The 117,283-nt window shown below is 42.2% G+C and overlaps 1 protein-coding gene across 1 annotated transcript; it reads left to right on the top strand.

Moving 5' to 3' along the window:
* The first annotated feature begins 2,098 nt into the window (after window positions 1-2,098).
* Window positions 2,099-98,733, top strand: LOC120026739 (zinc finger protein ZFPM2-like). The gene is made up of 7 exons (XM_038971461.1): window positions 2,099-2,222; window positions 47,404-47,528; window positions 58,616-58,715; window positions 71,458-71,668; window positions 77,870-77,882; window positions 95,178-95,187; window positions 96,551-98,733. The coding sequence occupies exons 1-7, from the start codon at window positions 2,099-2,101 to the stop codon at window positions 98,731-98,733; spliced, it is 2,766 nt and encodes a 921-aa protein (XP_038827389.1).
* The last annotated feature ends 18,550 nt before the right edge of the window (window positions 98,734-117,283 follow it).

Below are 117,283 nucleotides of genomic sequence, written 5' to 3'. Positions count from 1 at the left end.
CTAACTCAAATGGGCTGCTAAAGTCATGTTCGCTAGTTAGCTAACTTTACATACAGTGCATTCAGAAAGTATTCAGACCCCTTGACTTTTTCCACATTTTGTTACGTTACAGCCTTATTCTAAAATGTATTAAATAGTTTTTTTCCCTCATCAATCTACACACAGTACCCCATAATGACAAAGCAAAAACCGGTTTATCAATGTGGACTGTTTTGTGTATGTCCATTACATGAAATCGAAATAAAAATCTGTTTAAATTACAGGTTGTAATGCAACAAAATAGGAAAAAGGGGATAAATATTTTTGCAAGGCACTGTATATCAGGCGGTGTTAGAGGAACGCACTAAAAGACTCCAGCCACCCTAGTCATAGACTGTATTCTCTGCTACCGCACGGCAAGCGGTACCGGAGCACCAAGTGAGGTCCAAAAGGCTTCTTAACAGCTTCTACCCCCAAGCCATAAGACTCCTGAACAGATAATCAAAGGCCCACCCAGACCCTTCTTTTACGCTACTGCGACTCTCTGTTTATAATCTATGCAATGTCACTTTAACTCTAGCTACATGTACACTACCAGTCAAAAGTTTTTAAAGACCTACTGCGTTTTTTCTTTATTTTCACTATTTTCTACATTGTACAATAATAGTGAAGACATCAAAACTATGAAATAACACATATGGAATCATATTTCATAGTTTGATGTCTTCACTTTATTCTACAGTTTAGAAAATAGTTTAAATAAAGAAAAACCCTTGAATGAGTTCTAAAACTTTTAACCGGTAGTGTACATATTACCTCAATAACCTCAACTAACAGGTGCCCCCACACATTGACTCTGTACTGGTACCCCCTGTATATAGCCTCACTTCCTATTTTACTGCAGCTGTTTAATTATTTGTTACTTTTATTTTCTATTTTTACTTAACACTTATTTTATTTGTTTCTTATCTTCTTAAAGCATTGTTGGTTAAGGGCTTGTAAGTAAGCATTTCACTGTAAGGTCTACACCTGTCGTATTCGGCGCATGTGACAAACACAATTTGATTTGATTTAGAACAATGTAATTGTTTTGGTAGTCTTAGGCAAACCATCTTCCTTATCACAGTGTCACCTACAAGTGCCACTCAGACCTTGGAGAAAAGTATCTTGAATTGAAATTGGTGGTAGTAGTTGTGTGCATGTTTTAACTAGCTACCTACCTAGCTACAAATGCATTTGGAGTTACAATGATAAATACATCAAGATAGCTAACCAGCTAATATGAAGTTAGCAAGCTGGTGATATTTAATTCATGTAGCTAGCTAGCTACAGGGCATTCAGAAAGTATTCCAACCCCTTGACTTTTCCACATTTTGTTACGTTACAGCCTTATTCTAAAATTGATTACATGAGTTTTTTTCTCATCAATCTACACAAAATACCCCATAACTGTCACACCCTGACCTTAGAGAGCCTTTTTATTTCTCTATTTGGTTAGGTCAGGGTGTGATTTGGGTGGGCATTCTATTTTTTCTGTTTCTTTGTTTTTGGCCGAGTGTGGTTCCCAATCAGAGGCAGCTGTCTATCATTGTCTCTGATTGGGGATCGTTACTTAGGCAGCTCTTTTTCCCACCATTAGGTTGTGGGATCTTGTTTTCTGTTTAGTGTTTCTGCCTGACAGAACTGTGCTCTTTTGTTTTTACGTGTGTTTTTTAAATAAAAGAATCAAGAACACTTACCACGCTGCGCCTTGGTCCACTCTTCATACCACCAACGAGAGCCGTTACAGAAGATCCCACCAAAAACGGACCAAGCAGCGTGGCCAGGAGGACTGGACATGGGAGGACATCCTGGACGGCAAAAGATCCTGGACGTGGGAGGCGATCCTGGCCGGAAGGGAACGCCTCCCATGGGAACAGGTGGAAGCAGCGAGGGAGGAACGGCGATGAGACCAGGAGTCACGGCAATGACGGAAGCCCGAGAGGCAACTCCCCAATTTTTTTTTGTGATTTTTTTTTTGGGGGGGAACACGGGGAGATTGGCGGACTCAGGACCTGAGCAAACTCCCCGTGCTTACCGTGGGGAGCGAGTGACCGGTCAGGCACCGTGTTATGCGGTGATGCGCACTGTGTCTCCAGTGCGCACTTACAGCCTGGTGCGCTCTGTGCTAGCTCCCCGCATCAGAAAGTCTGTGCTAGAGTGGGCATTCAGCCAGGACGAAGTGTGTCGGCTCAGCGCTCCTGGTCTCCTGTGCGTCTCTTCGGCCCAGGATATCCTGCGCCGGCTCTGCGCACTGTGTCTCCGGTGCGCCTTCACAGCCCAGTGCGTCCTGTGCCAGCACTCCGCATTTGCCGGGCGAAAGTAAGCATCCAGCTAGGACAGCTTGTGCCAGCTCTACGCTCGAGACCTCCAGTGCGCCTCCACGGCCCAGTGTATCCGGTGCCTGCTCCACACATCAGGCTTCCAGTGCATCTCCCCAGTCCAGTGTTCCGGCTCCACGAACGAAGCCTCCAGTGATGATCCATGGTCCGAAGTCTCCAGTGATGATCCATGGCACGAAGCCTCCAGTGATGACCCATGGTCCGGAGCCTGCAGTGATGATCCATGGCACGAAGCCTCCAGTGATGATCCTTGGCCCGAAGACTCCAGTGATGATCCTTGGCCCGAAGCCTCCAGTGATGATCCATGGCATGGAGCCTGCAGTGATGATCCATGGCCCGAAGCCTGCAGTGATGATCCATGGCCCGAAGCCTGCGGTGATGATCCATGGCCCGAAGCTTCCAGTGATGATCCATGGTCCGGAGCCTGCAGTGATGATCCATGGCACGAAGCCTCCAGTGAGGATCCATGGCCCGAAGCCTCTAGTGATGATCCAAGGCCCGGAGCCTGCAGTGATGATCCATGGCCCGAAGCATCCAGTGACGATCCATGCCCCGGAGCCTCCAGCGACGGTCCCCAGTCCGGAGCCTCCAGGGACGTTCCCCAGTCCGGAGCCTCCAGCGGGGGTTCCCAGTCCGGAGTCCCCGGCGACGATCTACTTTCCGGAGTCCCCGGCGACGATCTACGGTCCGGAGTCCCCGGCGACAATCCATGGTTCGATTCCTCCGGCGATGATTTGCGGTCCGGAGCTTCCGGCGACGATCTCGGCACCAGAGGCGCCACCGAAGTTGGCGGAGCCACGAGCGGAGCGGGGTCTGCGTCCCGCACCAGAGCCGCCACTGAGGGTAGATGCCCACGCGGACCCTCCCCTATAGGTTCAGGTTTGCGGCCGGAGTCCGCACCTTTGGGGGGGTACTGTCACGCCCTGACCTTAGATATCCTTTTATTCTCTATTTTGGTTAGGTCAGGGTGTGACTAGGGTGGGCAATCTAGTTTTCCTATTTCTTTGTTTGGCCTGGCATGGTTCCCAATCAGAGGCAGCTGTCTATTGTTGTCTCTGATTGGGGATCATACTTAGGCAGCCTTTTCCCACCTTAGTTTGTGGGATCTTGATTTTGTATAGTTGCTGTGTAGCCTGCAGAACTTAACGTTCGTTTTGTATTTTGTTGTTTTTCGGTGTTCATTTTAATATAAGTAAGATGTTCGCCTACAAAATACCCTTTTCAAACATCTTTCCCATAAATACATGTCACGGTTTTCTAAAGTAGAACCCAGAAGCAGACCAGGACAAGGAGAGTAGGACGAAGGTGAGTATTTATTTACAAGTTTAAACGTAGAGGTAGAAAGATCCAGGTGGCGGAGCGGGCAGCGGAGGTGAGTTGATGGGAGTGAATAGGCAGATCCAAGGGAGTAACAGAAGCCACTGACGACCAGGCAGGAATGGGGTGAGTGTTCCGGGTGAATGACTGTAGACAGAACAAACGGAGGTAAGTTCAAGGCAAGCAAGACGTACAAAACAACAAAACAAACTCTATCAAACTGGAGGCTGATACGCTGGCACAACATACTGTTCATGGCTAATGATCCGGCAGGGAATGGATGTCAGGTCAGAGCTTATGAAGTGGAGGGGTGATGATCAGGACCAGGTGTGCAGATAGCTGATGGGATACAGGTGCGGGTAATCAGAGATCTCCCAACTAGCTACGTCGCCCGGCAACCAGACAGGGTGCGTTCCAGGACACCGGAAAAACACTCCAGGACAGAACACAGGCAAAAACAGACTCAGGAAGCGGGATTCGTGACAATACAGGTATTTTATCAACTAGCACATATGAGTTCAGCCATAATATTTGTTGTAATATTTGTTCTATCTTTTCAGGGGGATGAAATTGAAATTGTAGCCAGCTCTGCAATGCTTGTTTGAAAAAGACAGATACTTTGAAAAAAGTATAATTTTCAATTCATTGAAAATGAGACATGGCAATCTGCACAAAGGCAAAAAGGCCACTTTTAAACAATGATTTTCTTATTAATCTACTTGAGAACCATGTAGGGTTCAAATAAAACTTTTGAATGGCTTTCTTCTTCCTCCTCTGATGAGGAGTAGTAGGAAGGATCGGAAGACCAATGCGCAGCGTGGTACGTATCCATAATGACTTTTAATGAGAATGAACACGACAAAATACAAACTAACAAAGTGAAACAAAATGAAAACCGAAAACAGTTCTGTCTGGTGCAGACACACAAAGACTGAAAACAACCACCCACAAAACCCAACACAAAACAGGCTACCTAAATATGGTTCCCAATCAGGGACAACGATTGACAGCTGCCTCTGATTGAGAACCATATCAGGCCAAACACAGAAATAGAAAATCGTAGAAAAACTAACATAGACAACCCACCCAACTCACGCCCTGACCATACTAAAACAAAAGACAAAACAAAGGAACTAAGGTCAGAACGTGACAATATTCATTATATAGATAGGCTTGTTTTATTTTGTCTGGTAAAGCGTCCCAGATAAAGCGAAATATTTTTTGCTCATATGATTTGAAAAACGAATCATCAGGAGTAGGCAGTGCCATAAGTAAGTGAGTAAACTGCGATATGACTAAGGACTTAATCAGTTAAATTTTTCCATAAATAGACAGGTATTTACCTCTCCATGGTTGCAGGATCTTGTCTATTTTTACAAGTTTTCTATTGAAGTTCATTGTGGAGAGCTTATTTATATATTTTGTGATATGAATACCGAGTATGTCTACTTCACCATCAGCCCATTTCATAGGTAAGCTGCAGGGTAATGTAAAAGTTGTATTTTTTAAGGATCCAATACGTAATATTGTACACTTATCATAATTAGGTTTTAGTCCAGAGAGTACAGAAAAGTTATCTAGATCTTTAATGAGACATTGCAGGGATCTAGCTTGCGGACTTAACATAAAGTTAAGTCATCGGCATACATGGACACCTTTGTTTTTAAGCCTTGGATTTATAATCCTCTAATGCTGTTATTGGATCTGATTTTAATAGCTAGCATTTCGATGGCCATAACGAATAGATATGGTGACAGCGGATACCCTTGTTTAACTCCTCTTGACAATTCAAAACTCTCTGAAAAGTAGCCGTTATTTATTATTTTACACCTGGGGTTGCTATACAGTATTTTTAGCCATTTTATAAGAGAATTACCGAAATTGAAAAATCCAGGCATTTATAAATAATATCCAGTCTTACTTTATCAAATGCCTTTTCAAAATCCGCTATAAATACCATTCCTGGCTTCTTATATGTTTCATCATGTTCTATTATTTCTAGTATTTGTCGTATATTATCTCCAATGTATCGTCCATGTATAAAACCTGTCTGATCAGGATGAACAATACCTCTTAAAACCTTTTAATTCTGAGTGCTATGCATTTTGCTAGTTTTTTTGCATCACAACATTGAAGTGTAAGGGGCCTCCAGTTTTTTAGATAGACCGGGTCTTTATATTTGCCATCTGGGTCTTGTTTTAATAATAGAGAAATCAGACCTTCCTGCTGAGTACCTGACAGACTACCATTTCTATAGGAGTAGTTAAAACAATCAAACAATGGAGCTTTTATATATCAAAAAATACTTGATATACCTCTATCGTTTTTTTCAGACTGAAAGGATTTAATAGCCTCAAGAAGTTATTCCTCTGTAATTTGGCCTTTGCACTGATCTTTCTGTAAATTTGTTAATTTTCCATTTTTTATATTATTTGGAAAGAATTCCTTACCTTAATCTTCATTCAGTGGGAGAGGATGAGACGGAAAAGAGAACATCTGCCTAAAATGATTAGCTTCCTCTTTTAAAATATCATTCGGTGAATCAAAAGTTTCTGCAAATTCTTTTCGTTAGCGTACCTGTATTGGAGATTCAGGAAGAATTTTGTGCATTTTTCTCCATATTCCATCCAGTTTGCTTTATTTTTGTAATAGGTTACATTAGATCGCTCTTGAATAAGTTCCTGATGTTTTTTTTGTTTTTCCTCTAACTTATTTTGTATCTCTGTAGTATTGTTTTTTTTGCTATCTACCTGTGCTATCAGTTCATTCATTTCTTGTTAGTCTTGTTTCTTTAGCCAGAAACTGCTTTTTTATTATTGATGAATATTGAATTAAATGACCCCTGAAGGTACATTTAAAGGTATCCAAAACAATAAGGGGATTTGCTGAACCTATATTATACTGGAAAAATTCTGTTATAAATTATTTTGTCTTAGTTAAAAATAAGTTGTCCTCCAGTAAATTCTGATTAAATTTCTAATATCCGCGTCCACGTGGAAAATCTATAAGAGTTATGTGAATGCCAATTAGATGATTACCCGATCGCATTCTGTCTCCTATTAAAACTTTTTTAACCTTTGAAAGAGACAAGAAAGTAGTCAAGACGACTAACTTGATTAAGTCTCCATGTATATGTCACTCGGTCTGGGTTTTTTAGTCTCCAAATATCCACTATTTCTAATGTGTCCATAAAATTTGTGATTTCCTTAAGGGCACGGGGATGATAGTTTGTAGAGTGATTACCTTTACGGTCCATTGAGGTACTTAACGCTGTGTTATAGTCTCCTACCATAATTATTAGATCATTTGTTGCCTGTAAGTTCAATAAATTGGTATAAATGTTTTCGAAAAAGTGTGGATCATCCTGATTTGGACCATATAGATTTATGAGCCAAATCTCTTTTTCGTCCACTTTCATATTCAAAAGGATCCACCTTCCTTGCAAATCATTCCTGATTATTTGCACATTCAGTTCAAAATGTTTGTTAATTAATATCATCACACCCTTTGAGTTACTTTGTCCATGACAGAAAATTATTTCACCACCCCATTCCTTTTTCCACGCAACCATCTAAGGATGTAGAGTGAGTTTCCTGTAAACAGTATTGTTATATTCCTTTTCTTTTAGCCATGTAAAGACTGATCTTCTGTTTTTATAATCTGCCAAACCGTCACAATTATAACTAGCTATACTTATTTCACCCCTTACCATAACTACTATTCCCAGGCTAAATTGACCATAATTAGTGCTTGTAAAGTTACTGCCATCAGAGGTATTATGAAGGTCAAAACTAGAGCTTTCAAATGTCTGAAATTTACAATTCAAGAAATAGGTTCTAGCAAAAAAAATTGTTCCCTTGCCTGTTTTTCTGTGAGCCAATGCCACGGATGTTAGAAAATTGAGAAAAATTATGTGTGTAACAAATCTGAGTAGGTTGATGTGTATGATATTGGATATGATATATATATATTTTTACCTTTATTTAACTAGGCAGGTCAGTTAAGACGAAATTCTTATTTCAATGACAGCCTAGGAACAGTGCCTTGTTCAGGGGATGAACGACAGATTTTTACCTTGTCAGCTCGGGGATTCGATCTTGCAACCTTGCGGTTACAAGTCCAATACTCTAACCACTAGGCTCCCTGTCTCCCATTTAATGAGAGTGTGTATGATGTCTGTATAAGAGTAAGACTATAATATGTGATGTCCAAATAAGTAATAACTTTGCCAATTTGCATGTTTGAGTGTCTATGTGTGTAACATGTAGTGCGTATAGCCTTAATATTCATAATTGTAATCCACATCGTATCACCATCATAGTTGCATCATAATTACCTTTAACATAATTGAAAAACACATCCCAGCATTTCCATAGCAATTGACGTTTCGCATGATCATGAAAGAGACGTTGCATTACTCTAGAGAAGTCTTCACTACAGTACAAATGTATTCCGTACAATATGTCATTATTCCCCAATGCCCCATCCTGATATATTCCCCTTGCTTGTTGTAAACATATATAAACTTGTAGACAAATAGATAAAAAGATAGACAAACAATAAACACATTAATTTATAAAACAGTCCTCGACAATAGAGAGATGGAGAGAAGAGAAGAGAATAGAGAGTGAGAGAAGAGAGCAAGATCAGGCGTGTGTGTGTGTATGTATACATCCGTATGTGTAAGCAAGCATGTAGTTGAGTACGTGTGTGTTCATATCCACTTCATAATGTTCAGATATTTTAAACAGTTCCCATACCTTCTTTTTTTCCGTAACCTGAAGTCCCTGTAGAGTTTAATACAGCCACGGTGTTATGGAGCTGTCTCGGAATAGCTGTCCATCTATAAAAAGTTTGTCCACAATGATAAAGGCATGCCTACCATCCTTCCTTTGTTGTCTTTGTACCGGATACAGTCTCTTATGACGTTCATTTATCTCCTTTGGAAATTGATAATTGAGACCGAATATTGGTCCCTTTAAGCTCCTTTCCTTTGTTTTTGATCAGCTCCTTTTGTTGGTAGTGTTCAAATTCTGCGATGATCAGTCAGGGACCCTTAGTCTTGTCACTCTGAGCTCCAAGTCTGTGTACTCGTTGGAAAGCCACCTTGTTTACAGTCTCCATAGGAAGTTTCAAGGCGGATTGCATGAATTCTCTGATCGCGCCCTCTGGATTATTGGATGCGTCCTCAGGAATACAAGAAAAAAATAGATTTTCACGCATGCTACGACTTTGTATGTCTAGTAGCATCTCCTTCATCACCCTGTTTTCCCTGAGTAGACAATCCATGTTGGAATCGTGTATTTTTACCTTGGCTGTGTGTGTCTTGTTTTCTCTTTGGAGCTTGAGAATTTCACTCTGGCTGAACTCCAAACGCCCCGTCAGCCCTGCTACCTCCTCACACAACTTTTCCATTGTTGCATGGATTCCAGCCAGAGCACTAGTGTCACGCCCTGGTCATAGAGAGGCTTTTATTCTCTATTTTGGTTAGGCCAGGGTGTGACTACGGTGGGCATTCTAGTTTCTTTATTTCTATGTTTTCTATTTCTTTGTGTTTGGCCAGGTGTGGTTCTCAATCAGAGGCAGCTGTCTATCGTTGTCTCTGATTGAGAACCATACTTAGGTATCCCTTTTTTCCACCTGTCTTTGTGGGAAGTTGACTTTGTTTAGGGCACATAGCCTTTAGCTTCACGGTTTGTTTTTGTAGTGTTTATTGTTTTGTTCGGTGTCCTTTTTATTAAAATAAAGAAAATGTACGCTCACCACGCTACACCTTGGTCCTCTTCTTTTAACGGCCGTGACAACTAGCCTCTACCTCAATGATAAGTAAATCGTCCGTGTCTGTAGATTAATCTTTTTTTTTTTTTTTTGTCGGGTCAAAGTTATTTTGTGAGGTGGTCGGATCTTTCCATGAAGGAGTATGTTGTTCCTCCATAGCGTAAAGCTGTTGGTACTTGTCGATTTCCCTCAGGATCTCCTTGGTATCCAGATTGGCTCTATACTGCAACCAGTTGTTTTGCGAAAAGATAACAATGAGTCTTTCTCACGAAGGTGACTGGTGTCTGTAGTACAGCTAGCACTCGCGGAATCGACGCAAAAAAAATGAACACAAACTTGCAGTCCCAGCTGTAAAGGCTAACCGCATTGTGGAATCCTTAGTAACAAAACTTTAGTTCGGATTAAAATCGATTTAATGAAAATGTTTTAATGTAAACAACAAACCGAGTGTAGACAGTACAGTGTCCTGTTGCACGCTCTGATGACGTGCACGCTCTAGCCACGCTCTAGCCACAATAATTAAAAATTGGATGTAATAAATGATTCACTAGTCACTTTAAACAATGCCATTTTATATAATGTTTACATATCCTACATTACTCATCTCATATGTATATACTGTACTCTATATCATCTACTGCATCTAGCATATGCCGTTCGGCCATCACTCATCCATATATTTATATATACATATTCTTATTCATTCAGTAGTTGTTGTGAAATTGTTAGATTACTTGTTAAATATTACTGCATGGTTAGAACTAGAAGCACAAGCATTTCGCTACACTCACATTAACATCTGCTAACCATGTGTATGTGACCAATAAAATTTGATTTGATTTGGAAAGACATTTTCAATGCATTCAGATGTCGTTTGCCATTGCTGAAGCAACTGCAGGAAGGAAGGCTGTCTGTGACTCTTCGGTTTTTGGCGAGCGGCAGCACACAGTAAAGCATAGTTGTGAGTTATAAACTATGAATCTCTATGAATCAGCCTAATTTGGTATTAATTGTAGCCGGAAGTTAATACAATCAAACCATCTGACGAGCCACCCGTCTACGGCACAATTTGCTGCACAATCAGCGGTTTTCAGTTGCGGCTGAACAGTTTGTTTGTGTGTTTAACTCTGCCTGTAAACACGCTGGATGATTCAGAATCCATTGAAGAGCTTGAACGATTAATTGACCAGAGATACTTACGAACTCAAAGAAACATGTCGCTGGTTTCGGAGGATTCAAGCATTGTTATGGACAACCAACCAAATCAACAAAACAAACCAAAACCAGGTTGGCCAATAGGTATCAACGATGGAACCAAACCATCCCCTAGTAAGGGGGCGCGTGTGGCGAGTGGGGAGAGGTTTACTGATATGGATGTTGACTTGTTCAAATCCATCAATGAAAGGCTTGCCAAACTTGATATCTTGGATATATTATGAGAGGACATCAATGCATTATGTGCTAGTCTAGAATTCAGCCAACGTCAGATTGATGATCTAAGGAAATAGAACACGGCGCTGAAAGGTACTGTAGACTCTATTCATAGCAAGGTGGAGGTGGTGCAAAGGGAGAACAAACAACTTAAAGAAACCTTGCTTCATGTACAGTGTCGATCAATGCGAAACAATCTAATATTCTCAGGGATACCGGAGAATGACAACAGCAGAGGCTGTGAGGACAAGGTACGAGACTTTATGTCAACTCAACTAAAACTGCCCACTGATGTTGTGCGTAATGCCACTTTCTCCAGAGTCCATAGAATAGGTAAGGCCTCTGGAAATAGGCCACGGGCTATTATTGCATGTTTTGATAAATTTAAGCAAAAGGAAATGACGAAGAACATGGGGAGAGAACTCAAACACGGATTTTGGAATGAATGATCACTTCCCCACCGAGATCAATGAAAGGAGAAAAAAACTATATTCAATCATGAAGGAAAAACGTTGCCTGAATCAACGAGTGTCCATGGTGATGGATAAACTTTATATCAACAGGCAATTGTATCAGGACTCTAGAGTAACTCCCTGGCTATTTTAATGTAATGTTCAAATCTGAGTTTGTGTGTTGTGGTGTGTCATGACAACTTCAACTATCACGAATACATGCTCTATTGATCTCCACTTGATAAGGAAAGGGCTGCATATAGCTCATGTTAATGTATGTAGCCTTCCTAACAAAATACATGAGGTTTTTAACTTGGTCAACATAAATAATATTCATATCTTGTCCTTGACCGAAACGCATTTAGATGCATCTGTAAATGATGGGCAAATTAACATTCAAGGATATAGTCTACTGAGAAGGGACAGGAATAGGACTGGTGGGGGTGTAGCACTGTATATGCAGAATCATATACCATTTAAGAGGAGGGATGACCTTAACGTATGTCAAATAGAGGCACTATGGGCTCAAGTACATCTGCCTCACCAGGCACCCATATTGGTAGGATGTGTATATAGACCTCCTAGCTCTAAGGTGTCCTATCTGGATGACTTATGTACTGGGTTTGACCAGGCCACAGATAGCAACAGAGATGTATTTATCTTGGGTGATTTTAATATACATTGGAAGGATCACAATAATTCGAATAGAACAAAATTTATGAGATAAGCCAAGAACTGTGGTTTGAAACCAATGGTTAATGATACTACTAGATCTTCAATTAAGTTGGGTCATCGTTCAGACACATGCATTGATCAGATTTTCTGTAATATACCATTGCAATGCTTAAAAGCCAGATCAATGCCAGTGGGCTGGACAGACCATAATATTGTGACCATAACCATGAACACCAAGGTTCCAAAGAAACCCCCTAGGATTGTGGTCAAAAGAAATGTTAAAACATTTAATCATGAGCTATTTCTAAATGATTTGGCTGCTGTACCCTGGGAGCTGATTTATCTAGATGATGATTTAAATCACGCTACAGAATGTTTTATTGATTTGCTCACTGAGGTAATGGACCATCATGCCCCTATAAAAAAGAGTACATTTGGTGCCCGTCCATCTCCATGGATTGATGATGAACTGGGTGAGGCTTTTTCTCAAAGAAATATGGCAAAAGTCTTAGCAGTCAAAATTAGAAATTGATGAACAGAATTATAGAAAGTTACGTAATTATGCAGTTAAATTGAATCGAAGGGAAAAAAATATATTTTACAACAATGCTTTTATTGATTGTAAAAATTATTCTAAAAAGGTATGGAACACAGTTAAGGGCTTACTTGGTACATCTATCTCATCATGCCCATTTAGTGTGGAGGTTGATGGGAGAATAATAACAAAACCAGTTGATATTGCCAATCATTTTGCCGATTTTTTTTATTTATTTATTTATTATTTTTATTTTTTTTATTTTTTACACAGACAATTAAATTACTGAGCAACAATGTAGACATACATTCTTCCAAACAAGCTATTGTCCAATGGATTGATGATCATATTATGAGCAACAAGATCTGCTCTTTTAGTCTGCAAACGGTGTCAGTGGAGGAGGTGTTAAACCTATTGAAGTCATTACCTGATGGTAAATCTACAGGTTATGGTCTTATGGACAATTTTTTGCTTTGCTGTGCTGCTCCCCAGATTGCAGTTCCACTAAGATACATATTTAATTGGTCACTAGAAAAGGGGATGTTTGCAAATGTATGGAAGCATGCGAAACTGTGTCCTATTCCGAAAGACTGCAAAGAACCCATTACTCCTGCCAATAGTCGACCAATTAGTCTACTCCCTACACTCAGTAAGATATTGGAGGGTATTGTGAGTAGACAAATGTGGGAGTACATGGATAAGAATGATCAAATCAAATGTATTTATATAGCCCTTCTTACATCAGCTGATATCTCAAAGTGCTGTATAGAAACCCAGCCTAAAACCCCAAACAGCAAGCAATGCAGGTGTAGAAGCACGGTGGTTAGGAAAAACTCTCTAGAAAGGCCAAAACCTAGGAAGAAACCTAGAGAGGAACCAGGCTATGAGGGGTGGCCAGTCCTCTTCTGGCTGTGCCGGGTGGAGATTATAACAGAACATGGCCAAGATATTCAAATGTTCATAAATGACCAGCATGGTCAAATAATAATAATCACAGTAGTTGTCGAGGGTGCAGCAAGTCAGCACCTCAGGAGTAAATGTCAGTTGGCTTTTCATAGCTGATCATTAAGAGTATCTCTACCGCTCCTGCTGTCTCTAGAGAGTTGAAAACAGCAGGTCTGGGACAGGTAGCATGTCCGGTGAACAGGTCAGGGTTCCATAGCCGCAGGCAGAACAGTTGAAACGGGAGCAGCAGCACGGCCAGGTGGACTGGGGACAGCAATGAGTCATTATGCCAGGTAGTCCTGAGGCATGGTCCTAGGGCTCAGGTCCTCCGAGAGAGAGAAAGAAAGAGAGAAAGAAAGAATTAGAGAGAGCATACTTAAATTCACACAGGATACCGGATAAGACAGGAGAAGTACTCCAGATATAACAAACTGACCCTAGCCCCCCGACACAAACTACTGCAGCATAAATACTGGAGGCTGAGACGGGAGGGGTCAGGAGACACTGTGGCACCATCCGCTGATACCCCCGGACAGGGCCAAACAGGAAGGATATAACCCCACCCACTTTGCCAAAGCACAGCCCCCACACCACTAGAGGGATATCTTCAGCCACCAACTTACCATCCTGAGACAAGGCCGAGTAATGCCCGCAAAGATCTCCGCCACGGCACAACCCAAGGGGGGGCGCCAACCCAGACAGGAAGATCACGTCAGTGACTCAACCCCCTCCTAGGGACGGCATGAAAGAGCGCCAGTAAGCCAGTGACTCAGCCCCTGTAATAGGGTTAGAGGCAGAGAATCCCAGTGGAGAGAGGGGAACCGGCCAGGCAGAGACAGCAAGGGCGGTTCGTTGCTCCAGAGCCTTTCCGTTCACCTTCACACTCCTGGCCAGACTACACTCAATCATATGACCCACTGAAGAGATGAGTCTTCAGTAAAGACTTAAAGGTTGAGACCGAGTCTGCGTCTCTCACATGGGTAGGCAGACCATTCCAAAAAAATGGAGCTCTATAGGAGAAAGCCCTGCCTCCAGCTGTTTGCTTAGAATGATTAGAATTATCTGATTACAGCCAATCAGCATGCTTATCGCAAAAACCATTCCACTACCACTGCATTGGTTGACATGACTGACCAGTGGCTCAATGCTATGGATAATGGCAAGTTTGTGGGTGTACTATTTTTAGATTTCAGTGCAGCATTTGATTTAGTGGATCATGAAATAATTTTGACAAAATTAATGCATTATGGTTTTAAGGAGGTAGCATTGAATTGGGTACAGTCATATCTAACTGACAGGAAACAGTCCACCTATATCAATGGTTAATTTTCTTCCCCTCATATGTTAAACTGTGGAATACCGCAGGGCAGCTGCCTTGGGCCACTTCTTTATTTAATATATACCAACGACCTTCCCTATGCCTTAGTTGAAACTCAAGCTACTATATTTGCAGATGATACTACAATGTATGCAGCAAGACAATCGGTTCAACAGGTACAGCAGGCTTTACAAGGAGATTTGGAGAATATCAGGCAGTGGGTTTGCCAAAACAAACTTGTTTTAAACACCAAGAAAACCAAAGTTATGTTGGTCTGTTCAACTAGGAAAAGGCCAAAACAGCATGGGATACAATTAAGTATGGGAGGAGTACAAATTGAAGAAGTGGCAGAAACCAAACTATTGGAAGTGCAGCTGTAGACAACTGCTTATCATGGTCGTCTCAAATAACTAATCTATGCAACAAAAAATATTAAAACAGCATGCATATTTAGAAGGATAGCTAAATATTAACAGAAATTCTTCAGCAAATAACACAAGCATTAATTGAGAGTCAGGTGAACTAATGTTCTCTGGTCTGGGGAAATGCATCAAGTGAAGTTAGGAGGCTGCAGAATGCACAAAATAAAGCAGCAAGGATTGTTTTAAGGTGGAGATATGGTTCTTCTGTTGCAGTCATGCGCAGTGTTCTTGGTTGGTCATCAATCGACAAGATAATTGAAAAAAACATTCAGTTGGTAAGAGACAGACATTCTGTAAATACTAGGAATAGATAGCCGACCATCTATGCGTTATCCAGACAGAAAAGAGAAATAGGCAAAAGAACATTTCGATTTAGAGCAATAAAGAAATTGAATAAATTAACTGAGCAAACTAGAAACCTTTCAATATATATATTTAAACATTATTTAAATATAATACATAGAAATGTTGTGGGACTATAGTATAGAATATAGATGAAGAATCAACATTTTTTAGATTGAGTATTTATTGGGTGATTATGTTAGTATATTATGTATGTTTGTAATAGTGTGTTATATGTGAAAATGTGTTTGTATTTTAATGTTTAAGGACTCTTGGAAGATTAGTCCAAATGGGGACTAAAAGAGATCGAAATCAAATCAAATCAATCTTGATTTGCAAGATAGTGAGCAACACTATCTGGCATGACCTAAAGAAGGATTTGGTTGTTTATCCCCATAGGTGGGACCAATTTACTATTATTCAAGTCACAAACAAGTATCAAGTCACAAGGTCCGGGTCTCAAGTCGAGTCCCAGGTAGAACGGATCAAGACTCGAGTCACATCTAACATGCTGACCACACCACCCACGTCGCGTGCCCGAGCTTTGCAAAATCAATTTACACATCCATTGTAATACCCTTGTTAAAACCAAGTATAGAGTTTATTTGTTATAATTAATTGGTATTAGATTTAAAAGGTGATCGAATTGCTCCTGATTTGTAATGTCGTTAATGCATTTATTTTGAAGCAACGTTTCTTTAATGTACAAGTGAATAGGTTGGTTTACTGTTAAGTCTAAGTTTCCCATGTATCTTGTTAAGTTTTGACCAATGAGGTAGCTTGTTAAACTGTGGCCAATGGGAGAGGTGACCTGTTTAACAGGAGGACTAAGAAAAAAGGTACAGTGCCTTCTGAAAGTATTCACCCCCCTTGGCATTTTTATTATTTAGTTTTCTGCCAATCTGTAATAAAAATAGATTTTTGGGGGTTTGTATCATTTGATTTACACAACATGCCTACCACTTTGAAGATGCAACATATCTTTACTTGTGAAACAAACAAGAAATATGACAAAAAAACAGAACTTGAGTGTGCATAACTATTCACCCCCCAAAGTCAATACTTTGTAGAGCCACCTTTTGCAACAATTACAGCTGCAAGCCAATAGGGATATGTCTCTATAAGCTTGGCACATCTAGCCACTGGGATTTTTGCAAAACTGTCCCTGCTGGTGTATAGCAATCTTTAAGTCATACCACAGATTCTCATTTGGATTGAGGTCTGGGCTTTGACTAGGCCATTCCAAGACATTTAAATGTTTCCCCTTAAACCACTTAAGTGTTGCTTTAGCAGTATGCTTAGGGTCATTGTCCTGCTGGAAGGTGAACCTCCGTCCCATTCTCAAATCTCTGGAAGACTGAAACTGGTTTCCCTCAAGAATTTCCCTGTATTTAGCCCCATCCATGATTCCTTCAATTCTGACCAGTTTCTCAGTCCCTGCCGATGAAAAACATCCCCACAGCATGATGCTGCCACCACCATGCTTCACTGTGGGGATGGTGTTCTCGGGGTGATGAGAGGTGTTGGGTTTGCGCCAGACATATTGTTTTCCTTGATGGCCAGAAAGCAAAATTTTAGTCTCATCTGACAAGAGTACCTCCTTCCATATGTTTGGGGAGTCTCCCACATGCCTTTAGGCAAACACCAAACGCGTTTGCAATTTTTTTTCTTTAAGCAATGGCTTTTTTCTGTTCATTCTCCGTAAAGCCCAGCTCTGTGGAGTGTATGGCTTAAAGTGGTCCTATGGACAGATACTCCAATCTCCGCTGTGGAGCTTTGCAGCTCCTTCAGGGTTATCTTTGGTCTCTCTGATTAATGCCCTCCTTGCCTGACATGTGAGTTTTGGTGGACGGCACTCTCTTGGCAGGTTTGTTGTGGTGCCATATTCTTTCCATTTTTTAATAATGGATTTAATGGTGCTCCGTGGGATGTTCATTTTTATAAACTTACCCTGATCTTTACTTCTCCACAACTTTGTCCCTGACCTGTATGGAGAGCTCCTTGGTCTTCATGGTGCTGCTTGCTTGGTGGTGGCCCTTGTTTAGTGGTGTTACAGACTCTGGGGCCTTTCAGAACAGGTGTGTATATATACTGAGATCATGTGACACTTAGATTATACACAGGTGGTCTATATTAAAACAATTATGTGACTTCTGAAGGTAATTGGTTGCACCAGATCTTATTTAGTAAATCAAGTGCATTGTTGGGTTTCTCCGTCTCTTCATACAATGAAGCCAAGCTATCAGTGTTCCATTGGACACACCTTTATCTGACATTACTCAATGAAATCTGACATTTAAATGTTATACATTCTACACCTGTGCTTCTACACCTGCATTGCTTGCTGTTTGGGGTTTTAGGCTGGGTTTCTGTACAGCACTTTGAGATATCAGCTGATGTACGAAGGGCTATATAAAATAAATTTGATTTAATTTAGGAGCTTCATAGCAAAGGGGGTGAATGCATATGCATGCACAACTTATCCGTTTTTAATCTTTTTAATTTTTTAAACAAGTATATTTTTTCATTTCACTTCACCAATTTGGACTATTTTATGTATGTCCATTACATGAAATCCAAATAAAAATCTATTTAATTTACAGGTTGTAATGCAACAAAACAGGAAAAACGCCAAGGGGGATGAATACTTTTGCAAGGCACTGTAGGGGGGAGATGTTGAAAAAAGAGCGAGGAGAGATGTTATCGATGTGGTGAAGAAAAACGACTAAAGGAGACGATAAGGAGAGAACAAAGACATGCCTACAGAGTTTGAAGGGAAATCCTGATTTTATTTTTTACAAGAGAGTATTATTATTTTGTTAAGACCTTTTGGAGACTGAAGCTGCCTTAGCATTGTGGATACATTCAACATCCTCGAGGTTAGCCTAGCATCGTGCGAGGTCTGGAGAGAATTGCTTGTGGACGATCGACAAGTTCAGGTTTCCACGGGATGTCTGTTGCTGCTACGGAGTACTGGCTGCATTGATAGCTGTGTTTGCTGTGGATCTTGTGAGGACAGCTGCACAGAGCTGCTATACGTTGGCATGGGAAATATCTACGAGAAGTGAGTAACCACAAATGTGGTGTACTTTGAGACTTTATGTATGTCATAAAACATTTTTTTAAGAGTTACTTGTCTAACAGAACACAGAGGGTGATCATTAATGGAAGTCTCTCAAACATAATCCAGGTAGAATAAGGAATTCCCCAGGGTAGCTGTTTAGGCCCCTTGCTTTTTCCATTTTTACTAACATGCCACTGACTTTGAGTAAAGCCAGAGTGTCTAAGTATGCGGATGACTCAACACTATACACATCAGCTACTACTGTGACTGAAATGACTGCAACACTTAACAAAGAGTTGCAGTTAGTTTCAGAGTGGGTGGCAAGGAATAAGTTAGCCCTAAATATTTCTAAAACTAAAAGCATTGTATTTGAGATAAAACATTCACTAAACCCTAAACCTCAACTAAATCTTTAAATAAATAATGTGGAAATTGAGCCATTTCAGATGACTAAACTGCTTGGAGTTACACTAGATTGTAACCTGTCATGGTCAAAACATATTGACACAATAGAAGCTAAGATTGGGAGAAGTCTGTCCGTTAAAGTGCTGCTCTGCCTTCTTAACCTCTCAACACTATCAACAAGGCAGGTCCTACAGGCCCTGTTTTTGTTACACCTTGGCTACTGTTCAGTCATGTGGTCCGGTGCCACAAAAAAATACAATTTCAATTGGCTCAGAACAGGGCAGCACGGCTGGCCCTTGGATGTACACAGAGAGCTAATATTAGTAATATACTTGTCAGTCTCTCCTGGCTTAAAGTGGAGGAGAGATTGACTTCATCACTACTTGTATTTATGAGAGGTATTGACATGTTGAATGCACTCAGACATCCATGCATACCCCACAAGACATGCCACAAGAGGTCTCTTCAAAGTCCCCAAGTCCAGAACAGACTATGGGAGGCACACAGTGCAAGTAACTGATGCAAGCAGTAAAATTTGATTTAAAAAAAACACCTTATGGAACAGCGGGGACTGTGAAGCAACACAAACATAGGCACAGACACATGCATACACACACATACATGATAACATATGCACTATACAGACACATAGACATGGATTTAGTACTAGATATGTGGTAGTGGTGGAGTATGGGCCTGAGGGCACACATTGTGTTGTGAAATCTGTGAATGTATTGTAATGTTTTATAATCGTATAAACTGCCTTCATTTTGCTGGACCCCAGGAATAGTAGATGCTGCCTTGGCTTCAGCAAATGGGTATCCATAATAAATACAAATAAATACAAATCTACATAGCTTATGTACAAAGCAGTACTGATTCAGAATATTTTATTTCAAATAACCAGACAAATACATTTGCAGACCTTTCAGATATTTATTTAGGAAAATAGTACAATGTAATACACAGGTGAAAGTGTGATGAAAGGGGAAATAAGAGAAAAAACACAAAATAAACATTTGAATGAGGATATAACCTTAGTAAAATACCCACCACCCTTACGTGTGTATAAGAAAAGCACACAACATCAGTTTTTGGGAGACATTGATCATCAAGAATAGACACCATACGTGGTACCATGATGTCGTAGACGGCTTCTGCTAGACACTGCTTCTGTTTCTGTAACTCTTGCTGCCGTTTCTTTAAGTCATCCAAGCGCTGCATTATGTCAGTGTCCAAAGGATCCAAAGCAGTCTTCCTCTACCGGCCATAGGAGCTGGTTTGTAGAGATGTGGTGGAGGTTGATGGAGTTGCAGGGCAGAGAGCAAAGGTGTGCCTGGACGGTGCGTTGGGTGTTGGTGAGAAAGGCCTGGGGTTTGGGGAGAGGGGTCGTGAAGGTGATGAATTCACTTGCTTTGGCAATGTTAACTTATCTGACCCGATTCAGGAAACTAAGCATATGTCGCAAGTCACAACTTCACAAGAGAGCTGTTTGAACTTAAAAAACATGTTTTTATCAAACTGCATTCTTTGGCAGAAATGCCTTCTCGTATGTGTGAACTTTCATGTGCCTTAATATCAAACGTGTATGCCATCTGTAAATACGAACCAAATTGTTCAATTCCGAGCCTAGTTGGTTTAGCCACAGAAAAAGCGAGCAACCTTCCCGCTAGCCATGATTGGCTGAGATAATGAGTGGACTGGACATGCCGAGAGATGAGTTTGGATTGGTCTGCCATATACCACGTGTCTGTCTATTGGAGTTGGTCAGTATTTCTAGGTAATCGTGTCAAACGCAGCTTTTAAAAAATGTATTGTGGAGTAAAACTACATAAACCTAATGTCAAGTTAGCTAGCTAGCGTTAGCTGGCTGGCTCGCTAGCTAACGTTATGTATATGCTCTCCACTTTCTGGAGGACCGAGTTTTGAAATCAGTGGAATTCGAGTATGATAGCTAATGTGATGGAGAAAACACCAGTCTGGATTACATCTTGCATGGCATCTGACAGGAGACCCGTCCAACCATGATGTAAGGGTAAGATAGTCTAGCTAGCTAGATTTTCAGATATTACACATTTGTAATTTTGATAGAAAGTGGTTTCATTTGAAGTGCAGTGTTAGCTAGCTAACGTTAGCTGGCTGAGTCGCAAGCTAACGTTATGTGTATGATCTTATGCTTTGTATACCAGACACATTTGCTTGACTAGTTATAGCCATAGAACGTGGTTGGTTAGCTACCTGCAGATTCATGAAGGGTAGTAACGTCATGAGTTGTGATTATGGTCCATTGTTTAGCTAGCTAGGTACATGTCTTAACAATAGACTCCACTCTAATATTCAAGTTAGTGTACTGTTAGCTAGCTAACGTTAGCTGGCTGACTTGCTAACTAACGTTACGTCATGCATTAGGATTCATTGTTTACCTAGCTAGCTATCTAGATACATTTCTTAACAAAAGACTCGTCTTAGTGTGCCAGAGTGCAGAATAACTGATTAATTTTTGAACGCTCAACACCCGTTGAATTTGTCCGGTGTCAGTAAACGTCGGCAACAAAGCGTAATTCAATTGTTGCCAGAAGCACACGCTCTGGATTACATGAAAACAGCCTAACCAGCTCTGCTAGGGAAGTAAAATGGTCAGAGTGGGGTGTTCTCTCATTATGTGTCTGGAAGTAGCTCTACTTCATCACCCTCCCGGATCCGGGATCCTCCTCATCAAAAAAGCTGACTAGCATAGCCTAGCCTAACGGGACAGGGATATCATATAATATAATATAATTTTCATGAAATCACAAGTCCAATACAGCAAATGAAAGATAAACATCTTGTGAATCCAGCCATCATTTCCGATTTTTAAAATGTTTTACAGCGAAAACACAATATGTATTTCTATTAGCTAACCACAATAGCCAAACACACAACCGCATATTTTCACCATGTTTCCACCGCATAGGTAGCTTTCACAAAACCGACAAAATAGAGATAAAATTAATCACTAACCTTGAACAACTTCATCAGATGACAGTCTTATAACATGTTATACAATACATTTATGTTTTGTTCGAAAATGTGCATATTTGAGGTATAAATCATAGTTTTACATTGCAGCCACCATCAAAAATAGCACCAAAGCAGCCAGAAGAATTAGAGAGCAACGTGAAATACATAAATACTCATCATAAAACATTTATGAAAAATACATGGTGTACAGCAAATGAAAGATAAACATCTTGTGAATCCAGCCAATATTTCAAAATGTTTAAGTGTTTTACAGCGAAAACACAATATATATTTCCATTAGCTCACTACAGTAGCCAAACACACAACGCAATTTACTCCCCGCCAAAATAGCTTGCACAAAACCGACAAAATAGAGATAAAATTAATCACTAACATTGAACAACTTCCTCAGATGACATTCTTATAACATCATGTTATACAATACATTTATGTTTTGTTCGAAAATGTGCATATTTATAGCTACAAATCCTGGTTATACATTGTGAATACGTAGCAACGATTCACCAGAATCTCCGGAGATATTTTGGACACTCACCTAATCTGACCAAAGAACTCATCATAAACTTTACATAAAAATACTTGTTGTATGGCAAATGAAAGATACACTGGTTCTTAATGCAACCGCTGTGTTAGATTTTTTAAAATAACTTTACCATAACATACAGCTTGCGTTATTGTGAGACAGCGCTCACCAACACGGCGGAGAATAGGCATCAACATATTACACAGAAATACAAAATAACATCATAAATGTTTTCTTACTATTGCTGAGCTTCCGTCAGAATGTTGTACAAGGAGTCCTATTTCCAGAATAAATCGTTGTTTGGTTTTAGAATGTCCATTTCTTCTGTCGAATTCGCGCCACAATGCTAGCCAAGGTTGCTAACATTCCCATCCTCTCTTGGCGCAAAGAACGGAAAACTCCAAAAGTCCCAATAAACATTGAATAAACTGATAAAACTCGGTTGAAAAAACCTACTTTATGATGTTATTATCATATGTATCAAATAAAATCAGAGCCGGAGATATTCGCCATGTATACCGAACGCTTTTCAGAAGACAATGTCGAGGTCCCTCGCGCGCCGTCGAAGACAAAGAAAATACCGGACCTGTCACTCCAAAAGCTCTTGTTCGGCCTCAGATCAAGCTAGACACCCCATTCCACCTTCCACTGCCTGTTGACATCTAGTGGAAGGCGTATGAAGTGCATACATATCGATAAATACAAGCCAGTTGAATAGGCAGGCCCTGAAACAGAGCCTCGTTTTCAGATTTTTCACTTCCTGTATGGAAGTTTGCTGCCAAATGAGTTCTGTTTTACTCACAGATATAATTCAAACAGTTTTAGAAACTTGAGTGTTTTCTATCCAATAGTAATAATAATATGCATATTGTATGATCTAGAACAGAGTACGAGGCCGTTTCATTTGGGCACAATTTTTTCCAAAGTGAAAACAGCGCCCCCGTATTGACAAGAAGTTAACCACTTCGCTTGGGTGCTTGACTGTCGTTGTGAGGTTAGAGCTTTCGGAACAACCCTACTTATTGGCCAGAGCATCCAGTATGCATTCTGAACGCGAAACGCTCTGAATTTATGAACGGACAATCTGACAGCACAGTTGCAGTCACCAACGCTCTGGATAACATACTGTAACAGCCTAACCAGCTCTGCTATGGCGAGTAATGTTCAGTGAGCTGTTCTCTCTCTCTCTCGTCTGGAAGTAGCTGGCAAGTTAGTACAGAACGCACAGATCAACCCTTAAAGAGATTTTTGAGGCTAAGGCTTAAGAGGGTGTGATCAATGTTGAATGGGTGTAGACAAAGAAGGGCTCGCCAATAGTACCAAAACATTGATAGACGGTTTTCTCAAAAGTGAGTTTACCAGTTGATCAACTTTCAAAGCAGAATTACTTCCCCATTGTTTCCTCAAATGCAGTGTATGATATACCATCTTGAAGCTCTGAGTCTCTACTTTTATCCAATGTAAAAAACAGAAATTCAAATGTTGCTAAATAAGACCGAATCCAGGTGGTGTGTCACATATATTTCCCATGCCAATAAAGCCCTTTAATTGAATTGAATCAGGCCGGGAAGAGAGAGAGATGATGAACCAAGGGGAGATTAAACACCTGTAGATGGGCCCTCAGGGCTGAGCTCTGTCTCAGGACTGTTCAAAACACCAACGCCCTCCAACACCTACAAGCAGATGGCAAAAACATTAGAATAAATTGCAAAAGAACTGATTTAAACCTCTCAATCTAAATAGCACACACACAACACATTGTCTGTTTTCAGATGTATGAACTAACCCTTCTAATCATTATGATAACACAGGCAATGTACATTTCCCAAACACAATTTCTGATTTCACATGTTCTACCTGGCATATTGGTGTCTGTCTAACGATGTTTCACTTGAACACGAAGCAAATCCAATTGTCAGACAGTTGGTAGGTCACACACACCAGCAGCAGCACACACATACACTCATCTCCTTCACCCTTTTCAGATTGTTTCTTTGATATCAGTACAACCGTCCCTCCAGCTTCTGTCTTTTGCGTGCTTGCCGAATATAACCACATCGAAGGGTTGTAAAGATTCTCGTATTGTCTAACCAGCTTGCAAAGACATTGTGCATAGCAAATCTCGAAATTAAAGCACAAAAATGGTAGCTTGCAAGTAGTAGAAGCGACGTAAGAGAACGTCCAGCTCTCCCATGTTTATACCACAAGGGATATTGGAAAAGATGTGATGTAGACAGGGGCAGGACTTCCATTGAAAAACTCACTCAATACTGCCCCTCAGTCTTCACAAGGAATGATACGTTGGATTCAATTTCGAGGTAGAAAAAAACTGCCTCGAATGACGGAGCGTATTTGTAACAAAAACAACATTTCAACACTGCGCTACGCTCCGTTGGCCCTGTTTGCGTATTCTGTGTAAACCCACTTAGCTAGCAGAGCACTGAGTGGTCAGACAAGTCATCCCATGTGGGAGGATATGAAAAGTGTTGATGACTGTTTCCTTTGTTAAATGAGAGGTGTTGATAACTACTTCTTCGGATTAATGAAAGTTGCTGATTTGTTACATTGTTTCGGTTTGGTGTAGATTTATTGTGGTGTACAGTTTGGGGCTATTGTGTTGAGGGGCTGGTGAATGAATGACTAGTATGGACTGTTTGGGAAACTTTCTGTTGTGCCTCAATATGTAGAGAAAATTAGCATTATTAAGGAATATAAACTGTCTTCAATTAACCACACGGGAACAACTTTTAAAGTTTGTGTTGTGATGGAAGAACGAGGTACACACGGGTGTGAACTGCTTATTCCAGAATTGACATAATCACCACAATCAATTGAAATTGGCATTGTTATTAGAATCAATGTAAAAAAGCAAGACAAGCAAGATGTTTATTTGACCAACCTTTGTCATTTACCGTACGTTCCAGTGTTTGTAGATTTGCTATCAGTGATGTCCAGCAAGCCTGGGGCAACAAAATCAGTTTTATTTTCAGCTTAACCTTCAGTTAGCTTGTAGGCATCAATGCTTGTGATAGTCAATCGCCATTATCAGTTACAAGAACTCACTTCTGTTTGTTGCTGTTGAATAACGCAGATGTCAATATGGTTTATCTCACTAGTCTACTCATGGTAGAACATGGAATGTGAGTAAAAAAACAAACATAGCAGGATTGAATTATTTGATATTGATATCTTAAAATACTTTGACTGTCAATGGTAAGTCTTTTCAACTTCTTTAAAAACACTCTTAGTATCATTGTCAGTCCAACACTGGGAACAGTACAATATCAGGGATATAGATTAGTCTTTCATTGATTCATTTTTCTGACAGAAAAGTGAGATGGATTTTACTCAAAGGGCAGGAAATGAACATAATTACAGTGTGTTCTAATGTATTGTAAATGATTTGATTCAGAGAAGTATGAAGTTTATTTTGTACTGTAATTCTCTTCATTTAATTCCTGGTTGTAATTTAAAAATCAGTGAAGGATTAGACTCTGTGGAGGCGAGAGAGAGAGAGAGCGATAGACAGAGACAGAACTTTAGAATTAACTAATCCGTAGAAGACTCCATGGATGGTGATTTCATTTGGGTCTCTACCTAAACAGATTATGTATCTTAAATGCTCTTTCACTTTTGGCGGATTATGGAATTTGCTTTCTTGTAGACGGATAAAGGCTCTCAAAGCCTCGGGCACAAGTTGATCAAATTCTCTTCCCATCTGAGCCCCTCGAACTTGAGAAAATACACATTATGGTCTTATGCCATGACTTTGAAATATTTCATCAGGTATTTGATTGCACTGAATGAACCACCACGACAGCATTCCGAAGCATGCTCACACACTACATGTTTCAACCACTGTGACAGTGGTTTGCTTTAGATTCAGTTCAAATGTTGTTCAAATCTTTGCCCTCAGAAAAGGTTGAAATTACATCTCAATCATTGTCTGATGCAAGTCAAAAACTGCAAGTGTCATAAGAGCTAAGCAAAGCAAGGAATAACAATCATAATTTATATTTAAATTATTGACACTAGAATGACCAGTGAGAAGTGATGGAGGGCAATATTTATTAGTATTAGACAAGCTTTTCTGTTTAATTAAAACATAACGTATTTCCATGGCTGGTACAACAGAGATACACTCAGAAGTTTAAAGTGGAGAATCGCTAATGGCAGAAGAAATCTGTAGAGAAAACAAGTGATAACAAGTTTCCTGCAAACATGAGACAACAACTTCATACTTGAGAAATGGTTTAATAAGAGCAGCTTTTGGGATCAAAGCTGGGAAGCAGATGACACACAACCAGTGACTGCAGTAAGGCTTAACTACATATTACTATATGGCTGTCCTGTGTACCCAGACAACACTGTGTTGTCTGTGTATCCCCCCAGATACCAGCTGTTTTGAGTTAATTTACCTAAACTTGATTTCATTATATATATATATATATATATATATATATATTTAAATAATTTAGACTGGAAGTGAAATACTGAAATTTAAATATATGGGATGTATTTGAACTCATTGGTTACAACGATTTTTTCCATTGTTTTACTGTAAACACTTGAATATTTTTGCATAGTGCTTCACTAAAGATCATCCATTTTTTGTGATGTAGGTTTGTATAATTCACATTATTCAGCATTATTCCTCACCCACTGGGTGCCTATTTTCAAACTCACCTACATATACTGTAGACACCAATAATTATATAAAGAAACAGTATAAATCAACATTTTGAAAAGTAGATCATTAGAATGTTATTTAACTGCTGTCATCATGTCCCCTGCTATCCCTGTGTGAGAGTGAGACATATATTTTGACTGGGGCTGAAGAAGAGAGTGAAGATGAAAAGTGAAGGAAAGACAGACATCTCCGATAAACACAGATTGATTGATGTGAGGCAGCCAGGCCAGCCACCAAGGAATCAACAGATTGACTGTTGGGAATAGATCAAAATCTTCAGATCTCTTCAAACAGATGAACAGAAGGCAAAGTCAAGGACAAGCCCAGGTCAACGGCTCTCCCCTCTCCTTACCTCTCTGAGTGTTAACACTACCAGTGTCCCTCTAGCGCGGGGTTTAGGCTTTATTTTGTTGTCTCACTAAGACACTAAGGCATTAAATACAAGAGGCAACAGCAGCACTAAAGGAGGTACTGTTATGATGCTCCTCTCTCCCAGTTAAAAAGGGGGGAGATTAGTGAAAAGACATTCATTATTCTGCGGGATTTGAACCCTATTCATGGCTCAGTGCTGTGCAATCAGTTCTCCTAATCTCATTTAAAGACAGGAATAAACATGGTCTTCATGGTGAGGAAGAAAGCCCAGAGATGCACATGGGTGGAATTATGGTAATTTGGGAACAGAACAAGAATATTTAATACACTGCACTAGTAACTCTTTTTGCATGCGAGAAGAAGATGGTTCCAACAAAAATGGGGGAAGATGAATCTCAATTACACAAGTGTTTCTTTGCAGACAGTGAAACGAGAACCTAAATTCACATTCAGATTTTTCAACATCAATCTGGGACTATTTGTTACAGACGGAAAATGTCAGAAAAAAGCCACAAAGCATCTCTTGGTACGATTGGTGAACTAAGATCTGATCTTCCCTGTCCATATGACCTTATTCATTATAAGTCTAAACTGATCTAAGATCAGCACCCCTACTCTTAGACGCATTATGATTACAGGCCCTGACCTCTTATTCAGATATTACATTTGATGCAATGGTGAGTGAGACACTTATCTTTCCTCAATAAGGCCTGGAGGTAAACAACAGTCAATTTAGTTCTCTCTCTGTCACTGTACTCCTTGGTCAGGAGTGAAACACTTGTTTTTAACAGACACCAGACCAGAGTCGATTGGAAGAAGAAAGCACTGCTGTGGGGTTAGCAGATGTGTGTGCATGGGGGTTTCGGCACCTTGGAGTCATTTTAACAAAGCGATCTGCTGACGATCCATTTCACAGCCGTCAAGCTAGGAAATGTATTTGCGTGTTAGTGTTAATCTCCTTCAACAGAAAATAGAGGGTGACTTACCTAATGTACTGTATAGGTCACTGTAAATATTAACAGTATTATGAACAGTACTGTCCTCTCCAGGTGACATGTCAATACTCTATTCTCCGAGTCGTTATTCACGATTTCCCCACTGGGGAAGCCTACATTTCCATGTTGCTTAAGACTATTGTTGGATTATATTGGTGTCTAAGGCTAGTATGAATGTCTTGCTTGTTTGTGTCATTGTCACCAATCAACTGCATTGTTCTTAAAAATCACTTCAACCAGGTAAATGCTCTTTGGCTAGCTATGCTACCAATCTATGTGAATTGGAGTTAGCATTCTAGCTAATTACTTCTGCATCCAAAATAAGTATTTTGCAATGAACACAACCAAATATGGTCATAGCAACTGCTTAAGCAATAATCAAAACAACATAGGGCTAATTATAACCAATATTCCCTCTCACCTCTGACTGCAGCACAGAAGAAATGAGCTACAATTTTCCCCTTTAGTTAGTTTAGTTGCTCTACTTTGGCAATTGTTATCGAATCAATGCAATATTAGCCACTTTCAATGTAATATACCGAAACAAAACAAACTATGCAAGATTTAGTATGCAAAACTAACTGTGCAAGAGATTTTCTTGTAAGCAGAGTGCATTGGAATAGGATTCTATTGCATTGACAGGCATGACTCAGGCCTGCATTCCACACAGACCGGTGAGCCATGTGTTGCAGCTGGCGCACAATTGGCCCAGCGTCGTCCGGGTTATGGGAGGGTTTGGCCGGCCGGGATGTCCTTGTCCCATTGTGCTCTAGCAACTACTGTGGAGGCCCGGGCGCATGCACGCTGACATGGTCGCCAGTTGTACGGTGTTTCCTCTGACACATTGGTGTGGCTGGTTTCCGAGTTAAGCGAGCAGTATGTCAAGAAGAAGTGCGGCTTGGCACTTAATGTGTTGTGAAATCTGTTGTGAAATGTATTGTAATGTTTTTTTTATTGAATATAACTGCCTTAATTTTACTCGACCCCAGGAAGAGTAGCTGCTCCCTTTTTTATTTATCCATAATAAATACAGTTATAGCTGACAGGCATCTTTTTGCTAATGAAGTCTAATTGAACTAAAGTTCAGTGATCAACATTCATAGTACCTCTTGGTAATTGACTTGTTTTATCTTCCTAATGAAGTCGCAGTTGGCTGAATGATTTGAAAATTCTTATCAGGATTCATGCCTTACTGCTATTTAGAACAATGTTAAGATGCATGTCTATCGCGATGCTAACCTTTCCATTATGAATATCCAACCATGAACACAACAGTATCATTGACTTGAATTTGAAGTGTAATCCAGCATCCACCAATGCTAGAATAGCTAATATATATGTTTTAATTACTGTGTTGTATAGACTCATGCATATACAGTTGAAGTCGGAAGTTTACATACACCTTAGCCAAATACATTTAAACTCTGTTTTTTTACAATTCCTGACATTTAATCCAAGTAAAAATTCCCTGTTTTACCTTCTCCCAAAAAATGGGAGAAGACTAGTATTTTGTAGTTGAGTTCCTCATTGTACAGTATTCCTCATTGTTCCTCATTGTACAGCCAGAAAAGTTCAAGACTGTTATTGTTTCCCTTCAATAAAATGCATTCAAAACTACTTTCTGCACATTTCTGCTACTTTCTTAGGCTATACAAGTGCTATCTCTTGCTTAAAAAAATTCATGTTTACAACTATGAAGTACCTTTGGTAATAATAATAATAATCTTCTACTTTAGTAAAGAAAACAATTACGACAGGTGTGTTGTAATAAACAGGAGTGGTGTCCACTGATTAAATGCATTCTTTCTGCATTGTGAAGAGCGAAAACCCAGATATTCACAAAGTTTGTGATGAATGACAGGTTGTTTCTTCATGCAAAATAGATTTTGGGTTTAAAATTCAATTAAGCTTTTAGGGGTTTAGTGAAGGGGGTTCATTTAGGACAAGGGGAGTATACAGAATGTTAATAACTTCTTTGGCATACTGGTTTTTGGTCAGAATTTCGGATGACTGATGTGCCCAAAGTAAACTGCCTGTTACTCAGGCCCGGAAGCTAGGATATGCATATACTTGGTAGCATTGGATAGAAAACACTCTGAAGTTTCTAAAACTATTAAAATAATGTATGTGAGTAACCAGAACTAATATGGCAGGTGAAAGCCCGAGGAAAATCCAACTTCAAAACTTAAAATGTGAAGTTATTGGAAACTATGACTTCCGCCCCCCAGATTGCAGTTCCTATGGCTTCCACTAGATGTCAACAGTCTTTATACATGGTTTCAGTCTTGTTTCTTGAAAAACCAACGAGTAATAGTTGTTTATCCAAGAGGAGCAGTTCAGCAAAAGTAGTCTCTTTGCTTGCGTGAGAATGAGAGTGCGCTCTTCGTTCTTTTCCTTTGTTATTGAACATCGTAATCTCCGTCTGAAATATTATCGTTTATTTAGATATTAGACATCCTGAGGATCAATAAAAAACATTGTTTGACTCGTTTAGACGAACTTTGCTGGTACATTTTTGGATTCGTTTGTATGTATCTTGAAGGACTGGCGCCAAATAAACGGACATTGTTTGGATATGAAGAAAGACTTTATCGAACAAAACGATCGTTCATTGTGTGGCTGGGACCCTTGTGATTGCAACCAGAGGAAGATCTTCAAAGGTTGGTGATTTATTTCTATTTGTGATTTTGTAACACCTGTTCTGGTTGAAATAGTATTTTGGGCTGGGGCGCTGTCCTCAGATAATCACATGGTATGCTTTCGCCTTAAAGCCTTTTTTGAAATCTGACAAAGCGGCTGGATTAACAAGAAGTTAATATTTTAACCGATGTATAACACTTATATTTTCATGATTGTTTCTGTTTCTGTTTCTATTTCTGTAATTTGGCGCTCTGCAATTTCACCAGATGTTCTCGACTGGCCTAAGAGGTTTTAAGACCATTTTTTTTAATTTACCCGTTATTTTACCAGGTAAATTGACTGAGAACACGTTCTCATTTACAGCATCGACCTGGGGAATAGTTAGAGGGGAGAGGAGGGGGATGAATGAGCCAATAGTAAACTGGGGATTCTTAGGTGACCGTGATGGTTTGAGGGCCAGATTGGGAATTTAGCCAGGACACCGGGGTTAACACCCCTATTTTTACAGTAAGTACCATGGGATCTTTAAAAGTGTTTTTACACTATGATTTTGAACATTCAAGCAACTGGGAAACACCCATGGCAGTCATTGTTGTCACCTTAGCTTGCTACATAACTTCTGAGTGAAGCACAAGCACCACCACCAATCAGCCTTCACCACTGCGCATACACCTGTTATTGCAATGACAACTTGCGAAACCATGTCAACAAATGACTACTGTTTGAACACACACATCTGATTTTGTCACTTGTAACTTACTTGCTGTTTGTACAGTCAATATTACAAACGAATTTGAAAAACAAAATTGTTTTGAGCATTAACCTGTCTGGCCCAGGCGTTCCGCTAGCGGAACTCCTCCCACATTCCACTGAAAAGGCAGAGCGCGAAATTCAAAGAATATTTTTTTGAAATATTTAACTTTCACACATTAACAAGTCCAATACAGCAAATGAAAGATACACATCTTGTGAATCCAGTCAACATGTCCGATTTTTTAAAATGTTTTACAGCGAAAACAGCACGTATATTTATGTTAGCTCACCACCAAATACAAAGAAGGACAGACATTTTTCACAGCACAGGTAGCATGCACAAAGCCAACCTAACTAACCAAGAACCAACCAAACTAACCAAGAAACAACTTCATCAGATGACAGTCTTATAACATGTTACACAATAAATCTATGTTTTGTTCGAAAAATGTGCATATTTGAGGTATAAATCAGTTTTACATTGCAGCTACCATCACAGCTACCGTCAGAAATAGCACCGAAGCAGCCAGAGTAATTATAGAGACCAACGTGGAATACCTAAATACTCATCATAAAACATTTCTGAAAAATGCATCGTGTACAGCAAATGAAAGACAAGCATCTTGTGAATCCAGCCAATATTTCCGATTTTTGAAGTGTTTTACAGCGAAAACACAATATACCATTATATTAGCTTACTACAATAGCCTACCACACTTCCGCATTCATTCATCAAGGCACGTTAGCGATAGCAATAGGCACGTTAGCGTTAGCGAATAAACCAGCAAAAGATATTAATTTTCACTAACCTTCATAAACCTTCCTCAGATGACAGTCCTATAACATTAGGTTATACATACACTTATGTTTTGTTCGAAAATGTGCATATTTAGAGCTGAAATCAGTGGTTATCCATTATGCTAACGTAGCTTCTTTTTCCCAGAATGTGCGGATATTTCTATTAGACTCTCACCTATTCTGACCAAATAGCTATTCATAAACATTACAAAAAAATACATGTTGTATAGGAAATGATAGATACACTAGTTCTTAATGCAATCGCAGTGTTAGAATTCTAAAAATATCTTCATTACGACATAAGGCTTATGTTATAGCGAGAGAGTGGCCAAAACCTGGGCGCAAAACTACTAGTACACAGTTCGACAGATATATGAAATAACATCATAAATGGATCCTACTTTTGGTGATCTTCCATCAGAATGTTGGACAAGGGGTCCTTTGTCCAGAACACTCGTTGTTTGGATTTAGAACATCGTTTTTCCCTCTTGAATTAGCAAGCACACTGGCCAAGTGGCGCGAAGCTCTCCTTTCTGAACAAAGGCACACAACGCAACACGCCTAACGTCCCGAATAAATTTAAAAAATCTAATAAAACTATATTGAAAAAACATACTTTACGATGATATGGTCACATGTATCAAATAAAATCAAAGCCGGAGATAGTAGTCGCCTATAACGACAGCTTTTCAAAAGGCAAATCCAGGTCCCTCCTCGCGCCTTCCTGAAAACAGGAAATGGGTGACACGTCATTCCAAGAGCTGTTATTCCACTTCAGACCAAGATAAACACCCCATTTCTTCTCTCACCGCCTCTTGACATCCAGGGGAAGGTGTATGACGTGCATGTATACTAATACGTATCATGCCCATTTATAGGCAGGACCTAGAAGAGAGCATAGTTTTCAGACTTTCCACTTCCTGGTCAGGAAGTTTGTGCCAAATGAGTTCTGTTTGACTCACAGATATAATTCAAACGGTTTTAGAAACTAGAGAGTGTTTTCTATCCAATAGTAATAATAATATGCATATTGTACGAGCAAGAATTGAGTACGAGGCCGTTTGAAATGGGCACCTTTTATCTGGCTACTCAATACTGCCCCTGCAGCCAAAACAGGTTAAACAAATGCAAATTAAGGTACTTTGCTGTTATTCTGGCTGCACTGTTTGACATGACTGTTCGTCAAAGTTGGAGTAAATGGAGTCAGATGGAGTAAATAGGCATTTCAACCTCATAGATTTAGCCGGTGGTGACATGCGAAATAGACACGGCTAGAATGCGGTTTTAACAAATCAGCATCCAGGATTAGATCCACCCGTTGTATAAACTCTGCTAATGCCTTAGTTTGCAGTCCTATTTCAATTGGTTTTTAATATATATATGTAATAATCATTTCATCACTAAATTAATAGCAGGTAGACTGTAAAATAACCAAGTGGATATTACCATTAGATTACTGGCCCCTTTGCTGCTGAGTGAGGCTGACCTCGGAACTCTGAACTCTCCTTCCTCAGGTGAAGAAGATGGTGGTCAATCAAAATCACAGGATGATGATGGACACAGTTGGAAGTCAGAAGTCAGGCTACAGAAAGATGAAGAGTGGGACGGCCCAAGTAATACAACACACACTCACACACGCACACATGCATGCAGATGCACACACATAAACTAACCAATTCTGATTAATTAACCAACTCATAAGTCCACCACACCTTCATCAAATGAACAAACACAAACCATAAACCATAAATAAAGGATCTGGCATATCTGGTCCATATCTCATGGTCTCATGGTTAATTTTGTTGCTTCCAGCCTACAGACAGAAAATAAAACAAGAAGGTCCCGCGCTCAGGTCTGTTCAAAGCTGGTCCGACCAATCTGATTCCACGCTTCAAGACTGCTTCGATCACGTGGATTGGGATATGTTCCGCATTGCGTCCAACAACAACATTGACGAATACGCTGATTCGGTGAGCGAGTTCATTAGAAAGTGCATTGGCGATGTCGTACCCACAACAACTATTAAAACATTCCCAAACCAGAAACCGTGGATTGATGGCAGCATTCGCGCGAAACTGAAAGCGCGACCCACTGCTTTTAACCAGGGCAAGGTGACCGGAAGCATGACCGAATACAAACAGTGTAGCTATTCCCTCCGCAAGGCAATCAAACAAGCTAAGCTTCAGTATAGAGACAAAGTAGAGTTGCAATTCAAAGGCTCAGACACAAGAGGTATGTGGCAGGGTCTACAGTCAATCACGGATTACAAAAAGAAAACCAGCCCCGTTGCGGACCAGGATGTCTTGCTCCCAGACAGAGTAAATAACTTCTTTGCTCGCTTTGAGGACAATACAGTGCCACTGACACGGCCCGCTACCAAAACCTGCGGACTCTCCTTCACTGCAGCCGAGGTGAGTAAAACATTTAAACGTGTTAACCCTCGCAAGGCTGCAGGCCCAGACGGCATCCCCAGCCACGTCCTCAGAGCATGCGCAGACCAGCTGGCTGGTATGTTTACGGACATATTCAATCAATCCTTATCCCAGTCTGCTGTTCCCACATGCTTCAAGAGGGCCACCATTGTTCCTGTTCCCGAGAAAGCTAAGGTAACTGAGCTAAACGACTACCGCCCCGTAGCACTCACTTCCGTCATCATGAAGTGCTTTGAGAGACTAGTCAAGGACCATATCATCTCCACCCTACCTGACACCCTAGACCCACTCCAATTAGCTTACCGCCCCAATAGATCCACACACGACGCAATCGCAACCACACTGCACACTGCCCTAACCCATCTGGACAAGAGGAATACCTATGTGAGAATGCTGTTCATCGACTACAGCTCAGCATTTAACACCATAGTACCCTCCAAACTCGTCATCAAGCTCGAGACCCTGGGTCTCGACCCCGCCCTGTTTAACTGGGTACTGGACTTCCTGACGGGCCGCCCACAGGTGGTGAGGGTAGGTAACAACATCTCCACCCCGCTGATCCTCAACACTGGGGCCCCACAAGGGTGCGTTCTGAGCCCTCTCCTGTACTCCCTGTTCACCCACGACTGCGTGGCCATGCACGCCTCCAACTCAATCATCAAGTTTGCGGACGACCCTACAGTGGTAGGCTTGATTACCAACAACGACGAGACAGCCTACAGGGAGGAGGTGAGGATCCTCGGAGTGTGGCGTTAGGAAAATAACCTCACACTCAACGTCAACAAAACAAAGGAGATGATTGTGGACTTCAGGAAACAGCAGAGGGAGCACCCCCTATCCACATCGACGGGACAGTAGTGGAGAGGGTAGTAAGTTTTAAGTTCCTCGGCGTACACATCACGGACAAACTGAATTGGTCCACCCACACAGACAGCGTTATGAAGAAGGCGCATCAGCGCCTCTTCAACCTCAGGAGGCTGAAGAAATGTGGCTTGTCACGAAAAGCACTCACAAACTTCTACAGATGCACAATCGAGAGCATCCTGTCGGGCTGTATCACCGCCTGGTACGGCAACTGCTCCGCCCACAACCGTAAGGCTCTCCAGAGGGTAGTGAGGTCTGCACAACGCATCACTGGGGGCAAACTACCTGCCCTCCAGGACACCTACACCACCCGATGTCACAGGAAGGCCATACAGATCATCAAGGACAACAACCACCCGAGCCACTGCCTGTTCACCCGCTATCATCCAGAAGGCGAGGTCAGTACAGGTGCATCAAAGCAGGGACCGAGAGACTGAAAAACAGCTTCTATCTCAAGGCCATCAGACTGTTAAACAGCCACCACTAACATCGAGTGGCTGCTGCCAACATACTGACTCAACTCCAGCTCACTTTAATAATGGAATTGATGGAAATTGATCAAAAATGTATCACTAGCCACTTTAAACAATGCCACTTAAAATAATGTATATGTATATACTGTACTCTATATTATCTACTGCATCTTGCCATCTTTATGTAATACATGTATCACTAGCCACTTTAAACTATGCACTTTTATGTTTACATACCCTACATTACTCATCTCATATGTATATACTGTACTCGATACCATCTACTGCATCTTGCCTATGCCGTTCTGTACCATCACTCATTCATATATCTTTATGTACATATTCTTTATCCCTTTACACTTGTGTGTATAAGGTAGTAGTTGTGGAATTGTTAGGTTAGATTACTCGTTGGTTATTACTGCATTGTCGGAACTAGAAGCACAAGAATTTCACTACACTCGCATTAACATCTGCTAACCATGTGTATGTGACAAATAAAATTTGATTTGATTTGGTTCTTTGTAGTCATTGTCATTGTGATATTAATAGTACAGACAGACGTTGTCTTTGTCCCAGATTACTACAGTCAGTGTGGTATCTACTCTCGCTCTGCTCTCCTTTAGGGCAGAACATGATTAAAAGAAGATAAAGAATCATTTCCATGTCAGTAATGAGCTACATTGGCTTTTATCTAATCGTTTAGAAATATGTATTTTTTTTAACCCACAGCCATTCCATGAGTTTGAACTATTCCACAGCTAGTACACGTGATTCAAATGGTCAACTAATCATCAGGCCCTTGACTAGGTAAATCAGGGGAGTTAGTGCAGTGCTACAACAAAATTGTTAAATGTCCTCTCCCAGAGGAAAGGTTCGAGAACCACTGGTTTAGGGAATATTTACAGTATACGGAAGGGTTGATATACACACTTTCCTCTGATGGGATATAACATATTTTACATATGAATGTTGAAATGTACACAAATAATACATATTTGATCTGTGATCAATGAGATTTTTTTTTAAACTTATATGTCACATCAATTGTGGTGTCCTATCAACGTTACATATTCCTAACAGTGAAATAGAAATGTGTTATATAATCACAAACCTATTCTATAATCAATTTATAATTATAAGTCTGTAGGCCTACAGTTTCAATTCACTTCCAAGTTCTAACCTCCATTATCACCACCAACCACTCTGATTTGTATATAACTTTTTCCAACTGGCAAGAAATGTAAGTTCATCCTGTCCCATAATAAGCCCAATAGTAAGTTACGGGGGAGAGAGGGAAATAAAGTGAGACGGAGGAGAGACACGGATGCGGCAGCATGTAACAAAGGCCTGGGAGGATCGGAGGAAGAATGGGGATGGGAAAAGGGAAAAGAGATTTTAATGGCAGCGTTGGATTAAAGAAATCCCCTGAACAATGTTAAATCATTACAGCTCCAGACGACATCAAAGTCCCCATGATTGAGCCCCTAAAGCCTTCTCACAGGGGGACTGGCGGACAGCAAAGCGGGTGTAAGTAAACCAGTGGCGAGACCGACCCTGCCACACTGGGCTAGAGCAGATTGGAAATGTAAGAGCTGGGAGATACAATGGGAATCAGAGTCTCTTGGCTTTTGACATATTGCAATATGTGATGTGGTGAAGCCAGGATGTTTGTAAATATATACATATATATATGTGTATATAGGCCTACATCTGAAAGGTATTATTGAAAGGAGATAGAGCGGGAGGAGTCTCCTGGCTTTTGCAATACAGTTATGTGAAGTGATGAAGTCAGGGATATAGGGTACATCTACTGTATACGTATACATCTGAAAGGTATTTTTTAAAGTGCCGTATTGGAAATGTAAGAGCAGGAAGATTGCTTTTAACAATCAGAATTGTATGTGATGAAGTCAAGGACATAAGATAAATCGACTGTATGGTATACGTATACATCTGAAAGGTAATTTTGAAAGTGACATATTGGAAATGTACACATTAAAATCACAAAAGTTAATTCAACTCCTAAGGAGTCAAATTTAACACGATTTTGGGGTTTATATCGTCCCACGCCCATTTTGTGTTAAAATTACACATAATGATGTTGATTTGGGAGTTAAAGCGACACTAAATGGAGTAAATGTCCAACCCTCGGAGAGTTTCTTAAATTTAACTCCAATTTCCATTTTTCTATTTTCAGTGCTATTTTTAATCAACACCCTGGCCATTTTATACTTTTCTGTTTTGTTTTGAATTACCTTTCAACTTCCTTTGAGTTATAAGGGTGTAAAGCTTTATTTTAACATTTCTTAATGTGTCACATTATGTTGGTTTGCAATGTGATATCCAATCTCTGTTGGAAGCCAACTTGTAGGAACATATCCAGCACTTTTACATCACTCACAACTAGGGCTGTGGCGGTCATGAAATTTCATCAGCCGATGATTGTCAAGCAAATAACTGTCGGTCTCACAGTAATTGACCGTTAATTAACATAAACACATTTAGCATCTCCTGGCTTCCACACATAGCCTACAAGCCATTTTAAAAAGTCTAATAAATCCATGTAATATAGCCTACACCCACACCATTATTTATTTTAGACAGGTCTAAAGAAGAATGATATGAAGAAAATGTAGTCAATTTCAGAAGAAAAGAATAGCATACTCTGAGTTGTCCTTACTTTATGTCCTCATGTGGCTATGCCAAATGGCCGAGGGCTACACTAGTTAATTTTGCAGACGAGATTTGTTTGTAATTCCGTGGCATTATTTATATTATTTTACAGTATGAAGAATACAATTGAACAAAGCTGAATAAAATATAAATATTTTCTCCAAACGATTTGAGGGAGTGTGCACATGCGGCTATTCTGTGTTGAAGCGGTTAACAAAGAATGAGGTACTCCTATATGCTTAATTTAGAGCTATTAATGTAACTTTAGTTGTTCTACAAATGTTGGGCTATATGTTTTGATTTTTAAAACATTGTAAGGCTGCATGATGAGACTCTAATGATGATTTGAAGTTGCTTGAAAGGCATGGCCTCTGCTTAGTTTTTTGCGCAGGCTGTACACACTCCAATAGTCTCTCATTTACAATTTGAGAAGCACTTGATAATGCCTCGAATTTCATTGCGGCATCCCCTTTGTGGCCATAATTCACCCTAAAAAAATCCATGCCTTTTGAGACCCTGAGTGTGCTGAGCAATCCGAAGCATCTCTCACACAGCTCACACAGCTCTCCCTCACATGATCGGGTCTTTCTCACAGGCTACAAGTTAAGACAGACACATCGGGAATGCAACTGCGTGTCTTTATACAATTCCGAGGTGCATATTGAAGATATTGGAAGAACTGTCCCCATTTACTTTTCGTCAACCAACAAGATGAGTAGGCCTAACGAACAGCAAAAGCACTAGTATTTGTCAATCTACTATCCCCCATAGTACAAAAGTTGACCTATTCTGTGTGAGAAATAAATATTCCAAATGTAGTCTGGGACAGTTGTGGGATGCGATACATGCCAAATTAATACAACCACTAGCTTAAAAAAACTTTTTTTTTGCTATGTGGCTGACGCAACAGATCAGAACGTTTAGCTAAAAATATTGATACATTATTTGTCTATTTCTTCACATTATAAGCGCAGCAATGCGCACATTGTAGTAGGCTATAAGCACAAATGTTCCATTAGCGGAAAACACCTGTCACGTTCCTGACCTGTTTTCCTTTTTTCTTGTATTTATTTAGTTGGTGGGTTGGTCTATGTGTGTTTTTCTATGTTGGGGTTTTTGTGTTCGGCCTGGTATGATTCTCAATCAGACGCAGCTGTAGATCGTTTGTCCTGATTGAGAATCATACTAAGGCAGCCGGGGTTTCACGTGTGTTTTGTGGGTGGTTGTATCGCGTGTCTGCATTCGTGCCACACGGGACTGTTTGGCGGTTGTTTTATGTTAGTTTTGTTTCGTGTTCAGTTTCGAGTCATTAAAATATCATGGACACAAATCACTCCGCGTATTGGTCTGATCCTTCTCGCCTCTCCTCCTCGTCCGAGGAGGAGGATTACGACGACCGTTACAGAACCACCCACCAATCTAGGATCAAGCGGAGTGCAAACGGGCAGCGACAGCAGTGGGAAAAAACCCAGGACTCCTGGACTTGGGAGGAGATCCTGGACGGCAAAGGACCCTGGGCTCAGCCAGGGGAATATCGCCGTCCCAAGGCGGAGCTGGAGGCAGCGAAGGCAGAGAGGCGCAGGTATGAGGAGGCAGCGCGGCGACGCGGTTGGGAGCCCGAGAGTCAGACCCAAAAATGTCTTGGGGGAGGGCACACGAGGAGTGTGGCAAAGCCGGGTAGGATACCTGAGCCAACTCCCCGTGCTTACCGTGGAGTGAGAGGGCTTCGTACTGGTCAGACACCGTGTTATGCGGTAAAGCGCACGGTGTCCCCAGTACGCGTGCTTAGCCCAGTGCGGGCTATTCCACCTCGCCGCACTGGTAGGGCTAAGTTGGGCATCGAGCCGGATGTCATGAAGCCGGCCCAACGCATCTGGCCTCCAGTGCGTCTTCTCGGGCCGGCATACATGGCACCAGCCTTACGAATGGTGTCCCCGGTTCGCCAGCATAGCCCAGTGCGGGCTATTCCACCTCGCCGCACTGGCAGGGCTACGGGCACCATTCAACCTGGTAAGGTTGGGCAGGCTCGGTGCTCAAGAGCACGTGTCCTCCTTCACGGTCCGGTATACCCGGTGCCACCTCCAAGTACCAGTCCACCGGTGGCAGCCCCCCGCACCAGGCTGTCTCTCCGGGTTCTCTCTCCAGCTGCTCCCACCTGTCCAGCGCTGTCAGAGCCTTCCTCCTCTCCAGCGCAGCCAGTGCCTATACCACGCACCAGGTCTACAGTGCGTCTCAGCCGGCCAGAGTCTGCCGTCTGCCCAGCGGCGCCTGAACTGTCTGCCTGCCCAGCGCTGTCCGTCGGTACTGAGCTTTCAGAGCCGTCCAGCCAGGACCTGCCAGAGCCATCCAGCCAGGACCTGCCAGAGCCGTCCAGCCAGGACCTGCCAGAGCCGTCCAGCCAGGACCTGCCAGAGCCGTCCAGCCAGGACCTGCCAGAGCCAGTCAGCCAGGACCTGCCAGAGCCGTCCAGCCAGGACCTGTCAGAGCCGTCCAGCCAGGACCTGCCAGAGCCAGTCAGCCAGGACCTGCCAGAGCCAGCCAGCCAGGATCCGCCAGAGCCAGCCAGCCAGGATCCGCCAGAGCCAGCCAGCCAGGATCCGCCAGAGCCAGCCAGCCAGGATCCGCCAGAGCCAGCCAGCCAGGATCCGCCAGAGCCAGCCAGCCAGGATCCGCCAGAGCCAGCCAGCCAGGATCCGCCCCTCAGTCCGGTGCTGTCCCTCAGTCCGGTGCTGTCCCTCAGTCCGGTGCTGTCCCTCAGTCCGGTGCTGTCCCTCAGTCCGGTGCTGCCCCTCAGTCCGGTGCTGCCTTTTGGTAGAGTGGGTTTGACATGGAGGGTGGCCATTGGGAGGAGACCACGGAAGCGGGGTTTGACTATGGTGGGTTGGGGACCACGACCAGCGCCAGAGCCGCCACCGTGGACAGACGCCCACCCAGACCCTCCCCTAGAGTTTATGCGGGTGCGCCCGGAGTTCGCACCTTAAGGGGGGGGTTATGTCACGTTCCTGACCTGTTTTCCTTTTTTCTTGTATTTATTTAGTTGGTCAGGGCGTGAGTTGGGTGGGTTGGTCTATGTGTGTTTTTCTATGTTGGGGTTTTTGTGTTCGGCCTGGTATGATTCTCAATCAGACGCAGCTGTAGATCGTTTGTCCTGATTGAGAATCATACTAAGGCAGCCGGGGTTTCACGTGTGTTTTGTGGGTGGTTGTATCGCGTGTCTGCATTCGTGCCACACGGGACTGTTTGGCGGTTGTTTTATGTTAGTTTTGTTTCGTGTTCAGTTTCGAGTCATTAAAATATCATGGACACAAATCACTCCGCGTATTGGTCTGATCCTTCTCGCCTCTCCTCCTCGTCCGAGGAGGAGGATTACGACGACCGTTACAGAACCACCCACCAATCTAGGATCAAGCGGAGTGCAAACGGGCAGCGACAGCAGTGGGAAAAAACCCAGGACTCCTGGACTTGGGAGGAGATCCTGGACGGCAAAGGACCCTGGGCTCAGCCAGGGGAATATCGCCGTCCCAAGGCGGAGCTGGAGGCAGCGAAGGCAGAGAGGCGCAGGTATGAGGAGGCAGCGCGGCGACGCGGTTGGGAGCCCGAGAGTCAGACCCAAAAATGTCTTGGGGGAGGGCACACGAGGAGTGTGGCAAAGCCGGGTAGGATACCTGAGCCAACTCCCCGTGCTTACCGTGGAGTGAGAGGGCTTCGTACTGGTCAGACACCGTGTTATGCGGTAAAGCGCACGGTGTCCCCAGTACGCGTGCTTAGCCCAGTGCGGGCTATTCCACCTCGCCGCACTGGTAGGGCTAAGTTGGGCATCGAGCCGGATGTCATGAAGCCGGCCCAACGCATCTGGCCTCCAGTGCGTCTTCTCGGGCCGGCATACATGGCACCAGCCTTACGAATGGTGTCCCCGGTTCGCCAGCATAGCCCAGTGCGGGCTATTCCACCTCGCCGCACTGGCAGGGCTACGGGCACCATTCAACCTGGTAAGGTTGGGCAGGCTCGGTGGAGGAGGATTACGACGACCGTTACAACACCATTATCAAAAGTTACCGCAAATGCAATTATGCATGTAATGCTTTTATTATAAGGTGCATTTTTATGGTGAAAAGTATCTTCCCCAAACGTGAAACTCAGGCACTGCTTATATATGCCAGTTAGACACTACACCACTTGTAAAGCGGATTAATGTGCTTAATTTTAAGAGGTTATTTGGCCACTTTAGTTGTGATACTAACATCATTAGAACCGATAGGCCTATGGGCTAGGCTACATGACTATGATTCGAACAAGTCGCAAAAAAAAGACTGGGCATCTTATGCTGGGCATCATTCACAAGTGATAATATATCATTCACAAGTGATAGGCTAATAACGTCACCCATCAGACTATTCTTGATTTAATCATGTCTTTATATCTACTAAAGAAAATATATGTGACATTTGTTTTGATTTAGAATGGACCATTTTCATGCACCTGTCTTGAAAACAGGGGCAGCGGGAAAAGAAATACATGTCGTCTATGCACTTAAATAGCAAATGGTGGATGCTTTTCTCTGTGCTTTATTTTCATGCCAGCCAGGTAGGCTATACTCCTGTTGTAAAGATAAGCAATGTGCTTAATATTAGGAAAGTTGATAAATAAATGTAGTAGCCCTAGAAAGCAGATGGGATCCTCTTTTTAATGGAGGCCATCACTCTGTGTTCTCCCGCAATTGCATAGCCTATAGAACTGTTGACCAACATGAGCACAATAGAGTGCTGAGTACCAGGCAGTTAGCAAGTTTGGTAGGCTACTAATGACCAACACCATCAGATCTTGGAGAAGCCTAATTACCGTGACTAAATGGTAATGTAGAATTTGACTGCCTTCATGACTCGTGACCGCCGGTGTGGCGGTAATACAGTTACCACAGCAGCCCTACTCACAACTTGTATTTAGAATGCCTGTCAGGGTAAGGAAGAAAATCCTGTACATGAAGACTAACTACACCATGTGAACTGGAACAACTATCTCACTAACGGTTGATATAAATTCAACCACTTACAGATTGGATTAGTTTAGAAAAACGTGTTACTTATCTTTGTGTAGCATAATATAAAAAATAATCAATGTACATGCAAAAACACAAATATTGAAACAAACACGTTTTTTGAATCAACCTGCAACATAACATGTTAGGAAATAGGCCATTCCCACATCTGTGGATAACTCCATAGATTTTGCTCCATGTCTCTCTGGTTACTCTTAATGGAGTTAAAAGTACTCCGTCCCAATGTCCCATTTATCAACAATAACTCCAGGCAGTGTATCACTCTCTTGAGGGTTAAGATAATCCCAGTAGAGTCAATTTAACCCAACATTTTTAACACAGTGATTTTAACTATTCTTGATTTTACTGTGTAGGAGCTAGAATATTGGCTTTTGACAGTCAGAATGTGAATAGGCTTCTGTATACATCTGAAAGGTGTTGAGAGTACCATTCCTAACATCAGCCACTCTAGTATTATAGATCTCTCTATACTTCCAATTCCTTCTTTAAGAATATTATCAACACACTTGTCCACCTGACCCTCACTTTGTCTTGTTTTTAAAAGCAGTGTCTAAATGATGGATCTCTCACTTCCTTTTCTTAGTATGTGGATGAACGATGGAGGGAGGAGGAGGGACCAGTGGCCTGGTTGTCAGATGAATTAACTAAGACACCAAATAATGCTGTTAATAATAATATTATTATTGATAATGATAAAAGGCCTCTAATCTTCAAAAAACAAAACACCATGTTCCTCCCTGATTATGAGAGTGTTGCGGTATTCAATTAGGAGGTTTTCTGCGGCATATTAATCATGTCCTCAACAAACAACTCGGCAGTAATTAAAGCCTCAGCCTGGAGAAAGACGTGTTGCTGGATCGTCAGTCTGTTTATCAGTGCTCACACACCCGCTGTTAAGTAAATTTCGCGTTGTGAGGGGAATTCCAATGATCGCAGTCAGGTCCAGCTATTTTTTTAGTGAGTGAGGGGGAAGAGGAGTTTGGATGTTTGAATTCAAGTCTGTCAATGGAATGGAAAGCAAAGCTGCCTTCTGTGCTGCCCTTCACGGCTAGAGAGATTCATTTATTAGTGTTTGTAAATGGGGGAAGAGTGGCAGATCTAAAGGGAGAATAGAACTAGAAAGCCTTGGCCTGTGTAGCAGTGCTGTCTACCCCACAGGGGTTTGACAGGAAGGTCAAGGGAGTGAAATGTAGCCTTTTTGATTATGGTAAAATAGAATGGAATATGTGTGGGAGGAAAGGAAAGCCTGTTGGACCAGAGGAAACATACATAGGAAGTAAGGAAGTCAATCAAGGAATAATTGTCTCATTAATAGTGACAACTGTTATTCCATTTATTTTTGTTCAATTATAGGCCTGTTTTTTATTTATTTTTATTCGCTTTATATCACACTCTCCCAATTGAATACATAGTGATTTAATATGAAGATGCATATTTAAATTATTGCGTTTTGTGGTTTAGAATTGGCTAGTTAGAGGATTCAAGTTGAGTCCACAGAACACAACCTTGTCTTTAATGTTGGGGTGATATATTGGTATATTGGTATACTGTATATCTGAGTCTTGAACTTGTGGTCGATCAACCCTGAACCATCAGCAAGGGCTGTACATGGTCTCACGGTATTACTGTGAGAGGACTTGACATGACCATCATTGTGCTGCAGCACATCATGAAATCACTTCACACCCTACAACCTCTTTATTATCTAACAGTTTGAAACCTCCAACGCACCACAACAACAAGATCATTCCCCTCTCTAGGAAATCTAGACAGAGAGAGCGAGAGAAGTCAAAACCCCGCGACAATGTGCCTGAGAAATAGTTTTTTCCCTCTCTCTTCATCTCCCAAACCAAAGATGGGCTGTCTCCAAATCCTTGTGCCCCATCAGACAAATTAAAGTAAATCAAGCATGAAATGAAGCAGGAGAGCCAGGAGATAAGGTCCCTTTAAGTCCCTCACAGATTAGTCTGTAGAGAGAGCAAGAGAGGGAGTGAGGGGAATGAGAGGGAGCTAGGGAGTGGAGGTGCATTAGGTCCTCAGCAGTGGAGGAGACCAGCCTCTCATCTCAGCACAATAGAGTCCTGTGTATTGGATTACTTCTCCGTGTCACTAATGTGGGGGAGTGGTGCAGGACAACGAGAGGGAGACAGAAAAATTAAAGCAGAGCTTAAAATAGTCCTCAAGTGTCCCTACTCCCCAACATTCCCCCCGAAACCAAACTTCAATTATAATTTTTTTCAGAACAGAGATATTCATCAGAGAGCAAGAGAGAGAGATAGAGGAGGGAGGGAGTGAAGGAGAGATAGAAAGAGAGAGAGATGTGCCTCGTGTGACAGCCTTGAATATATTTTTGGGTATTGGAGTATTGGATGTATGTATTCCGTTTTACTAGTATGCTCAGTGCTCATTGCATTTAACAAGACCAGTGGGCCGCTCAATCAGGAACCCCCTGCCGCTGTGATCTGAGTTCTTAGACACAGAGAAATAACGACTCCTGATCTTGCCGAGCCAGAGACTTAGGTTCCTCAGCCTTTCTATCTGGTCAATCTCCTGTGCTTTTTAAAAAAAATACTCCTGAAACTGGATGATTTAACCCACTCCTCCACTGTTCATATCAAAACTGGATGGACAAAGGGGCTTAATCCACTTTATCTGTTGGCTGTCAAACTGCTGGGGCTAAAACCTAATCAAAGAGACAGCTAGGTCATCCAGGATCGAGGCTAGGGAGAGGTGCTTTAATGAAGTTTATGATCTGGTAATTGACTGCAGAGGGAGGAGATGCTCAGTGAGGATGGTGATGGTGGTGGTGGTGTTCAATGTATGATGAGGAAGAAAGTAATCCTGAAATTCACTCAAGGGAGCTTGTGAAAAATGTTCTCTATCAAAATGTTCTCTGACAAAAAAACAAGGGTTCCAAAAGGGTTCTTCGGCTGTCCCCATAGGACAACCCTTTTTGGTTCCAGGTAGAACCCCTTTTGGTTCCAGGTAGAACCCTTGTTATGAACTCAAGCTGAGCTATGATTGAATGTTAATAAATTATCTAAATACTGATTGTGTTGTGTTTTATAGGAGAGCTGGAGATTCTCTATGACGGTACAGAGCGGCGGACACGTTTTCGCCAGGCACTCCCTGTGGGCACCACATGGGGTCCTTTCGAGGGGAAGATCGAAATGACCACAGCAGGAAGTGACATGGTAGGTAACAAAATAATGAACTGTTTATGTTCTGGAGATGTGATATGAACAATTTGATAACTACATTTGGATGGGTCCAAATACAGTGCCGTTGGAATGTATTGCGTTGCTGCACAACTATTTTCAGGTCTCTCCAGAGATGTTAGATCAGGTTCAAGTCCTGTCTCTGACTGGGCCAATCAAGGACATTCAGAGACTTGTCCCAAAGCCACTCCTGCTTTGTCTTGGCTGTGTGCTTAGGGTCGTTGTCCTGTTGGATGGTGAACCTTCGCCCAAGTCTGAGGTCCTGAGCGCTCTGGAGCAGGTGTTCATCAAGGATCTCTCTGTACTTTGCTCTGTTCATATTTCCCTCGATCCTGTCTAGTCTCCCAGTCCCTGCCGCTGAAAAACATCTCCACAGCACGATGCTGCCACCACTATGCTTCACCATAGGGATGGTGCCAGGATTCTTCCAGACGTGACGCTTGTCATTCAGGCCAAAGAGTTCAATCTTGGTTTCATCATACCAGAGAATCTTGTTTCGCACGGTCTGAGAGTCTTTAGGTGCCTTTTGGCCAACTCCAAGAGGGCTGTCATGTGGAGTGGCTTCTGTCTGGCCACTTTACCATAAAGGCCTGATTGTTGGAGCGCTGCAGATATGGTTGTCCTTCTCCACAGAGGAACTCTAGAGTTCTGTCAGAGTGACCATCAGGTTCTTGGTCAGCTCCCTGACCAAGGCCGTTCTCCCCCGATTGCTCAGTTTGACCTGGCGGCCAGCTCTAGCAAGAATCTTTGTGGTTCCAAACTTTTTCTCTGACATGCACTGTCAACTGTGGGACCTTATATAGACAGGTGTGTGTCTTTACAAATCATGTCCAATCAAATCAATTTACCATAGGTGGACTCCAAGTTGTAGAAACATCGCAAGGATGATCAATGGAAACATGATGCACCTGAGCTCTATTTCAAGTCTCATAGCAAATGGGACTGAATACTTATTTACATAAGGTATTTATGGTTTTTACTTTTTAATACATTTGCAAACATTTCTAAAAACCTGTTTTTGCTTTGTCATTCAGGGGATTGTGTGTAGATTGCTGAGAAAAAAATTGATTTAATCCATTTAGAATAAGGCTGTAACATAACAAAATGTGAAAAATTCAAAGGGTCTGAATACTTTAAGAAGGCACTGCATGTTGCAAAGAACTTCCCAATGACATCAGATATTTCAATATTTTCAGGAACTAGGAGACAATCGTTGTGGCCTCTATCATTCCACCAACTTACTTACGTTTTTTTGATTCCTGTGAAGTTAGAGAATGTTTGCTTGTGTTTGTTTCTGAGAGAGACACAATTGGCAAGCAAGGAATGTGTGTGTGTGTCTTTTTGTGTCTTTTTGTGTGTGCACGCATGTGTACCCACGTGTGCATGTGTGTGTAATCTGCGCCTGTGGCAGGTTCCCCTCTCTGAAGCGCGGTGGTATCGCTAGCCCATTGTTGTCTCTGCTGTCAGAGCAGGGAGAGGCCGATGCAGCCTGTGCTGGCCTGATAAGGAAAAGAGGATTCAGCCTGGCTGGGAAGAGCAGAATCAGTGGGACTTGAGAGGAGAGTGGACTACAGTGGAGCTCTCCGTCTTGCTCTCTCTCTCATATCCCCACTCAGTCACAGTCACGTGGACACATATCTGGAATGTTGGGCTTACATGTCCTGTCCAAGATGTCTTTGAAAGATTCCTTTGATGAAGACATTGGGATGTGCCCCCTGTTTTAAAGTCCAACTAATTCTTTGAAATTCATTGAAATTGTTGGATTTTGAATACACATAGTATAACTCTCAAGTTTATACTATTCTAATTCAACATTATCTGACCAGTGAAAATGTGCAATACTGCGTTAGCCATCAAGTTCCAGAGATAGTCAGGGATACTCAATACAAATGTGAACAGCAACAGTCCATCAGCTTTGGAGGTCTATCCTGTGAGGATGATGCTGCAGTATCCCAAGCTCTTTAGACTCCTCTGTGATAAAGAGATCATGAACGCCTGAACAGTCTCCAATGATCATAGATGCTTTTCTTCTACACTCTCGCCTCCCTTGCTTATCTTACCAGCCACTAGACAGGCTGACTTTTCTCCAGGTGAAGTATTTGGTATTTTATTTATTAGGATCCCCATGAGCAGCAGCTACTCTTCCTGGGGTCCACACAAAACATGAAACATTACATAATACAGAACATGAATAGACAAGAACAGAACTACATTAATGGAAAACGTCACACATAGCCTACATATCAATACATACACACAAAATATCTAGGTCAAATAGGGGATAGGCGTTGTGCTGTGAGGTGTTGCTTTATCTGTTTTTTGAAACCAGGTTAGCTGTTCACTTGAGCAATCTGAGATGGGAGTTCCGTGCAATCATTGCACTATATAATACTGTACATTTCCTTGAATTTTTTCTGGATTTGGGGACTGTGAAAAGACCCCTGGTGGCATGTCATGTGGGCAAAGTGTGTGTGTCAGAGCTGTGTGTATGTTGACTATGCAAACAAGTTGACATTTTCAGCACATTAATCTTTTGTATAAAAAGAAGAAGTAATGCAGTCAGTCTCTCCTCTGCTTTTGGCCAAGAGAGCTTGGCATGCATATTATTAGCCCTCTGATTAGAGTGAAGATGTCACGTTCCTGACCTGTTTTCCATTGTTTTTGTATGTGTTTAGTTGGTCAGGGCGTGAGTTGGGGTGGGCATTCTATGTTATGTGTTTCTATGTTGGGTTAAATGTGTTGCCTGATATGGTTCTCAATTAGAGGCAGGTGTTTGACGTTTCCTCTGATTGAGAACCATATTAAGGTAGGCTGTTCTCACTGTTTGTTTGTGGGTGATTGTCTTCCGTGTTTGTGTTCGTCACCACACGGGACTGTTTCGTTTGTTTAGTCTGTTCCTGTTCGTGTGTTCTTCGTGTTATGTAAGTTCTCATGTTCAGGTCTGTTTAATGTCGTTTGTTGTTTTATAGTTTATTCAAGTGTATTTCGTGTCAGTGTTCGTCTTGCCAATTAAATTCATTATGTATTCATCACCCGCTGCGCCTTGGTCCACTCATTGTCCTCAAGACGATCGTTACAGAAGAGCAAGATGTGCCGCTCGGTTCTGGGCCAGCTGCAGTTTTTCTAGGTCCTTTTTTGCAGAACCTGACCATATGACAGGGCAATAATCAAGATAAGATAAAACTAGTGTCATGATGTTCGTAATAATGGTCGGACCAAGACACAGCGCGATATGAGTTCCACATACTTATTTAAAAAGTGAAACTTAGAAAACCAAAAAACAATAAAGAATGAACGAACCGTGACGACAATGCAGTGCTAACAGGCAACTAAACATAAACAATATCCCATAACCCACAGGTGGAGAAAATGCTACTTAAGTATGATCCCCAATTAGAGACAACGATAACCAGCTGCCTCTAATTGGGAATCATACAAATCACCAACATAGAAAATAAACCTAGAACCCCACATAGAAAATATAAACTAGAACAACCCCCCAGTCACGCCCTGACCTACTCTACCATAGAAAATAAAAGCTTTCTATGGTCAGGACGTAACAGCTAGAGCCTGCAGGACTTACTTCGTGGAGTGTGATATCAAAAAAGCAGAGCATCTCTTTATCACGGTGTCACGCCCTGACCTTAGAGATCCTTTAAATTCTCTATTTGGTTAGGTCAGGGTGTGACTAGGGTGGGTAATCTATGTTTTCAATTTCTTTGTTGGCCAGGTATGGTTCCCAATCAGAGGCAACTGTCTATTGCTGTCTCTGATTGGGGATCATACTTAGGCAGCTTCTTTCCACCTGTAGTTTGTGGGATCTTGTTATTGGTACTGCGCTGTTTATCCCTACTAGACGTTACGTTTTTTTATATATTTTTTTTTTCCAGTGTTCATTTAATAAATTATAATGTACGCCTACCACGCTGCACCTTGGTCCGATCCTTCCATCGACGAACGTAACACACGGTCAGACTTCTACCCATCTTTACCACAATTTAATAAATACTGTATGTTTTGACAATGACAGTTTTACAATCCAAGGTAACACCAAGTAATTCAGTCTCCTCAACTTGCTCAAAAGCCACATGATTTATTATAAGATTCAGCTGAGGTCTAGATCTTAGGGAATTATTTACCAAATGTACCAAATAAAATGCTCTTAGTTTTATAGATATTCAGGACTTGTTTTTTACCGCCACCCATTCTAAAACAGACTTCAACTCTTTGTTTTGGGTTGCAGTGATTTCATTAGCTGTGGTTGCTGACGCGTATAGGGTTGAACCATCAGCATACATAGATACACAGGCTTTGTTTAATGCCAGTGGCAGGCCATTAGTAAAAATAGAAAAGAGTAGAGGGACAAGAGAACTGCCCCGTGGTAACCCACACTTTACATGTTTAACATTAGAGAAGCTTCCATTAAAGAAAACCCTCTATGTTCTATTAGATAGAAAGCTTATCATAAATGTATTTTCATCATCAGTCATTTGTCAGTGCAGTACATGTTGAGTGCTCTTCTCTATAAGCATGCTGAAAGTATGTTGTTAATTTGTTTGAGCAGATACAATGCTCTTTTTCTGCAAACATATTTTTTGGGGCAGCAAGCTGATTGGTCGGCTGTTAGAACCAGTAAAGGGTGCTTTACCATTCTTGGGTAGTGGAATGACTGACCTCTCTCCAGGTTTGAGAAGCAACATTTTTCTACACTCAAATACAAAATACGACAAATAGGAGTGGAAATATTGTTCGCTACAATCCTCAGTAGCTTTCATCTAAGTTGACAATACCAGGTGGTTTCTCATTATTGATGGTCAACAAAACTTTTTCCACCTCACCCAGACTTACTTTACATAATTTAAATTTAGAATGCTTTTCTTCCATTAGTAGGTTTTTTATGCATGAATATGATGGCTCACAGCTTGTTGTTGGCATTTCCTTCTTTGCCAATGAAATAGCCATTAAAGTAAATGGCAACATCAAAAGGTTTTGTGATAAATGCGCCATCTGATTCAATGAAAAATGGAGTTGAATTGGTCTTTCTGCCAATCATTTCATTCTTCTTATTATTTTTGTTCAGTTTAGTCACATGATTTACAGTAAGTTTGCCAATCAGAAGTGCAGCCAGACTTATTCACCACTCCTTTTACAGTTTCTGAAATAGGTACATGCTTATCAATAACTGGAAGAAACAATTTCATAAACACATCAAGTACAGCGTCTGGATGCTCATAATTACACACATCAGACCAACAAATATTTTTTGTATCTTCAACATAAGGAATCAGTACAAAACGTTGTGTATCATCTCTTATATACTATTTTAGGCCCAGCCTTTGGAACTTTGGCTTTTCCAGATATGGCCACTATATTATGATCAGTACATCCAGTGGGTATGGATACAGCTTTAGAGCAGAGTTCTGCAGCATTGATTCAAATCTGATCAATGTGCCTCCCAAGTGGAGCGTGTGTGTGTGTGTGTGTGGGGGGGGGGGGGGGGGGGGGGTTGTCATCATAATGGGTCCCATGTCGTCCAAAAAGTTAAACTTTTGACTCATCTCTCCATCGAACATTCTTCCAAGAGTCTTGATAAAACATCCAGGTGCTTCCAGGCGGTTTTTCGCAAACTTCAGTCAATGAGAACGAGATGGGTTCCATTAAATCTGGCGAAAACCAAACACTGAATTTCACAGTGAGAACCTCATGCCAACGATGCATTGCTACCTAAGGACCTGGATAACTTTCCTCAATAGAAGGAACAATGAATTCTGCTCTGTATCAGAGAATTCTACAAGAGAATGTCAGGCCATGTGTCTGTCAGCTGAAGTGCAGCTGGGTCATGAAGCAAGACAGTGATCCAAAACACAATCAACTCTACATCATCTCTTATATACTATTTTAGGCCCAGCCTTTGGAACTTTGGCTTTTCCAGATATGGCCACTATTTCAATAGAACAGCTTTTCAGAGAATTTCAAAACAACAAACCGAGTTCTCCCTCATTACGCGTTCAGCACGCTTCACCTCTCATAAAATAGAAAGAGAAACATGGAAGACCTGTGCCCTGGGAGGAACATGGAAGACCTGTGCCCTGTTGTCGTGAAGAAAATGGAACCGTGATGCTGTTTCTCTGGATATGTGGTGAGAAGCTAAAACGACGTGAAGTCAGCACAACCTCATTCCAAAAAAACAGCCCGGTCTGACCATGAGGTGGCAAGCCCCTGCTGATGCTGAGGCCTGATAATTATCCCACACCCCACTCACCTGCCTCACCCCTGCCTCTCATCTCCCCACCCGGTGCTGTGTCAGGGCCCTAAAACAAAGCCCTGTCAAATTAGAAAAAACAAGTGACTTAGGAGATAAGGAGAAGAAAGTGGCAGCATTCCGCAGAAATGCAGATATCAAGACATCGTCCGCTGGGCTATTTCAGGCTTTTATTTTTTTATTTTTTTATTTCATCTTTATTTAATCATGTAGGCCAGTTGAGAACAAGTTCTCGTTTACAACTGCGACCTGGCCAAGATAAAGCAAAGCAGTGCGACAAAAACAACAACACAGAGTTACACATGGGATAAACAAACATACAGTCAATAACACAATAGAACATCTGTATACAGTGTGTGCAAATGAAGTAAGGAGGTAAGGCAATAAATAGGCCATAGTGGCGAAGTAATTACAATTTAGTAATTAACACGAGTGAGTGATAGATGTGCAGATGAGGATGTGCAAGTAGAAATACTGGTGTGCAAAAGAGCAGAAAAACAAAAACAAATACGGGGATGAGGTAGGTAGTTTGATGGGCTATTTACAGATGGGCTGTGTACTGTACAGCTGCAGCGATCGGTAAGCTGCTCTGACAGCTGATGCTTAAAGTTAGCGAGGGAGATATAAGTCTCCAGCTTCAGTGATTTTTGCAATTCGTTCCAGTCATTTGCAGCAGAGAACTGGAAGGAAAGGCGTCCATAGGTGTTGGCTTTGGGGATGACCATTGAAATATACCTGCTGGAGCGTGTGCTACGGGTGGGTGTTGCTATGGTGACCAGTGAGCTGAGATAAGGCGGAGCTTTACCTAGCAAAGACTTATAGATGACCTGGAGCCAATGGGTGTGGCGACGAATATGTAGCGATGACCAGCCAACGAGAGCATACAGGTCGCAGTGGTGGGTAGTATATGGGGCTTTGGTGACAAAACGGATGGCACTGTGATAGACTGCATCCAATTTGCTGAGTAGAGTGTTGGAAGATATTTTGTAAATGACATTGCCAAAGTCAAGAATTGGTAGGATGGTCAGTTTTACGAGGGTATGTTTGGCAACATGAGTGAAGGATGCTTTGTTGCGAAATAGGAAGCCAATTCTAGCTTTAATTTCGGATTGGAGATGCTTAATATGAGTTTGGAAGGAGATTTTACAGTCTAGCCAGACACCTAGGTATTTATAGTTGTCCACATATTCTAAGTCAGATCTGTCCAGAGTAGTGATGCTAGTCGGGCGGGCAGGTGCGGGCAGCGATCGGTTGAAGAGCATGCATTTAGTTTTACTAGCATTTAAGAGCAGTTGGAGGCCATGGAAGGAGTGTTGTATGGCATTGAAGCTCGTTTGGAGGTTTGTTAACACAGTGTCCAAAGAAGGACCAGATGTGTACAGAATGGTGTCGTCTGCGTAAAGGTGGATCAAATAATCACCCGCAGCGAGAGCGACATCATTGATATATACAGAGAAAAGAGTCAGCCTGAGAATTGAACCCTGTGGCACCCCCCTAGAGAATGCTAGAGGTCCGGACAACAGGCCCTCCGATTTGACACACTGAACTCTATCTGAGAAGTAGTTAGTGAACCAGGCGAGGCAGTCATTAGAGAAACCAAGGCTGATAAGATTGTGGTGACTGACAGAGTCGAAAGCCTTGGCCAGGTCGATGAAGACGGCTGCACAGTACTGTCTTTTATCGATGGCGGTTATGTTATCATTTAGGACCTTGAGCGTGGCTGAGGTGCACCCGTGACCAGGCTAATTAAAGACTAACTGCTATGATGAAAAAAAAAACTTTTGAGAATAAATGTAGAGAGCTCTTTCATTCATGGTTGAATATAGCCAAATCTTATATAATCCTTATATAATCCTAAAAATAATCCTTTTGGGACACTATAATTCATAGGATTTTGTGTATGGCTATTATCGATATGATAGATCTTGCTCATCTTATTGTCTAAAGTGGACGGCTATCTGCAGATTCATGTCATCAACTAATGACATGCAAATGTATGCATACATACAGCACAATTAGACACTTAAACCTACAGTCTGGGTTCTGGGAATGTGTTTAATGATCATTTAAATTCTTGATATATACAGTTTTGTTATTTTTCGAATCCCAGCTTTAAAATCGGTTGGATCTGGGCTTTATGGGAACAGACCCCTTCTTCCTTCTTCTTGAAGCAGTAATTGATGGTGTACCAGCCTATTGTTGAACATGAGGTAGAGAGAGAGCAGCTCACAGAGATACATTGGAACTGATATCCTGACCTGACCCAATCACTGTGATCCTAATTTAGTGGTTGAAAGTTCACATTAGTTTGAACAACAGTCAGCCAAAGTCTAGAAAAACAAAAAATCTATGAGGTGTATATTATAATGTGAGTCGACTGGTTATATAGATTTTCATTTAACGATGAGGTTCCTAAAACCATGGCAAAGGCTGCATCTGAAATTGCACCCTCTTCCATAGAGATACATTAAAATGTTGTTGATTTTTAATTGCATACATTATTACATATACACATTCACCATTCCCTTATCAAAAGATGTGTACTATTGTAATGGGTGCGTGCTGGTGGCAGGGAAGTCAGGCTCAGGAGAGTGAACTTGGTATAAACGGAGCAGTTTAATAAATGCTGAAAAAAACTCAGAACCAAATATATACAAATAATAAATAAATGTACAAAACCCGTATCACACCAAACACATGACTTGCACTAACATACAACAAACAATCACAGACAAAGACATGAGGGGAAACAGAGGGTTAAATACACAACATGTAATGATGGGATTGAAACCAGGTGTGATGTAAGACAAGACAAAATCATTGGAAAATATAAAATGGATCAGTGATGGCTAGAAGGACGGTGACGTCGACTGCCGAACACCGCCAGAACAAGGAGAGGGACCAACTTCGGCGGAAGTCGTGACAACTATATAGGAAATAGACCATTTCGGATACACTCAGTCTCTACGGTAAGTAAGATTGGATATACAGTAGATCAAATCAAATCCAACTTTATTTGTCACATGCGCCGAATACAACAAGTGTAGACCTTACCGTAAAGTGCTTACTTACAAGCCCTTATCCAACAGTGCAGTTCAAGAAGAGTTAAGAAAATATTTACCAACTAAACTAAAGTAAAAAATTATAAAAAGTAACACAATAACATAACAATAACAAGGCTATATACAGGGGGCACCTGTTCTGTTGGTGCATTGAAAACCGCAACAGCTCTATATTATCCGTGTCGTCATTCAGCCACGACTCGGTGAAACATAAGATATTACAGTTCTTAATGTCCCGTTGGTAATTGTAGGTCATGAATTGTATTTTCCAATGATTGCATGTTAGCAAGTAGAATTGATGGCAGTGGTAGTTTACTCGCTCGCCTACGGATTCTCAAAAGGCAGCCCAATCTACGTCTTCTTTTCCTCCGTCTTTTCTTCACGCAAATTACGGGGATCTGGGCCTATTCCCGGGAGAGCAATATATCTTTCTCGTCAGACTCGTTAAAGGAAAAAGCTTCTTCCAGTTTGTGGTGAGTGATCCCAGTTCTGATGTCCAAAAGTTATTTTCGATCATAAGAGACGGTGGCAGCAACATTATGTACAAAATAAGTAAAAAAATCTGTTACAAACAATGCAAAGAAATTAACAAATAGCACAATCGGTTACGGGCATGTAAAACGTCAGCCATCCTCAGCCTAGTATTGCTTTGCGTTGGACTTGTAACCGAAAGGTTGCAAGATCGAATCCCTGAGATGACAAGGTAAAAATCTGTCGTTCTGCCCCTGAACAAGGCTGGTAACCCACTGTCCTAGGCGGTCATTGAAAATAAGAATTTGTTCTTAACTGACTTGCCTAGTTAAGTAAAGGTAAAATACAATTTTAAAATTGCTGTTGAGCTCAGTGGAGAGGGTCAACTTGTTTCAGATTAGGAACACTTATATTTAGTCAGAGAATAATGTGTCAAGCAGTGGTATTCTGTCTCTCTGTCTCTCAGAAAGCATATTAAACCACTTTTTATGAGAAATTACATATCATACCTGAACTAGGCAGGAAGTGAAATATAGTCCAAGATCATCATTTACCCCTGCATTGTGATGTGTAGCCCTTGGTCATTCTTTTGAAATGCACAACAATTCTTTAGATTCTTTCCCATCCACGCCAGTCTTTCAGGAAGCTGCGGTGATCGCAACGATAGTACAATGTGTCTAAAGATCATGTCTAAAGCAGCACACACACGATAACGTACGTATTATACACACACATAGACATGGATTTAGTACTGTAGATATGTGGAAGTGGTGGAGTAGGGGCCTGAGGGCACACAGTGTGTTGTGAAATCTGTGAATGTATTGTAATGTTTTGAAAACTGTATTAACTGCCTTAATTTTGCTGGACCTCAGGAAGAGTAGCTGCTGCCTTGGCAGCAGAAAATGGGGATCCATAATAAATACAAATACAAATTCTCCTCAGGACTCCAAAGCCCCCTGAAGTGCAAGATCAGAAGAGCCCGTAACAATTATCACTTTGTTTATAGAGATGGATGGATGGATGGAGGATCGATTTGAGTGGCGGCCTCGGCCTGGCCTGTGCCCCATAACACACTCCCCATCACACACACTCTCCTTCAATCTCACTCTCAGGTCAACTGTGAAAAAGGCTATGAAAACTCACTTTACATAAGAGTGACAGGCCTGATTGATGAATGAGTGTGAGTGATCACAGACTGTTAGACAGCAAAATACTAATGTACCACCACCGTCTTTCCTGTCCTACAGAGCGCTCTGTCTCCAAAGCAGCCTGTCCCCGTGGTTCTGACTGGCGGTCCCAGGTGGCTTCAGGATGTGACCTGGCTGGCAGCAGAAGATGGCAAGAGCAATTGTGTTGTGTACAGCATAGGTACGTACCCTATTTGTCCTTTCACTAACACTGTATTATTGGGAACAAGTCCCCCTCGTAAAGGTGTCTATTGACCTGAAGGGAACTTACTGCTTTAGTATATGCTAGAATGGAAAATCTTGTCTTTAAAACCAACTGTAGCAATCAAATCCCCTGGAGACTGAGGGAGCAGGGATGTGTCTTTGTAGTTTTTTTAGAGCGATTTCTCTATAGGCTAGTACCTGAGAGCTATTATCCCTCCCTTGGTTGGGGTTTGTTTGTTAGTGTTGAGCCACTTTGAGTTGTTTTATTCAGCTGTACAATTTGTCACGAGATTGTCAATCCCAATGATGATAACAATCACTATAGCTTTGACCAATTCCCCCTAGGTTGTAAAACTAGGGTTAATAAGAATTAGGCAAAGTCCCAGATTTCTGCAAAAAGTTGTTTCTTTATTCACGAGAACGTTCTAAAGTCAACCGAAATGTGAACAGTCTTTATAACCCCCTCTACGCGCACACACACACGCACGCACGCACGCACGCACGCACGCACGCACGCACGCACGCACACACATACAGTTTTATCACTTTTCTAACGGCAGATTCTCGCCGTTCTCTCCTTTCCTCCCTAGGACAGAGAGGCCTTGGAAGGACCCTCCTGTTGTCAGCTTTTTCAGAGTTATCATGTGTAGTCTTCCAGCCTCTGTTTTCTCAACCATACATTTCTCCCTCTTAAACCTCTCTGCGATATGTGGGACGCAAATTCAAACAACAGAAATCTCATAATTAAAATTCCTCAAACATACAAGTATTATACACTATTTTAAAGATAAACTTCTTGTTAATCCAGCCACAGTTTCAGATTTCAAAAAAGTTTTAAGTTGAAAGCACACCATGCAGTATGTTAGTTCAGCACCTAGCCACAGAAAACCATACAGCCATTTTCCAACCAAGGAGAGTTGTCACAAAAAGCAGAAATTAAGTTAAAATGAATCACTAACCTTTGATGATCTTCATCTGATGGCACTCCCAGGTCTCCATGTTAGACAATAAATGTTTGTTTTGTTCGGTAAAGTTCATATTTATATCCAAAAATCTGAGTTTAGGCGGGACGCTACTGTCTCACTTGGCCAAAAGCCAGAGAAAATGCAGCGCGCCAAATTCTAATTAATTACTATAAAAATCAAACTTTCATTAAATCATAACATGAAAGATACCGAATTAAAGCTACACGTGTTGTGAATCCAGCCAACATGTCAGAATTCAAATAGGCTTTTCGGCGAAAGCATACGGCACTATTATCTGAGCATAGCACCATAGTAAACAAAAGAGAGAAAACATTTCAACCCTGCAGGCGCGACACAAAATGCAGAAATAAAAATATAATTCATGCCTTACCTTTGACGAGCTTCTGTTGTTGGCACTCAAATATGTCCCATAAACATCACAAATGGTCCTTTTGTTTGATTAATTCCGTCAATATATATCCAAAATGTCCATTTATTTGGCGCGTTTGATCCAGAAAAACACCGGTTCCAACTTGCGCAACGTGACGGCAAAATATCTCAAAAGTTACCTGTAAACTTTGCCAAAACATTTCAAACTACTTTTGTAATACAACTTTAGGTATTTTTTTAAGTAAATAATCGATAAAATTGAAGACGGGATGATGTGTTCAATACAGGAAGAAAACAAACTCAAGCATGCTTTCTGGTCTTGCGCCTCTATCAAACAGTACACATGAAGTGACACTTTTTCAAGTAATTCGTACCTTTATGCAATACTTCCCTCGCTCCGGATTGCAGTCAAAAACCCTCACCTTTACTATACTCCATCTGTTTTTATATTGGGAGTGTGGATTTACATAGTCTTCCCTCTCTGTGTGAGCTATGACCTGATTCCATGAGTTACACGGGGATCTACACAGATATCTTCTCCATGAAGTCAGAGTCCTCGACTGCCAGGAGGTTAGGGACCCTATTTGGTCTACATAGAACTCAATTGAGACATCCTTCCCCAACTCTACTCTCACTTCCTTTTTATCCAGATTAAGTGACCTCTGGTATCTTGGTAATGCTAAATCCTCTTCTTCCACATTATGGGTCAAGTTACCACCTTCTGCCTTCTCGAGTGGTTCATTATGTATTAGGAATATGGTTCCCACAATTAGACAGCTCAGACCGATCAGTACTCCTGTAAAGCCTCGACTAGAATACAGTATATACATGGGTAAAACAGTATGCAAACATTAAAGTGAGACCAGTTTACAGGGTTGAGTATCGAGTGGTAGGCAGCTAGTAACAGTGTCTAAAGTTCAGGGCAGGGTTCCGGCTGGAGGCCAGCGAGTGGTGACTATTTAACAGTCTGATGGCCTGCAGATAGAAGCTGTTTTTCCAGCTTTGATGCACCTGTACTGTCTTCGCCTTCTAGATGGTAGCGGGATGAACAGGCCGTGGCTCGAGTGGCTGAGGTCCTTGATGATCTTCTTGGCCGTCCTGTGACACCAGGTGCTGTAGAGGGCAGGCAGTATGGTGATACATTGGGCTGACCGCACCACCATCTAACAGTCACCTCAGGGTGCCGCAGGGTGCCTCACATAATTGAATGCATGGTATGGTATGTCAGAGGAAAATAACGAAATGGATGAGATTATTCAACTCTGCTGGATGTTTTCGGGAGGTCAAGTCAAATCAAATCAAATCAAATCACATTTTATTTGTCACATACACATGTCGGAACTAGAAGCACAAGCATTTCGCTACACTTTTCGGGAGGACTGATGACGCAAAGCATGGTCTGATAAACGCTGGACGAGACAACAAAACTTAAGTCCCTATCGTACCCTAGTCCCTGATGCTCATAGACGGTTGTTAGGACTAGTTTAGATTGTTCATTAGATTGTAGCTAGGCCCCAGTTGTTGCACTTAGATGTATCATCTCTCTCTCCCATCTCCCCCCTCATTCCCCTTCTCTCTGACGGATATGTAACAGCCTTATGGAAGTTGGTTGCTCTGAGGGAACGTAATGGAAATATGCAGTCGGGACGCAGCAGGGTTACACTGGGGCCAATGGCAGAAAAATGTCTGCTGTTACAATGGAAAGAAAGAAATTGGTAATGGCTTATCAGTACAGTTCCTGTACAGTTCCAGCACGCCCAAATCAAAATACAAAATCGGGAATATTAAACATTCATGAAAATACAAGTGTCATACATGATTCTTTAGCTTAGAATCTTGGTAATCGAACTGCGTTGTCAGATTTCAAAAAGGCTTTATGGCAAAAGCATAGCATTTGATTGTCTGAGGACAGCGCCTAACATTAGCATATTTTCCAAACCAGGACAGGCGTCACAGAATAACAAATAGCGATAAAATAAATCACCCACTTTTGAAGATCTTTCTCTATTTGCAATCCCAAGGGTCCCAGCTACACAATGAATTGTCGTTTTGTTCGATAAAGACCTTCTTTATATCCCAAAAATGCTGTTTAGTTGAATTCAATAATCAAGTTCTTCAACATGCACACAAAGGATTCCAAAAAGTGACCAGCAAAGTTCGTCCAAACGAGTCAAACAGTGTGTTACCATGGATCATTTAGCTATTTGATTTGAAATTGTAGGTCCACTTGGTCCAAAAAATATATACATTACCAATCAAAAGTTTGGACACACCTCCTCATTCAAGAGTTTTTCTTAATTTTTTACTATTTTCTACATTGTAGAATAATAGTGAAGACATTAAAACTATGAAATAACACAAATGGAGTCATGTAGTAACCAAAAAAGTGTTAACCTTTCTAGGACACAAGTTCTGCTAGCGGAACCCCACCACAACATTCCGCTGAAAAGGCAGCGCGGGAAATTAAAAAATATATTTTTTAAATATGTAACTTTCACACATTACCAAGTCCAATACAGCAAATGAAAGATACACATCTTGTTAACCTCTCTTGGGCACGTGAGACGGTAGCGTCCCACCTCTTCAACAGCCAGTGAAACTGCTGGGCGCCAAATTCAAATACAGAAATACTCATTATAAAAATTCAGAAAAAAAAACATATTTTACATAGGTTTAAAGATTAACTTTTTGTGAATCCAACCACAGTGTCAGATTTAAAAAATGCTTTACGGCGAAAGCATACATTACGATTATGAGAACATAGCCCACAAGACAAATCATTACAAACAGTAGCCAGCCAGATAGAACCGTTACACAATTTAGAAATAGAGATAAAATGAATCCCTTACCTTTGATGATATTCATATGGTTGCACTCAGCAGACATTCATTTACTGAATAATTGTTCATCTTGTTCGATAAAGTCTCTTTATACCCAAAAACCTCAGTTTTGTTTGTGCTTTTTCTTCAGTAATCCACAGGCTCAAACGCAGTCAAAACAGGAAGACAAAAAAATCCAAATTGTATCCATAAAGTTAATAGAAACATGTCAAACGATGTTTATATTCAAACCTCAGGTTGTTTTTAGTCTAAATAATCGATACTATTTCAACAGGACAATAACGTTGTCAATATAAAATGTAAACAAGAAACGCACTCTCTCGGTTGTGCGCAAGAAAAAGCTCTGTGAAACTTTAGGGTCCACTCATTCAGACTGCTCTTACTTCCTCATTTTTCAGAATACAAGACTGAAACACTTTCTAAAGACTGTTGACATCTAGTGGAAGGCATAGAAACTGCAAGTTGAGTCCTAAGTCAAGGGATACGGGATACTGTAATGGCATTGAATAGAAAACTACAAACCCCCCAAAAAACTACTTCCTGAATTTATTTTTCTCAGGTTTTCGCCTGCCAAATCAGTTCTGTTAAACTCACAGACACTATTTTAACAGTTTTGGAAACTTTAGAGTGTTGTCTATCCAAATCTACCAGTTATATGCATATCATATCTTCTGGGCCTGAGAAACAGGTTGTTTAATTTGGGCATGCATTTCATCCAAAATTCCGAATGCTGCCCCCTACCCTAGAGAAGTTAATCTACCCATCGTGTCCGATTTAAAAAATGCTTTACAGCGAAAACACAACATATGATTATGTTAGATCACCACCAACTCCAAAAAACACACAGCCATTTTCCCAGCCAAAGATAGGAGTCACAAAAAGCAGAAATAGAGATAAAATGAATCACTAACCTTTGATGATCTTCATCAGATGACACTCATAGGACATCATGTTACACAATACATGTATGTTTTGTTCGATAATGTGCATATTTATATCCAGAAATCTCAGTTTATATTGGCGCCATGTTCAGAAATGCCTCCAAAATATCCGGAGAAATTGCAGAGAGCCACATCAAATAACAGAAATACTCATCATAAACTTTGATGAAAGATACATGTTTTACATATAATTAAATATACACTTGTTCTTAATGCAACCGCTGTGTCAGATTTAAAAAAATCTTTACGGAAAAAGCACACCATGCAATAATCTGAGACGGCGCTCAGATATAAACAACATTTCTCTGCCATGTTGGAGTCAACAGAAATACGAAATTACATGATAAATATTCCCTTACCTTTGATGATCTTCATCAGAATGCACTCCCAGGAATCCTAGTTCCACAATAAATTGTTGTTTTGTTCGATACTGTCCATTATTCATGTCCATGTAGCTACTTTTGTTAGCGTGTTTAGTATACACATCCAAACGCTCGTGCAGGTCCAGGTGAATGTCGGACGAAAACTTCAAGAAGTTATATTACAGGTCGAATAAACTTGACAAACTAACTATAGAATCAATCTTTCGGATGTTCTTATCCTTAATATTCAATAACGTTCCAACCGGAGAATTCCTTTGTGTCTGTGGAAATAATGGAACGCAAGTTGATATCATTTGGAATGCGCGTGACCAGGACCTGGCTCTCTGCCAGACCAATGACTTAAACAGCCCCCATTTGGATCAACATCACAGTAGAAGCTTCATTTAACGTTCTACAGACTGTTGACATCTAGTGGAAGGCGTAGGGAGTGCAAACAGATCCATATCCCACAGGGATTTCAATAGGCGATGAGTTGAAAATCCACCAGCCTCAGAATTCTCACTTCCTGTTTGGATTTTTTCTCAGGTTTTTGCCTGCCATATGAGTTCTGTTATACTCACAGACATCATTCAAACAGTTTTAGAAACCTCAGAGTGTTTTCTATCCAATAGTAATAATAATATGCATATATTAGCATCTGGGACAGAGTAGGAGGCAGTTCACTTTGGGCACGCTATTCATCCAAAGTGAAAATGCTGCCCCCTGTCCCTAAAAAGTTAAACAAATCAAAATATATTTTTGCTTTGATGAGAGCTTTGCTTACCTTCAGACGAGTCCCGGACCACTTGATATCGCTATCTTAAAACTGACGGATTTTGATGGGGATTTATTTATTATGTTACTTAGATTGATGCATGGGTGTGTCAATAGAATCTTAAGGATGCTGTGCTTTGTCTTTTATTATAGAACATGCATATCCCTCTTTTTAGTGTTCCAGATCATTGCTCCTTACCTCAAAATAGCAATTTTTTTTACGCCATAAAATATTTATGCATGCATGAATATGCTACAGTACCACCATGTCACGTTCCTGACCTTATTTCCTTTGTTTCGTCTTTGTTTAGTTGGTCAGGACGTGAGCTGGGTGGGCATTCTATGTTTTGTGTTTCTATGTTGGGTTTGTTGTTTGGCCTAATATGGTTCTCAATCAGAGGCAGGTGTTTGTCATTGTCTCTGATTGGGAACCATATTAAGGTTGCCTGTTTTCACTGTTTGTTTGTGGGTGATTGTTTCCTGTCTTTGTGTTCTGCACCAGATAGGACTGTCTCGGTTTTCACGTTTGTTATTTTGTATTTTGTATAGTGTTCACGTTATCGTCTTTTTGTTATTAAACATGTTGAACACTAGCCGCGCTGCAGTTTGGTCCTCCTCTCCTTCATCCCAGGAAGAAAGCCGTTACACACCTCTTCTGTTTAAAATATGAAAAACAAAAACATAAGGGTTATTTTTACACAAACATCATGATTTACATGTGCCACATGTACCTTAATTTGATCATAGTGTTACTGGTTACACTAACCAAAGACTTAGAGCCAGGGCTACGTTCTTGCTGTAATCAAGCAGGAGCCAGGGCTTATACAGTAACTAGATGCAATAGATCAAATCATGTATCCTCTACCAACAGCCAACTGTACAACCTTCTGCACTAACCGTGGCCCCAGAGAAGTATAGTACAGTATACCGACACCCCTGAGAGTAAACCTGGCCAGTCTCTGATTGACTGTAAATGATCAGAACAGAGATCATCCTGCCTGTCTGCCTAATAATAACAACATTTGCATGAAATATCTATCTTGTGACATCATCATCCCTGCAGTCTGCTCTGCATCTCCTTGTTATGTATGAGTTTTGGTTGGCAGGGGGATGAGCCAGGAAAAGCCCGTCTCTGATTAGCACCACTGAATATGTGAGCTGTGGTAGTACCTATCAGCAGCCTGCTTTTAAGAATTTCCCTTACATCCGCAGTACATTTTTTATACCAGCTTTTAAGTGACAAGCAATCATGTCTGTTAGGACTCAATTTACAAAGTCGACGCTAGCATCATACACCTGTGAGGCACCATGCGGAGTGCTGGTTGAGTATCATGTCATGTGACTTAATTAATTGCACACTCTTCCATGGAAATTAGGTGGATACCTGTCAGAAATTTCCCAGCATGAATGCCTCACACATGATACTCATTCAAACAGTAGCTCAGAATAACTTCAATCAAGTCTTGAATTTTTCCTAAGGAAAATGTTTGCCTTCAAGTTTTTCTCCCTTCCATGAAAAAGCCTCTGTTGTTGGAAAAAATGTGATTCCGCCAAAAATGGAGTGAGAGGGAAGTGAGGTTGGAAGGGTTCATGCAGCTCAGCCGCACTCTCTACATATTCATATTCCTCAGCAGCTGTGTTATCACTTTAAAGCCTTTCTAATTACAACAACAAGACAAAAACTCCTTTGGATTCAGTCCAGACTTGCTAAATAATAAAATAAGCGTTGATTCTCTCGCTCCCTGTCTTTCTCCCTCTTAATCTCCACAAAGCACCTTGGAGCCCACTCACCCAAATACATGCCAATGAATGCGGAAGTGCCATTTGGAGATGCAGGTGTCACATTTGATAAGAAACTTCTGTATTAAATATGCCTGGGCTAATGAGGCATGGGGCTAGCCTGTAAGGGTTGGAACCATTGGAACCAATGGCAGCGGGGATTGTTTGCGGATAACATCCTGCGCTGCGCCAACATTACAAATTCTATCATTAAAAAAACAGAACAGCCCGAGTCTTGATCATAGGGAGGGTCTGGATTTTTGTGTTAAGTGAGAGACATTGCTTTCCACTACGGAACACTTGGGGGGTTCAGGGTGGGAAGACTGGAGGATGATAATAGGGTGGATAATCTGCTCATATTTATATTGCTCTTTGTGAGGGTTTTATACTGATTCCATATGTTAGTTGTAATTTAAGCAGAAAAACTGAGGAAAGCTTTGTATTGTTATTTATTTACCATTGTTTTGAAAAATAAAAGCAGGAATGAAGAACTTTTCAGTGGAGTGTTCTGACCAACTTTTTAAAGAACATCCAAAGGTAAAAAAAAAACAGGTAATTGTTCTCTCATTATTTGTTACTCTACCAATATACCATTTCATATGTGTATATAATGTATTCTAATCAAGGTCATCCTATTCAACTATTGCTGTACATATACACTTCTATCCTACTGCTGTACATATATTCTTCTGTCCTAAGTATTCTTCAGATGTACTACATATTCTATCCACATACTGTCCATAATGTGTATACATCCCAGCACACATATACACTACCGTTCAAAAGTTTGGGGTCACTTAGAAATGTCCTTGTTTTTGAAAGAGAAGCACATTTTTTGTTCATTAAAATAACATCAAATTGATCAGATATACAGTGTAGACATTGCTAATGTTGTGAATGACTATTGTAGCTGGAAACGGCAGATTTTTCATGGAATATCTACATAGGCGTACAGAGGCCCATTATCAGCAACCATCACTCCTGTGTTCCAATGGCACTTTGTGTTAGCTAATCCAAGTTTATCATTTTAAAAGGCTAATTGATCATTAGAAAACCCTTTTACAATTATGTTAGCACAGCTGAAAACTGTAGTGCTGATTTAAGAAGCAATAAAACTGGCCTTCTTTAGACTAGTTGAGTATCTGGAGTATCAGCATTTGTGGGTTTGATTACAGGCTCAAAATGACCAGAAACAAAGACCTGAAGATCTGGTACAACGCTGTGTACTACTCCCTTCACAGAACAGCGCAAATTCTCTCTAACCAGAATTGAAAGAGGAGTGGCAGGCCCCAGTGCACAACTGAGCAAGAGGACAAGTACATTAGAGTGTCTAGTTTGAGAAACAGACGCCTCACAAGTTCTCAACTGGCAGCTTCATTAAATAGTACCCGCAAAACATCAGTCTCAACGTCATCAGTGAAGGGGCAACTCTGGGATGCTGGCGTTCTAGGAAGAGTTCCTCTGTCCAGTGTCTGTGTTCTTTTGCCCATCTTAATCTTTTATTTTTATTGGCAAGTCTGAGATATGGCTTTTTCTTTGCAACTCTGCCTACAAGGCCAGCATGCCGGAGTCGCCTCTTCACTGTTGACATTGAGAAAAACAAGGACATTTCTAAGTGACCCCACACTTTTGAAAGGTAGTGTTAATACAGTACCAGTCAAAAGTTTGGACACACCTACTCATTCAAGGGTTTTTCTTTATTTTTTACTATTTTCTACACTGTAGAATAATAGTGAAGACATCAAAACTATGAAATAACACAAACGGAATCCTGTAGTAACCAAAAAAGTGTTAAACAAATCATAATATATATTATATTTTAAATTCTTCAAAGTAGTCACCCTTTGCCTTGATGACAGCTTTGCACACTCTTTGTATTCTCTTCGATTCCGTTTTTCGGCACAATTTGGTGAAAGCGCCCAAACTTTCAGAAAGCCTGGGAGTCCCATCACTGCTGAATTACACCAGTGATTCAGGGTGCTATTCCAATAAAATGTATTGTGAACTTTTAATAGCCTTTCTGCTGTGTGTGTGTGTGTCTGTCTGTGTGGACAGATGGCATAGTTCAACTGACACACTTGACTGCATATTTTGTAGCAGACAATTAAAAACTTCTGCTGTTTACACAAAAACAACATTATGATTCTCTCCTCCTCAGGACAATTTTATCCTTTACAAACCTTTGCTGGTACTTGGCTTTGAGAAGAGATTGGCATAATTTTCTTTTAATTCTTACTTATTACTATAAACAGTATATTTTAAAATGCACTACCTTGCTATGAAATCACCTGCAACTAAAGTATAATTTGAAAGTTATGTGAATTCATCACTTTACATGTAATTGGTTAACGTGTACACAGATGGACACATCACTAAACTCTATACTCTTCTGAAAACTGGTCATCTCTGTATACCCGTCGCAAGACCCACTGGTTGATGCTTATTTATAAAACCCTCTTAGGCCTCACACCCCCCTATCTGAGATACCTACTGCAGCCCTCATCATGTTCTGCCAGTCACATTCTGTTAAAGGTCCCCAAAGCACACACATCCCTGGGTCGCTCCTCTTTTCAGTTCGCTGCAGCTGGCGACTTGAACAAGCTGCGCAAAAAACAGTACCTGTCAGTACTCTGTCATTTCCTCTAGTGTTAAGCTGCAGCGTATCATGGTTAGCTCGTTATCTCGGCAGCCAGACTTTTGTAAATAGTCATATTAAAAACTTGAATCCCTTCAATGGTGAAGATGGATAGTCTGTCATTGGGAGAGAGATACATGTTACCACGGCTCCAAAGCCCTCCTTTCTTGTTCTCCTGCCTAATTAGTTTGTTCTCTGGACTCCTGTAGAATGTTCCATAATGAGGCTTGTCGAATTATATTATCCAGGACTTTCATATGAAAAGTGTTAGTTCTAGGATGTATAGTGCATTTGGAAAGTATTCAGACCCCTTGACTTTTTCCACACTTTGTTACGTTACAGCCTTATTCTAAAATGTATTAAATTGTTTATTTCCCTCATCAATCTACACACAATACCCCATAATGACAAATCCAAAACAGGTTTTTAGGCAGCGATTACAGCCTAAAGTCTTTTTGGGTATGACGCTACAAGCTTGGCACACCTGTATGTGTAGAGTTTCTCCCATTCTTCTCTGAAGATCCTCTCAAGCTCTGTCAGGTTGGATGGGGAGCGTCGCTGCACAGCTATTTTCAGGTCTCTCCAGAGATGTTCGATTGGGTTCATGTCCGGGCTCTGGCTGGGCTATTCAAGGCCAATGTGTGCTTAGGGTCGTTGTCCTGTTGGAAGGTAAGCCTTCAGGTTCTCTCTGTACTCGCGCCGTTCCTCTTTCCTCAATCCTGACTAGTCTCCCAGTCCCTGCCACTGAAAATCCTTCCCACAGCATGATGATGCCACCACCATGCTTCACCGTAGGGATGGTACCAGGTTCCCTCCAGATGTGATGCTTGGCATTCAGGCAAAATAGTTCAATCTTGGTTTCATCAGACCAGAGAATCTTGTTTCTTATGGTCAGTGTTTTTTTGGTGCATGTTGGCAAACTCCAAGCGGGCTGTCATGTGCCTGGGGAGGAGTGGCTTCCATCTGGCCACTCTACCATAAAGGCCTGATTGGTGGAGTGCTGCAGAGATGGTTGTCCTTTTGGAAGGTTCTCCCATCTCCACAGAGGAACTCTGGAGCTCTGTCAGATGGAGCTCTGTCAGAGTGACCATTGGGTTCTTGGTCACCTCCCTGACCAAGGCCCTTCTCCTCCGATTGCTCAGTTTGGCCGGGCGGCCAGCTCTAGGAAGAGTCTTGGTGGTTCCAAACTTCTTCCAATTAAGAATTATGGAGGCCACAGGGGACCTTCAATGCAGCAGAAAGGTTTTGTTACCCTTCCTCAGTTCTGTGCCTCGACACAATCCTGTCTGGGATCTCTACAGACAATTCCTTCAACCTCAAGGCTTGGTTTTTGCTCTGACAGGTGTGTCCAATCAATTGAATTTACCACAGGTGGACTCCAATCAAGTTGTAGAAACATCTCAAGGATGATCAATGGAAACATGATGCACCTGAGCTCAATTTCGAGTCTCATAGCAAATGGGTCCGAATGCTTGTAAATAAGGTTATGCGAATGCTTGTAAATCTTTTTTTGAAATGTGTAAAATTTCTAAAAACCTGTTTTCACAATGTCATTGTGGGTTTTTGTGTGTAGACTGATGAGGGAAACAATGTATTTATACATTTTAGAATAAGGCTGTAACATAACAAAATGTGGATAAATGGTATGGGTCTGAGATACTTTCCTGAATGAGGTTGAAGTGGATTACATCGGTTTAACTCATGTTTGACTTGCATAGAGATAATTAATTTAGTGCATTTTCAAGCTGAAAATGTGTATCTGAAAGTGTATCTGAAAATTACTTATTTATCATGTAGCCTAAGCCCTAAACGTTTGATCAGTGTGCGAAGTAAAGCAGAGAGCATATACTATATTACTATAAACTATACAATACTTCATATACAACATCAGTGTATTATTGCAGCCATAGTTAGATTTTTCTACAATATATATTTGAACTGATATTCAAGCAGACAGTATCTGTCTGAATACTACAAAGAAGAACACATATTTAGAATTGAAGTGCTGAATTGCTCAATGTTTTTTTTCTCAGGTGGACAACTTTGGTGCACTACAACCAAACCCATCATGGAAGGAGAGGAGTTAGCTGTGTTTGCTGTGGACTTCTACTCCCGTCTCCAGGCAGTCAACCAGGCAGCTCTCTCTGAGAGGATAAACCCAGCCAGATTACTGGACTCCATCCGACTATTGCCCCAACAGGCCTACATGGCCTCCATACTTCCCAACGCTATGGTTAACAGTAAGTCCAACGCAAAATTTAGGAGACTATGAAATCTGTTTGTGTGTTCATCCATGCATAGGTGTGTGTACAGTGATTCCTCCTTTAAAAGATGCGAGCTTGCACCGCGGGACTTAGAAGTACCCAGCATCACGGATTCATTGCTCCAGACAACCACAAAATAGTTGGCAGCCTATGGATGTGTAGCTAGCTACTGTCACGCCCTGACCATAGTAAGCTGTTTTTCTCTGTGTTGGTTGGGGCGTGAGAGTGACTAGGGTGGGTCATCTAGGTGTTTGTATGTCTATGTTGGCCTGATATGGTTCCCAATCAGAGACAGCTGTTTATCGTTGTCTCTGATTGGGGATCATATTTAGGTAGCCATTTTCCCCATTGTTAGTTGTGGGATCTTGTCTACATTAAGTTGCCTGAGTGCATACCAGTAGCTTCACGTTTCGTTTGTTCTTTATTGTTTTGTTTTGGTGAGTTTCACTTTATTAAAATATGTTGAACTCTACTCACGCTGCGCCTTGGTCTCATCCTTATAACGAACGTGACAGAAGATCCCACCAACAAAGGACCAAGCAGCGTGCCCAGGAGGAGGAAGTATCCTGGACTTGGGAAGAGATCCTGGATGGGAAGGGATCCTGGACTTGGGAGGAAATCCTGGCAGGACAGGATCGTCTTCCTTGGTGGGAGTCGCCTAGGAACATGAGAGGACAGCAACGACGTCGGGGAGGTAGGCCACAGAAACCCAAAGAATATTTTTTGGTAGGGCACATGGAGCAGTCGGCGAAGGTGAGGGGTGAGTCAGAGACTGTCGAGGAGTTATTGGACAAATTGCAGGAGAGTGAACGGAGGGGAGAGTTAGAGACCTTCGAGGAGTTGTTGATCAAATTGGAGGAGAGTGAAAAGAGAGAGCTGTTGGTTTGACGTAGTATGCACGGCATTCGCCCTGAGGAGCATGTTAGCTGTCCGATGCCACCTGTACCGGTCCCACGCATCAGGTCTCCAGTGCGCCTCCACAGTCCAGTACGTCCTGTGCCTCTTCCCCACACTCGCCCTGAGGTGCGTGTCATCAGCCCGGTGCCACCTGTACCGGTCCAACGCATCAGGTCTCCAGTGCGCTTCCACAGTCCAGTACGTCCTGTGCCTCCTCTCCGCACTCGCCTTGAGATGCGTGTCATCAGCCCGGTGCCACCTATACCGGTCCCACGCATCAGATCTCCAGTGCTCCTCCACAGTCCAGTACGTCCTGTGCCTCCTCTCCCCACTCGCCCTGAGGTGCGTGTCATTAGGCCGGTGCCACCTGTACCGGTCCCACGCATCAGGTCTCCAGTGCGCATCCACAGTCCAGTACGTCCTGTGCCTCTTCCCCGCACTCGCCCTGAAGTGCGTGTCATCAGCCCGGTGCCACCGGTACCGGTCCCACGCATCAGGCCTCCAGTGCGCCTCCACAGTCCAGAACTTCCGGCGACAGTTCCCAGTCCGGAGTTTCCGGCGACAGTTCCCAGTCCGGAGTTTCCGGCGACAGTTCCCAGTCCAGAGCTTCCGGCTACAGTTCCCAGTTCGACGTTTCACAGTCTGGAACCTCCAACAACGGGCTACGGTCCGAAACCTCCTGAGACGGTCTACGGTCCGGAACCTCCTGAGACGGTCTGCGGTCCGGAACCTTCTGAGACGGTCTGCGGTCCGGAACCTCCTGAGACGGTCTACGGTATGGAACCTCCTGAGACGGTCTGCGGTCCGGAACCTCCTGAGACGGTCGGCGGTCCGGAGCCTCCAGCGACGGTCGGCGGTCCGGAGCCTCCAGCGACGGTCGGCGGTCCGGAGCCTCCAGCGACGGTCGGCGGTCCGGAGCCTCCAGCGACGGTCGGCGGACCGGAGCATCCAGCGACGGTCGGCGGACCGGAGCCTCCAGCGACGATCCAGCCTTCAGCAGGGGTTCTCAGTCCAGAGCCTCCTGCGACGATCTACGGTCCGGTTCCTCCGGCGACGATCCACGGTCCGGTTCCTCCGTCAATGATCCACGGTCCGGAACCTCCGGCGACGATCCACGGTCCAGGGCCTCCGGCGATGACCCACGGTCTGGAGCTTCCAGCGATGCGCCCCGCACCGGAGCCGCCCCCGACGCCCTGCGTCATCCATCATAGATGCCCACCCGGACCCTCCCCTATTGTGTCAGGTTTTGCGGTCAGAGTCCGCACCTTTGGGGGGGGGGGGGGGGGGGGGGAGGTCACTCCCTGACCATAGTAAGCTGTTTTTCTCTGTGTTGGTTGGGGCGTGAGAGTGACTAGGGTGGGTCATCTAGGTGTTTGTATGTCTATGTTGGCCTGATATGGTCCCAATCAGAGACAGCTGTTTATCGTTGTCTCTGATTGGGGATCATATTTAGGGAGCCATTTCCCCATTATTAGTTGTGGGATCTTGTCTAGATTGAGTTGCCTGAGTGCATACCAGGAGCTTCACGTTTATTTTGTTCTTTTTTGTTTTGGTGAGTTTCAGTTTATTAAAATATGTGGAACTCTACTCACGCTGCGCCTTAGTCTTATCCTTATAACGAACGTGACAGCTACAGTATGTATGGACCCTAAAACGTTTGGTATGAATATTACTTCAGAACCTATCTATGAACCTCAGCTATCATAGTTGTTGTATCAATAATCCATAGGCTGTCAGCTTTTTTATCCTCCACTACACAATAAGCAAGTAAATAGATAGATAGCTATGTTACTTCAGCTGCATTGCAAGGCAAGCTTACACAATTGTATATTACATTTGCAGTAAATGCTTTAGCTAGCTAGATTCTTTACATCCACTGTTTCACAAGATGACAGCCTGGTTTGCTGGTTTTCTCAGGAGTCCCTAAAACATTAAAAAACACAAATACAAAATTAAACAGGAAGCACCAGTGACTTGGTATATAAAAAAGTGGTCAGATGAAGCAGATGCTAAACTACAGGACTGTTTTGCTATCACAGACTGGAACATGTTCCGGGATTCTTCCAATGGCATTGAGGAGTACACCACTTCAATCACTGGCTTTATCAATAAGTGCATCGAGGACATCGTCCCCACACTGACTGAACGTACATACCCCAACAAGAAGCCATGGATTACAGGCAACAATCACACTGAGCTAAAGGGTAGAGCTGCCGCTTTCAAGGTGCGGGACTCTTACCCGGAAGCTTACAAGATATCCTGCTATGACCTGCGACGAACTATCAAACAGGCAAAGCGTCAATACAGGGCTAAGATTGAATCATACTACACCGGCTCCGACGCTTGTCTTATGTGGCAGGGCTTGCAAACTATTACAGACTACAAAGGGAAGCACAGCCGCGAGCTGCCCAGTGACACGAGCCTACCAGACGAGCTAAATCACTTCTATGCTCGCTTCGAGGCAAGCAACACTGAGGAATGCATGAGAGCATCAGCTGTTCCAGAGGACTATGTGATCACGCTCTATGTACCCGACGTGAGTAAGACCTTTAAACAGGTCAACATACACAAGGCTGCGGGGCCAGACGGATTACCAGGATGTGTGCTCCGGGCATGTGCTGACCAACTGGCAGGTGTCTTCACTGACATTTTCAACATGTCCCTGATTGAGTCTGTAATACCAACATGTTTCAAGCAGACCACCATAGTCCCTGTGCCCAAGAACACAAAGGCAACCTGCCTAAATGACTACAGACCCATAGCACTCACATCCATAGCCATGAAGTGCTTTGAAAGGTTGGTAATGGCATCAACATCATTATCCCACTACAATTTGCATACCGCCCAAACAGATCCACAGATCTGTGCACTCCACACTGCCCTTTCCTACCTGGACAAAAGGAACACATATGTGAGAATGCAATTCATTGACTACAGCTCAGCGTTCAACACCATAGTACCCTCAAAGCTCATCACTAAGCTAAGGATCCTTGGACACCTCCCTCTGCAACTGGATCCTGGACTTCCTGACAGGCCGCCACCAGGCGGTGAGGGAATGTAGCAACACATCTGCCACGCTGATCCTCAATACTGGAGCTCCACAGGGGTGAGGGAATGTAGCAACACATCTGCCACGCTGATCCTCAATACTGGAGCTCCACAGGGGTGCGTGCTCAGTCCCCTCCTGTACTCCCTGTTCACCCACGACTGCATGGTCAGGCACGACTCCAACACCATCATTAAGTTTGCAGACGACACAACAGTGGTAGGCCTGTTCACCTACAACGACGAGACAGCCTACAGGGAGGAGGTCAGAGACCTGGCCGGGTGGTGCCAGAATAACGACCTATCCCTCAACGTAACCAAGACTAAGGAGATGATTGTGGACTACAGGAAAAGGAGGACAAAGCACGCCCCCATTCTCATCAACGGGGCTGTAGTGGAGCAGGTTGATAGCTTCAAGTTCCTTGGTGTCCACATCAACAACAAACTAGAATGGTCCAAACACACCAAGACAAAAGGTTCTACAGCTGCAACATCGAGAGTATCCTGACTGGTTGCATCACCTGGTACGGCAATTGTTCGGCCTCTGACCGCAAGGCACTACAGAGGATAGTGCGTACGGCCCAGTACATCACTGGGGCTAAGCTGCCTGCCATCCAGGACCTCTACACAAGGCGGTGTCAGAGGAAGGCCCTAAAAATGTTCAAAGACCCCAGCCACCCCAGTCATACACTGTTCTCTCTACTACCGCATGGCAAGCGGTACCGGAGTGCCAAGTCTAGGACAAAAAGTATTCTCAACAGTTTTTACCCCCAAGCCATAAGACTCCTGAACAGGTAATCAAATGGCTACCCGGACTATTTTCATTGTGTGCCCCCCCCTACAACCTCTCTTTTTACGCTGCTGCTACTCTCTGTTTATCATATATGCATAGTCACTTTAACCATATCTACATGTACATACTACCTCAATCAGCCTGACTAACCGGTGTCTGTATGTAGCCTCGCTACTGTATATAGCCTGTCTTTTTACTGTTGTTTTATTTCTTTACTTACCTATTGTTCACCTAACACATTTTTTGCACTTGTCAATGGTGTGCGTACTGGGAACGGTGCAGGAGAGCAGAGATTTGTGAACAGCCGCACACTTTATTTAGGCAGGAGAAACCAACAGACGGACGCCACTGCGTCGAAACCATCCAATATGCCAAAGTACAAAAACAGTCACAATAATAAAGTACAAACAAATAAACATACCTCCTGAATATAAAACACGGAAATAAACGCACACCAGAAATAGCACGTCAAAAAATGACACGTAACATGAAACAATCACACACAAAGACATGAGGGGAACAGAGGAATAAATACATGTAGTGTGATTGGGGAATGAAAACCAGGTGTGCAGGGAACAAGACAAAACGAATGGAAAAATGAAAAATGGAGTGGCGATGGCTAGAAACCCGGTGACGTCGACCGCCGAACGCCGCCTGAACAAGGAGAGGAGCCGACTTCGGCGGAAGTCGTGACAGCACTATTGGTTAGAGCCTGTAAGTAAGCATTTCACTGTAAGGTTGTATTTCACCTGTTGTATTCGGCGCACGTGACAAATAAACTTTTATTTTTTTTTACTTGAACTTCATGTCTGAATGGCATTAAGGACGCCTATGGATAGAGTAGAATATAATAACTTCATTGTTTCAAGGATGCAAGTCCTATATACACATGTACTGTAGTTATTACCACGCATGAGATTCCCACATTGTAGCCTGTACATTTAATATATTCACTGATCATGTACTCTTCCTTGGCAAATAAAGTTGCGGTTCAGGTATGAATCTCTGTGAGACATTCTTTTTCAGTCATATCAAACTCCATTATTTGAATGGTGCTATGTCTGCATGTATGTATTACAATTATACACTTCAACAGTGTTTACTACTCCTGCTCCTGGGACATCAATGATTACACATTGTAACTATGCAATAGACTAGAAACATGATTGATTTGAAATTCATATATACAGAAAACAAAACTATAAATATCTTACTCCCTTCATCTGCATTGATCTAAGGACACAGGATAGTATTTCAATGAGATACTTAATTTCAACCAGTGGAGAATTTGAAACGGTTTATTGAAAGAAGTTCATTATCCATGCGTTATAAATACATAAATGCATTATAATAATTGCAATGATAATTGATAATGATAATTGCAATATTACAAATACAAGTTCAATCTGTACTTCAATGCAGTTATGGTGTGCGTTATAAAACGAGGAAGAAAGACGAGGTGGGGAGAGAGGTGTAGAAGACAGAAAGGGAAAGAGGTAAGAACAGCGGCAGACAGCATATGATTCATTAATTACAGTGCTACCCTAATATTCTCTCAGTTCATCACAATTGCGGCGTCTCCTAACCAGCCTTGGGCCCCCAGTTGACCCAAAGATTATCTTAATTAAGAGCGGGTGAGGTGGCGATGACGGGACTGGCTTTCCTCTCTCACATCAAAACATACCTGCAGACGAGAGAGCATGATTAAGCCTTGTTTTTTTTTATTCTAACACGGTCAGTCATCTTAAATCAGGAGGTGAAATGCAAAACTGACCTTGGATTATTAACTTTGGGACTACTACATCTCTGTCTGTATTTCAATGTAAAGCATCTCTTTAATAATACTTCCTGTTGACCCGACCAAGTGACATCTCACCTACGATCATGCTGTGCCCTCTGTGTCAGCCAGTTCAGCTGCGGGAGGGGTTCACCAAAACAGCTGATATAACCTAGAGGATTTAGGGAGAAGGGGGAGAGGGATGAAGGAGAGAGACTGTTATTGTGTGTGTGTTGTCTCACCTGGTGTACACACTAAGTGGCTACAGAGTACTTGTTTATGAACATTGATAACATAATTCACGTAACACAGACATATGAGGACAAACAATAGCAGATAATGTCAATAGAAGATACTGTATGTGACGCAGACTCCTATCGGAGTGTACCTGAAACATTTAAATATAGAGGGCTATGTGTCTCACCACTTGGTTATTGCAAGGCTAACCCCCAGGGAAATCCTGACTGGACAGATAGTCCAGTGAAAATGGTTGTGTTGATGTGGTGTAAATCTGAAAATTAGCAACTGACATCTTAATTTAAAAAAAAATTAACAACAAGATAGGCAGAGATGGAGAAAAGGAACACAGAACAGTTTAATTACCTCTGGTTATGGACACTTTTGTCAGCAATAAAGCTTGAACATTTGGCAATATCTACATTTTCAACCCCTTGGTCAGCTTGCTCTCTGAAAGTAAAGAAAACAGCATATTTTTTATAGATATGAGAACAATAACTGAGATATGACCATTCAATCTAAAGCAGCAGATGTCATTTTTAGGATATGTCAATACAGCCCAGTGCTGCTTACCTGAGATGCCATCTTCTTAGGTGTCCGCTTTAACTTCCTTTGTGACGGAAAAAAGTAGCTTTCAGAACAATTATTTTGATTGAAAATAAAAAAGGTTTAGCTCTCGACAAAAAGACACAAATGTACCTCCATTGCATATAACAATTTGCCTGTGAATAACCACACCATACAAACGTGCTACTTTATGCAGAATTCTTGACGCCCAACCGAAGATTTGCAATTTGTTGCAAGTTGGGGAGGAGGGCTGATAGCGGAACAATAGACTATTCAACCTTTACTAAAGAATAGTCTAATAGCTGAGCTCGGTGTGAAAACCCCCCCTCGTATCACAGACCAGATTTGCCCTAACAACCAAGGGGTAGCTTGCTACTCAGTGTAATAAAGTAATGACCATTCAAATAACTTACCTTACAAGTTATGTTGGCTACGCTGTCCTTACGAATCACATAGCATATCATTACAGCACTATGTACCGGTATGTTAGCTAGCTACCTAACGTTAGTAGTTATACATCAAACCTGCCAGTATATTAACTATAGGCTATCTAACTACCCAATGTAAATTGACTTGATTATTCTCTGCATTCATAGCTTAGCTAAATGGTATAGTTGTGCTTTCTCAATGGATATTCGGGTGCTTTCGTAAATTCGTTCTGGCTATCTATAGGCTGGACGATAGAATGAGTCAAAATTCACCCAAGGCTGAAAAAATTCTTAAAGGATCAGGGTCCCGCTAGTGGGACAACTTCCAGTAAAACTGGAGGGTGCGCAATTCAAATAAATTCTAATATTTATATTCGTTTTTAAACATTTAGGTACATATAAGTGTCTTATATCAGCTGAAAGCTTAAATTCTTGTTAATCTAACTGCACTGTCCAATTTACAGTAGCTATTACAGTGAAAACATGCCATGCGATTGTTTGAGGATGGCGCCTCACATCAAAATATTTTTTCACCGGCACATTCACATATAAAGATTAAATATTCATTTACTTTTTGAAAATCTTCCCCTGATTTGTCATTTAAAGGGTCCCATTTATAACATGTAGTGTCGTTTTGTTAGATAAAATCCATCTTTATATCCCAAAAAGTCTGTTTAATTGGTGCCATCAATTTGAGTAATCCACTCGTTCTACTTGCAGAGAAAGGAATCCGAAAATCTACCCCTAAACTTTGTTTCAACAAGTCAAAATAAGTTTCTATTTACTTCCACAGATACCATAAAATGTAATCAAACTATAATATTTATTTTGGAAAGAAGTATGCTCAAAAGCAAACCGATATTAGCAGGTGCGTAATTTCTTCATGGCGCGCACAAACACGAATTTCCAAGAGTGTGTCCTTCTACTAAAACTGTGATTTCTTATTCGTTTATGAAGTTACAAGCCTGAATCCACTGACGCGATTTGATAAATCTCGCTCATTTTTCAGAATAAAAGCTTGAAACTATGTCTAAAGACTGTTCACACCCTGTGGAAGACATAGGAAATGAATATGGTTGATATCTCTTTAAATGGAGGAAAGGCAGGCAATGGAACAGGGATTTTTCAAAATAAGAGGCACTTCCTGGTTGGATTTCCTCAGGTTTTCGCCTGCAAAATCAGTTCTGTTATACTCACAGACAATATTTTGACAGTTTTGGAAACTTGTGTTTTCTATCCTAATCTGTCAATTATATGCATATTCTAGCATCTGGGCCTGAGAAATAGGCAGCTTACATTTGGAATGTTATTTTTCCAAACATAAAAATACTGCCCTCTAGCTTATTTTAACTATAAAACAACGTGAGCAGGTCTCATTGCCAACAATAAACTGGGAATAGAACGTTCGGAAGGCGAGTTGGTGCCACGGTGCTCAATAGAATTAATAGGAGCTGGCAGGGTGAAAAATGCACTAGAATAAGGCCAGTTGTTTTGCGATTACTTCAAAACGACGTCAAGCAGCTGGGATTGTGGTCATATTATGAAACAGGGCTCCACGGCAGATGCGATGAACTCGTTTGAATCAGAAAAGAACTTTGTTAAACATTTCATGTGTCCAGCCTACTATCAACACTGATTTCAGAGCAATTGTCTGAGTGTACCAGAGCTCGGAATAATTACTTTACGAGCACTCCACACCCATTGAATATGGCCGGTGTCAGGAAACGTCGGGAAAAAAGCGTAATTAAATTGTCACCAACGCTCTGGTTAACACGAAAACTGCCTTACCAGCTCTGCTATGACGAGTAAAATGGTCAGAGTGCTCTCATTTGTTTCTGGAAGTAGCTAGCCAACATTAGCTTGGGTGCTTGACTGCCGTTGTAAGGCCAGAATGCTCAAATCAACCCTACTCTTCGGCCCGAATGTCCAGTGTGTGCTCCGAGAGCAAAACGGTCTGAATTTACAAATTAACAATTTTTCTCTGAATGGAAACACCATAATATTAATCAACTTAACTAAGCCAAATTTCTTAAAATCAATCTCATATTATTACAAATTCAAATATATTACTATAAAAATCAATCTTTCATGAAATCACATGATTTCAAAAAGGATTTACGGGGAAAGCACACCAAACAATTATGTTAGCTCAGTACATAGCCACAGAAAAACATAGCCATTTTCCCAGCAATAGATAGTAGTAACAAAAACCAGAAAGAGATAAAATTAATCACTAACCTTTGAACATCTTCATCAGATGACACTCATATGACACCATGTTACACAATACATTTATGTTTTGTTTGATAATGTGCATATTTATATCCACAAATCTCGGTTTACATTGGCGCCATGTTCAGAAATGCCTCCAAAATATCCGGAGTAATTACAGAGAGCCACGTCAAATAACAGAAATACTCATCATAAACTTTGATGAAAGATACATGTTTTACATATAATTAAAGATACACTTGTTCCTAATGCAACCGCTGTGTCAGATTTAAAAAAAACTTTTGTAAAAAGCACACCATGCAATAATCTGAGACGGCGCTCAGATAGTAACAACATTTCTCCGCCATGTTGGAGTCAACAGAAATACGAAATTACATCATAAATATTCCCTTACCTTTGATTATCTTCATCAGAATGCAGTGCCAGGAATCCTAGTTCCTGTCACACCCTGGCCTTAGTTATCTTTGTTTTCATTATTATTTTAGTTAGGTCAGGGTGTGACATGGGGAAGTTTGTGTGTTTTTGTATTGTCTAGGGTGTTGTATGGTTTAGGGGGTTAAATAGAGTAGATGGGTTAGTGTTCAGTGTAGGTGTCTAGGAAAGTCTATGGTTGCCTGAATTGGTTCTCAATCAGACAGCTGGTTATTGTTGTCTCTGATTGGGAGCCATATTTAAGGCAGCCATAGGCTTTAGCTGTTTGTGGGTAATTGTCTATGTGTAGTGTTTGTGTCAGCACTATTTGTCTGTATAGCTTCACGGTCGTCAGTTTTGTTATTTTGTTAGTTCGTGATTAGTTGTTCGTTTCTTGTTTGTTTTTTCTCTCTTCTTAAAATAAAGAAGATGTATTTTGCACACGCTGCGCCTTGGTCCAATCTCTCACAGCAAGACGATCGTGACAGAATTACCCACCAATCTAGGACCAAGCGGCGTGTCAAGCGGCAACAGGACCCACCTACACAGGATTCATGGACATGGGAGGAGATACTGGATGGTAAGGGACCTTGGGCACAACCGGGAGAATATCGCCTCCCTCGTGAAGAGCTGGAGGCAGCTAAAGCCGAGAGGAGGTGATATGAGGAGGCAGCACGGAAGCAAGGCTGGAAGCCCGTGAGTACAACCCAAAAATTACTTGGGGGGGGCCTTAAAGGGAGTGTGGCGAAGTCAGGTAGGAGACCTGCGCCTACTCCCTGTACTTACCGTGGAGAGCGAGAGTACGGGCAGACACCGTGTTACGCAGTAGAGCGCATGGTGTCTCCTGTACGCGTGCATAGCCCGGTTCGGTACATTCCAGCTCCACGTATCGGCCGGGCTAGATTGAGCGTTGAGCCGGATGTCATGAAGCCGGCCCAACGCATCTGGCCACCAGTGCGTCTCCTCGGGCCGGCTTACATGGCACCAGCCTTACGCATGGTGTCCCCGGTTCGCCTACATAGCCCGGTGCGGGTTATTCCACCTCCCCGCACTGGTCGGGCGACGGGGAGCATACAACCAGGTAAGGTTGGACAGGCTCAGTGCTCAAGGGAGCCAGTACGCCTGCACGGTCCGGTATTTCCGGCGCCACCTCCCCGCTCCAGCCCAGTACCACCAGTGCCTACACCACGCACCAGGCTTCCTGTGCGTCTTCAGAGCCCTGTGCCTCATCCACGCACTAGCTCTATGGTGCGTGTCTCCAGCCCTTTACCACCAGTGCCTACACCACGCACCAAGCCTCCTGTGTGTCCCCAGAGTCCTGTGCGTCCTGTTGCTGCTCCCCGCACTAGCCCTGAGATGCGTGTCCTCAGCCCGGTACCACCAGTTCCGGCACCACGCACTAGGCCTAATGTGCGTCCCCAGGGTCCAGCATGCCCTGTTCCTTCTCCCCGCACTAGCCCTGAGATGCGTGTCCTCAGCCCGGTACCTCCAGTTCCGGCACCACGCACCAGGCCTACAGTGCGTCTCAGCCGGCCAGAGTCTGCCGTCTGCCCAACGGCGCCTGAACTGCCCGTCTGCCCAACGCCGTCTGAACTGTCCGTCTGCCAAGCGCCGCATGAACTGCCCGTCTGTACTGAGTATTCAAAGCCGCCCGTCTGTACTGAGCCTGCAAAGCCGCCCGTCTGCCATGAGCCTTCAGAGCCGTCCGCCAGACAGGAGCCGCCAGAGCCTTCCGCCAGACAGGAGCCGCCAGAGCCTTCCGCCAGACAGGAGCCGCCAAAGCCTTCCGCCAGACAGGAGCAGCCAGAGCCTTCCGCCAGACAGGATCAGCCAGAGCCTTCCGCCAGACAGGATCAGCCAGAGCCTTCCGCCAGACAGGATCAGCCAGAGCCTTCCGCCAGACAGGATCAGCCAGAGCCTTCCGCCAGACAGGATCAGCCAGAGCCTTCCGCCAGACAGGATCAGCCAGATCCGTCAGCCAGCCATGAGCAGCCAGATCCGTCAGCCAGCCATGAGCAGCCAGATCCGTCAGCCAGCCATGAGCAGCCAGATCCGTCAGCCAGCCATGAGCAGCCAGATCCGTCAGCCAGCCATGAGCAGCCAGATCCGTCAGCCAGCCATGAGCCGTCCAGCCAGGATCCGCCAGAGCCGTCATCCAGCCAGGATCCGCCAGAGCCGTCATCCAGCCAGGATCCGCCAGAGCCAGCCAGCCAGGATCCGCCAGCCAGCCAGGATCCGCCAGAGCCAGCCAGCCAGGATCCGCCAGCCAGCCAGGATCCGCCATCCAGCCAGGATCCGTCCCTCAGTCCGGAGCTGCCGTCCCTCAGTCCGGAGCTGCCCCTTATCCTGGTGCTGCCGCTTATCCTGGTGCTGCCCCTTATCCTGGTGCTGCCCCTTAGTCCGGTGCTGCCCCTTAGTCCGGTGCTGCCCCTTAGTCCGGTGCTGCCCCTTAGTCCGGTGCTGCCCCTTAGTCCGGTGCTGCCCCTTAATCCAGTGGGGTTAATGTGGAGGGTGGCCATTTGGAGGAAGCTACGAAAGCGGGTAGTGACTATGGTGGGGTGGGGACCACGACCAGTGCCAGAGCCGCCACCGTGGACAGACGCCCACCCAGACCCTCCCCTAGACTTTATGCTGGTGCGCCCGGAGTTCGCACCTTAAGGGGGGGTTATGTCACACCCTGGCCTTAGTTATCTTTGTTTTCATTATTATTTTAGTTAGGTCAGGGTGTGACATGGGGAAGTTTGTGTGTTTTTGTATTGTCTAGGGTGTTGTATGGTTTAGGGGGTTAAATAGAGTAGATGGGTTAGTGTTCAGTGTAGGTGTCTAGGAAAGTCTATGGTTGCCTGAATTGGTTCTCAATCAGACAGCTGGTTATTGTTGTCTCTGATTGGGAGCCATATTTAAGGCAGCCATAGGCTTTAGCTGTTTGTGGGTAATTGTCTATGTGTAGTGTTTGTGTCAGCACTATTTGTCTGTATAGCTTCACGGTCGTCAGTTTGTTATTTTGTTAGTTTGTGTATAGTTGTTAGTTTCTTGTTGTTTCTCTCTTCTGAAATAAAAGAAGATGTATTTTGCACACGCTGCGCCTTGGTCCAATCTCTCACAGGAAGACGATCGTGACAGTTCCACAATAAATCGTTGTTTTGTTCGATAATGTCCATTACTTATGTCCAATTAGCTAATTTTACTAGCATGTGTAGTGCACGTGTCCAAACGCTCGCGCAGATGCAGGCAAACGTCGGACAAAAACTTCAAAAAGTTATTTTCCAGGTCGAATAAACTGGTCAAAGTAAGTAGAGAATCAATCTTCAGGATGTTGTTATCATTTATATCAATAAGGTTCCAACCGGAGTTCCAACCTTTTCAGACTCTATAAGTAATGGAACGCAAGACGATATAATGAGGAAAGCGCGCGACCAAGAACTGGCAATCTGCCAGACCACTGACTCATTCCCCTCCCATCCGGTCCCACAACACAGCATAAGCTTCATTCCACGTTCTACTGACTGTTGACATCTAGTGGAAGGCATATGAAGTGCAAACAGATCCATATATTACAGGGAATTGAACAGGCGATGACTTTAACAATGACCACTCTCAGATTTTTCACTTCCTGTTTGGATTTTTTCTCAGGTTTTTGCCTGCCATATGAGTTCTGTTATACTCACAGACATCATTCAAACAGTTTTAGAAACTTCAGAGTGTTTTCTATCCAATAGTAATAATAATATGCATATATTAGCATGTGGGACAGAGTAGGAGGCAGTTCCCTATGGGCACGAAATTCATCCAAAAGTGAAAATGCTGCCCCCTATACCAAAGAAGTTAACATTAGAAGCCTACTCCCTAAATTTGCTTTATTCACTGCTTTAGCACATTCTGCCAACCCGGATGTCTTAGCCGTGTCTGAATCCTGGCTTAGGAAGACCACCAAAAACCACCAAACTTCCATCCCTAACTATAACATTTTCCGCCAAGATAGAACTGCCAAAGGGGGCGGTGTTGCAATCTACTGCAGAGATAGCCTGCAGAGTTCTGTCTTACTATCCAGGTCTGTACCAAAACAATTCAAGCTTCTACTTCTAAAAATTCACCTTTCCAGAAACAAGTCTCTCACCGTTGCCGCTTGCTATAGACCACCCTCTGCCCCCAGCTGTGCCCTGGACACCATATATGTGAATTGATTGTCCCCCATCTATCTTCTGAGCTCGTGCTGCTAGGTGACCTAAACTGGGACATGCTTAAATACCGTTGAAGTAGTATGGCTACAGGTTCATCTGCCTCACCTAAAGCCCATTCTTGTGGGAAGCTGCTATAGACTACCAAGTGCTTACAGTCAGTATCTGGATAATATGTGTGAAATGCTTGATACTGTATGTGATATAAACAGAGAAGTATATTTAAAATGTTAATATTGACTGGCTTTCATCAAGCTGCCCATACAAGAAAAAAACTGTAACCAGTGCCTGCAACCTGGTTCAGGTTGTCAGTCAACCTACCAGGGTAGTTACAAACAGCACAGGAATGAAATCATCAACATGTATTGATCACATCTTTACTAATGCTGCAGAAATGTGTTTTAATGCAGTATCCAAAACCATAGGATGTAGTGATCACAATGTAGTAGCAATATCTAGGAAAACCAAAGTTCCAAAGGCTGGGCCTAATATTGTGTAATGATTCATATGTTGATGATGTAAAGAACATTTTCTGGTCTGTGTTGTGTAATGAGGAGCAACCAGACGCTGCACTTGACACATTTATGAAATTTCTTATTCCAGTTACTAATAAGCATGTACCCATAAAGAAAATGGCTGTAAAAATTGTTAAATCCCCGTGTATTGATGAGGAATTGAAAAATTGTATGGTTGTTAGGGATGAGGCAAAAGGTAAGGCAAATAAGTCTGTCAGCACAACTGATTGGCAAACGTACTGGAAGTCAGAAATCATGCGACTAAATAAAAAGAACAATGAACTATACTATGTAACAAAAATAAATTATATAAAGATTGATAGTAAAAAGCTTTGGAGCACCTTAAATGAAATATTATGGGAAAAAAAGGCAAACTTGGTTCCATCATTCACTGAATCAGATGGCTCATTCATCACAAAACCCACTGATATTGCCACCTACTTAAATAATTTTTTAATTGGCAAGATTAGGAAATTTAGGCATGACATGCCAGCAACAGGTAGATCTGACCAAATTATGAAAGACAAGAATTGTACTTTTGAATTCCAAAATTATTGTTCAACAATGACAAACCACTGGGGTCTGACAACCTGGATGGAAAATTACCGAGGATAATAGTGGAAGAAATTGCCACTCCTATTTGCAATATCTTCAATTTAAGCCAACTAGAAAGTTTGTGCCCTCAGGCCTGGAGGGAAGCAAAATTTATTCTGCGACCTAAGAATAGTAAAGCCCCCTTTACTGGCTCAAATGGCAGGCCAATCAGCCTGTTACCAACCTTTAGTAAACTTCTGGAAAAAATAGTGTTTGACCAGATACAATGCTATTTTACAGTAAACAAATTTACAAGACTTTCAGCACACTAATAAGGAAGGCCATTCAACAAGCACAGCGCATACACGAATGACTGATGTCATGACGTTGGCCTGGGGGTAGGTTTATGACAGTCATAAATACCTCTCCCCCCTTTTTCCTCTCTCTACCCTACTGATGTGACATTTGAAAATCCCTTGGTTAACATAGAGATTCTGGGAACATCAGAAGGTGGGGGGAAATGAACCATATTTTGGTAATCCGACCAGTTGAACATATGGGTTGGTACTTAATGAATATGATGTCAGTTTGGTTGTCATCTGAGACATTCTAATCAATGATAAGATGACAAAATCTAGTGGAAAGTCTACACATTAGAGTTATCAGATTCACATGAATTGTTGGGCAATTTAAATGTTTGAATATTAAATTATTGGTGAAGAGATGAAATGTAGCTTCCAAATGAGAGATTTGGGTTTTCATACGGTTAGGGCTCTGCTCAATCAGTGGCCCGCCCCTGTGAAGGGACATGGGTTATAAAACTATGAAGACACACCCTTCTCCCTCCACTATATAAAGCCTTGACGAAAATGTAACCTCCTGTTCCAAGTATGCGAGGCCTGCAGCCTCTGCGTTAAAAGGGCAAATAACTTGCTGTTCCGGGTACATTAGGATGACGATTCGATGTCAGAATTGTTCAGCTAATAACTACAGAACGAAGCCAACCTCAGCGTGAGCTTTGGCTGCGAATGGTATGAACTTTGAACTCTTATTCACTAAAGAAGTGATACCTCCTAGCCGTTGACATAGCAACAGCAGCTGCAAACGTGGACTAGGAAAAAACAGACAGAGTATCCCGTCTACCACACAACAACATTACTACAACGTATCCAATTTACCAGCAGAGACATTCTTCAAAGGACAAAGGACTCTGTTGGGCAACACGGCCTTCCATCTACCACTAAACTACCGAAGCGCAGCTCAGAGTAAATATTTATTGCATTTTCCTTTTCCAAATGGGCAGGTAATTTAGAATGCACAAGATTCTGTATTTACGATAGAGTAGCTGCCTACGGCCCGATAGAGACATCGCTTCTCCCTTTGTTCTTCAGTCTTCCCGCTCTTTCAACTCAAACCCAACCCATTTTCCTTTGTGTAACCAGCTGTCATATCTGCTCTGTCCGCTAGGGACATTTTCATTTATGACATAATTTGTAATCAAGGTATGATTCATTCTGTGTATATGTAATTCTGTGTGATTAGTTAGGTATTTAGTAAATAAATAATTAAACCCAATTTTGTATTGCTGATTCAACTTGTTAGCCAGGGTTCGTGAAGATAACCAAGAATTTACAACTTTCAGATGAGACTGAAATAAGGTGACGATTAATATTGACTGCTATTGATGTAAAATATTACTAGGTCTTTATTATAGTTTATTCGGAAGATAACAGCTCTATAAATATTATTTTGTGGTGCCCCGACTTTCTAGTTAATTACATTTACATGAGTAGCTCAATCAAGTAATATTAATTACGGAGAAAGGATTTTATAAAATAGCATGTCATATCACTTAATCCGGCATAGCCAAAGACACGAGACTGATGATTGGCTGAGAGGAATTGATGATAAAAAAAATTATGGGGGATGTTTTGTTAGACTTCAGTGCAGCTTTTGACATTATCGATCATAGTCTGCTGCTGGAAAAACATAACATGTGTTATGGCTTTACACCCCCTGCTAGATTGTGGATAAAGGGTTACCTGTCTAACTAAAACACAGAGGGTGTTCTTTAATGGAATCCTCACCAACATCATCCAGGTAGAATCAGCAATTCCCCATGGCAGCTGTCTAGGCCTCTTACTTTTTTCAATCTTTACTAACGACATGTCACTGGCTTTGAGTAAAGCCAGTGTGTCTTTGTATGCGGATGACTCAACACTATACACGTCAGCTACTACAGTGAATAAAATGACTGTGACACTTAACAAAGAGCTGCAGTTAGTTTCAGAATAGGTGGAATAAGTTAGTGCTACATTTTTCCAAAACTAAAAGCATTGTATTTTGGATAAATCATTCACTTAACCTGTTAGGCGGGCTGTCCCGACATCAGTACATTTATGACAACATCCAGCTCAAGTGCAGGGCGCGAAATTCAAAATCTATTTTTTTTAAATATTTAACTTTCACACATTAACAAGTCCAATACAGCATTTGAAAGATAAACATCTTGTCAATCCAGCCAACATGTCCGATTTTTTAAATGTTTTACAGAGAAAACACCACATATATTTATGTTAGCTCACCACCAAATAAAAAAGAGGACAGACATTTTTCACAGCACAAGTAGGATGCAAGTAGCATGCACAAGCCAACCTAACTAACCTAGAACCAACCTAAATAACCTAGAAAAAACTACCTCAGATGACAGTCCTATAACATGTTACACAATAAATCTATGTTTTGTTCAAAAAATGTGCATATTTTAGCTATAAATCAGTTTTACATTACTGCTACCATCATAGCTACAGTCAGAAATCGCACGGGAGTAGCCAGAGAAAATACAGACACCAACGTCAACTACTAATTACACATCATAAAACATTTCAGAAAAATATATGGTGGATAGCTAATGAAAGACAAAGATCTTGTGAACAGAGCCAATATTTCCGATTTTTGAAGTGTTTTACAGCGAAAACACAATATATCGTTATATTAGCTTACTACATTAGCTAGCACACAGCAGCATTGATTCTAGTCGAACGGTAGCATAGCACAGTTCGACAGATATATGAAAAAGCATCCCAAATTGGGTCCTTATCTTTGTTGATCTTCCATCAGAATGTTCTCCAAGGGGTCCTTTGTTCAGAAACGTCTTTATTTCGATCCAGAACGAACGATTTCCCTCTTGAATTAGCAAGCACACTGGCAGTGCGACGCTAACCTCTCCATCTTGACAAAATTCTTGCGTCGCATCACGTCTAAAGTCCAGAATAAATTTCAATAATATAATTAAACTATATTGAAAAAACATACTTTAGGATGATATTGTGACATGTATCAAATAAAATCGAAGCCGGAGATCATATTCACCTTTAAAGAGCGTTTTCCAGGAGCCGAGTACAGGTCCTACTTCGCGCCCAGAAAAAAAAAATAAAGTGCGCAAGTCTCACTCCAAGAGGTTGTGTTCAGTCCCTGGACGAGATATTCAAGTCCTTTCTGCTCTCACTTCCGCATGACACCCAGGGGAAGGCGTATGACGTGTTTCTACAGTCCTAAGTGACATGCCCTTTTATAGACAAGGTCTTGAAGAGAGACATCGATGTTGGAAATCTCACTTCCGGATAGGAAATGGGCTGTAAAAATAGTTCTGTTCCACTTAGAGAAATAATTCAAACGTTTTTAGAAACTAGAGACTGTTTTCTATCCAATAGTAGTAATAATATGCATATTGTAAGAGCAAAAATTGATTAAGAGGCCGTTTGAAAATGGGCACATATTTTCCAGTTTTTCAATACGCCCCCTGCAGCCATAAGAAGTTTTAAACCGATCCATCAACTAAATCTTATAATGAATAATGTGGAAATTGAGCAAGTTAAGGTGACTAAACTGCTTGGAGTAACCCTGGATTGTAAACAGTCATGGTCAAAACATATTGATACAACAGTAGCAAAGAACAGTAACAGTAGCTATGTATTATTGTAAATAACAGCTGGTGCACGATATCTATGGAAGTCTCGAGCTATTGCTCACCTGAGGTAGAGTTTCTCATGATAAGCTGTTGACCACACTATCTACCAAGAGAGTTTTCATCTGTATTTTTCATAGCTCTTTACATGCTGGCACTAAGACAGCATTGAATGAGCTGTATTTCACCATAAGCAAACAAGAAAACACTCACCCAGAGGTAGCACTCCTAGTTGCCGGGAACTTTAATGCAGGGAAACGTATGGGCTATGTGCCACAAACAAAGTTAACTTCCCACACAGAAAGGAGGGAAAAGGGCTACCTAAGTATGGTTCCCAATCAGAGACAATGATAGACTGCTGTCCCTGATTGAGAACCATACCCGGCCAAAACAAAGAAATACAAAAACATAGAAAATAGAACATAGAATGCCCACCCAAATCACACCCTGACCAAACCCAAAATAGAGACATAAAAAGCTCTCTAAGGTCAGGGCGTGACCCTGGCAGTGTGGTGCCAGGAAAACAACCTCTCCCTCAGTGTGAGCAAGACAAAGGAGCTGATCGTGGACTATAGGAAAAGGAGGGCTGAAAAGGTCCCCATTTAAAATCAACGGTACTGAAGTGGAGCCGGTCAAGAGTTTCAAGTTCCTTGGTGTCCAAATCACCAAAAAACTATCATGGTCCAAACACACCAAGACAGTCACTAAGAGGGCATGACAACACCTTTTCCCCCTCAGGAGACTGAAAAGACTTGGCATGGGTCCCCAGATCCTCAAAAAGTTCAACAGCTGCATCATCGAGAGCATCCTGACCAGTTGCACCACCAACTGGTATGGCAACCGCTCGCCATCTGACCGCATAGCGCCAACAGAGGGCTGCCTCGCTTCTAGTCCTTAGGAAACTTTGCAGTATTTAGTATTTTAATGTATTATTTCTTACATTGTTAGCCCAGAAAATATAAAGTGTTATTACATACAGCCGGGAAGAACTATTGGATATCAGAGCGATGTCAACTTACCAGCACTACAACCAGGAATACAACTTTCCCGAAGCGGATCCTTTGTCCAAACCACCCAGGGCATTTGAACTGACTCCAGAAGCTGACACAAAACAATGCCACCGGAGAAGAGGCAGACGGAGCAGCCTTCTGGTCAGACTTCGATGGTGCGCGCACCACCCACCGCTTCCAAGTATATTACTCGCTAATGTCCAGTCTCTAGATAACAAGGTAGATGAAATTAGGGCAAGGGTTGCTTTCCAGAGAGACATCAGGGATTGTAACATACTCTCTTTCACGGAAACATGGCTCTCGGAGTCGATACAGCCAACATACAGGAACTCAAGTCCTTTTGATCACCTGACCTAGAATTCCTCCCAAATTTTAGAACAAGGCTACCTAAATTGTATCAGCATATTGACTGTTGCACTCGTGCTGATAAAACACTGGACCACTGCTACTCTTAACTTCCGCGATGCATACAAAGCCCTCCCCCACCCTCCTTTTGCCAAATCTGATGTTGACCCCATTTTGCTCCTCCCTTCCTATTGTCAGGAACTCAAACAGGATGTACCCGTGCTATGGACTATTCAACGCTGGTCTGACCAATCGGAACCCACTCTTCAAGATTGTTTTGATCACGCAGAATGTGACATGTTCCGGGTAGCCTCAGAAAATAATGTCGATGTATACGTTGATTCGGTGAGTGAGTTTATAAGGAAGTGCATGGAGATGTTGTACCTACTCTGACTTTTTAAACCTACCCTACCCAGAAGCCATGGATAGATGGTGACATTCGCGCAAAACTGAATGTGCGACTCACCACATTTAACCATCAAAAGGTGACTGGAAATATGGCCAATACAAACAGTGTAGTTATTCCCTATGCAACGCAATCAAACAAGTGAAATGTCAATATAGAGACAAAGTGGGGTCGCAATTCAACGACTCAGACACGAGACGCATGTGGCAGGGTCTACAGACAATCACGGACTACAAGAGGAAAACCAGCCACGTCACGGACACCGACGTCTTGCTTCCAGACAAACTAAACACCTTTTCCCGCTTTGAGGATAATACAGTGCCACCAACTGCTACCAAGGACTGTGAGCTCTCCTTATCCGTGGCCGATGTGAGTAAGACATTTAAACGCGTTAACCCTCGCAAGGCTGCCGGCCTAGACGGCATCCCTAGCCGCGTCCTCAGAGCATACGCATACCAGCTGGCTGGTGTGTTTACGGACATATTCAATCTCTCCCTATCCCAGTCTGCTGTCCCCACATGCTTCAAGATGGCCAACATTGTTCCTGTACCCAAGAAGGCAAAAGTAACTGAACTAAATGACTACCACCCCGTAGCATTCACTTCTGTCATCATGAAGTGCTTTGAGAGACTAGTCAAGGATTGTATCACCTCCACCTCACCTGTCACCCTAGACCCACTTAAATTTGCTTACCGCCCCAATAGGTCCACAGATGATGCAATCGCCATCACACTGCCCTATCCCATCTGGACAAGAGGAATACCTATGTAAGAATGCTGTTCATTGACTATAGCTAAGCATTCAACCCCATAGTACCCTCCAAGCTCATCATTAAGCTTGAGGCCCTGAGTCTCAACCCTGCCCTGTGCAATTGGGTCCTGGTCTTCCTGATGGGCCGCACACAGGTAGTGTAGGTAGGAAACAACACCTCAGGGGCCTCCCGGGTGGCGAAGTGGTCTAAGGCACTGCATCCCAGTGCTAGCTGTGCCACCAGAGATTCTGGGTTCGAGCCCAGGCTCTGTCGCAGCCGGCCGTGACCGGGAGGTGCATGGGGCGATGCACAATTGGCCCAGCGTCGTCCGGGTTAGGGAGGGTTTGGCCGGCAGGTAAATCCTTGTCTCATCGCGCACTAGCGACTCCTGTTGCGGGCCGGGCGTAGTGCACACAGACCAGGTCGCCAGGTGTACGGTGTTTCCTCCGACACATTGGTGCGGCTGGCTTCTGGGTTGGATGTGCGTTGTGTCAAGAAGCAGTGCGGCTAGGTTGGGTTGTGTATCGGAGGACACATGGCTCTCGACCTTTGCCTCTTCCGAGTACGTACGGGAGTTGCAGCGATGAGACAAGACTGTAACTACTACCAATTGGATACCATGAAATTGGGGAGAAAAAAGGGTAAAAAAAAAGGCCTCCAATTCGCTGATCCTCAACACTGGGACCCCACAAGGGTGCGTTCTCAGCCCCCTCCCTGTTCACCCATGACTGTGTGGCCATGCACACCTCTCAAGTTTGCAGATGACACAACAGTAGTGGGCTTGATTACCAACAACAACAAGACAACCTACATGAGTAGGTGAGGGCAGTTGGAGTTGGGTGTCAGGAATGTCAACACAACAAAGGAGATGATCGTGGACTTCAGGAAACAGCAGAGCACCCCCTTATCCACATCGACGGGACAGCAGTGGAGGAGGTAGAAAGTTTTAAGTTCCTCGCACTAGCGACTCCTGTGGCGGGCCGGGCGTAGTGCACGCAGACCAGGTCTGCACGCAGACCAGTGTTCCAGCAAGTTCCTCATCCTCGTCACGGACAAACTGAAATGGTCCACCCACACAGACAGTGTGGTAAAGAAGGCGCCTCTTCAACCTCCGGAGGCTGAAGAAATTTGTCTTGTCACCCGAAACCCTGACAAACCTTTACAGATGCACAATTGAGAGCATCCTGTCAGGCTGTATCACCGCCTGGTATGGCAACTGCACCGCCCACAACCGCAAGGCTCTCCAGAGGGTAGTGCGGTCTGCACACCGGGGGAAAACTACTTGCCCTCCAGGAAACCTACAGCACCCGATGTCACAGGAGGGCCAAAAAGATCATCAAGGACAACAACCACCCGAGCCACTACTTGTTCACCCCACTACCATCCAGAAGGGGAGGTCAGTACAGGTGCATCAAAGCAGGGACCGAGAGACTGAAAAACAGCTTCTATCTCAAGGCCATCCGATTGTTAAACTGCCATTGCTAACACAGAGAGGCTGCTGCCTACATACAGACTTGAAATCATTGGCCACTTTAATAAATGGATCACTAGTCACTTTAATAATGCCACTTTAATAATGTTGACATATCTTGCATCACTCATCTCATATTTATATACTGTATTTTATACCATCTATTGCATCTTTCTTATGCCATTATGTCATTGCTCATCCATATTTTTATATGTATATATTCTTATTCCATTCCTTTACTTAGATTTGTGTGTATTCGGTAGTTGTTGTGGAATTGTTACATGTTAGATATTGCTGCACTGTCAGTTTTACCCTAATACAGTAGCCTGAAACCCATGGTTTAGAGGCCACATCAGGCCTTCAAATAAGGTTGGAAAATTCCAGTAACATTCCCAGATTTCCAAGAAATCCTGGTTGAAGGATTTCCTGTTTATTTCCTCTCGTTCCAGTAATCTACCACCTGTGATTACTGGAAAACCTGGGAAAGTTACCAGAATTTCAGTAACGGGTGCTAAAAATAAATGTATCTTATTTATCTGTCACGTATACTCCCTCTCCGGCCTCTAGGTCATCAGGCTGCTGATTATCCCGCACACCTGTCACCATCATCTTGCACACCTGCAATGACACTTACTTGAACTCCTTAACCTCCTTGATTATCTTCCCTATATCTGTCACTCCCCTTGGTTCTTTCCTCAGGTGTTATTGACTCTGTTTCATGTCGGTGCGTTGTTTGTGTTTCGTGTTTATTGTTTTGTTTATTTATTAAAACACATCACTCCCTGTACTTGATTCCCAACTCTGTGTGTAGCTTAAGATTAACCAATGTACATGCAAAAACACAGATATTAAAAACAATTGTAAAAATATCTACCTGCAGTAGAGCATGATGGGAAATATGATAATGATTATGGTACAAATGTGCCTTTTTAGGGTGCCAACCAAGTGACAAAACCGTTAGTCACCTTTTAGGTGGCAGAAATGTATCATTGGACCTTATGGTGGGCACTGAGGGTACAAAGTATAGAAATATACCTTCACACTGTACCCCTTCTTGTGAGAGTGAGGTTATTGTACCTTTTATATTTCAAATATTGGGTACCGAAATGTACCCTTATACTCTTTATCCACACATGTACCCTAAAAGGTACTGAACAGTCATCTTTTTGTATCCCGGGGAACATTATTGTACCCTAACCTTACCCTTATTACTAATAGTGTGAATATATTAACAATCTAAAATGCCTTTATAATCTCATTCCTAGGTGCTAAGGTGGAGGCGGCGGTGTCCACTGGAGGCGGCACAATGAAATGCACAGAGTTTGACCACACAGCGGACTCTCTCCCCAGCCTCCAGAAGCACATTCTCTCCCACTTGTCTCAGACAGGCTACCGGTGCTCCCACTGCCACTTCAGCTTCACCTCCCCTAGGGAACTGGACAAGCACCACGAGATCCACAGACACAGTTTCTCTTACAGTGTCAAATTGGAGCCCTCTAGCCCTCGCCAGGCATCCTCGTCCATCCAGAACAACATGGTCCCCGCTGCTTTCCCCATGGGGCTGTTCTTATCCCATTTCCCCTACTCACAGGACTTACGAGCTGCCCCCCAGGCCTCGGAGATCCTGGCTAAGATGTCTGAGTTGGTCCACCATAGACTGAGGCATGTAGGTACTAACCACTACCCCGCTCATGTCATGTACAGCACCCTTGTCCCCAAAGGGGCCATGTGTTTCGAATGCAACATCACTTTCGGGAACTTGGACAACTACTTAATTCATAAAAAGCACTACTGTAATAGTGGTTGGCAACATGTGGCTAAGCCACATGATTACACCAGTGTCCTGGACAAAGTGACTGACACAGGGAGCCCTAAAAGTGGGGGATTGGGTGGGTTGGGCAGCCTGAACATGAGTCAGGGTCATCTATCTGACCCCAACAGTCATCTCACTTCCCCGTGCCTGAACCTGTCAGGACTAGACCTGTTCACCATTGGGGAGGGGAAGGCACAGGTACAGGCTGAGCTCCCAGGTACTGTGAAGAACCCTTCCATCCCCACCAGAACAGATGACAACCCCTCCATACAGGCAGACGTGACAAGTCCCAAAGCATCTCAAACGCCTAAGACAGAAATCTTAGACCCTAACAAGACAACGTGCGAGCCCTGTAAGATCACCTTCAGTCGTACAGAGACCTATATGGTTCACAAGCAGTATTACTGCGCCACGCGACATGACCCACTCATGAAACGAGCGCAAAGCAACAAACTGCCTGCCACCCAGAGAACGGTGCGTTCACGGAAACGGAAGAAGAACTTCAAAATGAACATTCCCAACCACGAACAACAGAGGTCTTCCATGAATCACCATCCACATTACTTTGGGATAGCATCCACTGGAGGACCAGGCATGTGCCAAGACCCAAGGGAGATATTCGGTAAACAGTTTCACCCCAGATACAACATGTTCCTTGGCATGGTTCCTAAGCATCCAGAGGCTAATCTCCCTTTCACTAAATCAGCTCTGATATCTAAGTGCAACGCCATAGCACAAGATGAACTGGATAACGCTATTGATCTCAGTAAAACGTGTTCATCATCAAGCCCTGGTAAATTATATACCACCCATAAAAGACTCATGGACTATCACGAGTGCACAGTGTGCAAGATCAGCTTCAACAAAGTGGAAGACTACCTTGCACACAAACGGAGCTCTTGCCCAGTCACTGCTCCAGATCGCAAAACATCTGCGGTCGTAAAAAGAGGAGGGTTTAACAACCCAGTAGATGACAATGATACAAACTTGGGTAAAAGTGTTACCAATGGAGCCAACGAGGTGTTCTTGCAAATAGGTAGCACTAACGGGGATCAGCTTGCTGTCATCAAAGAGGAAAGCACGGATGAGTTTCTGTCCCAAGAATTTAGCCCTCTTTTATTTAAAAAAATGAGACTTGACGAACATATTTCAACCTTTTATAGAATCAAGCCTGCCGACTACACCACAGGTACAGTGGTGATGCAGAGAGAGGTCAGCGAGCTGAGACAAAGCCCCAATGAAGGGAGTGAGGTGAAAAAAGATCAGCCTATGCCTGATGGCTACCAGGAAACACAAGGTGTTTTGCCTCAAAATGGCCCCCAGGAGCCTGAGGACATGGTCATAGACACAGAGAACACACTCCAAGAACACAAGCTTGTGAACTCCCATCTCCCAGACAGCCACGTATCATCCTTGTCAGATTCAGAGAGTCCTGTCAGTGTCAACTCCAAGAAGAGCACTTCCTCATCCTTATCCTCCCCAGCAAAATCTAAGACAGAGGATGTACTACCTTCCTGTGTGAAAAGAGGCCTTAACGGCTCCATCCAGGCAACAAAGTGTAGTGTCAAATACTGCCGCCCCTGCGACATCCAGTTCAACAACCTGTCCAACTTCATAACACACAAGAAGTTCTACTGCTCGTCACACACCGCCGAGCACGTCAAATGACTGTGGTTCAGTGGCCAGTCTCTCTCCTCTTAAACCTGCCACACACAGGTTAAATACAGCACTGCTGGTGAACAATCAAGAGTACCATCTCCCTTCAGTTTGATAGCAAAATGCAATGTTTGTTGGACAAAAAAGTTGTCATATTTTCTGCCATCTTTGTGATGTATTTATTGTATTAAGATTTTAATATATATTTAATTGAAAAACAATGTTAATTCTAAAACCTTGTGTCATACGCACAGAGAATTGTTGACTTTTGAATGCATTTGTATTGATTATGAAGAGATGTTCAACAAAAACTCTTTGGTTGAAAAGACTCACAAGCACTAGTCTATCCATACAGATTATTATTGAGTTTTAGGTCGTTTACCATCATGAAGTGATACAAATAATACTGTTTTTGGAATGATAGCACATGTTTGTTGATGTTAAATTTCACTGTAGAACTTTGTCATGTACTTAATGTGTAAATTGTATATTCATTTAAATGTTTGGTTTACAAAACTTTTTTTTTTAAAGTGTACCTCTGTTGATTTTTTTCTCCTTTTTTTATCTCTATTGCAGTATTATGAGAGTGAATTAATATATTTATTTTGTCTGATTTGATGAATTGTTGATAAAATGTTTGAGTGTTTTCAATGAAGGTTGTGATCATTCCAATGTAAAAAAAATACATTGTTAATGTGTTGCTATGCATGCCTGTGTTCAGAATGAAATTCCTCAAAATGTTTGATATTTTTACATTGTGTTGTGGAAATTAAAATTAAAATCTCAGGCCCAACTTTCTTTATGATGCCTATCTACAGATGTCTATCTTCGTTCACATTGAAACAAAGAAGCAACAAGAGGCAAGATATTAGAAACAAATAACTTTGCCTAGTGGAGATGGAGGAAACTGAAACTAAAACATTATGCTTAAAGAACTATGCTTCCTCTTACAAAATATTGTTTGGTGAATCATGGCTGACTCCGTCATTTGTAAAAAGTTTCAGTAAATTATTTTGGTAGCATTTCTATGATTTAAAAAAATATATATACACTACTGTTCAAAAGTTTGGGGTCACTTAGAAATTTGAAAGAAAAGCTAATATTTTGTCCATTAAAATAACATCAAATTGATCAGAAATACAGTGTAGACATTGTTGTTGTAAATGAGTTTTGTAGCTGGAAACGTCAGATTTAACATGGAATATCTACATAGGCGTACAGAGGCCCATTATCAGCAACCATCACTCCTGTGTTCCAATGACACATTGTGTTAGCTAAGTTTATCAATTTAAAAGGCTGATTGATCATTAGAAAACCCTTTTGCAATTATGTTAGCACAGCTAAAAACTGTTGTCCTGATTAAAGAAGCAATAAAACTAGCCTTCTTTAGACTAGGTGAGTGTCTGGAGCATCAGCATTTATGGGTTCGATTACAGGCTCAAAATGGCCAGAAACAAAGAACTTTCCTCTGAAACTCGTCAGTCTATTTTTGTTCTGAGAAATGAAGGCTATTCCATGCGAGAAATTGCCAAGAAACTGAAGATCTCGTACAACGCTGTGTAATACTCACTTCACAGATTAGCGCAAACTGGCCCTAACCAAAATAGAAAGAGTAGCAAGAGGACAAGTACATTAGAGTGACTAGTTTGAGAAACAGACGCCTCACAAGTCCTCAACAGACAGCTTCATTAAATAGTACTCGCAAAACACCAGTCTCAACGTCAACAGTGAAGACGCGACTCCGGGATGCTGGCCTTCTAGTCAGAGTTGCAAAGAAAATGCCATATCTCAGAATGGCCAATAAAAAGAAAAGATTAAGATGGGAAAAAGAACAGACACTGGACAGAGACACATTTAAAAGGCTCTGAAGGCTCATTGTGCAGCGATATGCCATCCCATCTGGTTTGTGCTTTGTGGGACTATTATTTGTTTTTCAACAGGACAATGACCCAATGGAGAGCTGAATTAGATGACCTGGCCTCCACAATCATCAACCCAATTGAGATGGTTTGGGATGAGTTGGACCGCAGAGTGAAGGAAAAGCAGCCAACAAGGGCTCAGCATATGTGGAAACTCCTGTTGGAAAAACTCCTGTTGGAAAAGCATTCCAGGTGTAGCTGGTTGAGAGAATGCCAAGATTGTGGAGCAGGTTGAGAGCTTCAAGATCCTTGGTGTCCACATCACCAACAAACTAGATTAGCAACTGATCGGATTACTCTACCAGTTCGTGGTGAGTAATCGCTGTTCTGATGTCCAGAAGTTATTTTCGGTCATAAGAGCTGGTAGCAGCAACATTATGTACAAAATAAGTTTCAAAGTAATTTACAAACAAAGGGAAAAAATGAACAAAATAACACAGTTGGTTAGGAGCACGTAAAACGTCAGCCATCCTCACCGGCGCCATTCAGGTGTTAAACAGTTGTTCCATCCCCAAGCCCAACTCAAGAGAAGGCTTCAAAATTGCTAAATTGAGCAAGAAAGGGGAGATTTGCTTAACCAATGTCAAGTCCTAGTTGATGGAGCTCATATACACCCCTTTCCCCTGAAACACACACAAGCTGTGACCATTTTCCCAAGGGTCTCTGAGCATTAAGACCTTTTCATTATTTTGTGCCACCAGGGGCACAATAATTTCTCTGATTCTGATTATCCGAGTGTGACCCCCTCCCCAAGAGTTCCTGCAGCTAGTGTTGCCAGCTTTACCACTACCTGGGTAGGGGTCTACACTGGGATTCCCACAGGCTAGGTACAACACTATACACGTCAGCTACTACAGCGACTGAAATAAATGCAACGCTTAACAAAGAGTTGCAGTTAGTTTCAGAGTGGGTGGCAAAGAATAAGTTAGCCCTAAATATTTCTAAGACTAAAAGCATTGTATTTTGGACAAAACATTCACTAAACCCTAAATCTCAACTAAATCTTGTAATAAATAATGTGGAAATTGAGCAAGTTGAGATGACTAAACTGCTTAGAGTAACCCTATATTGTAAATTGGAGTAACCCTAGATTGGCCTCTAGGCGTCACTGAACTGTCTCATTACACACACGTGATTACAATTCCCCTGATTAGTAATTGCATGTAGTATGTGCTCCCTGTTCACCATTGTGTTGTCAGTTATTGTTCCCATGTCCGTTGGTCTTGTGAGTACCTGTGCTTTGTTGTTTCGGCTTTCGTGTTTTGTGGTCTTGTTATTACGGGTCATGTCCCGTGTATTGTTGTGCACTTGTTATTACGGGTCTCGTCCCGTGTATTTATTAGAGGTTTAACCTCGCTCTTTTGTTTGGGTTACATCCCTCTGTTTTTGTATACGTGTTTGTTTTGGACTTTGTACCCCGTGCCTTTCATGGCATGTTGTATTTTTGGGTGGAGTATTAAAAAAAACTTACGTATTCCTGCGCCTGTCTCCAATCCTTTTATACAACGTGACAAATACAAGGTCGTCAAGGTTTTCATTAGCAGCTTTGAGAAATTCCTTGTATATTATGCTCACCCACCCGGAGGCTTTGGCTTTGCTGGACCAACCCTGCCAGGCAGGCTCAGACTCTTGAGGGGGCGTTGTTGCTTTAGTGGGTCTGACCGCGTTTATCTTTCTGTCTTGGCTGCGTATAGGCTACTTGCGGTTGGCCTATAAAACAGAATACTTTTAGGTGGGTCTCTAGGGTATAGGGTTGGGGACTGTTCCATCATGATAGGCCAATAAATAAATGGACTATATTTGTAATTATTTTAAAATGTATATCCCATAACAGCAATTTTTTTTTTAACTCTGTCACAACTCCTGCTCGCAGACACAGATGGGCTCTGGAATTTGCAACCACTTATTTTTCACTCAACTCACCACACTTTTCCAAACACAAAACCACACATACACACCCGCACATACCCACATACTGTGCGTTCTATGTCCTCTGTTTGCTGTGTTTTCTCTACCATGTTGATTCCTACCTAATATTGGGCTTTTGAGAACATTTGTGTTCGAGTTCCTTCCATCTATTTGAAGATGTATAATTCCAATAATTGTATTCTTCTTCTAATGCTGTCTTATCTATTTATAAATAACAGTTGAATACAAATTATTTTACAAGATAACTATCTTGAATGGTATAGTGTATTTGTAGGTTATATCTTTATCAATTGTTGCATGTTTTTTTATTACAATGCCAATAGTATTGGGTGTTTCATTATTTGACTATGCGAACTTTGTAGTATTTGTGTTTTTTAGAATAACCATATAGTAGTCTCGGAACAGTTGGTTATCAATGTATAGTTTAGCGACTACAAGAGTTACACATTTCCCTTTTAGTTTATTCACTTTGAAGAGTGGGTACAGAACTTTGCCCCATTTGCAATTTACTTCGGGAACTGATCATTAATGCCTATTTTCGTGTCAGCGAGTCTTTTGCCCAGGGTTTAACCCATTTTATCCTTAAAGAATGCAAATTTGTCAATGATTGAGCACTCGTATTGCTGTCCTCTATCCGAAACAATGTTTAAGTTGGGTTTGATCTGGGATCTGTAGCACTTTAACAAGGAACTTTTTCACCACACTCTGGATCTTCACCCTCATTCTCTTTTTTTACCGGCAAATGCGGATTTTCTCGCATTGATCTAGTCTGATATTGCTACTATATTGCGATCGCTACAGCCGATGGATCTGGATACTGCTTTCAAGAACATTTCTACAGCGTTAGTAAAGATGTAAACAATACATGTTGACGATTTCATTCCTGTGCTGTTTGTAACTACCCTGGTAATTTGACTGATAACCTGAACCAGGTTGCAGGCACTGTTTACAGTTTGAAGCATTTTCTTGAGTGGGCAGCTTGATGAAAGCCAGTCAATATTTAAATCACCCAGAAAATATACCTCTGTTGATATCACATACATTATCAAACATTTCACAATTTTTTTCCAGATACTGACTGTAAGCAATTGTGGGTGAGAGGCAGATGAAACAACAATATTTAACATGAGATCCTCTCTAATCTTTACAGGAATGCGGGTCTGAATATAAACAGCAACACCTCCACCACTTATTTCTGTCTTTTCTGTAAATGTTATAACATTGTATTGCTACGACTGTATTGTCTGAGTTTCTGAGAGTCAGAATATGAATGTCATCTGTTAGTAGCAAGTTATTAATTTCATGAACCTTGTTTCTAAAGCTACATATGTTAACGTGGGCTATTTTCAGCACTTTTCTGGGATGCTTGCTTGTTTTCATTGCTTTACTGGGAAGGTTAGCAGAAGTAGATTGTCTCATGTTATTTATGCTAGTGCAGGCGGAGCTGCACACAGTGGACTTCCTACTTGGGCACACCGCCTCAGTGCTAACTGCATATGTCTGGTTCATAGGCACATGATTACTGCATAGATGTAGGATTAGCAGAGGCATTCAGGGCAGTTAGAGGGACATAAATTAGGTTACTTACATTGTCTACCAATGTCCCTGGTATAATGTACATTTGCTAAAGCATTATGATATCTCAGACACAATGGTAGGGATTAACTGAGCTGGGCTTGGGTCATTGAATAGTAATTGTCTACATGCAGCCTTATAATGCTTTGAAAGGATCCAGGAACCCAAATTGTAAACAAAAGTTACACCCATTGAACTGCAATAATCACGTAGGCAGTTGTGAAGAGAAAGAATCCTGCTAAAGCGTTCAATGCCACAAGTCAGAGAGTTCACAGGGCCAGATATTATGGGTCTTTTATTAGTGTCTAGCAGAGTCAATCAGCTCTTTGAAATCCAGTTTCAACTGTTCAGCGCTGCCCTTCATAATGTCATTAAAACCCACATGGACTACGATAGAATTTATGTCCATGTCCTGGTGTAGTACATTCTGGAGCAGCTTAGTAATGCACTTTACTTGAGCTCCGGTATAGGACATTGCTCCTGGTGCAAAAACAGTCACATTTCTTACCATGGAGCTGCCCAAAATCACGGCTGGCGAGAAGGTGTTGTGGAAATACTCTGTCAATATTTCTCAAATACCAGAGCCTGTGAATTCAAAGACTTTTACTACAAAGCCAAGCTGGTTCATGAAGCAACTGCTTCCAGCCTTGGCACATACTTTATATAGGTTTCATCCTTATGTCACACACATAGTAACTCCTCTTTATGTTAAGGTTTCATCCCCTCTGGCATTTAGCCACCGTTATCTTTTTGCCTTGCACTAATTTTAGTTTGGTTTCACATTAGGGCATAGAAATAAATTAGAGCCATAGCAATGTTACAAAAATAAACAGACATGTCCACTCCCAAGACAGGTGCATGTCTAATGGTGCCTAATGACCTAGCCACACACAAAGAGTGCATTTATTCTGCTGACCACTCTAAGATGTATAATGGGCACACATGTTCTAGAAAATTTCAAATAGGCATAACCATAGCAACAGTAAATATTAGGCCATAGTAATGTTACAAAAATAAACAGACATGTCCACTCCCAAGACAGGTGCAAGTCTCATGGTGTCTAATGACCTAGACACACAGAGTGCACTTATTTTACTCTAAGATGTCACATATGTACTGGAAAATTCCCATTAAATGTCGACTTTGAAATCGTAGGAGTAGGAGTGGGCACAGTGGCCGCAGATACAGGTACCCCCAGCGACGAAGGTGCAGGAAGATCAGGTTCCAGAGTGGCAAAACTATTTGTTTCCGCTTCGGGCCTCTCGTTGGGAGTGTAGACTGCTTTGCGGGAGGCCGCTGTCTTCGGCTTCCATGGCTCGTGACATGCGACCACCGTTGATTGCCATGCTCCTCTTGCTGTGCTCTGAGTGGTCCAGTTTGTCCCGAAGCAAATCGTAGTAGATACAGCTCCTACATTGCTGGAACCGTTCATTTACTTATACAGAGGGCTCCATTGGCAAACTCATCTGGGACTAACGTTAGCAGCTTAGCTAGGTTAGCGGCTCTTTCAAGCAGATTAACCTGTCAGTTAAGTGGGATTCCAGGACAAGAAATAGTGGTCCTAGCTGTTAAAATCTTACCTCATTGTGGAATCCATGCAAACCCAAGTTCGGTATTTATGTTCCATGCAACTTCACCTTGAAATAATTCAGTAATTTCTCTCAAAAGGGGTGATGATACTAATTAATAATAATTTTGATCGAATGTGCAAACCCTCAGGAAAGATTTTGCACATGAGTGGACAAACTGATTTGGCTCATCAATCTATATGGTCTAAATCAGGATAATCCACTCTTCTTTGAAAATATTTATACAAATGTTTTGAATTTACAAGGCAACAAATGATCACATAAATATGGTGGGAGACTATAACACAGTGTTAAGTACCTCAATGGACTGTAAAGGAAATCGCTCCACAAACTATTATCCTCATGTCCTTAAGGATGTCACAATATTATGGACACATTAGAAATAGTGGATATTTGGAGACTAAACCCTTTTCCAAGAACGATCTAATGTAATTTCTTCAAAAAATAAAGCAAATTGGATGGAATATGGAGAACAAAATTATTCCCACAGGAACGCTACCAAAAATAATTAGCAGAAACTTGTTACTAAAGATGCAGTCATCTATGACTCTCCGAAATAACATTTTAAAAGAGAAAGCTAAATACTTTAAGCATGTTTTCTTTTCAGTCTCCTCCTCACCCTCTGAATAACTATTAAAGTAAGAAACAAGATAAACATCTACAAATAAACAAAAATATTAGTGTGAAGGACAAATTACAGAGGATTAACTTGTTGAGCATATTCAATCCTTTCACTCTGGAAAAACCCCAGGGCTTGATGGCAAGCCTTTTTGATATAATCAAAGCTCCATTAGTAGCTTGTTTAATCAAATCCTATACAAATGGTACTGTCAGGTCCTCAGCATCGGGGGGAGGTAAGGAACTGGTCTGTCTGCGCAATGTAGAGGAATAAAAACAACATAAATTGGAAAGTATACCAGTTTCGTTAGAGGACCAGGATGTTGACAGCTGCGTCATATAGATTGCAAAATAGCTGGGAATAGATTTTTGATGTACCGATTCCATGGCATAGGGTGTAGCTGATGTGCAAAATGCAAAAAACGACAAGATTCAATACTTTTCAGCTAAAATGGTTGAACATAACTCTTGCCACCTACAAAAAATGTAATATTTGGGGCATACAACCGTCACAGATCTGCAGATTCTGTTGCGAGGATACAGAATCAATAGACCATTTGTTTTGGTATTGTCTTGACTGAACCTGGTCTCATGTTCAGGAATGGCTGAAAAATATTTAAATGTATCTAAAATTTGACCCTAGAAATAGCATTGTTGGGAGATTTGGAGAGACCTGGTCACTCAATTGCTGATATAATAATGCTCTTTGTAAAAGTATTTATCTTCAACTCGCAATCAGTGGATTCTATTGGATTAGATGGATTCAAATTGTATGTTAGACATCATAGCATAGTTGAAAGATATATGGCACGTAGAAATACGAAGAGGGGGGCCAGCAGAGATGGGGATGTGTAACTGTAGTTGAGGGAGTGAAGTTGCTGGGCGAAGGGTAAAATGAAAGTAAAAAATAGGTAGGTAGGCTATTTAAAGAGTGCATGGTGGGCAGGGGAATTGACCAAAATAAATCGATGGATGTAGTAGCATATAGCCTAATTATGTCTGTCAAACAGGTAGGCCCTAACTCTTATTTCTGAAATAGGAAGAATTAGGCTCTAACACAAATCCCTCATTTTATTAGTAGTCTAATTAAAATGAAGACGGTTGAAAGGAATTATGCCTACATTCAGAACCATGAGCTGTCCATTAAAGATTGATTGTGCTTCACGTTTCAGCACCACAATGTCAATTACTCAAATCTGCCTTAGGGCAATAACTCAGATAAATACACAATGGGCAAAAATATTGTTTTTAATAAAATATATTACAGTGGTAGCAAGGTATCAAAGTTGAACACCGGGCCTCCATCTCGTCTTCACACTCTCCTCACAGCACTGCCATTGGTTAACAGCACACAACGTTTTTGATCAGCAAGAGCAGTGCAGGTCAGGTCTCAGGAATGGAATATCCATTATAGTGTGTAATGCATCATAGTTTAAGTTACAACATCCCAGCAGCTATCTTATGAATATAACTTTGCTCTGCGCCTCTCTGAGCATGCACTATAGGCTATGGATCGTTTGAGACAACACTAAATGGCCTATAGGCGCAATTGATATTGAGTGCCTAGCAGAGAATCAGAGATGAGGTGCGGCATCGGGCATACATCGATATATAGTGTAATAAGCAACTAATTCTACAACACTGAGAAATCCCAAAAATGTATGAATTACAAATTACATGACCATCCCATGGACTAGATAAAAAAATACTAAACCCTCCCCTTGAATGAAATTGAAAAAGCTTGGCCCTCTACCATTTCCCTCCAGGTAAAGATTCTGTCAATGTTGATCCGTCCCTTATGATGCTATTCATGAAATTATATTTATGAAAGATGTCTATTTGCTTATTTAAAGTTTTGAATAAATATGTATTATAATACATTTGATATTGAGCTCTTTCTAGTATGTTCTAAGCGTCATAATGCAATCTGCTAGGTAGCTTTAACAGTGCTGTGTATTCAGAAAGTATTCAGACCCTTGACTTTTTCCCCATTTTGTTACATTACAGCCTTATTCTAAAATGGATTAAATAGTCCCCCCCCCCATCAATCTACAGACAATGCCCCATAATGACAAAGCAAAAACACGTTTTTTTTTTCAATTTTCGAAAATGTATTACAAAAAAAAAAACTCATAACATTTACATAAGCATTCAGACTGTTTACTCGGTACTTTGTTGAAGCACCTTTGGAAGTGATTACAGCCTCGTCTTCTTGGGTATGACGCTACAAGCTTGGCACACCTGTATTTGGGGAGTTTCTCCCATTCTTCTCTATAGATCCCCTCAAGCTCTGTCAGGTTGGATGGGGAGCGTCGGTGCACAGCTATTTTCAGGTCTCTCCAGAGATGTTGGATCGGGTTCAAGTCCGGGCTCTGGCTGGGCCACTCAAGGACATTCAGAGACTTGTCCCGAAGCCACACCTACGTTGTCTTAGGGTCGTTGTCCTGTTGGAAGGTGAACCTTCACCCCAGTCTGAGGTCCTGAGAGCACTGGAGCAGGTTTTCATCAACGATCTCTCTGAACTTTGCTCCGTTCATCTTGCCCTCAATCCTGACTAGTCCCCCAGTCTCTGCCGCTGATGGTGCCAGGTTTCCTCAATACTTGACGCTTGGCATTCAGTCTTGGTTTCATCAGACCAGAGAATTTTGTTTCTCATGGTCTGAAAGCCTTTAGGGGCCTTTTGGCAAACTCCAAGCGAGCTGTCATGTGCCTTTTACTGAGGAGTGGCTTCCGTCTGGCCACTCTTCCATAAAGGGCTGATTGGTGGAGTACTGCAGAGATGATTGTCCTTCTGGAAGATTGTCCCATATCCACAGAGGAACTCTGGATCGCTGTCAGAGTGGCCCTTCTCCCCCGATTGCTCAGTTTGACCTGGCAGCTAGCTCTAGGAAGAGTCTTGGTATTCCAAACTTCTTCCATTTAAGAATGATGTGTTCTTGGGAATTTCAATGCTGTAGAAATGTTTTGGTACCCTTCCCCAGATCTGTGCCTCGCCACAATCCTGTCTCGGAGCTCTACGGACAATTCCTTCGACCTCATGGCTTGGTTTTTGCTCTGACATGCACTGTCAACTGTGGGACCTTTTATATAGACCGGTGTGTCTTTCCAAATCATGCCCAATCAATTGAATTTACAGGTGGACTCCAATCAAGTTGTAGAAATAGCTCAAGGATGATCAATGGAAACATGATGCACCTGAGCTCAATTTCGTGTCTCAAACTAAAGGGTCTGAATACTTATGTAAATAAAGTATTTATGTGTATATGTTTAATATATTTGTAAAAATATTTTTTCGCTTTGTCATTATGGGGTATTGTATGAGTATTTTTTTTTAAATCCATTTTAGAAAAAGGCTGTAACATATCAAGGGGTCTGAATACTTTCCGAATGCACTGTATATGGATAAAGTGTGATTCTACTTGAATCTTATGGGCGAGATGTCACCAAAGTGCGCAACAGAACAGTGTACTGTCTAAACTATCAAGGCACAAGGCGAGACCCAGATGCATACACAGGAGGCAGATGGTTGGAGTCTTACAATGTTTATTAATCCAAAAGGGTATGACGAGAATGATCGTGGACAGGCAAAAAGGTCAAAACCAGATCAGAGTCCAATAGGTAACGAAGGGCAGGCAGAATCAAGGTCAGGGCAGGCAGGATGAACAGGCAGGCAGGAAAGTAGTCCAGAGTCAGGCAGAGGTCAGAACCGGGAGGACAAAAAAAGTAAAGGAGTATGGGAAAAACACGCTGGTTGACTTGACTAAATATACAAGACGAACTGGCACAGAGAGACAGTAAACACAGGGATAAATACATTGGGGAAAATAAGTGACACCTGGAGGGGGTGGAGACAATCACATGAACAGGTGAAACAGATCAGGGCGTGACAACACTTGCTTTGTTGTTTTCATGAAATAGTTTTAATTAAATCATTTTTAATCAAAGCTAAAGTTTGTATTGCTACGTATTCTGCAATGCGGTAAGCCTTTAAGGCTGGGACCACACGTTTTTGTCCTGGATTCCTGTTAAGGACTCCCCAGTGGAGCAGCGGTCTAAGGCACTGCATCTCAGTGCAAGAGGCGTCACTACAGTACCTGGGTCGAATTCAGGCTGTATCACATGCGGCTGTGATTGGGAGTCCCATATGGTGGCACACAATATGCCCAGCGTCGTCCGGAATTGGCCAGAATGAACAGGGCATTGCAAAAAAGAATGTTAACTGACTTGCCTATAAAGGTTAAATAAAATAAAAAGTAGCTGCTGGCAAACATGAAAACAGAACAGGCTAACACTAGCCCACTGGTGTTTTTATCCACGGCTCAACTCCGTGGCCCATGGGAGACTGGACACTTGCACGCCGTAGGAGATCGGTGAGGCAGTCTGGTCACCCTTCATCTATCCGAGAAGATCAGATACAGCTATCAAACAGCTTTTCCCTGCTTGAGACGAACCTACCAGCCCTGGGACTCAGCACGGATCCCGGATGTATACCAACAGTGGAGGCCGTCTAGATGAATGACCTCATTTCTGAGTGCAAAGTTGAATTCATGTTTTTCACTGAAACATGGTTGTCAGACTGTAGTGCCGCTCTTATTGAAACCTCCCCCCCGGACTACAGCTTTCCATACTCTAACAGAAAAGGGAAAAAGGGTGGGGGGAGAGCCTCTATTTTTACTATTGCTCTCAGCCTTAAGGCCATTTTGTTTGCCGACTTTGGGTCTTTTGACCATCATGCTATACTGTTTAAATGTCAGCTACCATTACGGGCTATAACGCTGTATAGGCTGCCAAAGCATTGCCACACTTTCTTTTCTGATTAATCTGAACTGTTGTCTATTGTCCTTGAGATCTGTGATAAAATGTTGTTGGGCAATTTTAATATTCATGCTGACAAAGAGGCCGACTCCAAAGCATTGAATTTATGAATCTTTTGAGCTCTATGGACTTTATCCAACATGTTATTGGGCCCACCTATAACTGCGGCCATACTCTGGACCTTGTTATTACAAAGGGGATTTCTATTGACATATCCTCTATTGTTGATGTTGCTTTATCTGATCACAACTGTGTAGTTTTTAATACCTATTTGCCCATACCACAGGGTAATACTGAACGCATTACTAAGAAATGCTATTTACCTCTGAAGTTGCTACAAGTCGAGTGTACGAACAATACTCCACCACCTATTCTGCCTTCGTCTTTTGATGATTTCGTTGATAACTTTAATAGCAAACAAAGGGCAAACATTGATGCCATAACTCCAGTAAAGTTGAAAAAATCCACATCAAACAGAGAGCCTGTAACGAATGCGCTAAGAGTCGGGAAGCAAGTACAGGGAGTGAGTGTTTAATAAATAAACAGACCATAAAACAAGAAACAAGTCAATAACACCTGAGGAAAGAACAAAGGTGAGTGACAGATATAGGGAAGGTAATCAAGGAGGTGATGGAGTCCAGGTGAGTGTCATGAAGAGCTGGTGCACGTGACGATGTGGACAGGTGTGCGTAATAATCAGCAGCCTGGTGACCTAGAGGCCGGAGAGGGAGTATATGTGACAGAGCCTTTTGGATGAGTGAGGAATCAAATCAATTAAAGAGAAATTGAAAGAAAGGCAGAGCGGAAGTGGAGAAAGTAAAAGTTGCAAGTCCATTATGATATTCTGAAAGAGCAACTTGGCATATATAACAACACAATTAGAAATGCCAGACTGGCTAATTTTTGTATAACTGTTCACTGATCACTGTTAACTTCTTAGGGCTAGAGTCCCTTTTATTCCATTTCAGCCTGACTGACGTGCCCAAAGTAAACTACCTGATCCTCAGGCCCTGAAGCCAAGATATGCATATAATTGGTACCATTGGAAAGAAAACACTTTGAAGTTTGTAGAAATGTTAACAAAATGTAGGGGACTATAACACAATAGATATGGTAGGAGAAAATCCAAAGAAAAACCAACCAGAGTTTTTTTGAGAGAGAGCCCATGCTCGTGCAATGGAAAGTATAGGGGCATACTGAATTCCTATGCAATTCCTATGGCTTCCACAGGGTGTCAGCAGTTTATGTTCAAGGCTTTAGGCTTGTAACTTCCAAAACGAATAAGAAATATGAGTTTTAGTACAAGGACACATTCTTGGAAATTCGTGTTTGGGTGCGCGATGAAGACAAGACGCACAAACACAATGACGGCCTACCCCGGCCAAACCCTGATGACGTTGGGCCAATTGTGCTCCGCCATATGGGACTCCCAATCACAGCTGGATATGGATTTGAACCAGGGACTGTAGTGGAGCCTCTTGTACTGAGATACTGTGCCTTAGACCGCTGCACCACTCAGTAGTAGTGATAATATAATTATTATCAGGACCCAGATGCAGACAATTCGAATCACAATGTTTATTAACAAAACAGGGGGCAGGCAAACGATAGGTCCAGGGCAGGCAGAGGTCAGTAGTCCAGGGCAGAGTCAGTAAGGTACAGAACGGCAGGCAGAAAGGTCAAAACCGGAAGAACAAGAAAACAGGGACTAGAGAGAACAGGAGTAGGGAAAACACACTGATATGCTTGACAAGACGAACTGGCAACAGACAAATATATAACAAAGGTATAAATGCACAGGGGATAATGGGGAAAATGGGCAACACCTGGAGGGGGGTGGAGACGAGCACAAGACAGGCTAAACAAATCAGGGTGGGACAAATAAACAATTACTACCTTACTATTCTGTGCAGTCTGACGCAGACCGATTAGGCTATTTCCTTGAGTCAAAAGCCACCTACTGGGCAAAAAAATTCTTATATGGACAATAACCCTGTGTTCCCTTTCAGTCAGTCAACTTCGGTACAACATACCGCACTTTCGTGACTTTGGTTGAAGGATCTACAATGAAGCCTGACAAGGCCAATGAAATCCGCGCCTCGCTGGGTGACTCGCCTTCCACAGGTGATAAGTGTGAGGCTAGAATTCATTCCTTCAATTATTCCACTCTTCACTTTGGTGTGAACAGGAACGATTCCCGCTACTAAAACAAACAATTAGAAAACAAGAACGTCTTACATTGCACCAACTAAACTGTCCCAAAGTTTTAGAGCGTGCTCTCCCCTTAGACGTGTTGTGCTTGTTCTCATAAACAACTACTTATTTTAAACTTTCTGGTGAAATTAGTAAGATAGCTAAGAAAACGACGAGACGACAATGGCTAAACTGGGTTCAGGGTTGAGATCATGCCTCCAGTCATGCGGTTATAGGATTTCCCTTAAAGATACGATCTATGTGTAGTTTGACTCGGCTTGGAGCACTGCCCTTGCTCGAACCAGTCCGTGTGCCCATTGCCACATCTACGTACAAATTCCCTGGAAAGACGTGTAGCCTTCTTGAAGTAGCTTGGAATTACCGATGGCAACTTTCCATTCCCTGATGCCCGAGGTGCAGGAAGCGGAGCTGGATTGGCTGGTCAGAGCAAATGTCTTGTCTGTTTGGGCGTGGGCTGCCCGTGCCCAACCCGGCTCCTCTGCTCTTTGTCGCCGGTTACGGGAGGCTACTTAAAGGGAGAGGACGGCAAGGTTCGGGGGCCCACACCGCCTGTTTCTTCCTCAGTCAAGCACCGTTATATAAGATTTAAAGAATAATTTTACCCCCTTTTTTACAGCTTTTCAGCCTCATATACATACATTTATCTAAACTAGCGCTGCATAGCATGCTATCCAGGTTGGTTAAGTAGCTATCCCTGTCTCCCCATGGTGGAGTTGCTGGGGTAGCTCTCTTGTTTAATACACGTAGCGCTATGTCACTTGGTTATTGTAAACGGACCGTGCTGCGGTCAAAGAGGCTAGCTAGCTAAAAAGCCTTCTGGCTAATGTCGGCTAGCATGCTTAACTTACTAGCTTTCCCCCAGCATTATGGCAACCCCATGACTATTGGGGGGAGTGAAGGAAACAGGGTTTGCATGCACCACCCAATGGAGAACCAGCCCCCTGAGCAATTGGTTGGGGTAACAAGTGCCCCCAGGTTTGGCAAACAGGGTACTAGGTCGACCATTACCAGAGCCCTCTGTGCCTGTAAAGGGGCCGGGCTTCATGCAGGCTATACAGACTCAAGGAAGTATAAGGTATGTTGGAAGCTTGTCCATGTTTAGTGCTGCCCCCTCTGCTACCCCACGTTCCATGGTGTTCAGCCTGACTTGATTAATGAAAACATTCTTGGCAAATGCTTTCGCTTTCGTTCGTCTTGCGCAACTCTCCCCAGGGTGAGTGACAAGTTGGGTCACTGTCCACAAGGGGGCACCCTTCCCGCATGGGTGGCTCATTTCTGGGATTCATTGCTGATTCCTGTCTGTAGCTCACTAGTCCCTATGAGGTGTCTAGTGATACTGGTTATGGGCTCCATAGGCGATTAGTTGTTGGTAGCGGAGTCAAGGGAATGCGCAGTGTTGGACAAAACCACGCTATTATCCCACACGCAGTGTCTGGCCACACGCTCTGGGTGCCAGCCGGTTACCGGAACGCATCTTACTGCCAAAACCAAGTGAGCCTTGTTGTGACAACAGTACCCCCAAGGGGCAGGCCCAATCAGGATACGTCACTGATCGCCGGAGCTCGTGTACCCAGAGTGGGACGGGCTGTAGGCAAACCCTGGCACATGAACACAGTTTTTTTTTCAACCGAGTTCCAGTGTTCACGGTTGTTTACCTCTCTAGAGTATGTGGGATGGTAGCGTCTCGACAACAGCCAGTGAAAGTACAGGGCGCCAAATTCAAAACAACAGAAATCCCATAATTAAAATTCCTCAAACATACATGTATTTTACACCATTTTAAAGATACACTTGTTGTAAATCCAAATCCAATTGAAATCCGATTTCAAATAGGCTTTACGACAAAAGCAAACCAAACGATTATGTTAGGTGAGTGCCTATTCACAGAAAAACACAGCCATTTTTCCAGCCAAAGAGAGGAGTCACAAAAAACAGAAATATAGATAAAATGTATCACTAACCTTTGATGATCTTCATCAGATGACACTCATAGGACTTCATGTTACACAATACACGTATGTTTTGTTCGGTAAAGTTCATAGTTACAGTATATCCAAAAATCTCAGTTTACATTGACGAGTTATGTTCAGGTGTTCCAAAACATCCGGTGATTTTGCAGAGAGCCACATCAATTTACAGAAAAAGTCATCATAAATGTTGATGAAAATACAAGTGTTACACATAGAATTTTAGATCCACTTCTCCTTAATGCAACCGCTGTGTCAGATTTAAAAAAAACTTTACGGAAAAAGCAAACCATGCAATTATCTGGGTACGGCGCTAAGACGACAAATCAACCCAAAGAGATATCCGCCATGTTGGAGTCAACAGAAGTCAGAAATAGCATTATAAATATTCACTTACCTTTGATCTTCATCAGAATGCACTCCCAGAAATCCCAGTTCCACAATAAATGTTTTTGTTTGTTCGATAATGTCCATCATTTATGCCCAAATTCCTCCTTGTTGTTTGCGCGTTCAGTACACAATCTAAACTCGCTTGTGCAAGTCCAGTGGAAAGTATGGACAGAAAGTCCAGAAAGTTCCGTTACAGTCTGTAGAAACATGTCAAACGATGTATAGAACCAATCTTTAGGATGTTTTTAACATAAATCTTCAATAATGTTCCAACCGGAGAATTCCTTTGTCTTCAGAAATGCGATGGAACACAGCTAACTCTCACATGTCTCCCGGGTGGCGCAGTGGTCTAGGGCACTGCATCGCAGTGCTAGCTGCGCCACCAGAGTCTCTGGGTTCACGCCCAGGCTCTGTCGCAGCCGGCCGCAACCGGGAGGTCCGTGGGGCGACGCACAATTGGCATAGCGTCGCGAGGGTTTGGCCGGTAGGGATATCCTTGTCTCAGTATGTAAATGTAATAAAATGTATGCACTCTACTGTAAGTCGCTCTGGATAAGAGCGTCTGCTAAATGACTAAAATGTAAATGTACATGAACACGCATGGTCAGCGCATGGTTAGCTCATGACAGTCTGGGAGAGACCTTACTTAATCTCTTTTCATTCGCCCCCACTTCACAGTAGAAGCATCAAACAAGGTTCTATAGACTGTTGACATCTAGTGGAAGCATTAGGAAGTGCAACATGACCCCATTTCCACTGTATCTTGGAAAAGCAAAGAGTTGAAAACCTACAAACCTCAGAATTCCCACTTCCGGTTTGGATTTCTTTCTCAGCTTTTTGCCTGCCATATGAGTTCTGTTATACTCACAGACATCATTCAAACAGTTTTAGAAACTTCAGAGTGTTTTCTAGCAAACTCTACTAATAATATGCATATCCTAGGATCTGGGCCTGAATAGCAGGCAGTTTACTCTGGGCACGCTTTTCATCCGGACGTGAAAACACTGCCCCCTACCCCAAAGAAGTTAAAAGGGTTGTCTCCAGCATGTGAGTTCGATTAAAAGTGTCCTTTCTCCATGTTCAGGCACATGGTTGTCAAGAGTGATGGAAATGGAACAAAACCAATCTCTCCCAGTCCACAAGGTGGCATCCCACCCCTTCAGATGGCACTTCACGGGAGTCTGGCTGTCTGCTCCGACCATGCACAGCATCACCAAGGATCATGCAAACAGTGACGTCAGGGTACAGGCTACAATTTGTTGTGCGGCCCCCACACTTCTGCAGTGTCATCACGTCAACTGTTCCATGTTGTATGACCATCATAGTTGCATCATAATTAGCAACTATGATGGTGATACGATATGAATTGCAATTATCATCCTGAATATTAAGGCTATACTCAATTCATGTTACACACATAGACACTCAACCATGCAAATTGGATTGGTTATTATTTGGTATTCACACATTACTCTTATTCTTATCCAGACATCATACACACTCTCACTAAATTACATCCAATATCATACACATCAAACTACTCAGA

The sequence above is a fragment of the Salvelinus namaycush genome, chromosome 32 (genome assembly GCF_016432855.1).
Source record: "Salvelinus namaycush isolate Seneca chromosome 32, SaNama_1.0, whole genome shotgun sequence".
Classification (NCBI taxonomy): domain Eukaryota; kingdom Metazoa; phylum Chordata; class Actinopteri; order Salmoniformes; family Salmonidae; genus Salvelinus; species Salvelinus namaycush.
This window is presented reverse-complemented; position numbering and strand designations above follow the sequence as displayed.

Coding starts and splice junctions, on each gene's coding strand:
- LOC120026739 (XM_038971461.1), top strand. CDS start 2,099: ATGCGCACTGTGTCTCCAGTGCGCACTTACAGCCTGGTGCGCTCTGTG. Junction 2,223..47,403: donor GTGTCGGCTCAGCGCTCCTG/GTCTCCTGTGCG, acceptor TGTGTTTTATAG/GAGAGCTGGAGATTCTCTAT. Junction 58,716..71,457: donor TTGTGTTGTGTACAGCATAG/GTACGTACCCTA, acceptor TTTTTTTCTCAG/GTGGACAACTTTGGTGCACT.